Consider the following 126325-nt stretch of genomic DNA (forward strand, 5'->3'; position numbering starts at 1 on the left):
TATGTTACACTCAGTTCAGAAGACTTAATGTTGTAAGATATCAAGCTTTACAGAAATGAATAACCCATATGGCCTGGTAGTGTGATGATCTTGTAGAACAACCACAATTAATAAATATAAATTAATTTCGGTCTCTGCACTATATCTATCGAGAAAACAAATTGATAAAAGTAATAATTATGTTTCACCAAAAACCAAGAAGTTCCGGGAAACTCTTCTATAGATCTCTGTGCCATCTTCAAGCCACAAAAACGTACCCACGGAACACATCACCGTGGGCATCTTTCAATGTCTTCCCTTGTTTTGTAGTTATACTCGTAGCAATTTTATCCTGAATAAGTAATAAAGCAGTAAAGATGAGAAACAACTGAAAGAAAACGAAAAAGAATCTCATTCCGAATCATTTTAAACATTAATTATATAACTCACCATGTCTCTTCGAATGAGCTCTTGCAGCTTGAACATGACTCGCCGGCGCGTAGTGATGGGAGTATTTCTCCATGAAGGGAAAGCTTGTTTTGCTGCACTAACTGCAACTTTGAATTCAAATTCCTCATGTGTAGTTAGTGGTAGGTGAGAAACTACCTCTTGAGTAGCCTTTCAAATATCATCAACAACAACAACTAAAATGAACAAAATTTAGAAGATAAAGCACTGATTTTGTATCATCAAATCAATCAAAAAACTAAACAGGTAAAATCTCTAATCTTACAGGGTTTATAACGTCAATCTTGGAACTTGATTTAGAATCGACAAATTTTCCACCAATAAGATTCGGAACTTTTTGTTTCAGTAATTCAAGAAAACATAAACACAACAAACAAAACTTGCAAAGTTAATCAATAACAAAAAATAGTCTCATCACTATTAGCAGGTCCAGTAGAACTAGTTTCAGCTTAATTTATCATCAAACAAACAACAAGAGACATACTAACCTAACCCACTCCTGATTTCGAGATCAATTTCTTCAAGGAAATCGCCATTGCAAGGATAACAGTCGTGCGAGATCAATTGAGCTGGTGCAAAAAGAAGACGAAGAATAACGATCAAAGAAGAAGAAGGATCAATGAAGAAGAAGGATCAGAGAAGAACGAAAGAAGCCCTAAAAAGCAGAAGAGAAGATTTCAAAGAAGAAGCAGATTCGGAGAAGAAGCATGGAAGAAGAAGAACCCTAAAAAATTTCAGAGTTTTCGAGAGAGAAAGTGAGTTCTGATGTGAAAGGGTATTTTGGGAACTAAAATATTAGAAAATGACCTGAATACTAAATATCAATATTATTTCAAACATAACCTCTAATTAGTCATAATATTTTGATAGAAAATGACTAATAATAAAAGATTGGGGCTTTTCTAACTATTTTGAAACTTTTTACTACCCAAATAATCATTTTCCCTATGACATAAGGAGCATCCTACCGTCCAGAATGCGCCACATGTAAACAAAACTTTAGGCACGCGCTTCCCACACGATCCTTTATATAGCTGCTGCTGCTGCTGCTTCTGCCATCTTTCATTTCTTTCAGATTTTCGATTCCTCCGAACTGATTCATTCTTTCTATCTATTACACAGAAAAGAAGCTCCCTTCATAGATACTACTTGTGTATGTACTCACTCATTTTCTCTCAAACCCATCTTCATCTTCTTCTTCTTCTTCCATTTTGCTTTCTAGGGTTCTGATTTAGGAATTTTTCTCTAATTATTTGATGATGATAAAATATGCATCTTTGAGTTAAAGAAAAACCCTACACTTGATATCTGTTCTTGAATTTTTCTGTAATTGAAGCGTATATTATTTTCAGTGTAATTTTGTTTAATACTATATGGGTTCATAAGAATTGGCTTAGTGGTAAATATATGATCTTGATTTTATTTTTGGTTTACTAATTCATTTGTATATTAGTTAGAACCCTAATTTGTAGTTCTAGATAACTGCTTCCGGAGAGATATTGTTGTCATATTTTTTGCAATTATTGTATGTATGTGATTAGAGGAAGAGTGTAAGTGATTGTATTTAATCAGAAGGTGTGCTTAATCTTTGATTACTCGGATTCAACAAACTAGGATTGCTTGCTTTTATCGAATTTGGGGTTAATAAATTATTATGACTGAGCTTATATCTGATTAGGAAACACATAACTGAAGTAATTCGCGTTTTTTCGAGGGTATCTATTTGTGATTTCAATTCGGGTTCCTATAAGGAGTTATTGCAAATTACATAAATGATTCTAATTCTGATTTATTTCTCGGCCAATATTTTTTCTTGGTAAAAGGTGAGTAATTTAGATGATAAAACCATATTTCATATTGTCCTATTTTAGTATTTTTGTCGTTCTAAGACTACTTCACATTAGAAAAATGAATGCTTTATCCTGATACGCGCACACATTTTTCATTTGTCATACAATGGTTTCCCTTTAATAGTTATGAAGTTTATGAGTTTGAGTTATATTTTGTTCATTTTCAAGCTGATTATGGTTTAAAACCTAACTCCATTGACCATGTCTTATTCATGTCGGAAGAGTTATTCGTTGCTTATATTGCTCTTTTTTTGGTTATTCGGGAGTCGAAGACAATAAATGAAATATGATGGATTATATTGAATTCTTTGATATGAGAAATAAAACGAGTTTCAGTTTTATATATCTCTTTCTAAATGAGCTTTTTATGATCCACTTTCAGGTGTTGAGTTATTATGCTGCTGACCATCAGCCTGTAGATGACGCTGCATTTGATAACATACCCATACCAGGTACACAATCACTTTCCCTCCTCTATGTTTATATATATTATGACGAGTCTTATATTTTCCCATATTTATAGTGGCCATAGATTGATAATATCATTTAATGAGTATAGCATAATATATATATGTGTGTGTGTGTGTGTGTGTGTGTGTGTGCGTGTGTGTGTGTGACTTTTAAAGCTCGACATGTAATGTGACGCTTTTAGTATTCCTCTCCCATTAGCCTATCTTCCCATGATTGGACATTAGCAATTCGAATGCTCAGGGCGGTAGTCATGGTTTGAAATTTTGGCAGTGTCAAATGCTTAAAGCGAGTGATCAATCTGGGTGATCTAGAGCTTAGTAAAAAGCTTTTAAACTGTTCTCTTACTTCTCACTTCATCAATCGATTTTCTCTAAAGCTTTTGCTTTTTGATGTATCGTTTTCATGTGTAGGCTCTCCAAGGAGCTAATTACTCGGATTTGATCAACCCAAAGGGAAAATTTTCAGACCCAACATGTAGATTTCTCACTGCAACTTCAGATTTTGGTTATAGTTTCAGTCTGTTGCAATTGAAAGATACAAGGAACACTAGAAAATGTCATATAGTATTTGCCAATCAGAAAGAAAATAGCTTACCTGAAAGAGGCAGCTCAAAACATGATGAAATGCTCAAATCTATCTCTGCGCCTTCGGGAAATAATCAATTCCAAGAGAATTCAAATGTTAATATCGTTATACCAGTTTCGCACTCAGAAGTGAACCCCAAAAAAGATGACTTCGGTTATCCAGTGAACCGACAAAATCTTCTTGATAGGTTAAAGGCTGTTCATTTGCATGTGTTAGCCTCAGAACAGTGGAATGCTTCTCGACTCAAACTATGTCACAGGTATGTGATGAATTTCCTGAGGAAGTACTAATGTGTTACCTCTTTTGCAAGCTTATTTCTACTATAGTCTCGTAACTAGTTTCTTTTAAACACTTTTTTGTATTAATTTCAATCATTTTCACATGGCAACATCCCATTGATATGGTCCCAATTCATGTATTATCTATTAGATATAGAAATCCTCATACTTTAGCTGATTTTATTGTGTATAATTGCAAATATCCAGACCGTTCCCTGTTTTGAAGAACCAAATGAAATTGATTTTTCAATTCTGATGGTTAAAGTTGGTATTATTTCCATTTCTAACCTTAATATCATGAGGGGGGTCGTGAATTCTAAGGCCTTATTGCAACTCTTTTTTATGGTTGGAGAGATTCCGAGTCATTTTGACCCATATACTTAGTACATTTTGAGTGACAGACCTAGTTTTCGGAATTGAACTATTTCAATGAATAATCAGGTTTGACTGGCTGATAGCAAATCAATAACTGAAAATGATGGCTTCTTTAATTGATTAACCTAATATTGATGCCTCCTTCACACAGAGTTTAAGTAAAATATCTCTAGATATACCTTGCTTACTGCCTAGACGTGAGCTCTAGGATGAGTCAAATTCTGGCCAAAATATTCCTGGGTCGAACACTCTGATCTTTTTGCCTTTTATTAACAAGCATTCATCTTCTTGGTCTCTTGGCAGAAATTACTTGGTCAGTGCAACAAACTTAATACATTATATGGCATTAAAATGCCTTGACATTGAGCAGCTCAAGGAAGAACTTACATTTGCTGGACTTCTGAATTTGGAAACAATCAACCCATATATTCTTGCAAGTATTGATGCAGGGATCCAGGTGTTGGAGAATAAAATGTCAATCTCCCTGAGCAGCAACAAAATTACCAATTCCATGAACTTAAATGTTGAAAATGTCTCAGATAGCTTACCTTCTTTCCAAGTTTTGGACCACATAAAGAAAGGTGACTTCACAATATCCGCTATGAGAAGGAAGGTATTAGCCCATGAAAACTCATTGTTGGGCCCACGTCAAGGTGGAAGGACGACCCAGATTATGGTAACTATTGGCAAAGAAGTTACCGAGAATGAAACACTTGTAAGTGACCTTCTCAGTAAGGGGACAACCATCTTCCGGATTAATTGTGCACATGGTGACCCGAGTGTTTGGAGCGAGATCATAAGTAGGATAAAAAGAAGCTCTATGAAGCTGGAGAAACCTTGTCAGATACTAATGGATTTGGCTGGGCCTAAGCTGCGGACTGATCACATGAAGCCAGGCCCATCTGTGATGAAAATATCTCCGAAGAAGGACGCCACGGGAAGTGTGATCTTCCCAGCACAAGTTTGGTTATCACACACAGGATCAGGACCTCCTCCTGCACACTTGTCTCCTGATGTTGTTCTTTTTGTAGATAGCGAACAGTTCCTTAGTTGTCTTGAGGTGGGTGATGTCCTCAGATTCTATGACACCAAAGGGAGAAAAAGGTCGCTAAAGATTTCAAAAAGATTCCCTGTGTTTGCTGGTGTAGGCTTCATGGCAGTGTGTCTGAAGACTTCTTATGTAGAATCAGGGACCAAATTTTACCAAAAGAGAAAGAAGGGGATGAACTCTGTTGGGCGATTGGTAAACGTTCCGGCATTAGAGCCATTCGTCAGGTTGAAAACAGGAGATTTGCTAGTTATATCTCGAGATCCTTGCTCGATTGTAAAGGAAGAATCAGGTGGATCGACAGTTGGTGCTCCTAGGGTATCTTGTTCATCTAGCTATCTTTTCGATTCAGTCAAACCAGGTGAGCCAATTGCTTTTGATGATGGGAAGATTTGGGGAGTAATCCAAGGAAGCAGTAGTTCAGAAATTATTGTGTCGATTACTCATGCAAGTCCTAAAGGATCTAAACTTGGTTCAGAGAAATCCATCAACATCCCTCAGAGTGAAATTAAGTTTGAAGGCCTGACTTCAAAGGATCTTTTAGATCTTGATTTTGTTGCTGAGAATGCTGATATGGTAGGAATCTCGTTTATCCGAAATGTCCGTGATGTGGTTGTTCTTCAACAAGAACTAGAGCAACGAAGACTCAACAAACTTGGAATTGTATTAAAGATCGAAACTCAAAGTGGGTTCGAGAACTTACCCTTGCTACTACTTCAAGCTATGCAATCCTCGAATCCACTCGGGGTTATGATTGCTAGAGGAGATCTTGCTGTTGAGTGTGGGTGGGAGAATCTAGCAGATATCCAGGAAGATATCTTATCTGTTTGCGGTGCTGCTCATGTACCCGTAATTTGGGCAACACAAGTTTTGGAATCACTTGTCAAGTCAGGTCTGCCTTCTCGAGCGGAGATCACCGATGTGGCCAATGGAAGGAGGTAAGTAGTAACTAGTAATATAAGTAATTTTACTTCCTTTAATATCTTATCATTCAAATGTTACATCTTGAAAGTTTTTTGTTGAATTCCTTTAGAAATCAGAGCTGAGAATGTGTTAGTACATTTCTGTAGTTAAAACCGAACACCAAAGCCACGTCCTTAGTCATATACATATATCGAATCCGACATCTGTCCCAGTGCTCGTGTGCAGTGTCGATGTTATGTTTTCGACAGTAAATTACCTTGGGAAATAGCAGTATTAATTGATACTAACTTGCATTATGTTCGTGACAGGGCAAGTTGCATCATGTTGAACAAAGGGAAATACATTGTTGGAGCTGTTTCTACCTTGAACTCTATCCTTCAAAGTAGCTCCAAAAAGATGAAATCAGATCTGAAGCCTCTTTTGCTCTCTAACCAATAGTACTGACAAAGTTGGTTTCTTCTTCTTCTCCGACCACAATATCCTCCTCCATGATCTTAATATGATGCTACTGATTCTTAGGGGCCTGTCAACACTACTTGTTGTATATCCATTTAAAGATTCTTCTCATAGGCATCTTTTTAGAATTATGCTTTTACTCTGTTTACATTGAAAATTGACCCATAAATCGCATACTTGGTGATGTGGCAAGTTCTTATTGGTGATCGGCAAAGGCAGCTTGTATGGAGTCTGCCATGGACACAAGTAGATATTTATTTTTTTGGAAATCGACTACTAGTCATTACAAGACATTGATACATCACGAGGAGATAACACAAAAGTTTATAACGATTCATGAATAAAATAATCACTATAACCGCTTGATAAAAGAGCCTAAAACTCATCCCAAATAGAGAGCTTAAAGTTCAACTAAATTACTTTATTTATACTCAAATTTAATAAACACTGGATTTACACTTTCATGTGATCGAACTTGGGATCTCCGTGTTGGTGCAGCCCAACCACTAGACCGCAAAGGCGCAAAGGCTGTGGATGACCAAAGTAGATTTGAGATTTCGGACGGGCCTTTTCTCAATGTCTAATTAAGAACTAGTGAGGTGATTATGTCATACTATTACTAGGAGCCATTCCGTCATATTAGCTGGTGAGAGGGAGATGGTTGATGATTAATGGAAGGAAGGAAGAAAATGAAAGAATTTCTCAAACTAGATTAATATATATATAACTAAAGTTCTAACAATACATCTATATACAACATAAGAAGACTACAAACACCCAATTTTCGACTCCGCCATTCTGACTTTTATCTCAATCATCACAAACTAAATAAAAAAGATAACATTTCTAATGATCTTCAGCAGAAAAATCGGGCTCCGCTGGTTTCTGTAGCATTAAAGCCGGCAACCTCTCAGGCAATCTCGCCTTTCTCATGGCAGCTTTAGTTCGTAAAGCGCGGAGAGCATTTGAAGCAAAACGAGACGCGTAAATGGTTGCACCTAGACTCGGTGAAGTTCCACTACCTTTATTCAATGCTAACAACCTATTTTCTTCTTCATGTAATGACTCTTCTACTTTCTTCTTATAGTATCTTCTCCAAGCTGCTTGTATAAAACAAGCAGCCCATGACCTCCATTGATGAGAGTAAAACCTAAATGTGTGTCGAAGTTGCTTACTGTGAAGTCGTCTGAACTGAGAAGCTACACATTTCAAGTCGTCTGCCATTAAAGCGAAAGCTTCAACCTCTGTTAGAGCTGATACAGTTCTAGTTGATATCGGGAGATTTGATGATGTATGAGGATCTAAAGCCCATGTAAGTAATTCCTCTCCGCAGAAATCTCCTTCCGTAAGATTATTGGAGTTGAAGAAACCGGTTCTTCCGCCATTTGTGGTTACACTTAGTAGCTTCCCTCTCATTATGAAAAGCATTTCGTCGACAGGATCACCTTCACGCACGATATAGCTGTTTTCTGTGTAAAGAACGGGTTTTAGACGGTCACACATGGCGTCTATTAGTTGATCGTCCATTTTTTCAAACATTGGTACCTAAAACAGTAGGGACAGTTAGGAGAGTTGTTGTCGTCCAGCATAAAATAGATCCTTTTTGAGTAAAAGTGGATTCGCATTAAACAAAAGAACATACGGAAGCTCAAGAACTCACTCTCATTAGTAGTTTCAAGCAGAGATGGCGTTTGATGTCTCTTCTTAGGTCCTTGGGAAGGTTAAAGATGAGATTTTGTTCATCAACTCCTCTTGTTTGTTGCCATTTGTACTGTTCATATCGCCTGATCCGCTCCCTTAAATTATCTGGGAGTAACCGATGGGACATCCATTGCTCTGCATCTCGACGTTTCACTCTCATCTCTTCTAATCTAACAGTATTGGATTGTAGGTATGTCTGTAAAAACGTGATGTATGAATTAACCAAACCTTAGATATTGAAAGCCCAAAAGCTGAATTTTGGGATTTCTATCAGCGCAAAAAAAATATCCCAGATTAGAGACGATAGTTAGTTACCTGCATATTGCCAATGAGAAGAGAAAACAAGATCAAGCCAAAGATGGAAATAGAAATGGCAAAGGAGATCTCCCCAACAAATGTACTTGTTTCCAAATTTTGACCAAGAGAACTGTAACAACACAAACCAAGTAACCGATTGACTCAAATTTTGACCTATCAATATAGCATCAGAAAAGGAAATAAGGAGATACTCGCAATAGATTGTAAGAGCTTCTGCATTTAATATAAACAAACCTCAGACTTCTAAGTCCCCACCACAAGCAGTAAAAAAGCTTCTTTGGAAAATCTTTTGTCTCCAGCACCCCCGACTTGAGAGCATCAAGATAAATTCCAAACTTAAATGGAGCTTTATTTGAATCATCAAGTGTACAAGAAGTATTTCGAAACCCATTGCCTATAGATGGGTGGCTTTCATGGCAGTACAAAGAAGATATACATTCTACACTTTTGCCGCAGGCTCTACGCCAACATGTATCATTTCTTTCAATTGAAAGCAGATACCAGAAGGCTCCAAACATCTGTTCGAGAACATATATATATATATATACCAGATCAGATGGGTGGATTCTTGAAACTATAATCCCAACAAGGAAGTTGTAAAAGACGAACAAGATCAAAAGGAATACAAGAATTACAACTAACAAACTCCACCACTGTAATAGCGCAGCGGAAAAGCATACTTACGTGGCTGAAAAGAACGTAAAGAAATAGATTGAAAGCAGCTCCAACCCATGCTGTTTCAGTAAGTATGCCTGAAGTTCTTGTGACTTCTTTGTACAATGGATAAATTCGAAAGAACCTTGGGAAATACTGGAAGAAAACAACAAAACGCAACCAGTTCTTTGTATGCAATGGCGCTGAGCCGTGTAGTTTTGGGACGACACCCAAAATTACCACCTATAAGGTCAAACAATATCGACAAACCACATGAGTCCAAAACTGTAGGCTAAAAAGTTGACTAAACATCTAACTCAGAATTAAAGACTTATTTTTTTCATCGAGTTCGGGATTTCTGAACTTCAAACAAATAGGTTCCACATCAGCTTTAGAAATTCATATCATGACATTGAAAAGAAACTTTCTTTCAGCCTCCTCATGAATTAGAACTTGTGAAAAAACATCATCAAGAAGACACTACCAAAATCTGGCTGATACCACCTAAAAGATACATCACCTAATTCTGAGTCTGTGAGACACAACCACTGACCTTACTTCACCTAATAGTAAAAGGCTTAATTCATCTATGCATTCGCCACTACTTCACAATAGTACAATGTATGATTGCTAAAGAGATTGTACCTGGGGAAGTGGGAGGACTGCAAGAATGTCGATTAGGAAGTTTGAACACAAGTATCTTCGAGCTATTGCAACAGGGTCATCAACTAAAAGACCTCTTCCAAATACACGAGAATAGGGGTCGATAAAACCAGTACGAAATTGAAAGATAATATGAAGTATATAAAAGATATCAGTGAAGGAGCGTAGAACAGAAGCAGTAATCTGCAGCTTCTTATCCAAGTTAAGGCAGTTATTGTGACCGTCAATTACTGGTATATAGAAGAATAAGGGATCAAGGTAAACTGCAATTACACATGACAATACAAAAATCTTGTTCCATTTCTGGAGAAACGGGCCCTGTGGATCAAGAACTTTGCTCCTGGTCTTCAAGTCTGATACTGATGAGTCACTAGAACTGATAGCAAATGATTTTCTAATTGTTCTGAGCCCCTCTGAGCCCCACGCAAATCCCCTCCACACACTATCTGAGATTGAGCTTATTGTTTTTGTAAATTTACTCGAATGACGCCAATCCCTTGCGGAATGGCTCTCAGGACTAAAAGATCTCTCTGAACTCCAGTCCTGAAACCTGAGCAAAATAGTCAAGAAGTAAGGTCTTCACAAGAAAAATGTCAACCCGATAACCTGAATCAAGATAAAACTTTCACCAGAAGGAAAAATAAGACACTCAACTAACTGCATTTATATGTAGAATTGATACAAAAATCTTAAAAGCTACCCATCGCAGTATTTCAACTGTGAATAAGGAAAAACAATTCAATAACTAGATAGTTGTGCCACTGCCACTCACTTAGTTGTTGGTCGAGGTGATCAGTTATCAGATTTAATGGGTAACAGGTTGAGTTATTAGAAGGGCGTGGTGCTTATTACGTTTTATCAAAACAACTCATTTTATTTGCTCCATATTGAGTCTAAGAAGAAGAATTTTCGTGCTAAAGCTATTAATACTAATCATGTATTTTTCTTTTCTTTTTTTCTTATGAGGTTTACAAGTAGGAGCTTACGAAATGCATTTGGTGCCAAAGAACTTACAAGTTGTATCTGACCAACAGGTTGAGTTATTAGAAGGGCTTTAGCATCATTCAAGTTTCAGTTATGTTATACATTGGAGTCGGAGTATTCATTATGACAACTCGACTCGCTACTAAGCCAAATTGACAAACTAAAAATGTTCATATGTATGTACCACACAAATATCTGAATAATTGATTTGACATTTTTCAAATGAGAGTACATACTAGAATATTCATTTGGAACAAAATTACTTCAGAAATAAAACTAATTGTTGTCAAGTTTCTAACTTGGCAAGAGAAGACTAAAAAAACAACATTGTAACACACACGATCTACGAATTATTATTAGACATTTAGTACGTGGCCTCCAAAATATTGTCACCACAACCCAGAGGTCACCGGACGAGCATGTAACAGTTTTAGAGTGTCTGATACTTGTACTGTGAGCAAGAACTCAACCAAAAAAGCGACCTTGAGAGAAACTTTTTAGGATATTCTGAATTTGCATGTAATTGTACTCTTAAAGTCGTTATTATTGGAAAAGAGGACTAGTGTTTCAACAGCTTGTGATTATAAAATGATTACTGAACATGACTACTGATTAGTAAAATCAACAAGATGAAGTAGAAAACAGAGCAACTCACTTGACAAACTTCTCTTCTCGATAACTCATCACTTCAACTAGAATATAACAAATATTTTCTTCAGGTCGTCAAGACAATCATAAATATTTTCCTCTGTATAGTACATACAACTAATCACCATGCCAGTTCCTGAAAAATACCACATAAAAATCAAACCTTTAACCTTTAACCTTTACTCTCTCTCTCACTCTCCCTCTCTCTTTCTTCAAAATTGCTATTTGATACAAGAATTAACCACAAAAGTTCGCATAAATGCTCAATAAAGTCTCTCCCAAAAGTACTAAAATTTGAATTACAACTTTTCTAGAAGTGAACAAGAACAAATTCCTACTTTAATTCAACAAAATCAAGTAAGTTTATGAAATAAACACTCAAAATAAGAAATCAAGCAAACAAACAAATTCTTTCACTCTAATTTTAACTTCATTCATAAACCTAAACCAAATTCATATATCAACATAGATGAACAGATAATCAAACTGAAGAAACATGAAAACCTAAAATTACAACTTACTTCATCGAGCATAGATAGAGAGAGTGAGAGAATTGAGAAGATGAAATCGTTGCGGTTTGAAGTATAAGTTGTTACTTGTGGACTAAAGAGGGGACCGGCGGCTACTTCGTTTGATAATTACGAAGCTTCGCGGAGACTTCGTCGTGACGATTATTACTCGGTGCGTTCTTTCTGTTTGGGTTTTTCTTCTCACACAGTCTTTTATCTTTTCTAGAGAGAGAAAGTAAAGGAAGTCTTCTGTCAAGACTCTAGTAGTATAGAAAGAAAGAAGAGTAAAGAAAGAGAGATATTTGGTTTCAATCCCCATTTTCTTTTTCAATACTGATTTAGACCCTCTTTGAAGCAATCCATCAAATGCCCACATAAGTGATGAGTTCCATTTTTTAGTTGATTCGTCGGGCAATGTTGATCCACTATTAGCACCTACTCCCATCGTTTATGGAAGTTACAGCTTACCAAGGTGTTTTTTTTCATTGTCTTAATTTGGCTCGAAAAATATTTTGAAATCTAATTCGACCTGATTCATACTCTAACTTCAAAAACAAAGAAACTCAAACGATAATGTTAGCAAAAAAGAACATCAATTATTTTTATTTCCTTTCTCTTATCTAAATGAGGGCCTTGACAGAAGTATCACCCATTTTTTCGGTTGCAAACTTTGCGGAGTAATTGGAGTTCCTAAATTGAATGGCAAGCGAACATTTATTGTCTTTATTGGGATAGTTTTATAATCGTTATATGAGTTTAGAAGCGATGGTGTTTTCATCAAGTTATGCACAAGTAACAAGTACACCACTTAACTGAGGTTTGGTGTCTTCTGGCCATAGATGGTCTATATGAGAGATTTTCAAAAAACTTGGGTTGTAGTACAAATATCTCCATATTTAGTTTAAAGTACATGGGTAATGGGTTTATGATGAAGAAGGAATGTTACCATGTAGCAGAGGTGTAACCTAATTCTTAATACTAATTGTAACTAACACTAATGTGATTGGTTCAAACTTTCATGTCAGTAGAAATTTTAAGTGTTTTAAGTCTTTAAAGGAAGTCAACATTCCAGGCAGAGATTCTGTTGACTTGAGAATGCTGATAAAATAAACTTCATTGAGATATACACCATACCTGCTGTTTCTTTTGGTAAATTGAACCATCAAATGTTGAAGAGTTGACTATGAGTTGATAAGAGTCTTCTTCCTAAATCAAACTATAATTTTTTTTTTTAATACGGTACCTACCTTTGTTGTTTGGTTACAATGGGCCAACCTTAGTTAATCTGGTTTAGCAATTATGCTTGGACCTGAACATTGCACCTGAAAGGCTCCAATTATGTTTGGACCACCCTGACTTCTAAGACACAGAATAATGTTTTGGGCCAAAATTAGTACTCCATGTTCTTTTAAGACACACCATAATGTTTTGGGCCAACATTGGTTGGTAACCTGTATGCGTAGTGAACCACTTTTCTCTACTTTGAATGGGTTCCACTTGATGACATGACTAGATCTGCGCGCCATTATGTTTATATTTATGATGATAAATTAAGAGGGGTGGAAATAGAGTCGGGCTTGGGCGTCCATTGATGATGTCTAAAGGTAGTTTTATAATATCACTCTCAGAAAATGAGGAATCAACGAATAGATAATGAACATTTTCTTATGATGATTCGATAAAAGAATCTGCAAAAAAAACTCAGAAACCTCGTTGAAGCTCAAGTCAGTGGAGGTGTATTTGAGGTTAAAGAATTGAATTCAGTAGTCCGAGTTTAGAAGACGAACCTCTTGCCCAATTAGGACAAACTTGTGGCGCTTATATAGATTCGATCAGCCGACCATGATGAACGACTAAGATGATGTGGTGGTAAGGCACCAACTTAGATAGAGTCACCCGTTGATGGTCGTCAGGATGATAACATTTCATGATTACGCATCTTCTGACACTGACAGATAACCTGACGATTTGCGGATCGTGTCTGCTCAGGCTTTGCTTAAAGCTCGAGCAGGTCGTGCTTGTTTAGTTGATTTCTTCGCGCCTGACCTCAGATCAGGTCAAGGCTTAGGATTGGGTAATATAGGCTCGCTTCCACCTTCTCGTTTCATTCGACGAGATTAGGTTTTAAGGTGTCAAACCAATTTCTGCAAACCTTCTTTACTGTTCTAAGACCCAAAGCAGGGCTCTTACCAGGGATAGTTTGGTTCGCTTTAGAGTCACATCATGGTTTAAATGCTTAAGAAACTTGTGTTAACCTTTTAGGTTTGAATTTAGGTAGCAGAGCTCTTTCGGATTCGCCTCCCCGGTGACTTGGGTACATGTTGCCCCATTTTTTTCTCAGTCATTTTGTTGACTTCTTGTCTTGGTCAAAGCTGACCATTATTTGGCTCAACCCTTATGTGTACATCTAGTTCGAATTTAGACGTTTTGGGTACCATATCTCAAGACCGATGGACTTAGCGGACGAGCTAGGCCTAGACAAAAACATGATTTTCTTACACTTTTTGCTATTCGCCCTTCGTCTCACTCTCTACCGGAATTGAAAAGTGAGGACAGAAAGTTTTTTTTTGTGAAGGTTGACTACGATTCTACGAAGTCATTACAAAGGCAATGATAGATAGATTGCAACGGATTGGCGCACTCTAACTTCTTCGGTTTTGGACCCCTGATCACTGAAGCATTGGGAAATCATCCTCTATGGTTAAATTGGGTTACGCTCGTCCTCTTTTGTCTAATTTGCATTTTAAATTCCTATATAAGACAAATTGTAATTCTCTTTTAATAAAAAATGAAGACTTGTTCAAGAAAGATAAAAATAAACCATGGACGTCACTCCGCTTGGAATCGAACCCGAGACTTCAAGGATTTTGGAATTTACGTCAACACTATCAACCACTTAGAGCACCATGTGTTTTTTTTTTGTATTGGTCAACGTGTCTCGTACCCTGGACCTAGAGGGTGAGGACTAAACCTCCTACCACTCCAACCAAGTATTGTTGTGTTGGGCAACCAAATGTTGACAAGGATAGAAAATTGTAATGCTTTTATAGAGAACTCCGAAACTAGCTCACTAATCTAAACATGGGGTCCTCACATCATAATTTCAAGACACAAAAAATGGGTTTAGATTGGTCGGGTTTTATGCTTAGGTAAAAACTCTTTAAGTAGAACCCAAGCACGTCCATTAAAATAACAGTATTGTCTGCATGGGCTTCAGGTAATCCATTTGCCCATCAGAATCAGGCCTTATGGGTCGGGTTTCGTGCTTCCGGTTTAATTTCCACCTTAGAGCAACTCTAACCCAATACTAAATTAGGCCTAAAAAAGAATAACTTTTTCAATCCAAAATTAAGTCGGTTTAGAGTTGCTCTTAGATGAGACACGTTACCTTAACATTTCATGTGGTAGCCCACATCAAGTTTCACAAGTTCATTTTGAGAAATTGACTACGATCTACGTTACTCGTTAGATCTACATTACGAAGCATTGATACATCGATATGATGTGACCTAAAGCCCGACAATTGAATGGTCTATAACCCACATAAATTGTTTTATTTATACCTAAGTTTAATATTCCTGGATTTGCACTTACAACGACTTTGGGGTTGCGGAATATATACACTTACCACCTGAGCTACGAGTTGTTGGCGCCCAAGTTGATATTCACGTGAGAAGAGTAAAAGGGGTGGGGACGTGAATAGTTCCGGTCGATCCATTAACAACGCCACGTTACCTATGTTTCGTGCCAGTAAACGGAAAAGCCAGGGTGTCTCTCTCTCTCTCTCTAAAACTTTCTCTTTCCTATTATTTCTCTGTGTTGCTTGGCGTATATATACACACACACGGACACCACACTTTCTCTCTCCTAGGGTTTCATTTACCCTATCAATTTCGTTACCGAGAGAGAAAGCTAACACCTTTTTCTCTATCTATCTGGACTCTGTTATTTTTTTCTCTTCATCGTTAGACACCATCTGGATTCGATCTGGATCCGAGATACAATTCTATCAAAATATCATCAGATTGATCCTTATCTCCTACTGATCTAAGAATTTCTGATTCGTTTGGATAATCATTTTGAAAACGTAAGATTTGATACTTTTTTAAGTGAGAGATCAGTAATTTCTTTGCCTAATAACAGATCTGGTTAACTGAAATTGATGAAGATTATCGGTATAATATGTAACTTGATTTTATCTATCAATTCTAAAACAATGATCTCAATTTTTTATTTGTTAATCTAGATTACATTTTCGATCATATAGTATTTCTCTCTCTCTAAAGTTTAAATTTGTTTATGATCAGATTGGAGATCGATTTCTGTTCATTTTGAAGGCAATAAGTTAGATGTTATGCAACGCTAGTTTGCGCAACTTTATCGTTCGAGTTGGAATTGTACAAAATTATTTTGTTAAAGGAACGATACAGTTGAAGGATTTCAGGAGTAAAGATTTGAAAGAAAATTTAGGATTTTCATATAATTTGAATCGAAAATTTAGATCATTTATTAATATGATGGTTGATACTAGTTCAAGAGCAGAACCAGGAGGATCCATTGTTAGTGTTATGCCGCAGAAAGAGAATGCTGGTGATGGTGGCTATGCTAGTGGAGGATTGAAAAGGTATTCATAATCATTTTCTGTCACCCTTTGTAGCTAAGAGATGCACAAACTCCATAGGCTGCACTAAATGATCTTATTGGATCTTCGTATTACTATTAATTGGCTACTTACGATCATCATAGTTATTGTAATTTAGGGTACATTTGATCTAAGAGAGTTTCGACATTTACATTAACAATATCATGTATTCTTGAAATTCAAAAATAGTAACTATTCTTAATGTTTAAGAACATGATTTATTGCTCATTTAGTAAATGCTGTGTTTATGTTATAAAGCATTTTGTTTGAAAAAGAAAAATATTATATAGCATTTAACTCTTGGATTTCTCCTTAACTTGGTCTGGTGCGGCTCTTGTATTAATTATCAGTGAGGACGGCAAGATCAAGTGTGGATATTCGAGCTTTAGGGGAAAGCGAGCGACCATGGAGGACTGCTTTGACATTAAAATGTCCACTGTTCAAGGAAAATCAGTGTCTCTTTTCGGGATATTCGATGGTAAGATTCCAACCTATTGTTTGCAAGGTTAAGTATGATATCTGGTAGTCCTCAATATTTGAAGTATTGGATTTGATGCATGTAATCAATGTTGTCGTGTCGTAAATGGAATCGTAATCTTTTTACGTTTTGAAAAGTTGTAACAATCAAATTGCAACCTGTAAGATTTGGTCCTCCTTGCATATCTTAGCTATTCAACACTATGTAATTCTAAGATTCGTTCTCCATGGATGCCTTTTCTAGTGATATTTATCTAAACATTACTTATGTTATTTTGTTTATTTCATATAAGCTATCTACATAAATGTTATGTCACTAACATAGTTAAATATTGTGGGTATTTATAGTGAATTCCCCTTATTTCTCCATATCTTTTCTTCTCTTTTTAATTTTGAAGAGACTCCTAAAATCCCTATGGGATAAATATTGAGAATTATATATAAACCCCTATATTTACGATAAAAATCCCGAAAAGAATCATTTGCTACAAAAAATGATCGAATTATTAATTTTATTCATCTTGTTGCAACCTGGTTCAAATGGTAACAACTTTAACATTATTGCATGCTATGCAGTTGTGTGCATGACTGCCTAAGCAAAGGCGAATCTGGTAAACAAAAAATTTGTCTTTCGAACTTGTGTCTTTGAAAACGACGAGGACGAAGAAAAACAGAAATTTGACAAGCAGTCAATATATGTGTATATATTAACTTACATCTTTAGGTCATCATGCAATGCCCACATTTTTTGTTTGTTGAGATGTAGTGTCCAAGTTTGAATTAGACGTTTTTCCACATGCGCTCCAGCTGCATGTATTTCTTGAATTTGTGTGTTACCGCAGTTAAAAAGTATATTTTTTTACTTTGACTCTTTGCAAAATTCTAGATTTTAATGATTTGTGATATGATGACAGGTCATGGTGGATCTCGTGCTTCCGAGTTTTTGAAGGAACACTTATTTGAGAATATTTTGAAGCACCCGCAGTTCATGAAGGACACTAAACTGGCTATAAGTAAGTTCAGTTTGAAAGTTAGAGTTTATGCTTCCGTATACAATAGTTTTAAGGTCCTGTAAGCTTGTAAAAGATTTGTTGTTTGAATGATTTGTAAAATGGTCCTACTATGTCACATCTATTTTTCTTTTTCACTTTTACGGTTGTGCGTGCCATTAAATGGGATTCTCTTTCATTCATTCAGTTATTATTTGGGTACCTTGCAGGTGAAACATATAACCAGACTGATATGGATTTCTTAGATTCTGAAAGCAATACTTACCGCGACGATGGATCTACTGCCTCCGCAGCAGTTTTAGTTGGAACCCATCTATATGTAGCAAATGTCGGAGATTCAAGAGCAGTAATCTCAAAGGCAGGCAAAGGTAGTTCCTCATTCCATTCTCTCCATCGGTTCATCTAATGTTAGGTAATTTCTTAAAGATAAAACTTGATGCATGGTCTAAAATAAATGCAGAGAGTTTCTCCGTATTGTAGATGGAATGCGAGAAAATTAGTTTCTTATTCCCCTATCTTTTGCTCGAAGTGTTCGCATTCTTATATATATTATATACGATTTATAAAGGACCACAAGATAGAGGATCTTTTTTTGGATAGTAAGATTTGAACCCTGGTCTCCCAAGTGGAGAGATACACAACCAAAGTGAGCCTCACACCAGATCAAGAATCTTCATGTGTAGTTTTCTGCGAGCACGTACTGCCTTTTATTTTCGTATCTTTTGTTCAGGTGTATTCTACTATATAGACATGATCCTAGGTAAAAAAGAATCACCAGATAAACTTTCTCTATTTCTAGTTATTTGCAATTACAAGAACCGTTCTATTATTTTATTTTGCAAAAATGTTGGTTATTAATCTAATATAAATTAGTTGTTGGAATACACCTAAAAATGTGCTCACAGCCTGCAACTAAAATCCTTTACGCTTCGAATGTTGACAGCCATACCTCTATCTGAAGATCATAAGCCAAATAGAAGTGATGAGCGAAGGAGAATCGAGAATGCTGGAGGAGTCGTTATGTGGGCAGGTAATTTTCATTTATTCTTGAAGTTTCTTATAAACTACGATACTTTTTCCATGGGACAGAAGGAATTTTTTGTAAGCCTTTGGTATTCCCTAGTCTAAGAGATCTTTTCATTGTCTTAATCTTACTTCTATATATTTGTTCAAATGTTCTAGGAACATGGAGGGTAGGTGGCGTATTGGCAATGTCCCGAGCATTTGGGAATCGTCTGCTTAAACAGTTTGTTGTGGCGGACCCTGAGATTCAGGTACTTGGATTCATAACTCAAGCTAGCGGCAGATACCTAGGAAATTAGGAGACTTCTTGTCTGTATTCGGGACAACAATATCTTAAGCTTTGTCCAGTAACGGAAATTTCATAGACTTCAATTTCCCTTTGTATGTTTCAGGAGACAGAAATTGATGATGAATTTGAAGTCCTGGTGCTAGCTAGTGATGGTCTTTGGGATGTAGTACCAAATGAGGTTAGCTTCTTCAAGTTCTCATCTATTGCTTATCAACAGACACATTTCTTAACTTTCAAGAACTTAATATGATCACCCATTTCTTAACGAATGTTACAAGCACACCGTTTTTTTTTTTTTACCGAACAACATGGTTTGATTGTTGATGGTTGAACATTTCAGGATGCTGTGTCTCTTGCAAGATCAGAAGAAGAACCTGAAGCGGCTGCAAGGAAGTTGACAGAGACTGCATTTTCTCGTGGAAGTGCCGACAACATAACCTGCATTGTGATGAAGTTCCATAACGAGAAGCCGAATGTTATTGATACAGCACAAGGTTAGAAAGGAAAATGATCATAAGTTCTCATTTCATGCTCTAAATGGGAATATCTTTTTTATTTTATGTTTATTTTGTCTATATGAATTATGATTGTACGAGGATTTTACCCTTCATTTTTCTTGTGCTTTTGCTAAATCTAAATTCCTGTTTGTGTCTCCTTTGCCTTCTGCAAGCATCAGTACTGATTTGCTACTAATATAGCACCATTGTTTTGCTATGTTATATTATTTGATCTAGTCTTCTAAAAATTCTTATGTGATTTAAAGTGCTCCGTAATATCCGATTTTAAAACTTCATTGTCAGATGCCACAGTTGGCTTGCTAGTCGGCATATGAAAATGAGAGCCGTTCGACATGTTCATGGTGCCTGAGCGTGACATCGCTAGACTATCTCACAGACATTGCTAGGCTATCTCCAGAAATAGCTGGAGTCGGGCCACTCCACACTGAAGTTTGCCATCCCCTCCAGGTTCTTCCAGTGTTCCTTCGCCCAAAGAGTTTAGACTTCATAGAGAAAAAGATTAACAAGACATTTGAAGAAACTAGAGAAAAAAGATTAACAAGACGTTTGAAGAAACTAGAGAAAAAAGATTAACAAGAAGTTTCAAAGATCTCAAGGGGCCTTATAGCATCTCCAATGCAAATCTACGAGTTTGTATCCTATTGAGATAGTTCTTTTTAGTTACTGCTGCATCTTGGAAACAAAATTATCTATGACCTCGTGTCTTCTTAAGATAGTTCTATTTAACTACTGTTGCATCTTGTCAGTGATAGTTTTGTATTGGAGAAAATTCTATAAGGAAAAATTCATAAAAGATTGTGGCACTTAGATTTTAAGATTGAATGTTGACTTGGAGATGCTCTTAGGGGGTGACCGCTTCCTCGGAGAATCAATCACTGGTTCCGAGGGGCTGTCTTTGGAGGTTGTTCTTTGCAAAACTATTAGACAGCAAAAATGAATTTTGGGTCTGTTTCTTATGTGGGAAATGGGATGCTTACGACAGGCGAAAATGGGGTTTTCAATGTGAATTTTCAAATGTTAGGTGTGGTAGGGTAGTAAGAGAAAGGTGCCTTTACGTCGCCCCTTTGTTCATCATAAATTCCAATAACAATTTGAGTTCACTCTTCGATTTGCTCGCTCTCGTCATCAATGGGGTTTTGTCTTCTCAACCAGATTCTTAATTTTTTCACCAGAGAAATGCTAATATCAGGATGAATAATATTAGGTGCTGGTACTGTCAATTTCCCACTAGTTTGTAACCGTTGAGAATCGTCGTAAACTTAAATTTTTAAATCAGGAATAAAGGAAGCACTTAACTCCGATCACTTTGTAGGGAGGGGCGGGAAACTAGTTTTACCACCTTTTCGCGGTCGAACTTTTGAGGCTCTTTCTCACATTCTTTTTACCACGAAAGATCAATTTCATCATATTTTGTCCAACCAAAATCGGAAAATCAGTTATCTATAGACTTTCTCAATCCAAATATACCAATGAATGGTAGCAAAGAAAAATCTCAAAAACTCGCCCCTGGCAGTAAAACTGTAAATAGTAGAACTTGAATTTTGATCAAAAGAAAATAAACAAACCTTCATAAAACGGAGAACTTTTACATACTACAGACGTTATTTATCAAAAATAATAGATCGAAATAACTTCACTCCTGGTCCACATTAACAGTATGATCGGTATAAATAAGATCGAAAATGTGAAGTAAAGTCACAACCAGATTAACCTGCAGTTTATCTTGTTTCTCGAATTAATATAATACGTAACATACCATCCATATCCAATATTCAACTGTAACAAATAATCTTAGTCTATGCGGAATTGGAATTTCAATTAGTCTCTTAAGTCTTGATTAACTAGCTTTCTTAACCTACAAAACGTTCAAATATGACCACGGAAAGGAGAGAATGTTCACCTTATTCCTCATTCTCATCGTCATCTATAGTAGGAATATTATCGACGAAGAACTCCTCAACTGAAACAAGGAATAATGCTATTAATCAAACTTCAACTTAGGGAAAGTCTTAAAATATGCATGAACGGGGAAGTATATAATGCTTAACATTGTGGTTTATACACATACTGGGTATAACCTAAGTTAAAGTAGTACAAATAATGGTTTTACTCACCGATATCATCGTTATCCGGGGAGTCAAGCAAAATATCAGAATCAGAAGGTAAGAAAGCTGAACCAGGATAGTTGCCTAGATCTCCAAGATCTGAGAATAACCAAATCCAACATTACCAGAAGCATGTATTGACAAAATATTAGCTTATTATAGCCTAAGATGTCTCCGTCGAGGTTGTCAGAGAAGAAAAGCCGAAAGCAGGACTATGAGGGGCGCGGAGAGCCCACAGTAGATGAGTATGTTGTTATATTATATCTCACTCTCACATCCAGATTCAACGCTATCAATAATATAGTGGCTCAGATAATTGGTTTAGTAAGAGTTATAACAAGTTAACGACATAGAAACGAATAACAAGATTACCTCCCAAGTTTGACAAATCTGCTGTTAGATCTGACAAGCTGAAATTCCAAGGAATATTTGCTAAGGATCTCAATGAATCCCTTCCACTCCCACCTGCACAATCTGAACCAAGCTGCAATCCTACTGAGCTTGCAACATCAGACGTAAATGCTGTGTCAAGAGCTGATGTGTCAACACCCATCCCGGATATTTCTGAGGGGGTGAATGGAAAGTGGCCACTTGAAGCCATGGATGCAGGACTGACAGCCATTTCCGACATGGATGACATGGCACTACTAGGTGGAATAATGGGTGCGACATTAGCAGCACTGTGCTCCGTCATTGTACATAAAGAAGGTTCGAATAAGTTTCATCAGCAAGGATCTTAACTCAAACAACCAAACAAGAAAACTATATCAAATTTCGAAAAGACGCGAGACCCGTTACACCTCAAATTCAGTAATTATATAAGCACCATGAGGTCAAGTTTTGGTTTGACGAGGCATGTCGTCCAACACATGTTGAATATCAACTCATGTTGCAACTTGAACGTGTTGAGACTAGTAAAACGTTGAGCCAAAATAACTTTAGGAATGAAGAATATAAGATTGTAGAGCCACTCCACTAAGAGCCAACTGGTTCAACTTTGATGCCCAACAAATATGGTACAAGAGAAGCAAACCCAGAGGAAATGAAGGAACATATCATACAATATCTGACTGGAGAGAGAGAGAGAGAGGGAGAGAATTTCTTACTCGTTTCCAGAGTTGACTCGAATGGGATGAAAATTTCCTGGCGCGGGAACTCCATTCACCATGGAAAGTCCACAACTCATGGAATCAAGATGAGGCTGGCCTGTGGCAGGCATCGGAGGTTGTTGCAAAATAGGGTACCCCATAGGTAAATTGTTAACTGCACTGCACAAGGGTTGGCATTGAATAAGAATGCTAATTGTGATACAAGACAGCTTTGAAACTCCTACAAATCAATGATTTGAGGAAACTTACCAGGCATGTGATGAATACCGTTCTGGATTGGGGCCAATGGAACCTTAGGTGGTACTTGATATGTCATCATATGGTATTGATGTGCAAGCAAATGATTAAATAAAACGATCTGTTTCTTCAGCTTCAATCTTATATAGTAAGCCCTGAAAAAATCAGCATTTTCTTCTTCTAGTTTCTGCCATACTGAAAAAACAAAGAAAAGAATTAGGACTACAAAAAGCATACGATTAAAGAAGTTGATGGCATTTTACAGAGATTCAAGTAGCGTACCCAAGGTTGTAAACCGAGGCTCTATTCTTACTCGATTCAAGAGAGTTTGTACTACCTCATCTCTATTCATATACAACTGTAGGCACCTTTCTATTAAATTCTGGACCTACACCAACCAAAAAAACCCACACAAGATATTATAACTTTCATTAAAGAGGGACATATACATCTATCATGAGAAACGAAACCCCATCGAAGAGAATGAACAGAGAATGTGTCTTACAAGTTCAATATCTTCACGAGAAACTTTCCTGCCATCACTGCTGGAAACAGAAACTGAGCCTGAATCTGCCACTGGAGCATCTGCTGATATGTTGTTATTTTGCTGGTCACCTAGTGAATCATGTGACACTTGAGCTGTTCCAGATGGTATTTCTGGTGTGCTATGTGAATCCTGTGCACACTCTCTTAATTTAATGAATATAGATAACGAAAGGAAAATATAAACTGTGATGTAGAGGAATTGGCCGAAAAATTGATGGAAGAAATCAATGTGGCCAAAAATAATGGTAAACAACTAAGACTACGAAAATCGAAGCTATGGATGTCGGAATTGAATGAAATTTTGAGTGTTAGTGCGAAACGACTTTCCACACATTCATGAGTTCTTTATTCTGGATTGGTTGTTGACAGAATGTGCAGAGAAAAATGACGATTGCACCAAGGCTCGTTCTGAGCAACTTTCTTTCCCAAAATTCGCTTGCGCCACTAACAATCCGCTTGGTGCGAGACGATGTTCCACACATTTATTGTCTACCGTCAATTATCAATAAATTATAGCAGTTTCTCTAGTCTTTATGACTTTTTTTCCAAGTTTTGGATATAGATCCAAAAATTTGAGTTTTCTGCTGTGTCAAACTATTTTGGCATTACAATGTATTTAGTCATCCTAAATGTAACAAAACATGAGCAAAATGCTGTATCCTATGAAGAGTGATAAAACGGTGTAAACCGCACCTGCAGGGTCTTCATTTCATTTCAGCATGGCACTCTATTTTAGGCGCTGTCTATCATATTCATGAGGGTCACAGATCCAGTAACCTGAATTTACACGGCAAGTAAACTAGGTTAGTTTATTAACTGAAAAAGAATAATGTTAATCTAAGGTTAGGTTATCATACTGTAACATAAACATCCCAATTCTGGATACAGAAATGTTAATTCATGGAAAAAAATAAATACAAGAAGCTTGCCTCCTAATGTAATTTTCCGTAGGTAATATGTATAAGCTTAGAATTGAAAGCATAATAACCGTGAAATAACGCTATATCAATTATCGCAAAATGTGGCATGAAGACGGTGGTTGCAAGATAGGTTGGAAGTCGAGAGGACACCCATTTGCCCACCCGTCGTTTGTCGATATAACTCGTGTATAAAGAATTGTTTAGGGGCCTGATCGAAACTAAGTCAATAAGCTTATTTGATCATGAGCAATGCAAAGGAATTCAATATTGACAAACAAATAAGAAATTACACATTTCTGAAAAATTAGATATTGATAACAAGGGGAATCAATCATTATGAAAGCAAAAATAAAAAAAAAAGAATTTATAAATTTCTACAGGTAAGCAGAGAAAACAACAAAATTCCCAAATCTTTAAAAAAAAAATTGAAGTCTTTTGTGTTTTTTACTAAATTCTCAAAACTAAAAATATGAATTTTATACAAGATCTAAATTGCTTCAAGTCCAAACTAGTTTATGGATCTCAAAAAGAAGGGCGACCCAAAAACCCTAACCTTAATGTTATGCTCAAAGAACAATTTGGTTGTAAGTGCTTAATTTCACTCAGAATTTTCACCAAAACAAACTTCAAACTTTTTAGAGCTTCAATAATCACTAAATCTAAGGGAGAATCACTTCAAACCAGTATATAATCCATGTAAACACAGTTTAATCACTTCATAACAATAAATAATCCTTATAATTACACAAATAGCTCAAAATCCCCTAAAAAATATCAGTTCTTATGGAGTTTTTAGTACCTTATCAGTTCTTCACACCATTATAGATTTAGACCAAGAGGTGATGAAATTTAGGTCAAAATAAAGAGATTGAAGAGGAGATTCAGGATGTACAGAGGGTAAGATGAAATTATTGAAAAAAAATTAGGGTTGTGAGAGAGAGAGAGGATTATATTTGGTGAAAGTTTTCTTCTTTAAAGCAAAACAAACTGAAAACTGAAAAAGAAATTAAAATACATTATTATCTCCCGGGTTCAACAAAATACTATGAAAAAGAATCGGGCGGTTAGTATAATATACAACTTAGAGTAATATAAGAACGGTGTAAAAGAGTTGCTAAAGTGACACGTGGTATAGTTAATGGTCTTTTAGCTATTTATTTCATATGTGGTTTTATGTTATTGGTGGATTATATTTGAGAGGCTATTTCTTGATGTAAAGGGTTAGGACTTCTTTAACATTTCGACTTCGGCTTGAGCCATTAGCTATAAATGTCTCTATGGTAAATTGGTAACAATGGTTGTGTTTTTGTTATTTAGAAAGGTATGGTAGTCCAAAGCCACTAGACCGTAAATGTAATGGTGGTCAGAGAGAAAATTGGCGAGTAACATAAGTTAACTTTAACTTATATACAGACTAACGAGACAAATGAAAGGATGATCGGTTTAAATTTTCTAACACTATACTGTTATGATAAAATTCTTAAATTATCTTTAGTGTATTGGGTTAATTAAATGTGTATCAGTTACATTTCGCACAATGTCACGATGTATATATAACATCATAAGATACTATTACGCCCCAAATTCTCATGACATTGATAGTTGTCAACTTCGTGGCTAATTACTACTCTTACTTTGTCCTCGTGGGAAAGTGTTGTAACAAAATTCCTTATTATCATAGTCATAGGTAAGTGACAAGTTCACTATTGTGTCATTTGTAAAATTTATATTTTATTTATTTTTTGGAAATTAGGGAACTCAACTACTCAAGCTTGCCCTTCAACAAAAAAAAACTACTCAAGCTTGATACTAGAAACTCCTCAATTGTCATGAGTGAAGAAGAGCCGAGCTGAGCCAAAAATACACTTTTATATATTTAGTAATTATTTTTGAGTAATTATTATTTTATGAATAATATTGATACTAGAAACTCCTAATATACGTTAGATGACAAAACACGTGTCAGGACAAAAATGGAGGAACGTGGAGATGAGCTGACCGTTCATAACTTGTCGTTTGGTAAAAGGGTAAGTGAAAAAACTAAAAAAGATGAACTTCCAAAAGAATACCTGCCTGGGCCAAGGTCAAATTTCACAATTTGTAGTTTTACTACCAAATTTTTATTAGCCCTTTGAGAGTCTCTTCCTTTGGCAAGAAAAACTTCAAAGTGATTACTATTTTGATCATTTTTCAGATGTCTAATGTCAGTAAAAATTTTTTGATCGTAATATTTTCAAAAAATTTATTTTTAATTAAACATTTGTTTTGGGAGTATCAACTAGGGTGTGTGTCTGGGTATGATTTAGACAATATATGACGACTAAAATTCGTTCGGGATAAGTGTCAGACAGAACATCACAGTTGATTAAAAGTATTTGATCAATTGATCGTCATATTTTCAAAATGTCTTTCTGCCTGACATTTATTTTGGCCGAATACCAACTAGGGTATATGTCTGGAAAGGATTTAGACAAATATGACGACCGGAATTCGATCAGAATAAGTACCTGACAGACCACCAGATTTGTTTGAACTTATCTGTCTCAGTGGTACAAGAACAACACTTGGGAAATTTTAGAATCTTAGTATGCAGCAATACTTGATGTGCATATCTATCATAAGAACTTTCATGAGAAATAATTGAGTTAAATCAACTCCACTCATCTAACCATCTGACCCAAAAGTCCCTGTAAAAACAAAACTAGGGCATGTGGCAAACATTTTTAGGATAGGAGTCACCATCACTTTGATATTAACCAACTCAGTGATAATAGCCGTTGGAAGTTTTAGGAAGAAGTAATTATTCTACTTCCTTTATTTAAGTACTACCCACTTGTTAAGCTAATAAGTTTGCAGATAATATAGATCATGAATTTATTTGTGACAATGGTAAATTTTGAGATTTGTAGAAAAGAAAATAAATATGATAATTTTCTGCTACAATTCTGTCTGAATTCCAGCGTAAGTATGTAGGCAGACAAGATTTAGAGAGACAAGTTGAGATTATTCTGGAATTGCAGACAATAATTTTTCAAAAGAAACTCGCCGTTCTTACTTTGCTTGTTAGAAATTGAATTATGCTTTTATCTTGACTGTCAATAATAACGGTTTCTTTTCTTTTCAACAAGTTAACTACATTGCTTGACTCAATTCACCATCTACTCGCATAAATTAATTTTTTGAAACTACAATTCACGAGAGAGACTATTCAAGAGTCCTTGACACGGTCCATAAAAGAACACAAGTCAGATCTGAAGTGAATTATTGTATCCCAATGAATGTCATAAGTGAAAAGTCGGCATAAAAAAGACAACTTAACAACATGAAGACGGACCTGCAAGTTCGGATCGATCAAGCAAAACCACCTGATATCTGAATAGGATTATAGTCCCTGTAATAGACACCGAAAACTTGCTTTCATCTCATTGCCTTCGAATTTCCAAACAAAGTGTGCAAACCCAAAGCTCCTAAGAGGTTATGAGTTGGCCAAACTAAACTATGGAGGCCAGTGAAAATTAGGTTATCCCCCAAATGTCTCACAAGCAAAAAATCCCTTTGAAGAATAAACTTTTGGAGTCAGCTTTTGAATTAAGAATTTCAAAATCGACACCAAATAATCATGTGCAAGACAACCTTGTTTTTGAAGAGAATACTTGACTCGTACTGTGACAGTGCCGATTTCATCAACCTTAACCGATTAGAAGAGACTTGGAGATGCGGGTGAAATGAACCGTGAAAGAGACTACAGTAGAAGAAAATGGAGAGAAATTTTCATGGGGGAAAATGAAGGAATAGAAATAAAAAAAAAATTGGACCATTTCTCGATTTGTGCGTGTCATCCTTGCGCAAGGGCCATGCTAATCTTCTCTGTATCGTTCCAATTTTATCAGATGTCCCCGAAGGGACATTAACTACTGCCAGAAACTTGTATAAGACTTAACCTACCAGGTACTCTTTAAGCAGTGTGGGACTATATTTTTAGATGCTACAAATCACATTTCACCCACTTATTACTGGGCTTATTCATCCCTTGGACATTTTTATTCTCCAGGACTGAGTTGACATCTATAGGCGCCCTAGTTTGGATGGCACGTCACTATAGCTAAATTTTGTCGATGCGCTACGGAATGATACCTTTTCATTATGGGTGTTAAAATAGCTTCTATTATAGCTATCAACTTCACACAAAATAATTAAGGTACAGTGATAGCTCATTGCACTGATGATATCGTCGACCTTTCAATATCATACAGACAAGTTAATGAATTTTGTTTGCTCAAAATTAGTGTTGTTGAAGGGAAATGGGTGTATCATCAAAATGAAAAACATGTTGTAGTTCAATAGCCAAAGAAGAACGTTTTGATAAGAAACACTAAGATGATAATGTTACAAGCCAAGTAGATAAATAGTAAGACTCAAGCTTAGGTTAGCAAACCAAATTACTTAAAGATGATTGAAAATTTAAATATCCTTAGGCTTCTCTCAAAATATGTTGACTCTAACTTAAGTACAGACTAATGAGGCACGTGAAAGACTTGACCATTTTAATTTTCTAACACTGCCATTAAAATATGTACCACAACTATAAAAAAAAATACTCTTATGCTTTCCAATGAACTCTTGGGGATTAATGTATACTCTATTTTAATAATTTAGTTGACTTGACTACCCACAACAGCCACATCTAGAGTAGTGATGGCGGTGAATGCATTAGAGGCAGAGGCAATGACGGCAAGGTTAGCCTTAAATCTAGCTAACCAAATGTCAAAGGAGTTGCCGGAAGTGTATTATTGAAGGTGATGCAAAGGTTACGGTTGATGCTTGCTCGAATAAAAGTGAGACCCCTCGTTGGAAGATAAACATTATGACAGACATAAAAAATGCAAGTACCTTCGTCGATAAATATTCGACCGACATTCAATGAAAAAAAAAGAAGACTACCCACCATTAAAAAAAAAAAGAAGTCTTTTAATAATCTCATTGACTTGACTTCCCAACCTTCCCCCTTTTATTTTGTTGGAAGACTTACCCACCTTCCTTTTCAACAAAAAAAAAGAAAGAAAGAAACTACCCACCTTCCTAGATAATGAAATCATCAACCATGACCCTATTTTTAAATAATGGTCTCCAATATATACATAGAAGCACAACCTATAAGTTCCTCTGAAATCACAAAATTCTAATTATTTGATCTAAGGGTTTGAGCTAAGCTGCTTAGTAGTATTTGCTAAGCATTTTCTCTAGAAGCAAAATGGTACCCACTAAACCAAGAGTTGTGATAATTGGAGCTGGAATATCAGGTCTAGTAGCTGCTAATAAGCTTTATAATTCCACTTCTTCTCAACAATTCTTTGATCTCACTATTGTTGAAGGTGGAAACAGAATTGGAGGAAGAATTCAAACTTCTGAATTCTGTAATAATCTAATAGAAATGGGTGCAACTTGGATTCAAGGGATTGATGGCAGTCCAATTCATAAAATTGCAAAAGAAACCAATTCCTTTGAATCAGAAATCCCATGGCAAATAATTGAAGGTTTCTCTGGAGTTCATCCACCATTAACAATTTCTGAAGGTGGGTTTGAACTTGATCCATCTATTGTTAAACCCATTTCAATTTTATTCAATAAATTGCTTGATTTTGCTCAAGGTAAGTTAATTCAAGAAAGGGATACTAATAATAGTCTTGATGATGTTGATTATTTTAAAATTGGAACTAAAGCTTTGGAAATTTGTACCAACAAAAATGGAGATTTGGGTGGTTCAATTAGTAGTATTGGTTCTTTTCTTAAACATGGGTTGGATTGTTATTGGATTGAGAAGAATGAACCAGAAAGATATTTGAAACAAAAATTGATTGAAGAATCAATATTTGAAATGTATAAGAATAATACAAGAATTGTTTCTTCTTGTGGTGATTTAATGAAGTTAGATTTTAATGCAGAGAAAGAATATTGTGATCTTCCAGGAGATTTTAGCACAATTGCTAAAGGGTATTCAAGGATTACTGATAATTTAGCTTCTAATCTTCCAAAAGGTTTGATTCAATTAGGGAAAAAAGTGGTCAAAATTGAATGGAAACCAGAAGAAAGTCAAATTGAGAATTTGAATGAAATTAGGGTTTTGAAGTTGTATCTTGAAGATGGGTCAACCATGGAAGCAGATCATATAATTATAACAGTTTCATTAGGAGTTTTAAAAAATGGAATTCAAGAAAATGGTTCAAGTCTATTTGATCCACCTCTTCCTTTATTCAAAAGAGAAGCAATTTCAAGACTTGGGTTTGGAGTTGTTAATAAGTTGTTCTTACAAGTTGAAGAAGATCAAAATGATTCTAAATTAAAGTTTCCTTTATTACAAATGGCATTTCAGAAACCTAATTCTATATTTAGAGAAGAAGAAATTCCATGGTGGATGAGAAAAACAGCTTCAATGTTCCCAATTAACAAAAATTCTAATGTAGTTTTGTCATGGTTTGTAGGAGAAGAAGCTCTTGAACTTGAATCACTTAAAGATGAAGAAATCATTAATGGAGTTTCCACTACAATTTCAAATTTTTTACCACCAAATTCAAAACCCATGAAGAAAATTGAAGATCTAAAGAAATTGAGTAATGGGTATGTAAATAATTTGGAGATGAAGAGATTGGAAGGATTCAAATTTAGTAAACTAGTTAAGAGTAGATGGGGAACAAATCCTCTGTTTTTAGGTTCATATAGTTATGTTGAAGTTGGTTCAAGGGTTGATGATTTTGATTTAATGGCTAAGCCACTACCAATTAGTATGATTGATGATGATGATGACAAAACAAAGATTACTCTCTCTCCTCCTCTTCAAATTCTATTTGCAGGGGAAGCAACTCATAGAACACATTTTTCTACTACTCATGGAGCTTATTTTAGTGGACTAAGAGAAGCTGATAGGCTTCTTCAATTCTATAATTTGTAATGGCCTTTAAGCTATTTCATATTTGTTTGCAAAAAAAAAGGATTTAAGCTATTTGTATAATTTGGTTATATCGAAATAATATATTGATGTCTTTATACTTTTATAACTCTTACTCTCCTAATAACTTTGAAATATAATTTGGTTTTATCTCAACCTAAATGGTAACATTACATGGTTTTACCAAAACTCAGACACGAGTAACTCCCATCACTCAATCTCTTGTGGAAGATTCAAAAAGAAATTCTAGTCGAACTAGACGTCTTTTTTGTTGGCTCCTAAGTATAATCAGCGGACCCGTTAGTGATGGTGCAAATTAAGAGAATTGCAGATGAAAGCAAACTGATTAGTAAAAGAAGAGAGAAGAGAAGGTGAGCAAATTGAGATGGAGAGAACCAATTAGTAAGAGAATTGGAGATGGAACCCAAACCCATTAGTAAGAGAAGAAAGAAGAGAAGGCTAGAAAATTGAGGGGAGAGATTGTTATTTGTGAAAAGGAACCCATATTTGCCCGATTGATACAATCAGCTCTTGATAAGACTTCGTATGGGTTCGATGTACTTTTATGAAAGTAGAAACAAAATAAAAAAAAATTTGGACCATTTCTCGATTTGTGCGTGTCATCCTTGCGCAGGGGCCATGCTAATCTTCTCTGTATCGTTCCAATTTTATCGGATGTCCCCGAAGGGACGTTAACTACTGGCAGAAACTTGTATAAGACATAACCTACCAGCTACTCTTTAAGCAGTGTGGGACTATATTTAGATGCTACAAATCACATTTCACCCACTTATTACTGGGCTTGGACTTTTCTTCTCCCGGGACTGAGTTAACATCTATTGGCGCCCCTAGATTGGATGGTTTATGGCTAAATTTTTTTGGTGCACTATGGAATAAGACCTTTTAATTGTGGGAATATTAAATCGCCTTCGTCATAGCTATTAACTTCACAAAAAGTAATTATGATAGTATTATTCTCATTGTACTGATATATCATCCCCCTTTCAATATCATAGAGACAAATTAATGAATTTTGTAAGCTCAAATTAATGGTGTTAAAGGGAAATGAGTTTACTAGTTATCCGAGCATTCGAAATGAAAAGTAGGTTCTGAATCTGAGTCGTTCGATAACCAAAGAAGAACTTTTTTTATAAGAAACAGTAAAGATGATAATGTTACGAGCAAAGTAGATAACTAGTAAGACTCGAGTTTAGGTAAGAAAATTAAACTTAAAGATGATTGAAATCTTGACTATGGTTCCTTAGGCTTTCCTTAAAACCTCGTCCAAAGTAACCCTGGTAACCTTTCTTCGGCCATCTCCATCGAGCACTTGCTTCCTCAACGGGACAATAGATTGCTTCCACAACCCACTATGGGTTAACAAAGAAACCTAAGCGGCCACGCCAAAAGGAAATAGGTTTCTGAAAGATTCATATTGTGAGCATGAAAATGCAAGCGCCGAAGATTTTTACCAACTTCTTTGATCGTTGAAGTTTTGCAGCATATGAACTTTCCATCTCTTCCTGCAACAGGCAATGAACATGAGAATCAGGAGTGTTCCCTATAAAGGAAAATAACAGCCACCACACGAGATGATACTATAAAACGTCAGAGTTTTGTTTGCTATGAAGATCTAGAGCCAAAAGAACTTCGCCTTTGGTAATGGGTTTAGATCATTTGAGGAATGAAGGATCGGCTTAAACGTGGGTGGCAAATAAACAAATCATCCATTAGTTGTTTTAGAAATGTTGATGCACAAACAGGAAACAAAAAAAAACCACTTTGGATTTCTCGTTCTTTCTCTTATCCTTGATTGAAGTTGGTGAATATAATTCCTCCTATTTCACGAGTTAACATTTAAATCCACAGTAAAAGAATGGTTGTTTACCCACCACTATAAACGCGGTCACAACTTGTAACACCCCTATTTTCTATATATATCAAATTAGATGGGAATAGCAAAACTCTAGGTCAATTTGGGAAGTGGGTTAGAAGGAAAACTAGGGTTGCTTGAGTTAATTATATAACAAGGGGTCTAGAGCTCTTTGTGTAGATCTAGAACAAAACTTAGAGAGAGAAAGAGAAATGGTATTCTTTGGAGAAGATTTTGATGAATAAGTTGAAGAAATCTATGTATTGTTTATGTTATGGTTAGTATATATTCTTAATCTTCAACAAACCACTCTTAGTGAATGAAGAATGGATAAAGAAGAAAAGAGGTAGAGATGGAGTTCTTTGTGGTCTTGATGTCATCTAAGGCAAAAGAGGTAGATTTCTTATCTCCTAATTCTTTTGTAGGCTTTTTCAATTGATTCCATGATAGGTTTAGTATTGTTAATCACATAAAGTTCTATAAAGAATGATTGAATGATTTAGATATTAGTTCTATCTTGAATTCCATAAAATATCTATATAGGACAATGTTTTGATCTAACTTCAAAATTAGATCTGGATTGATTGGTAACGAATCTAGGTGTCTATCTTATATGGTTGGAAAGGTCTGTTTGTCTACTTTCTATTGGTTCAAACGGTGAGTTAATTGGAGTTCCGAGCGAAAAGTTACGATAGTTTTTGTACGAGGTGTCAGAGCAGTCCGTATTGTATTTTTGTCTAGATTAAAAGTAAATCTGGTACTGATTGATAATCAATCTCGGTGTGTATCTTATATGGTTGGAAAGGTCTGTTTGTCTACTTTCTAGTGGTTCAAACGGATAGTTAATTGGAGTTCCGAGCGAGGAGTTATAGTAGTTTTCGTATGAGGTGTCACAGCAGTCCCTACTGTATTTTGGTCTAGATTAAAATTAGATCTGGATTTATTGGTACCGAATCTAGGTGTCTAGCTTATATGGTTGGAAAGGTTTGTTTGTCTACTTTCTAGTGGTTCAAACGGTGAGTTAATTGAAGTTCCGAGTGAGGATTTATAATAGTCTTTGTACTAGGTGTCGATACAATCTCCTATGAGCGAATTGATTGAGATAATTCACATGGTTTCTATTCTTTAAGCAATGTATTTCCTAGGTATATGGTACCTTATATTGGTGAGTCTATATTTGTTAACTATTATTGTTATTTGTTTGTTTGAGGTTGTGATCCACGTGGGGATCTATTATGAGCATCATCCATTTTGACTTGCCATGTGTTGTTGGCTTGAATGGTTTGGTGAACTTGTTTGTAATTCTTTATTAGTGCCAATGTTTGTGGTGTGATGCTATTATGATTGTATGATGCTATTATGTGTGTGATGCGATGGATGTGATGGATGGTTGAATGAGTTTATGTGGTTGGTTCGACCCTCTCTACCGGAAGTGATGTAGGTATGGAGCGTATGGGGTCGGCGCTAACACAATGGATGACCTTGTGGGCCACACTCTCATTCGACTTATGTTTGTTGTATGATGCTATGATGTGATGGAGGGTTGAATGAGTTTATGTGGTTGGTTCGACCCTCTCTACCGAAGGTGATGTAGGTATGGAGCGTATGGGGTCGGCGCTAACACAATGGATGACCTTGTGGGCCACACTCTCATTCGACTTATGTTTGTTGTATGATGCTATTATGTGTGTGATGTGATGGAGGGTTGTATGAGTTTATGTGGTTGGTTCGACCCTCTCTACCGGAGGTGATGTAGGTATGGAGCGTATGGGGTCGGCGCTAACACAATGGATGACCTTGTGGGCCACACTCTCATTCGACTTATGTTTGTTGTATGATGCTATTATGTGTGTGATGTGATGGGGGGTTGTATGAGTTTATGTGGTTGGTTCGACCCTCTCTACCGGATGTGATCGAGGTATGGAGCGTATGGGGTCGGCGCTAACACAATGGATGACCTTGAGGACCACACTCCCATACAACGTGGACACCAACTTGTCATATCATTCGACGAGAGTTGGATGATTGTGTCTTTTGGCATAATGTTTTGTCGACTATAAACGCGGTCACAACTTGTAACACCCCTATTTTCTATATATATCAAATTAGATGGGAATAGCAAAACTCTAGGTCAATTTGGGAAGTGGGTTAGAAGGAAAACTAGGGTTGCTTGAGTTAATTATATAACAAGGGGTCTAGAGCTCTTTGTGTAGATCTAGAACAAAACTTAGAGAGAGAAAGAGAAATGGTATTCTTTGGAGAAGATTTTGATGAATAAGTTGAAGAAATCTATGTATTGTTTATGTTATGGTTAGTATATATTCTTAATCTTCAACAAACCACTCTTAGTGAATGAAGAATGGATAAAGAAGAAAAGAGGTAGAGATGGAGTTCTTTGTGGTCTTGATGTCATCTAAGGCAAAAGAGGTAGATTTCTTATCTCCTAATTCTTTTGTAGGCTTTTTCAATTGATTCCATGATAGGTTTAGTATTGTTAATCACATAAAGTTCTATAAAGAATGATTGAATGATTTAGATATTAGTTCTATCTTGAATTCCATAAAATATCTATATAGGACAATGTTTTGATCTAACTTCAAAATTAGATCTGGATTGATTGGTAACGAATCTAGGTGTCTATCTTATATGGTTGGAAAGGTCTGTTTGTCTACTTTCTATTGGTTCAAACGGTGAGTTAATTGGAGTTCCGAGCGAAAAGTTACGATAGTTTTTGTACGAGGTGTCAGAGCAGTCCGTATTGTATTTTTGTCTAGATTAAAAGTAAATCTGGTACTGATTGATAATCAATCTCGGTGTGTATCTTATATGGTTGGAAAGGTCTGTTTGTCTACTTTCTAGTGGTTCAAACGGATAGTTAATTGGAGTTCCGAGCGAGGAGTTATAGTAGTTTTCGTATGAGGTGTCACAGCAGTCCCTACTGTATTTTGGTCTAGATTAAAATTAGATCTGGATTTATTGGTACCGAATCTAGGTGTCTAGCTTATATGGTTGGAAAGGTTTGTTTGTCTACTTTCTAGTGGTTCAAACGGTGAGTTAATTGAAGTTCCGAGTGAGGATTTATAATAGTCTTTGTACTAGGTGTCGATACAATCTCCTATGAGCGAATTGATTGAGATAATTCACATGGTTTCTATTCTTTAAGCAATGTATTTCCTAGGTATATGGTACCTTATATTGGTGAGTCTATATTTGTTAACTATTATTGTTATTTGTTTGTTTGAGGTTGTGATCCACGTGGGGATCTATTATGAGCATCATCCATTTTGACTTGCCATGTGTTGTTGGCTTGAATGGTTTGGTGAACTTGTTTGTAATTCTTTATTAGTGCCAATGTTTGTGGTGTGATGCTATTATGATTGTATGATGCTATTATGTGTGTGATGCGATGGATGTGATGGATGGTTGAATGAGTTTATGTGGTTGGTTCGACCCTCTCTACCGGAAGTGATGTAGGTATGGAGCGTATGGGGTCGGCGCTAACACAATGGATGACCTTGTGGGCCACACTCTCATTCGACTTATGTTTGTTGTATGATGCTATGATGTGATGGAGGGTTGAATGAGTTTATGTGGTTGGTTCGACCCTCTCTACCGAAGGTGATGTAGGTATGGAGCGTATGGGGTCGGCGCTAACACAATGGATGACCTTGTGGGCCACACTCTCATTCGACTTATGTTTGTTGTATGATGCTATTATGTGTGTGATGTGATGGAGGGTTGTATGAGTTTATGTGGTTGGTTCGACCCTCTCTACCGGAGGTGATGTAGGTATGGAGCGTATGGGGTCGGCGCTAACACAATGGATGACCTTGTGGGCCACACTCTCATTCGACTTATGTTTGTTGTATGATGCTATTATGTGTGTGATGTGATGGGGGGTTGTATGAGTTTATGTGGTTGGTTCGACCCTCTCTACCGGATGTGATCGAGGTATGGAGCGTATGGGGTCGGCGCTAACACAATGGATGACCTTGAGGACCACACTCCCATACAACGTGGACACCAACTTGTCATATCATTCGACGAGAGTTGGATGATTGTGTCTTTTGGCATAATGTTTTGTCGACTTAATTGTCAAGTTAGGGTTTTATAAAGGTCTAGCTTGGTGAATAGTGTGATCTGTTTATATCTATTGAAAAGGAGAAAGATTATTATCACGAGAGTTAATATTGGATTAGAATACGAGGACGTTGAAAGCCTAATAACCAAGAACATAAGTTACTAATTTCTACATGCGTGTGGTAAATCTCGTTGTATTATGTTAGTTGTCACGTTAAATTTCAGATAACGCTAATAATGAATATGAATGAAATACTTCCTTGATTGGGGATTGAGCTTGCCTACCCGAGACTTAGGTTTGAGGAAATCTACTGCAGTTGGGTTTTAACCCAACTATTTCATTTTTCAGGTATTGTTTGTGCACTCATGGTAGGCGTCGCTCGTGGATCCAGTTTGAAGGTCTCAAATCTTCGATTTCAAGGCGGCTTGAGATTTAGGATTTGGGGCGCTACACAACTACCAAAATACACTAAAGCTTAAAAACTTCATAGGCCCCAGGATCCTCATGAAAAGCCATGTGCTGACATGTTTATTGTTTCGCCGGTTGTCAAAGATGAAATCCTCCTTGTTGATTCATCGACAACTTTGGGTATCTAATTTTCCTAGTATATACTTCAGCAGAAATTTATGCAAGAAAAACTTTAGCAGAATTTGAATCAAAATTCATCGACAACTTTGGGTATCTAAGATTTTATTACATTCAAGTGATGATGTGAATCAAAATTCACCAGAATCAACAAACTACTGGTTAAGCTGCTACATGTAATAAGTGATTCTGCTAAAGATGCATATCTTAGATCTCTAAACTGATATTTATAGAAATGGATAGTCTGATATCTGTATCTGATTTTCTTCAAATATGTCTACTTATACTTATGGGCCACACTACGATCCAGCTAGGATCAAACAATAAAAATGCACTAGTATAAATGTTGAATTCGGCATTCATTTGTATAAGTGTTGGTGCACACGGCACAGTTGTCGGGAGGTATGGAGAACTGAATCTTTGGAGTGAAAAATACTTAAATCGATAAGCACACCATTCAAGTCTCAGAGTGACGTACCATTTTCAAGATCTCCTCTTAAACCTCCCTCATTAATTTCTTTATTGAGCTGCAAATTTAGCAAATACAGACGTTAGCCATCTCAAACTTGATAAAGTACAAGTAACCACAAGACTAGGAACGCGATAGCAAACCCAACAAAGAAACCAAAGATGTCCACTTGCAATATCTAGAAGAGTAACTTTTACGAGCTGATGGATTTGTTTTTTCTTCGATGTGATGCTAACCTTATCATTTTCAATCAAAAGAGACATTGTTGGGTCCAACCACCCTGTACAGATTTTGATGAAGTTGCATAGTCGATAAGAAATTCAGTCTCAAACAACTCACAACAATACCCCGAGAAAGTGATTGAAGGATCAAATTCATCGCAATGCTCAGGGTCAATCGGGACGCATACATGGCTTGTAAAACAATCAAATAGCGCACACACACACACACACATTTTGTTATATATAACAATACTTACACGTTTCCCCAATCCGCTGGTTCAAGAGTAAACCGAAAGGAATATAGTTCAACACTTGAGCATTGACGCAGCTCATCTTTTATCCTAACATGTGAAATTGGTCATTAGTCCAGTAGTTTTAATTCTAGGTGACAATTCCATGTAACTATGGAAGACAGTGGAGACTTGGTCATAAGATTGGTTAATGTTGAAGTCGGCCATCGGAACGATCAAGAGTGCATTATGTTTCCTCTTTAAGTTGAGTGGAACCTACTTTCAACTCCAAAATATTTTTTTTTTTTGAGAAATCGGCTACAATCTACATTAGTCGTTACAAGACATTAATACATAATGAAGATGTGATGAGCACGATAACTGCCTAATTTAAACCATAATGAAAGTGGCTTAAAGCCCGACAACATGAAAAAGGCCCAAAGCCCGACAAGTTTATTATATTATAATATATATATTGCCTATATTACACGGCATAAATCTTGATCAAACTGCTTCCTCCGAAACTCGATCCCACGACCTCATAGGCTGGGTGTCCAACAGCTGCACTAAAGGGTGCTGGACTACAAAATATTTTATTAATACAAGTATCTCTCACACGTCAGTTGCAATTCACCTTTGAAGTCTGATATGTCTGTTGCAGAAACCCTTTAGTCTGATTTGTCTACAACCTGTTATGTCTATTGCGCAAACCCATTGTGTCTGTTGCATGCTAGTACCTATAGTACGTTTTGTTTGAAAAAAGTTTATCTTACTCGGCCCAAGCCCACCACTGGCATTTGACATAGGCTACCCAAAATGACCAAACCCGAACCATAGGTATCCATTGGTGCTCAAACCCAACCTCATTCCCACCCCTGGATCAAGCTTGGACATGGGCGCGCAACCCATTATCGCCCCTAGATCATTCCTGGATATTTGCGTAACTCTACTTCTGCCCTACTATATCTTTTTGAGCTAAATAGTTTCAGAACGATTGACATAAAAACGTGGATTAGCTATGGTTCAACGGAATCCTAAAAAGCAATTCTCCAGCATTGGATTTTTGGGGCGACGGCACTTGAGTTCACTATTGCATCTACAAGGATATAAAAAATCAGTTTCCGATGCAGGTTTCCGATGTCCCTTTCAGTTCAACGAGGGTACTTCGAACCTCATGGGCTCCTGATTTTTTATATCCTTGTAGATGCAAGTTTCCGATGTCCCTTGCAGTTCAACTCTATTCACTATTGCATCTACAAGGATATAAAAAATCAGGAGCCTATGAGGTTCGAAGTACCTTCATTGAGAGAGTCTAATACATAATCCAATCACCAAAAAGAAAACCATTCCGACAATGTCCTCCAAAACAATCTATATTCAAATCTATAGATTACCTTTTCGTTAAATCGAGGGTTAACTTAAACATAGCCTTGTTTTGCACAGAGAAACTCTCGCCTAATATTTTCTCCTCTCAAGACAACCCATCTGCAAAACTCAACCCATCTAAAAGATTGACAATCTCCCGACACATCGATGGAGATCTCGAGATGACCAGAGTACATTTTTCACACCCTCTTGTGGGACTGCAGTTGGGGTTTTTCTGCATACAAGATTTTTGTTTAGTGTGCAGCAGCTCATATCGAGTATACTGTAATATATCTTCTATCAGCTTCAAATTTATCGATTTGTTTACCTGATTTTGATGAATATAGCAGTCAGCTTCGAATCTCTCTAAGGAAAGGTTCAATCATAGTTACGTCAAATAAACAAGGCTAGCATAGAACACAAGTTTCCGAATATGACATCCATTTATCGAAAATTAATGCACGTAACTTATAAGTGTAATGTATCATTCCGGAATGAGCTATTGGTTCTATATTTTAACATTTGACCTTAATGTTTCTGCAGTTAACATTATAAAGGCAAAAAAGCTCTAACTAAAAAAAATACTAGTTTGTGTTACAAGGAAATTCTAACAAGAAATTTCTTTTATTATGTGAAAAAGAAACACCCTAAATCCTGATCTTTGGGAAGATTCTTCGTTGAAGTTTTGAACCCTAAAAGGAAAACCCAAAGCACCCATTTTCCTCGTCTACCCATCTTCTCTTTTGTTCCCTTAACAAGGTCTAGATTTGACATTTTGTAGTGTACAATATAAGAACACTAACATGGACAGTATGTTCACTTACTAGACTGTAATATACAGAAACCTCTGGAGCGACAGAACAAGGTCCCGTAGAGGGTCTGATGTTGTCACGATAGCCGTTTGCCTTCTCGATTTAGAGGCAAGTGGGTAGGAATTTTCCTTCTTCCCACTGATAGGGAAAAATAACCAAACCTCCTGTTTTTCTTAGAACCTTGATCAAAACCTCCTGTTTTTCTTAGAACCTTGATCAAAACCTCCTGTTAAGCGAATAGAAATGTTAGTCAAACATAATCAAGACAAGAGAGAAGTTTCAAAGAAGTAAAGAACCGACAGCAAGTACCAGAAACAAACAAAAGGAAAAATATGTAGTCAGGCTTTGATAAGGGAGAACTAACAGAGAAATTACCTTTGGGGCTGGGGAGAAGAGGGTTGGTCCGGAGACAACGGCGATGACGAACCTCCTTGAAAACTCTGTTGTTCATATATAAAACTTGTTGGTCGTCCTTCACCCCCTTGTGAAACTTCACTAGTACCTGATAAATCCACTGATCCAAGAGAGCCAAACTCCAGTTTATCTGAACGCGAACCATAACCAACATTTTGATCATACGGATAGAACATGACCACAGATGGAACAGCAGGCCCAGTTGGTGCAACACCCTTAGAGTTTACACTCATCATGGGATATGCACTGTAGTTGCTATTTGTGGAGCTTACGGGCCGAAATGGACCATCCTGGGCCCTATGTGTGGGAGAGATCTCGTGCCTATAGGAATCTTCCGACCTAGCAACTTGACTATCGTTTGCTCCAAAACTATCTGACCTAAAGCTTGGTTTATCACTGTGGTTGCGGCCGCGTCCTACAACTCGCTGTCTTGAGTTCGTTGTCCAGTTTCCTTCTCTTTCACTGTGGTGCTCATCTCTATCATAATAGTTATTCTCTTTGTGATTTCTAATACTTGAATATTGTCGTTCCCTGAAAGGAACCTTCTGAAAATTTAAAACAAAATGATAAGCTTATATCTGCTATATTGATGGGACTAAGATAATCTCTCATAAGTATAACTAACAACATGAAAGAAAATTAGACCAACACTGTGACAAGTTCTTGTGTGGAGTTCATCTTACACGATTTGGCAGGTATGTTCCAGTCCCACCACGAAATCTAGGGGGTTCTTCACCATAGCGTTGATAAACACCATTGGGTCTTGGAGACCCAGGCTGAAGTGGTGACACAGGAATAACATGAGAACCATAACCGGGAATCTGAGAGAAGACATTTCCATTTGGCAAAGTAGGTCTTCCAGGACCATCCCACGGAAAATGGCCCTGTAAATATGAAGGAGGTACCATAACGGGAGAAGGATAAACCATTGCACCCTGATGCCATGGGTTCTGGCAGAAACGCCCAAACTGCAGATTTTGCCAATGAGTAGTGAAGTCACTATTAAGAATGTCGTAGTCAGACTTGCGTTCCTCAAGAGGTTCAGATCCAGCTTCATCCCCATTGGAGTCAGTATTACATAAAATCTCTGACTGATCAAGATCCTGACTGGATTGGTTAGTGTGGCTATTATCCAACCCCTCCACCTCATTGGAGTTGCTAATGGATTTTTCAGTAGTCCCACTTTCTGTTGGAATATTGTATACAGGAAGCATCGTAAGGAATGGAACGGGAGGTCCTGTGAGATAAAATGCTAAGGGCATCACCCCTGAACTATCCGTTTTCCTTTGCCGTGAACCAGAACCAACAAACATAGGAGCAACAGGTATAATTGAATCTGAACTTCTCATACTCATATTTGATGTCCCATAACTAGGTACTTGATGGGTCTGAGTATTCTCGGAACCCACAGACGTGTGTCCCATACTTCTTTCGCTACTTATAGTCGAAAACGGAATCCAGTCTTTATTATCGTCATCTGCCTGTGATGAATTATTATCAACTGATGTATCATCATAAACCCCATTCTTGCCTAGACCATACACAGTAGATGAATCTGCAGGAGTGGCTTTTCTACTCCTATCCCTGTTGGACTTCGGGACTTTGGCAGATGATCCATCCCATGAACCCTCAGACGAAGTTTTACTTCTTGAAGAAGTGGGCTCTGAACATCGCAAATTCACAGGTTTACCTGTAGAGTAGTCTCGGTCATATTTATAATGCGAAGTATCACTCGGACCTTTGCTTACCAAACCTCTGCTTTCGTTTGTGAAGTTGTGTTCACTTCTCATAGAGGAGCTGCCAGAGCTACTCACTCGCGATAAAGGAACATAATTATACCCAATAGAAGTTGACTGTTGCTTGTTATCCGAATGAATTACCTGGAAACCTTCACTGTCGCCGTGAAAACCTCTACTGAAACCAGCATCTTGTCCTTCCCAATAGCTATGATCAGCTTCAGCCAGTTTCACTTCTGCGGATTCTGAATTCTGGATACTCGATTCATTCATTTCTTGATTTGGGGCAAATCCACCAGAAGGAAAGTAACGGATTGGCGGTGAGGCAACCAAACCTTGACGAAATGGAATATTTGAGCCTCGAGGAGGCTCTACCAAGGTCATGTCTGTGGGAATCATCCCCATCAAATTTCTGTGAGGGTAACCGAGCGAAGCTAAAACAGAAGGTGAAAGTGGAAGAGGTAAATGTGGAGGTACAATTTTCATTGGAAATTGAACCTGACCTCTGAGACCATGTAGCCCAGATGAAGCCATCATGTTCACAAGATCTTGCTTCTCCTGTTGCATCTCCATTGATTCAGCAACAGAGGCAAGCTCCTCCCCGTTGGAACCAAAGCCAGATTCCTCACGACAGTTGTTAGAACTATGAGGTGAGCTATGCTTTAAAGATGACGAGTCATCGGTTGAAGACTTCCTACTATGGTCGCCTGAAACTTCGGAGTTCTTCCTCCTGCTATTATCAGCCCGATAAGAAGCAATTTGTTTTTTCCCTTCTGGCAACCTGTTTTGCCTTCCTCTGGGAACCTCTTTAGTTGTGTCTGTAAGTTCAGGACTCGAATGTGTCCTCCCAAACTGAAACCTGTTCTGTCCCTCACTTGTCAAGTTATCAGGTCTAGACTTTCCATGACCCCTCTGAGAATGCAAACTTTCACTAGGGTTAACATTTTTCACAGACTGATCAGAGACCCTTGAGGTGGTTAGGTTGCCCTGACTTTTCCGATTTTGATTCCGCGAAGTCACAGACATGTCACTGGTCCTGGGCATTCTTTCTGAGGGATGATTAACATGAAACTTCTTAATCCTTTCAACCTCAGATTCATGAACAGCAAGCTCCTCAATCTTTTTCTTACTGCTCTGATGACGCTTCAAGTTTTTACATGTGTCGACATGATTTTGGTTTGAAGGTTGCAGACACAACAAATCAGAATTAGATGCATCAGGCCGATGGCGACTGCCATGTCTATCCAACGTGTTCATGAAGAACAGATTTACTTCAGATATTATGTCCTCTTTTGGGCACTCGAGTAACCTGGCCAATCTTTTAGCTCCAAACGAAAAGGCACTGCGAATCCTAAAGAAATTACCTGTAGAAAAACAAATTTGCATAAAAATGAATATGATGCATTGGTAAGATTATGATATTGTGGGAGATATTAATGTATTATATTGACTGATAGACAAATGGACTATATGGACAAAAATGGCAAGCCTCACAAAAACAGTACTTATAAGCTAGAGAGCTTCTCTTGAGTGCAGAGTCTGATTACCTTTACTGACACTACGTCCAAGGTTGTTATTTGTTCGTAGAGGATCGATAACATTGAAATGTTTCGACTGAAAGTTCTGTTTGGGATTTTCTTGGCCTCCAAGAGAAACAGAATATACAGAGCTGCATGCATCGAACAATTTACGGAGTAATAAATCTCCAGTATCCTTTCGAGGCGGTTCCGCTACAAAACATATCATTGTTAAAAGGAGATGCAGTCATAGCAGGCCGGTTAATTTAGAAGCAAAGTTTGAAAAAGATAATGACTATGTTGATACCTGTCATATTTGGAAGTCTATAAATAGGGACTGGACCCCATAGGCTAACACAAAAGTTATCCCAGTCAAAGTTACTGAAAAATTCTAGAAAACGGTAAAGAACCTGAAAATTCACAAGAACATATAGATGAGGTGGGCAATGCTTTCAGTCTATCACATGTAATCCGACAAAAAAAATATAGATCGAAGTTCATAGTTACCTCAAGTGGTCCTGCAAAAGTATTGTTGAAGACATGAAATATGTATAGAACTAACGTCTCGAGGGCATACGTCGAAATAAGTCCATGATGGGCACCCAATATACGACTTTCGTAATAACACCAGGCTTTAATCAAGATGATGCTGCGTTTGAATAAATGATTTTGACTTATCAAGTGGTCAACCTACACATTTGAAGATATTATGTTAGTAAAAAAGCACAACAATTATGATTTCTGTAGTGATAGATTAAGACATCGATCGTTACCTCTTCGAGAAAACAAAGGGTGCAAAGCCCACCAAACTGGTTAAACGATATGTCTACCACAATGTTTTCTACAAGACACTTTATTAACTTCACCTGTAAGTGGTTGAAATGAAAAGAAAACAATTAGAACACTACAAAGTGCAGAAGAAATCATATAACATAGGAACATGGAATGTGAACCAGGAAGCGCAAATAAAGGGGTTAGAATATAAGATATTCAATTGAAACAACATCAGAGGCTTTAAACCAAAAGAATTTCAAGACTCAAGAGTAACAAGGAGAATCCGAGTGTTCCTAGAAGAACTAGAGCTCTGGATAAGCTACATGTGAAGTGTGGCCAGAAAACAAGGGGTAGCGGTTTAATGTTATTGATGTTCCTACTTCCTAGTGAACCAACACAATAGGTTATGGAAGACAGTCCCAAGAAAAAATATACACGGTGGTACTCTGCGATATGCCTATAAATAAGTTGAAATTAATCAAATCAGAATCCTGAATTGCAAGATAAAAGGCATTATAGTGTTAGCACAAGAGGTATTAGAAAGGACATACTTCTGCTTGAATGTATTGAACCTCTTTCACTCGAAATTCCGCGTTCTCGTTCTTTTCTTCGCTCTCGAGCATGGCCTTTACCTCATTAGCCCAAGTATTCCTCAAACTTTGGTTCTCACTGAAAGCTGACAGGTCAATGTCCCCATCGGGTAAGTAAGTCTTCAGAGGTACAGACCCAAAAGTGAACACCTGAAGACAACTAAGATATTAGAATAAAGAAAGAAAACAAATGTTAATCAATCATCTGCAGCTTCTGTACATACTAATGTTATACATGTCCACCAGATAAGCTTATGGCATACTATTTGGTCAATAATCACTGGTAATTCCCACCACGCTGGTTAGAGCCTCTACTGTGATATGCGAATGCAAGAGCTAACTGATGAAAATGGTTCAACCTCAAATGTCTACTTATCCACAATTTATCCTCCTAGTTAAAATTAAAGAGGTAATGAAAAAAAGAGAGGATGCAAATGCCAAAATCACGATAAAAGAAATGCTCAAAAGCCACAGCTTCATATCCAAATAAAAAAACATTTAATGTATCTAACGATTATCTTTTCAAAAGAATCCCGCATTACACATTTCTTTTCAGGATATAAGTAATCCTACTTTCTTGTGGTTCACAGTTCAGACACACACCATCTAGATCATTATACTTGTAATCTTGTATACTAACAAAAAGAACATCGCTAACTACATCAAGTAATAGATATACTAGTCACGTTGAAAATTTGGAGCGGCAGTAGTTTTTCGGGGATTAATTACTTATCTACTAACAAAATGGCAGCGTGATGCAAAAACTAGTATACTTCAAATATGTGAAGAAACGCAATAAGATAATTTGTCACCATTTTTAAGAATGTAGAAAGACATGTCTACCTGACAGGAGAAGCATTGGACTATGAGCCTCTGAACATAATCTGTGACGGCAGTCCTACGCTCTTCTGAATGCTTATTGGGTTGGATGCAATCAATTAATTCGGCAGTTCTCTCTTCAGCTTTCAACCATCTTTCCCTATCAAGTACTCGAGTCACTGAAGCCGCTTCGTTGGGCAAAAGGCCATTGGGCAGAAACCCACTAGGCTCTGCCCAATGCTCATGATCGCCCATGCAAGAAACTAACTAAAAGCTACTCCCCGGATGTATTAAACTCCTTCGCCTTTGTAGAGAGAGAAAACAAGAAGAAAGCAACACAAACTTCTTATTGGGAATCAAAATGTGATTCAACCCTGTCAAAGTTCCAACAAAACCTAGACTGTCCGATTACACTTAAGCCGAATCAGAATTTTGGAACACTTGATGCCTACCCAAACTTGTGCAGATCTAACTTGAGAATTTGGATAAGAAATTCAGAACCTTGAGAAGCTTGGATTAGATAACTTCAATTCCAATCCAAAAATTGAACTTTTGGTGACTATTAACTTCAAACAGAAATCAAAAACACCAAACTACTACAACCTACCACATTAGAGAAACCCAGAAGAAACGTAACTCAGCATTCATCTATTTGCTTAATCGACTATGGATTGATATAGAGAAGTAAATGAAAAGCAAAGAAACCCACAAACAAAACCCTAGAAACAAATTGATAAAATCCCAGAAACCCCAAGTTCATCTAATAATCTTAAAATTGCCAATCTTCTAAAAACAATAACGCATGAATGCTTATTCAGTCAAAATGTTACTTCAGAATCGAATAAACTTGACGGAAGAAATGAGTTTAGATCGGAAAAACAGATGAACAGTATCAATCAAGAGGATGGATAATTAGAACTACAAACTAATGAAATAAGAGATAAAAAAGAAAACCTAGATTAGAATAAAGACCTGACCTTCTAGAAAAATGATCTTTTTTTTTCCCAAACAAGTTAGGGTTTTCAGAGATGAAATTGAGAGATTAGGATTGTGATTAAAAAATAAAGTTTTTGAAAGAGTTCTTTTTTTTTTCTTTCTGGAGAGAGAATTGGATAGAGAAAATAGGTTGAGATGAAAATAAATCAATGAGAGAGAGAGAGAGAGGGAGAGAAAATTTTTACGTTATTAAATTGAACAGTTAACGTTATAACGGAAAGTGAAAATTGGTAGAGTCACCTACAACCGAACGGAAGTGAAACACACTTTCATACAATACTTAACAAAAGGTCATATTTGGTATCGAGAATGGATGAAGCTTACAAGGAATTTCTTTTTTTGGAAGTCACACTACGATCAACGTTAGTCGATACATTTGACTTTGATACATCAAAGATGTGATAAGCTCAATAACTGCCCACTCAAACTGAAACAAGACCGGGCCTATAACCCAACAAGACAATGGCCTAAAACTCAACTACAACATTTATACCCTAATAATCCTCAAGCTTACAAGGAATTGTGTGCAAGGAAATGCATCAGTAGCGTCCCGAGAAGAAGCAATATTTCATATGGATGATAGAATCTCAAATTCAAAAGGTGGATGGATTTGCGATTCCCTTTCCTTTAGAATCGCTAATCAATCTTTGTCATTCGTATATCTTATCGAACCAAAGTATGGTATTGCGATTACACGAAATCACATTCTGCAAATGTTATTTCTGGTAACAGCAATCGACCCTCGAACGCAAATTATGCCTTTAAGAGTCTACTCAGAGTTTGACCGAGGGACCGATCCAACATCTTCCTAACCAAATTTTTATCAACTACTGACTTACTGAGAGGATTTTTTTCATGGTGTTTTTAAAATATTCAGAAATATAGCCACCCACTTTTGTAGGCACCACTGTTTTTGCCATTGGCTACTTCCACCTATGGTATGGGCCCATTTAAAATTCCTCTTGGTACTCTACCGTCTCTAGAGCTCTCGTTTAGGAGAGGAATAATATTTTGAAAGGTAAAACTAGACGTAGAAGTTTATCGTGGTGAGAAATTTAAAGCAAAGAAAATATCATGAGAAGTTTACAGAAAAATAGAAGATACCCAAGAACACAAAAATGCAACCTACTTATCACGTACATACAAGCAACAAAAAAACATTTAAAACTTTTGACGTACACAGGGAGAGTGTCTTGGAGCTCAAAAAAATATAGCTTCAAAAAATGCTCAAGCTTAGTAAGTGTTGATGCATTTTTGCAGGACTATGGAGCGTTTACCAGAAACAAAAACTTTGTATCGGTTAGACCTAGGTCTCGGTGTTAAATCAGGACAAATATCGATAACTGCTAAGGTTTGTTTCCTTAAACACAAGCTTTAAGAAGTCACATGGTATAAGGGCTCCCAAGTGTGGCCAATACGGGCGCCTAAAGCCAAGCTGGAAGCCTCTCTAGAATTTCCAAGGGTACATGTGCAGTTTCTGTTTGGGCATAGCAAATTTCTGGGCGCCCTCTAGGATTAGCTAACTATAAGTCTATAAACTTTCGAATTTATGGGCGCTCCCTGGATGGAACACCTTCTATTCAAAAATGATAGTAAAATAGGCAAGTACGTATTTTTCCATACTTCTAAATATCGAAGAAGAAATGTCTGAAATTAAAACGAAATCGCTTGTTCTTGATCAATTGACCGAGTCAATTACGTGTACGGTAACACGAAGTCTTCCCCGCCTTTAAAATTTCTCACTAAGCAAATGTGCAGTATTCTATTATAGTCTACTCTATGATAAGAAGAAAAAAGTATGAAGCCTCTTGACTTGGAGCGAATGCTCATTCTTGTCATAATTTTCCACCATTAGATGAATATATACAAGTATGTTGAAAACTCTACCTCTAACCTAGACAAGATAATATCTCAATAGAGTTTTGATTCATCCACCATAATTAGGAAATAAAATTGGATGATAAGAGTGGTGAAGGAATCTAGTTTTGTTCTTTAGAATATAAAAAGTAAAAGTAAAGTTGATAGATACTTTTGTTATTAATTGATATAGGCTTTTGTGGATACCCACACTAAATCTTTGTGGAGTAGAAAAAATAGTAGACATCAACTTCATCAACATGTGCTCTGAAAAGTTCAAGCAAGAAGAAGGATACCACATGAATAATAACTTTCTATTTTACAAAACTCAAAAGCACTTCAAAAAACACGAAAACAAAGTTGTGTTCACAAAATATTGATAAAAAGACTTGACTTTTAGGTACTGAAGTAAACACAAGTTGTTTATTTTGCGAGTAAAAAAAATAAGCTTCAAAGTTTGCAACATATTTGTTGGGATTATTAGTTTGGATTGATCTATTTGATGAAAATGGACGTGGTATCGGCCCATAATCTTGTTTATTGTCAAAGGTGGAAGATGATCCGAGTTTCTATTGTACAGACGATCCACCTGCAACCAAGATAGCCTTATGGGGGGTCCAAATTCTAAAATGGACCCTATTTGGTCCGAGCAAATCAATGGTCTAGACTTAAGTTTCAAACTTCGCCTTCTACTAAAATGCAGACACTCAACAAGCAAACTATTCATTTTTGTCCTTGACGAAAACAAATTTCAAGCTTTTCTCTAGGTTTGGTCAAACTGTCAAGGCCAATATTTGGGCAAATCTGAAATGTGTGATTTGTAAAAATTAATACTATGTTTAATATTGAGTCCTGCTTCTTTTTGCCCTTTAGTTGGTGGTGCTTCTTTGAGCGTTTCTTTCGGTTGTGTTTGATAACGGATGAATGAGTTTCTTTGCAAGTAGTTGCTATGAATCACAGTCTTAAACAAACTTTATCGATTCGGGATATTGTGCCTCTAGTGTTTACTTTATCAGAACCTATGGTTCTCTCACCCCCCCAAAAAAAAAAGATTATCCTTCTTGTGCAGATGCTTGTACATAAAATGGGTTAAATACTGTGAACCAATATATATGGTGTAAGTAGGTCATGGTGGAACTTAGAGGTACCATACAAAGCAATAAAGTTTGAGTAGTGGAAGACATGATGGGTCCAAAATGGAAGGCTTTTTTTGTTGGAACTTAAATTAGAGTTGTGGTTCTTAGCTTTCCTTTTTCTTTTTTCCTTATCTTTCCCTTTTCATTTTTGTTTTGTTTTATTGAAGATATATGAAACATTAATGTTAGGTATTACATTAATGGGAATATTCTCTTTATTATGTTCTAAAATTTAAGGATGTGATTTGTAGTTATCTTATAATTTGCAAATATAGACATAGTAGTTGAAAATTTTTATATACTCCTTTGTCAGTGAGACGATAGACATTACTATTGTTGGGAGTTTTGTAATGAGATGATATCACTTTTTAGACAAGATTACTAATATAAGTTATGACTGGTAAACGAGATAAGAGTTTGCTACTCGACCCTATCCATATATGCCGTAGACATTGTAGTCTACTTGGTCCGTGTATTCTATTCCAACAACTATTATCGAGCCTAAAACCAAACTACTGGGCTCCGGCGAGGTATGGTCAAGAAGTTCTTATCACAAGTCTGGACCGATCTCGCCTAGTACAATTTCATTTGTTATCCAGCCCGTGTCATGTAAGGAAGTACCACACCGGCTGGCCCGTGCAAGACCGGCCCGTCCTGTTTCCCACCCACATTGTGGATAGGAATGACCCCACCTTATAGTGACAGAGAAAACACTCAATCAACCACATATGAAGACCTTTTCCAACTTTGCTTGTATGGGTAAGTTAGCCGATTTAGGTATTGGTAGTTCGAGATATTTATATCTACAAAACTCAATTGACTCAACCATCTCAATAAGGTAAGAATTTCAATAAGTTTTAGATCCTATATTTTCCAATAATTTGCGAAGTCATAATAATTGTAACCCAATTAATTCACAAACCTTTGAAGTCTTAAGAAAGGTTAAAAAACCCCAAAATTTTGCTACACAGTCCAAGTGTAAAAACAAATAGAGACCAACTAATTTGTACATTCGAGAATGTATAACAACAAGAGTTCGTATTGGTTTGTATGTTCGCAAAACTTGTAACACCGACCCATTAAATCTTTATGACCAAAACTTGAAAGTAGTGATAGGAAAAGACTAAATTTGACAAAAGTCAATGGTTGGTTTAAACAGGGGAAAAAAAATACTGTATGAAAATGATGGTCATAAAAATTGTCATGAAAAGCTAAAAGCATAAAAATCAAGTTTTAAAAGTGCTCATGTATAGACACCAACTATTCCCAACAAAGATATTTACAATACATGAAACTCCAATCCGAAGATCAAACAAATTCACAGATAAATATTCTCAAGGTTTCCTCCTCATCCTTTTTGTTTTCTGTTTCAAAAATATTTACTGATAAGGGATGGAACCTGCAACTACTTAAGACAGTTGAAAGCAGAAAGTAAAGAGAGAGAGAGGTTTAACCAGAAGAAAGAAGCACAGCTGCTACCAGTTCCCCCTCCTGAAACGCCTCCAAAGCTCTTCATCCATGGCAGTCAGAACCTCAATATCCACCTACTTGGATTTGGTTAATGGGCTCTATGTGTTCCGACCGATCTTGTTCGGCTAGTCGTTCCGAAACATCTGATAATGATTTTAGATTGCAGTTGATCATGGTCTGAACAAAGTAGCAAGTCTCATCCTTCGTGTTTCCTTCGGGTATATCAACCACAAATGACTCAATCACCATTGTTGCAGCTTTCCCGTCGATGGTTTCCGGGTGTAAGGTCATTATTGAAGAATAGTTCTGCGAAGTAGAGGAGAAACAATTAAAGAAAGTTTCCAACACTTCTTGTGATGTAAAGATTAGCGTATAAATGTATAATACAATATGGGGCTGAAGTATTATTTTTAAGTACTCGAGAGAAGACCAATATCATCGAAAAATAAAATAGAATTGTCAACATAGAAATCTATTAGGCCAACACTTTCCTCTCTATGGCTTGGTTTGATATGATTTGAATTACTTTTCTCAAGTATTTCTAACTTTTGATAATCAACTTTGAAATAAAGTAGCTTTAAAGCATCTCTTGACTCCGTTTCTTGTAATCTTCTTAGAGAAGCATTTTTTTACCAAACAACTTTCAAATGAAAGATTATTAATTTATTATCCCTAAATTATAAAACCAAGTTAAGACATATAAAACCAAGATTTGTAAACTAAGGCTAAACCATTTCAAACATCAATGTTGATCATGAGCCTCAAATTTGCACTAAGATGAACTAGTTTGGACATCTTAGTAACTACCTTCATTTATCGATCGGAAAATTTATTAAGTCGCACTCATGTTAACTATTGGAATGTGTCTAACTCTCACAAAGTTCAACATGGGCAACGACTTAATGCGGTTCTTACTTCATTTCAAGTGTAAACACTAATCAACTTTTAGAAGACTTTTAGTACAAACAAACAAGTTTGATTTAGTAAAGGCAAAGCGAAGAAAGTCAAACATTGTAGTTCAACCATCAATTCTAGAGTGATTTCGACTTCAGCAACAAGGTCTGTTACAATCATATTTAACCATTTTGGTATCAAAGTTCAAAGATTTCAAGAAAGTATTAAACACAATAAACATGACAACTAAAAAAGGGTTAAGCTCGTGCTAAGAGTAAACTAGAGAAAAAGGAGAGATATGGTGCATTAAAATAATGATAAAAGTAAGGTGGGTAGAATTTTAGACCTTCAATCTGTGATCTCCGCCAACAATTCTAATACCGAGAATATGTTCTTCTTCGTCGAGAAGCTCCAACCTTTCGGTGCTAGTTGTAGCAGGAAGCCCAGATTTCACATTTACTTTTCTAACACTTCCAATTTTGAGGTCCCCTTCGAAGACACACCTACTAACAAAGGGTTTGTACCTTTGTGGTTGATCAAATCTCCTTACCAAAGACCATACCTAATTCAACACAACCAACTCATAAGTCCAATAAAAATACAGTTCAATTCAAGTTAGTGATGATCTTAAAAGCACAAATCCAGTGTAATTAGGTCTACTCAGAAAACATGCTTTTAAAGCAAAGACACCACTTAAAATCACCAATTCTTTAACAGTTTTTTGGGTTAAAATTGTTGATAATTCTTCCCTTGACTGGAATTCTAACTTTCTAAAAGAGGAATTTCAAGATTTCAAGTCCTGTAATTTGGCCAAATGAGAAGAAATGCTATCACATTAAGAGCTGCTAAATACTTGAAAACCTGGAGCAAAATTCACATGCCTTTTGAGATCAAAATCCACATGAAAACCACAAAAATTGTTCAAAATCGCGCCCGAGTTATCCATATCTTCAACAAACCTAACCTGTCTCTTTCCTAGCTTCCGTAAAAGAACACAAAACTTCAAAATTCGAGAAACTATGAATATATGAACTCGAGTAAATCGAGTAAACTGGATTCTGCGAAAATCATTGCATCAAACAGAAATCACTGAAAATCGATATGAACTACACAGATCTGCTTAAAAATCGCGGTTAAAAATCAAATTTGGAAACAAAATTTTGATTAAAATCACAAATCTGAATCCAAAATTGTTCACGGAACCATAAAATTGGCAGATAAGTTAAATTGATAGAGAAATGCAAAAAAATTAAACTTACTAATTGAGTAGGAGCTTTGATGGGCATAACAAGTACAGAACTACACTGATTCTCTCTAACTTCATGTTTATGATGTCTTGATATATACTCAATCTCCATCCTGTTACTTTCATTGATGTTCATGGCTTCAAATTCTTCTCTCTCTCTCAAATCTTTAACACAAACTTCTAGTAATTCTATCAATCACTCTGAAAAAAGAACTAGAAACCACGAGTAATTTAACAGATAATTATTTCATGAGAATCTGTCGCTCTAGAACTCGCTTTCTCTCTCTAGAATTTGCTTTCTCTCTCTCTCTCTCTATGATAAAAGAGAGGAAGGAGATGTCTCTGTCTTTTGCTTTGTTTGCATTTTTCATTAGTATAATAGGACTGCTGGTATTTACAGTGCTCCTAAGTGCTATACGCAGGTCTTTATACTTGTAGTTGTAGAGAGCTCTCCTTTTGGTATTTACATATTTTAGCTAATGTCCCAATTTATTTATTATTTACAATTAGGGAACTCCTTTTAAATGTTTAAAAATTCAACCCCGTAAACTCCTACAAAGGGGTCAGTCACTATCTCCACCATTTCTCGTATCATCTTTTGTGATCTTCTTGATGAAACTCGTCATCTCTATGATAATCTTCTTTGGTCTTATCTAATGCGAAACTCATTTCTCGCTCTGTCCCCTTATCACTCTCCCTGTCTCTCCTCCAATCACTTTTTCTAGACAAAGTAAACTTCTATTGCCTCAGACTCAGACATAGACGGTGTCTTGGGTTTCCAAACGCGGGATCTTTTTTATGAAAATTACAGACGAAGATGGTGCCATTCGACTAGAATTGTACACGAACAGATGCTTTCGTTTGGAAACCCGAAAGGAGGAAGAAGCATACGAGGAAGCCATAGATGGATTGAGTGAAGAGAGAATATTCATGAGAGATAGGAAAAATCGGGGATACAAATAAAAAAGATATTAATAACGTCGACGCTATGGCACCAATTTCCGATGGATGATACTTGGCGTTAAATATTTTACGCTTTAAAATTTTCAATCTTGTCCTGCATTAATTTCTAAATATTAATTTGTTTTTTCTTTTGACATAGATTTGAAGAGTAGTTAGTCTTAAAGTGATATGAAGACCTTTAAGGATATCACCGTAAATTAAATCTGTGATCTCTGTGTTTTCGGAATAGATGCACAACCAACTCGTCATATAATTTTAGTCTAGTATAATTTATTATTTAAATAGAAATTCTAAAAAGCGGATTAATTTAGCTCTCCAAGTAACCTTAACAGCTCTCTAAATACCAGCTGCCTAGTAGAAGGGAGTAGTTCAATCACCTGCTTACACGTATGAAATGTACGTGTGAGGTCCATGTATAGATACGGTTTAAAAAGCTCTGAATCCCACTCTCACGTTGAAGAAATTAAATTGACCTCAATTTATTGTACATTAACGGATATGCCATGGGTTGATTTGTCGGTTAGCGAAACATTCATCTTTATCATGTGACGAAGAACTTTTTTTGTCATTTTCGTGAACGACTCGTTTCCGTTTTGATGGTTTGTTTCTGTTGATATATATCTTTTGAAACCAAGAATTTCTGTTTACTTCGTATTTGGTCCCACAATGTGACAGCTTCACTTTTTCGACCCCTGTATTTGATAATTTCTTGTTTAGGCTAAACTAACAAAAATGTTAGCCATATTAAGGGCGTGAAGAAATGAAACATGATTGCTTAGAATCACATTCAAAAATTGAATGTAATGCACACCTAAATTAACCAGAAATTATATGTTGAGGAAGAAGCAGAGGAATCATACTTTGGGGAGGTGTGAGGGACTGAAATCGTGATGTCAGAAAGTCAAAGTAGTCAGATTATTGACCTGACGCCAGGCTGGGATCATACTGGTTTTATGGGCGTCAACAATGTTAACGTTCTCCGGTTCGACTTTCAAGAAAAAATGGATTAAAGGTGACTGCAATACCTGCTAAAGAGGCTCCGACGATCTAATCAGTAACCTTGGATCGAAAATAAAAAAATACACATAGTGGAACAAGAGATACAACTGTCGGAGGGGTAGTCAGAATGTGGCACGACTCGTAGAGTGGTCAGATCACAGTCTCTACGGGTTATGGTGATTAGGTCAAGTTGATTGGTCAACAAGTGACTACTCTGGGTAGTCAGTCCGGACAGAGAGAAGTGATGAGAACCTGTCTTGTTGGTGTAACTTAGGGAGTATGAGGGAGAAAGAAATTTCTTTCTACTTGTAACACCACTATTTTCTTGACATACCAAATTGGGTGGAAATAATAAAAGTCTAGGTCAGTTTTGTTTAGATGAAATACTAGTGGGTTTAAAAACCCTATTTCTCTTCACTTTTGAGGAAACCCTATAGAAAAGAAAGAGGGTGCAGCCGCTCCTTAGTGAAGGAAGGAGGAATAAAGAAGAAAAGTGATGGAAATAGAGTTCTCTAGTGAGAGAACAAGCCATGGTTGTGGTCTTAAAGTCATCTAAGGCGAAAAGAGGTAGATTTCCTATCTCCTAATTTTTTTGTAGGCTCTTTCAATTTATTCCATGATAGGTATAGTATTGTTAATCACATGAAATAATGATTAAATGGCTTACAGATTAGTTTTATCTAGAATTTCATAAAACATATAGACAGGACAGTATTTCGGTCTAAATTCAACTTACATCTGGTGATGATATATGAAGAATCTCGGTGTGATTCTTATATGTTTGGAAAGGTCTGTTTGTCTACTTTCTAGTAGTTCAAACGGTTCATTAATCCGAGTTCCGAGTGAAGAGTTACGATAGTTTTCGTACAAGGTGTCAGAACAGTGTCTACTGCACGTCGGTTTACATTAAAATTGAATCTGGTGCAGATATATAACGAATCTAAGTGTGATTTTTATATGGTTGGAAAGGTCTCTTTGTCTACTTTCTAGTAGTTCAAACGGTTTGTTAATACGAGTTCCGAGTGAAGAGTTACGATAGTTTTCGTACAAGGTGTCAGAACAGTGTCTACTGCACGTCGGTTTATATTAAAATTGAATCTGGTGTAGATATATAATGAATCTAAGTGTGATTCTTATATGGTTGTAGAGGTATGTTCGTCTACTTTTTAGTAGTTCAAACGGTTTGTTAATCCGAGTTCCGAGTGAAGAGGTACAATTTTTTTCGTACAAGGTGTCAGAACAGTCTCCGATGGACGAATTTATTGAGATAATTCACATGGTTTCTGTTCTTTAGGCAATGTATCTCCTAGGTACTTCTAGTGGTGAGTCTATGTTTGTTAATTATTATTTTTATTTGCTTGTTTGAGATTGCGATGCACGTGAGGATCTACTATGAGCATCATCGCTTCTGACTTGTCATGTGTTGTTGACTTGAATTGTTTGGTGAGCTTGTTTGTAATTCTTGATAAGAGGCAATGTTTGTTGTGTATTGGTCTGAGATACCTGAACGAGAGTTTGATGATTGTGTCTTTCGACATAATGTGTTTGTCGACGTACATGTCAAGTTTGTGGCTATAAAGGTTTACCTTAGTTAAAGGCATGATATTTTCTATCTGCTGAAAAAAAAAAAAGATCGTTGTATTATCAGGGTTAGTATTAGATTAAAATACGAGAACCGGAAAACCTAATAATTAAGCAAAGGACATAAATTATTGTTTCGAGGAGGATTGGATAAATCTGATATATTATGTTAGTATTCACCGTTAAATTTCAGATAATGCCAATAATGAATATGAATGCAATGCTTCCTTGATTGGGGATTGAGCTTGCCTACCCGAGACTTAGGTTTGAGGAAATCTACTGCGGTTGGGTTTTAACCCAGCTATTTTGTTTTTCAGGTATTGATTGTGCACTCATGATAGGTGTTGCTCGTGGATCCAGTTTGAAGGTCTCAAATCTTCGATTTCAAGACGGTTAGCTTGAGATTTGGGATTTGGGGCGCTACACTACTTGTCTCAGTGAAGAATGTGGCTGGAGAAAAACAGTGGTTGCCTTGTGTTGTATGTATGTCACCCAAGAGAAAGAGAAAACTAATGTATGGCAGGAGAGAGAAAGTAGTAATACGAGTGAAGGAGAGAGTAAGATGAAGAAGATGAGGATGAACATGAAGGTATAGATGAAGAAGATGATGAAGAAGGTGAAGTTGATAAAGAAATGAAGTCAATGCCGAAAGCTGATAAGAAGAAAAGTAGAACAAGAAACGAGTAACAAAGTTTCAATAGAAAGGGTAATATATACAATATTCGTGTCTCGAACCCGGGACCTAGAGGATGTTAAGAATGAGAAGAAGAAGAACTTTTTTTCCACTTCACCATCTTCATCTTCAAGAATACTGGGTGGAGAAAAACAAACAATAAAGAGGTGGTGCTCCTAGAACATCAGAGACCAAGAAGTTGGGTTAAGGTCAATGGTGCTTGAGAGGCGCCTTCTGCAAAAAAGACGGCCCGTATAGTGGGAACGGAAGGCACCTTTAGAACTTCCTAAATTCTAAAGATGTTCCTGAAATCCATATAGGCACCTCTAATTTGTATGGCGAGAACAATTTTTTTTTGGAAGTCGACTACAATCTACGTTCATTGAATTCAACTTATCTGTTTTTTTTCTTTACACTGAGAGAGTTATAGAGTTCACGCCAATAGCATGTCTACTTGAAAATTTATATGGTCCATACCCTCCTCAAAAATCTGCTGGAATCCATTAAAAGAAAAAGAAGAAAACAAGAAGTTCCACTAATTATATGTTTCACTTTGATTTCAAAATCCATCCTTGTTGCAAGGGCATGTGCTTTAGCCTTTTCCAGGGATGGATAACTTGTCCTATTATACTGAGTAGAATTCACTTTTCCATTCTTTATTGTTTTCTTTTTTCTAAAATATATGCTATACTTTTCATCATAGAATATTATGTAAATGAAGTACCAAAGCTCAATCAATCCACTATCATTATCTTTATACACCATTATTGCATCAACTAGATAATTCTATTTTTGTTAAAGTTTAACAACGATTAACGATTTTGATTCTAATCTGTAGTAAAATTTAGTTGTGTTTTCTTCTGTCAAACACTCGAGTTACCGCTACATTTCAAAACAATAAGAAAATAGAGACGAGAGAAAGTGAGAAAGTGCCAGATAATAGATAATAGGTTAGTTTAGAATGAGAAAAAACTACATGACGGCTCAAGAACAAGTCATTAGTTTAGGGACTAAAATATCTTTTGGTCGTAAATGAGATGAATTAGGGGGCAAAAGACCTATTGGTTGTAAATGAGGATCTTTTGAGAATTTGCGTCGAAAATTATTACAAAATTAGTTATCTAAGAATTGTTACATAATATTTCACAATTTCAGATAATGTCATAGATACATAACGGGAATTCAGCGATACCCTTTTATCCCTAATATCTAATTAGCGATACTTTTTTTTTTATTGAATATTAGTGAAACTCCCTTTTTTTACACTTAAAAGTACGAAAATGTCCCTGCACTTAGTATATTTTCTTTTTCGGTATTTCTAATACTCTAATTTCGGTATTTCTAAGAATTTTTCAATCTCATTTGCAAGTTCAATTAGTATTTCATTTTAACTTTTTTTATTTTTCGTTCAATTCATAATTTCAATTTCCATTTGTATTTTTTTTAATATATACGAGTTATAATTAACAGAAAGAACAACAAATATCAAGAGGCCACTGTCAAATCGGTTACACTTATACGATTTTTATTTCGAATTGTTGTGATAAATTTTCGACAAATATTGTTGGTAAATTAGAAAAAAATGGATGAGAGAAAAAAAGGTATGATAAATGAAAATACGTTGGTGAACATAACATCGAAGAAGTATAAGAGATTGAAGAAAAAAGATAGATAAAACAATAAGGATAAGGGTATTTTGTACTTCTAAGTGCAAAAAAAGGGGGTTTCGTTAATATCCGATTAAAAAAGAGATATCGCTGATTAGACATTAAGGATGAGGGGGTATCGTTAAATTCCCCATAATAAATGATGAAATAAATAGATAAGCTGCCGTGTGAACGAACATTTAAAACCTTCCAAACGCTAAAACCATAGAATAATACCTATTATATGAAAACAACTTAACTCGATTTACACCAACAATTAATAAATGAGGCAAGCATTACAGATCAAGTATCACAATCAAGATCACGTAGTTTTCAAGGCGTCGCTTCAGAGTGTTACAGGCATCCCCCTCAAGGCAAATTCTAGAAGAGAATTGTGAGAAACAAAGATGCTAAGAAGCCCCTTTAAAATTAGAGTTATTTCACAAATGACTCCCAACTTTGTGACCAGCTTCCTGCCTAGCCCACTACTTTAGCAAAAATACCTATATGACCCCCTTTTTCAGTTACTGTTATACCACCGTTATCTAGTCATCACCTTCTCTCCTCCATCTCATCATCTCTCTCTGCTACCTCACCTTCTCGGCACTTCATCGTCTTCTCCGGCGAGTGTCGCCGGTCGACCAATTTTCCAGCCGGCGATTCAAACATAAAAAAAAAAAATCTTTCTGACACTCCGGCGAAGGTCTCCCTTCGCCATGGTGTTAGAGAGAGAGAGAGAGAGGAAGAGAGAAATATATATATATATATATATATATATATATTTATGTTTGAAGGTCGCCGGTCAGAAAATTGGTCGGCCGACGACACTCGCCGGAGAAGACGATGAACTGGCGAGAAGGTGAGGTGGCAGAGAGAGATGATGAGATGGAGGAGAGAAGGTGAGGACTAGATAACGGTATTATAAAGGTGTTATACTGTAACTGAAAAAGGGAACTATATGGATATTTTTGTTAAAATAGGGGACTAGGCAGGAAGCTGGTCACAAAGTTGGGGGCTATTTGGGAAATAACTCTACAGAAAATGGAGTAATTTTTAATAGAAAGACCTTAAAAGAAAATAAAATGAGAAATAGTAAGTGTACAAACAATCTTTCACAAAATCTTTGAAATCACATTGTGACGCCCCGTGTTCCGAATCACGGTTTGCCCGGCAGTTTATAAAAGAAACTCGGTCTAATACTAACTCAAACCAGTTTCAAATATAAACCCAAGCCAAAACTCTCATTACGGGTTACAAATCAAGAACAAACACAGCGGAAAATTAAATATAGTTTAAACCTTTTGAAAATATGCTCGGAACATATGTAACCCAAAATAGTTTTCATAAAGAGAAAAACAACTTGAATTCATGTTTATAAATAGTTCACAGAAAAGACTGAATTTGGACAGAGTCTCTTCTATAAATTGAACATATCAAACCTGAAAAACCTGTCAAACATTCATACATATCTCACAAACTTCTAAATAACAATAGAATCAAATAAAAAGTGATAATGTGCATACTATTTACATGTGTACAATCGCAAACAAGTGAGAGAACGATCCTAACTATTCTAGATGATACATATATAATATTAACGTTGTGATTATGTTGAAAATATAATAGAAATTACAATCATACATAATGTGAACCGTCGAAGTAAACTATGTCACTCCGGGTCACCAATACCTGCAACTGAACAACAACAAATAGGAATGAGATAACCCGAAGGTCAGCTTAGTAGGATACCTAGACATCCTACCCGCACCACACACATCAACAGTTTGATATATCAATAGTTATAAGTGATATGTATATACACAGAGATATCATTATGCACAAGAAGCAGAGCAATATAGCAAGATAATTCTTCTAGCTTACCAAGATCACGACTGAATACGCCCTCAGTCGGGGTCACCTACTATTCGGCTAGGAAGAACCGTTCGGCCTTTGTTAGTGCGTAGGCAGGCGGCGCCTTATCGAACGTTTGACTACTGCAGTGTACACATGGATCCACGTAATACCCCGGTAAGAGCTTCCGTAACTCTCCCTTCGTCATCATCGCCCATCGGGCTGGCTTGTGATCTCGATACGCATCAAATAGTAAATCTCACCCAAACAATGATACGCTTAGAATATGTCATGACTTACCCAGACGACTATAAGAGCATCGTCGTGTAGCAGAGCCATATACCCACGGCGATACAATTATCTCATCTTGAGGCGCGTCCTATCTCCGGCCAGATCTGACGCTTCCTCGCAAGGTAACTCATTGACCATTCGAAGAATACCCAAACATATGCATGAACCTATAATAGTATTAAATGATCTGATAGGCTCCCAAAGCTACAAGAACAGAGCCCTCCTAAAGGTCCCATCAACCCAAAGGAGAAGAGCGTTCTCATGTCTCAAGGTAGGGTAAACCCTGTTTAAAGCCAAGCTTTTACAAGTGTCCACTTTCAGGGAATTAGTATTTTCTTATTAAGAAAACTCGGGTAAACACCCTCTTTCATTTCGGTGAAAACATTGTAAGTATCATTCACAACAGAATTCAAACCACACACACACCAGTGGTTTAGCAGAATAAATAAACAAGCATGGCATTGGGTCAGTCCCCTAATCACTCCAAGGGTCGGAATACCCCAACTCCCATCCTCTCCGGACCCCATTCCGGGTAAACTAGAATGGTCGTTACCAAACGGCTGGCCACGCACCGAGTGTAACCCTTGACATAATTCATGGCTAATCCATAACATAAAATAAACAAGGGGACCAACCAATGCCCGTCGGAAAACAACCATTACACATAACACAGATCAAGCGATTCCGCCTCCATGTTATACACGCAGCTCAAGCGATTCCGCCACCACGTGTTTACAATTCACACAAAACGATCACACAGATCAAGCGATTCCGCCTCCATGTGATTATTTTTCAGAAAAACCAATTTGTTTTGAAAAGAGAAACATCCATAACATAGAGTACACCACATACATACATATCATATCATAAATTGAACTAGAGAACTATAAAAAGAAGAAAAACGACTATATATATATAATGGTGAAACGGGGAATACCCGTGCTCCAAGTAAGATTCAGAGGATCCTACCTCTCCTTGCGCTTCCAACAGTGTCTTTGACTAAGCTCCACCTCTCCTCGAGCTCCCTGTAGCAGTATAGTAGTCTCACTGGAATATAAAAGGACAAAACGATCATTTGACAGTTACATAACTGTCAAGACTCCTCTTGCAAAGCAAGAATGCATAAAATGAATGAAACTATACTAGGAATGTCCCATCGGCACTAAAGAGATCACTGAGACGTTCCATCGAACAACTGATACACCTTATGAACCAAGCAACAAACCATGAACTCTATTTTATATTTCCGAGTCTTCATGAGCTGACAAACCATATAACAAGCCCAGTAATATAAATCTATAACTCAAACTGTCAATTTATGTGAAATATGACAAAGTTCGGGTAACCATTTCTATTCCAATTCATTCCCAAAACTAGCCCAAATACGAAATTCGAACCGTAAAATAATTCGGCAGCAACCCGTCTATATATAGACACCCCAAAATAGTCCATAATATTCTAGACATGATCCTGAACATAAATCATTCGAAGAAACTAAAGAATAACTGCTCCAAATCATGAACCCAAAAGAAATTAGACCCAACTATACAGCTATCGTAATAACTATCATATAACCACCAAATACGGACGAAATTGAAAATTCGAAACCGCTAAATATGTAGAACGAGTCGAATGGAATTACCTGGAACAAGTTTCATTGAATTCGGACGGTCGAATGCAATTTAATTGACGAATGAAGTTTCTATCCCTCGAAGCCCTAATTCCCAATTATTACGACCTTCTGTGAAGTTTGTTAATGGATTTGGGGAAAGGAGTGAAAATGAGAACTAGGCAGGTGGGGTTATGGGTGGCAATTGATTGTCACGTGTGAGCATGAAATGGGGTGGCGTTGGAAAGTAAGGAAATTGGGTGCCACATGTCGTTAACTGAAGTGGCCATGATATTTAATCTATTTTAAGTCCTCCATTTATACTTACTTCACAAGAAAGTCCCACTATATTAATATCTCTTTAATTCAACCTTCACTAATTATCTTATGAACCTTAATTTAACCTTTTATTTCCTTTTCCTCCCACAACCAACCATGAAAAATTATATATGATACTAACCGGATCACAAAGAAAACTAACGAATACATAACAATAGCCAAACAACGTCCGATCTTTACATGTGACTAGTCAAAATCTATTATTTCTCGAGATATATCCAATGGGTCGTCTGAATCAACTGAAATATATACTCGAAACCAACTATTGAAAATTGCTAGCTTTGTTCGACGATCCAACTCGTCCGATTCTCCGACTCAAAGGTCAGGGCGCTACAATACTACCCCCCTTAATTGGAATTTCGTCCTCGAAATTCGAATAGAGTAGAATTGAAACAACAATTCAATGTCAACACATCTGCCACAAAACTCGAATTAAAAGAACAACCAGTTCCTATACTAAATCAGACTTCTGTAACCTGTGAATTTGAAAGGTTTCCGATATTCTTAGTGATACTCACCGAAGTAGGAATCTCATGAACTATTCCATCACGACACTCTGCTAGGAAGAGAGTTCTCCGTAGCACTGAAGAGACTTTGTCGATGATCAACAAAACTCCATTGTCCCTTCTACCAATCTGAACCAAAAAGATCTACAACTCAAACTTGCAAATGATGACAAACACAAGCTACCAAACAAAAACTCAAATGACATCAATCTGATGAGAATAAACCGAGTGTTGGTGTTGTTGTGAGAAAACACTGGCACATGAAAATACTTGCGCCACAATACTCTGTTGGTTCGAACAAAAAGGCATATTACATATACTCTAATATCTGAATAGCCTATTTTCTTAAAACACCTGTCGAAAAATGGATATAAAATTCAATCTGGCAGCCCTGTAAATAACTCCATCATTCAAAACAACTCTCGAACTCTTATCCAAAGTAGTCCACACTAAAATATGAGAAATCTAATAATTCACTAGATAATGCAATGAACCCTTGATAAGTAATCTGTCGATCCCATTTTCACCAGCGACTGCGATGTTATAAATCTGACTATATGCTAAGAAGACAACTAACCAACCTCTTCTATTCTTTTGCTCAGTTCTATCTACCAACTCTGATCTTGAGAAAAACTATATCATTTCTGAAGTCACAAACTCACTGCATCTAACAAAAACCAAGCTGGCTAAACTCTATAAACAAACTAGATCCAATCCTTCATATTCCAAATTCTTCTACATAACCACAGAACTTAAGGATATTCAATAACAATAACTATCCTTCATATGAAGAGATAAAGAAAAATGAAGACCTCTATAATCTATATATAAAAATAAGTTCTCGTTGATCCCATATCCTCAAAGAAAATACCATTCTCGATAATATAAGAAAATACCGTTGTCCATAATATAATAAAATAAAGAATGAAAACCTCCATAATCTATCTATAAGTATAAGTTGCCGTTGATCCCACATCCTCAGAAAATATCGTTCTCAATAATATAAGAAATAACGTTGATTCGATAAAATAAGAAAATAAAGAATGAAGATATCTATAATAAATTCAAGTCAAAATTGCCGTTGACATCATAATCTGAGAAACATATGATTGTTGTCTATAAGACGATAAAAGAAAATAGAAGGCCGTATAATATCTATACAAGTCATAAAGAAACCAACCCTCGGGAATCATTCTACAATAACCTGAGAACCCCACATACTTCTAATAACAAACACAGTCTCAAACAATATAACCTCCAATATCAGAGTATCTCGTTGAACCAATATAATTCAACCCTACGCATTAGCCTTAACAGTACAACAATAACATGCTAGCCATAATTCCTCAATCTCTAAATAAGCTGAATGTTGTCGATGAAAACCATAATAGTCTTATATGAAAAATATATATCATTTAGAAAAATCGAACTCAATATCGTGCAGTCAACATATAACTTGAGAATACCATCTCGTATAGTACAACTGAATGAAAAGATGTACCAGATAACAACTGAACTTAGACAGCTATCCTTATCACTGATAATACTCTGACAACTGAATAAAAACCCCGACATAACTGACATTTGTGCCACATCTATAAATCTGAAGACCAACACATCTATTATTTTCAGGTGACGAACTACCATCTGGTGAATCCTTCGTAGCGTTGTGGTCGCACCATTATGACCACAATACTTCTCTAGTGGTTCAATTTATAGCTTCTTCATTACTCGATAGCATTTCTCGTATTACCGATTCACCTAGGTTAATTACTCCTGGCAATGTCTTCATATGAGAATCACCTGCTCGAGTGACTTAGGCTCACAAAATTTTACCACAAATTCATCCATATCAGATAAGTTGTCCGCGCATATTATTTCTTGACTTTGATGCTCTAGGTTATTGTCGCTGGACACCTGGTCGTTAACACCATTTCTTGCTTCGGTTTCCCTGAGTCGTTGCAGATTTCCAAATTGTCCTTCTATGAATATTAGCTTACTAGTTCACTATCCTTGTCCTAAATGAACCGATATATCCATGTTCATCTTGTAAATTTCTTAACATTTCTCGATGTCGATCTTTATGAACTTGTATACTGTCAAAAGTCAACTACACTTAACTTCCTCAGGCACTTTTGTCTTTGATACTTTCACAACATCAATATGACGCCTGCCCAAAACTTTATACTAAAACCTCTTATCAACCCTTGATCGTCCTCGTATACCACCTTGCACAACAATCAAGGAAAGATCAACCAACGTCAACCGACCACCAAATGTTCCCTTTTCCGAGTAACTCGAAGTCACAGAAGTCCATCCTCAACCAACCAATGATATGAACCTAAGCCTAATATGAATGCAATTCGTACCTCAATAATGCTCGGTTGATCGTCATCCCTATCTTCTGCAGGCAATGTGCTCGCATAACAAAATCACAATGTAAGTGACCTACCGTTAAAGGAACCTTCCTCACATTATGATATCTGAGTGGGACCTTCACGTAGGCCTGACTCAGATGTGCTGAGCACATAAAAGTCAGCAAAGATAAAATCAAAATCTTAAAATCTCAAATAAAACAAAATAAAATCAACAATATTATTATCTTTTCATATTTTATCTTTAAGCTTTTACGAATTTATCAAGCCTTGGTGTTTTTAGTTACCTCACCCATTATAGCACAGAAGTATATTCTGATGCCAGTCGGCCCAATGCACGTACTCATGCTCTGATACCAACTGTGACGCCCCGTGTTCCGAATCACGGTTTGCCCGGCAGTTTATAAAAGAAACTCGGTCTAATACTAACTCAAACCAGTTTCAAATATAAACCCAAGCCAAAACTCTCATTACGGGTTACAAATCAAGAACAAACACAGCGGAAAATTAAATATAGTTTAAACCTTTTGAAAATATGCTCGGAACATATGTAACCCAAAATAGTTTTCATAAAGAGAAAAACAACTTGAATTCATGTTTATAAATAGTTCACAGAAAAGACTGAATTTGGACAGAGCCTCTTCTATAAATTGAACATATCAAACCTGAAAAACCTGTCAAACATTCATACATATCTCACAAACTTCTAAATAACAATAGAATCAAATAAAAAGTGATAATGTGCATACTATTTACATGTGTACAATCGCAAACAAGTGAGAGAACGATCCTAACTATTCTAGATGATACATATATAATATTACGTTGTGATTATGTTGAAAATATAATAGAAATTACAATCATACATAATGTGAACCGTCGAAGTAAACTAGGTCACTCCGGGTCACCAATACCTGCAACTGAACAACAACAAATAGGAATGAGATAACCCGAAGGTCAGCTTAGTAGGATACCTAGACATCCTACCCGCACCACACACATCAACAGTTTGATATATCAATAGTTATAAGTGATATGTATATACACAGAGATATCATTATGCACAAGAAGCAGAGCAATATAGCAAGATAATTCTTCTAGCTTACCAAGATCACGACTGAATACGCCCTCAGTCGGGGTCACCTACTATTCGGCTAGGAAGAACCGTTCGGCCTTTGTTAGTGCGTAGGCAGGCGGCGCCTTATCGAACGTTTGACTACTGCAGTGTACACATGGATCCACGTAATACCCCGGTAAGAGCTTCCGTAACTCTCCCTTCGTCATCATCGCCCATCGGGCTGGCTTGTGATCTCGATACGCATCAAATAGTAAATCTCACCCAAACAATGATACGCTTAGAATATGTCATGACTTACCCAGACGACTATAAGAGCATCGTCGTGTAGCAGAGCCATATACCCACGGCGATACAATTATCTCATCTTGAGGCGCGTCCTATCTCCGGCCAGATCTGACGCTTCCTCGCAAGGTAACTCATTGACCATTCGAAGAATACCCAAACATATGCATGAACCTATAATAGTATTAAATGATCTGATAGGCTCCCAAAGCTACAAGAACAGAGCCCTCCTAAAGGTCCCATCAACCCAAAGGAGAAGAGCGTTCTCATGTCTCAAGGTAGGGTAAACCCTGTTTAAAGCCAAGCTTTTACAAGTGTCCACTTTCAGGGAATTAGTATTTTCTTATTAAGAAAACTCGGGTAAACACCCTCTTTCATTTCGGTGAAAACATTGTAAGTATCATTCACAACAGAATTCAAACCACACACACACCAGTGGTTTAGCAGAATAAATAAACAAGCATGGCATTGGGTCAGTCCCCTAATCACTCCAAGGGTCGGAATACCCCAACTCCCATCCTCTCCGGACCCCATTCCGGGTAAACTAGAATGGTCGTTACCAAACGGCTGGCCACGCACCGAGTGTAACCCTTGACATAATTCATGGCTAATCCATAACATAAAATAAACAAGGGGACCAACCAATGCCCGTCGGAAAACAACCATTACACATAACACAGATCAAGCGATTCCGCCTCCATGTTATACACGCAGCTCAAGCGATTCCGCCACCACGTGTTTACAATTCACACAAAACGATCACACAGATCAAGCGATTCCGCCTCCATGTGATTATTTTTCAGAAAAACCAATTTGTTTTGAAAAGAGAAACATCCATAACATAGAGTACACCACATACATACATATCATATCATAAATTGAACTAGAGAACTATAAAAAGAAGAAAAACGACTATATATATATATAATGGTGAAACGGGGAATACCCGTGCTCCAAGTAAGATTCAGAGGATCCTACCTCTCCTTGCGCTTCCAACAGTGTCTTTGACTAAGCTCCACCTCTCCTCGAGCTCCCTGTAGCAGTATAGTAGTCTCACTGGAATATAAAAGGACAAAACGATCATTTGACAGTTACATAACTGTCAAGACTCCTCTTGCAAAGCAAGAATGCATAAAATGAATGAAACTATACTAGGAATGTCCCATCGGCACTAAAGAGATCACTGAGACGTTCCATCGAACAACTGATACACCTTATGAACCAAGCAACAAACCATGAACTCTATTTTATATTTCCGAGTCTTCATGAGCTGACAAACCATATAACAAGCCCAGTAATATAAATCTATAACTCAAACTGTCAATTTATGTGAAATATGACAAAGTTCGGGTAACCATTTCTATTCCAATTCATTCCCAAAACTAGCCCAAATACGAAATTCGAACCGTAAAATAATTCGGCAGCAACCCGTCTATATATAGACACCCCAAAATAGTCCATAATATTCTAGACATGATCCTGAACATAAATCATTCGAAGAAACTAAAGAATAACTGCTCCAAATCATGAACCCAAAAGAAATTAGACCCAACTATACAGCTATCGTAATAACTATCATATAACCACCAAATACGGACGAAATTGAAAATTCGAAACCGCTAAATATGTAGAACGAGTCGAATGGAATTACCTGGAACAAGTTTCATTGAATTCGGACGGTCGAATGCAATTTAATTGACGAATGAAGTTTCTATCCCTCGAAGCCCTAATTCCCAATTATTACGACCTTCTGTGAAGTTTGTTAATGGATTTGGGGAAAGGAGTGAAAATGAGAACTAGGCAGGTGGGGTTATGGGTGGCAATTGATTGTCACGTGTGAGCATGAAATGGGGTGGCGTTGGAAAGTAAGGAAATTGGGTGCCACATGTCGTTAACTGAAGTGGCCATGATATTTAATCTATTTTAAGTCCTCCATTTATACTTACTTCACAAGAAAGTCCCACTATATTAATATCTCTTTAATTCAACCTTCACTAATTATCTTATGAACCTTAATTTAACCTTTTATTTCCTTTTCCTCCCACAACCAACCATGAAAAATTATATATGATACTAACCGGATCACAAAGAAAACTAACGAATACATAACAATAGCCAAACAACGTCCGATCTTTACATGTGACTAGTCAAAATCTATTATTTCTCGAGATATATCCAATGGGTCGTCTGAATCAACTGAAATATATACTCGAAACCAACTATTGAAAATTGCTAGCTTTGTTCGACGATCCAACTCGTCCGATTCTCCGACTCAAAGGTCAGGGCGCTACAATACTACCCCCCTTAATTGGAATTTCGTCCTCGAAATTCGAATAGAGTAGAATTGAAACAACAATTCAATGTCAACACATCTGCCACAAAACTCGAATTAAAAGAACAACCAGTTCCTATACTAAATCAGACTTCTGTAACCTGTGAATTTGAAAGGTTTCCGATATTCTTAGTGATACTCACCGAAGTAGGAATCTCATGAACTATTCCATCACGACACTCTGCTAGGAAGAGAGTTCTCCGTAGCACTGAAGAGACTTTGTCGATGATCAACAAAACTCCATTGTCCCTTCTACCAATCTGAACCAAAAAGATCTACAACTCAAACTTGCAAATGATGACAAACACAAGCTACCAAACAAAAACTCAAATGACATCAATCTGATGAGAATAAACCGAGTGTTGGTGTTGTTGTGAGAAAACACTGGCACATGAAAATACTTGCGCCACAATACTCTGTTGGTTCGAACAAAAAGGCATATTACATATACTCTAATATCTGAATAGCCTATTTTCTTAAAACACCTGTCGAAAAATGGATATAAAATTCAATCTGGCAGCCCTGTAAATAACTCCATCATTCAAAACAACTCTCGAACTCTTATCCAAAGTAGTCCACACTAAAATATGAGAAATCTAATAATTCACTAGATAATGCAATGAACCCTTGATAAGTAATCTGTCGATCCCATTTTCACCAGCGACTGCGATGTTATAAATCTGACTATATGCTAAGAAGACAACTAACCAACCTCTTCTATTCTTTTGCTCAGTTCTATCTACCAACTCTGATCTTGAGAAAAACTATATCATTTCTGAAGTCACAAACTCACTGCATCTAACAAAAACCAAGCTGGCTAAACTCTATAAACAAACTAGATCCAATCCTTCATATTCCAAATTCTTCTACATAACCACAGAACTTAAGGATATTCAATAACAATAACTATCCTTCATATGAAGAGATAAAGAAAAATGAAGACCTCTATAATCTATATATAAAAATAAGTTCTCGTTGATCCCATATCCTCAAAGAAAATACCATTCTCGATAATATAAGAAAATACCGTTGTCCATAATATAATAAAATAAAGAATGAAAACCTCCATAATCTATCTATAAGTATAAGTTGCCGTTGATCCCACATCCTCAGAAAATATCGTTCTCAATAATATAAGAAATAACGTTGATTCGATAAAATAAGAAAATAAAGAATGAAGATATCTATAATAAATTCAAGTCAAAATTGCCGTTGACATCATAATCTGAGAAACATATGATTGTTGTCTATAAGACGATAAAAGAAAATAGAAGGCCGTATAATATCTATACAAGTCATAAAGAAACCAACCCTCGGGAATCATTCTACAATAACCTGAGAACCCCACATACTTCTAATAACAAACACAGTCTCAAACAATATAACCTCCAATATCAGAGTATCTCGTTGAACCAATATAATTCAACCCTACGCATTAGCCTTAACAGTACAACAATAACATGCTAGCCATAATTCCTCAATCTCTAAATAAGCTGAATGTTGTCGATGAAAACCATAATAGTCTTATATGAAAAATATATATCATTTAGAAAAATCGAACTCAATATCGTGCAGTCAACATATAACTTGAGAATACCATCTCGTATAGTACAACTGAATGAAAAGATGTACCAGATAACAACTGAACTTAGACAGCTATCCTTATCACTGATAATACTCTGACAACTGAATAAAAACCCCGACATAACTGACATTTGTGCCACATCTATAAATCTGAAGACCAACACATCTATTATTTTCAGGTGACGAACTACCATCTGGTGAATCCTTCGTAGCGTTGTGGTCGCACCATTATGACCACAATACTTCTCTAGTGGTTCAATTTATAGCTTCTTCATTACTCGATAGCATTTCTCGTATTACCGATTCACCTAGGTTAATTACTCCTGGCAATGTCTTCATATGAGAATCACCTGCTCGAGTGACTTAGGCTCACAAAATTTTACCACAAATTCATCCATATCAGATAAGTTGTCCGCGCATATTATTTCTTGACTTTGATGCTCTAGGTTATTGTCGCTGGACACCTGGTCGTTAACACCATTTCTTGCTTCGGTTTCCCTGAGTCGTTGCAGATTTCCAAATTGTCCTTCTATGAATATTAGCTTACTAGTTCACTATCCTTGTCCTAAATGAACCGATATATCCATGTTCATCTTGTAAATTTCTTAACATTTCTCGATGTCGATCTTTATGAACTTGTATTAGCTTACTAGTTCACTATCCTCGGGAAATAAAATATCAAAACCAGCTACTATATCATACTATCGTTTAAATAAATAGTGATCTGAGTAAGTTAATGGTCTTTAAATGCTCATACCTTCTTACTTCCCCTTGACAACAACTCTCTCTCTCTCTCTCTCTCTCTCTCTCTCTCTCTCTCTAACTTGAAGACAATAGCTTCTGGACAAATGCTCTGAAACAAAACTTCAACATCAAATTCATCAGGTATCAATCCCAAATCCAATACTTTTCTTTTCAAACTTCAGTTTTTAATCTTATTCTATTTTATTATACTCCTAGTTCTTTAAATTAGTGATCCGCCATTAATGATCTCTCTTTCTAATTTTGTTGGAATTTTGTATCTGTTTGTTCTTGCTTCTAATTTCTTAATCAGATTTCTGGTTGTTTAACTTTCTCACTCTACAATATCATTTTTTGGATTTTTGTTTGGTTTTTGTAGGCTTGTAGCTAATCTATTTTGATATCAAAAGTTTCTTTTGGAGATATCTTCTTGGAATTCTCTGTTGAACTTTATATTTCCCTTTTGAGCAAATCTTACTTCATTGAGCAGTAAATTAGGGTTTTGAACTGTTTTTTCCGCCATTAGAGCTTATTTTGAAGCATTTCCAGTTTACATTTAGCAGATCTATTACTTTAAAGAACTGAAATGAAAAATCTGTGAAGGTTTTAGCTTGTTTAAGAAAAGAAAATACACATAATATATCTAAATTCTGATCTTTAAACATTTCAGATTCCAGCATTAAAGCTTTGGTTTTAGAAGATCTTCAAGCAAAAAAGATGATTCGATCTGTTTTATGGGTTGTTCTTTGCTTAATATCGGGAATGTTACCTTATGTAAAATATTGTGTCGGTAATGTTGTAACGTGTTCCGACACGGTACCAATGAGGTACCGAAACGACGTTATTTCGATAAAAGATTTTGGAGGTGTTGGTGATGGACGTACATTAAACACTCAAGCATTTCGGGAAGCTATATACCGGATTTCACATTTGAGAAGAAGAGGAGGATCACTTCTTTACATTCCACCAGGTGTTTATCTTACAGAAAGTTTCAGTCTCACTAGCCACATGACCTTATATTTGGCAAAAGATGCGGTTATTAGAGCTGTACAGGTATATTTTCTCTCTGTCTCTTTGTCTCTCTAACTTTATGTCTCCATCTTTTGTGTGATTTTGGAGTAAACAAATCTTAATTCTTGAAATTAAATTCTCTTTGTTTTAGTTTAATCTTGATATTGCTAGAAAGTACGAAAGAGAATGTGGGGTACACACATAATATTATAATTAAGGTATAGAATTCTATCTTATTCAAATGGCCTACTTTATGTGAGCCAAATTCATAGATTTTAGTACTTTAATGGATGGGGTCTCAGCCATGTGCAAGTATATGAGAGATGATTAGTTAATTATTTGGAAATACTAATATGACTGCCACTTGAGTCGATCTACGGTTTACATTTCATAGAGATTTGCATCAGTTACAAATCGCTATGGATTCAAGAATTGGAAAAATGTTCGTCATAGAAACGTAAGGCAATATAGCTTTTCCTGGACTTCTTTATGCGGCTCCTCACAACGGATGAAAAATTAGCGAGATAATAGGATATGTTATCAATGCGGTAAGTCTTGATAACATAATTCCTGTCTAGCTCATGCTTTGGATTCCGGGACATGATACTTTAAGAGGATGATTGATGCCCCCTCCCCCCACTTTTTGTAAATTCAGTATGGAATATCTTCTAGACTTCCGAGATATCTTGCTTTAAGGGCCTTGCCCCACTCTTGTTCTTAATTTTGCACTGTATAATAAACACCTTTAATAGTGACATATCAGCCTTTACTTCACTACCCCGGGTCATGATAATCTCACCATCATTATCAATGTTTCAAAGGAAATACCCGTACTTAAATATTGAGAACAGTGAAAGAAACACAGAAATGATCCTAACATTCAAAAGAGGATCCTGCTTTGTTCAATTTAAAATCTACCTTTTTACAGTTGGTTCATCCTCAGTACCCACCCTTAATATATTCAAAATGTTTGTGATCAAGGTTTATTCTACTTGTGATTTTTGGCCCTCTTGAGTTCTTTAATATGTGCTAGCTAGTAGCTAGATGGTGATCACAGATCCACAATTAATTTTTCTGCACATATTTTCCTTGATTGCTGTTGTCGATAATCGCTCCTTAGCAATGTCATTATACTCAAGGAAGCCTATTCTAGTGTTAGCCCGAGATATTGAATTATCTTTGCGGTGGGTCCATATTGTATAAATTGTGGTGTGTGATTTGACTTGCACCGCATGTGGGTTAAGCCATGGAGAATTGTCATAACTAAGATGTAAAATAGTTCCATCCTACAGTTAATGATAAGTTGCTGGTACTGTTGTTGATGTTACATCTGCCACCGTAATGCTATTTACTTCTATCATATGGTCATTAAGCTTCTTGTTCTAAATAATAGTATGTTCAAACGAGAAGAATAATTGTTTTTTTTTGGCTATCAACAACGTTTAAATTCATTATGCATATAGGGGTGTTGAGTATTTACCAGAGTTTATCAAGCCTCTCTTTTGATTTACTGCATACTTTCTATGTTCTATATGCTTCGAAATTGTGGACAGAACTAGCCTGAATTGTTAAAAGAGAAGAGCATAACAATTATGACCAAGATGACCCAATAATTTCACGTTCCTTGTAAAACCATGTTTAACTGTTACATTTTTCATGTTCATGGAGTGATTTAAAATGAAATTTGTATTTATTTCTTCTGATTTGCCGTATCTGATAACTATAAATAGAAAGGATGAAAAGAAAAACACACATAGCTCTTGGGTCTTAACTTTTTTCTTCTTTCACTTTAAGCAGGATATCGAAAACTGGCCCTTAATTGCTCCATTGCCATCTTATGGCAGAGGAAGAGAGTTACCTGGTTGGAGGTATAGAAGTCTGATACATGGCGATGGACTTCGTGACGTGATAATCACAGGTTTATTCTGAGTTCTTCATCATCATGTCGAGATGTTTCCTTTATTGAATAGTAGTTAACGACTCATGCTTTCACAGGCGAAAATGGTACCATTGATGGCCAAGGTGCTGCATGGTGGAACCTGTGGAGGACTAAGAGTCTCAAGTTCACAAGACCAAATCTTATTGAATTAATGAATTCTAAAAATATCATTATATCTAATGTGAAGTTTCTGAATTCTCCTTTCTGGAATATACATCCGGTTTATTGCAGGTAATGCAGAATACTTAACTTGGAAATTTTATATGCAGAATTACTTAGAAAATCTAGTGCTTGACTGAACAATGATTATCTAATTTTTGGTGCTCTTCTTTTGAATGCAGCAATGTTGTAATTCGATATGTGAACATTTTCGCTCCTGCTGATTCACCCAATACGGATGGTATTGATCCAGGTACATCTATGATCTATCACTCATTTGTACATCAATTGCTCTGCCACCAATTTGGTAGTCAAATTTGATTATTGTCTGATCTTAAGATTGGATTTTTTAGGTACTCAGATTAAATCACTAATTCAAGTATAACATAAAAACAAATGAATACATGACTTGCATTTTTCGTTTTAACCCTATCCATTGTTTAATCACTTGATGCAGATTCTAGTTCCAATGTATGCATAGAAGATTCTTCTATATCAACAGGAGACGATATGGTTGCTATAAAGAGTGGATGGGACGAGTACGGAATTGCATATGGCCGAAAAAGCTCAGGAATCACCATTAGAAGAATAAGCGGATCATCTCCTTTTGCAGGCATAGCAATTGGAAGTGAGACATCAGGCGGTGTAGAAAATGTTTTAGCTGAACATATAGGCCTTTTCAACATGGGTATCGGAATTCATATAAAAACAAACATCGGTAGAGGAGGATTCATCAAGAACATTACAATAACTGATGTATACATGGAAAAAGCAGTAACTGGAATCAGAATGACATGTTCAGCAGGAGATCATCCCGACGAAAAATTCAATCCAAATGCTTTAACTTATGTTAACGGAATCACATTGAAGAATATATGGGGAGTTAATATCAGGAAACCAGGATCAATCCAAGGTTTTAAGAATTACCCTTTTACTGGAATTTGTTTATCTAAAATTAACCTTCATGGTGTTCCGGGTAGTCAAACTTCATCACCATGGAAATGTTCGGATGTCAGCGGAAGTTCTCTTGAAGTAAACCCCTCGCCGTGCTCAGAGTTAGCTAGCACCAGCGGCTCAGGTTCCTGTTCAAGTAATTTTTAAGATTTTTAATTTGTGATCTTTTTTCGGTTTTTAACTTGTGTACTTTATTTTAAACTATTTGTTCAAGTGGATAATTAATATTTGATGATTCAATAAAATTGTCAATTGTGAACTACCTAGAATTGAACTTATAAATACGTCGGCTCTGGTCCTACTTCTGGTTAATGTTATGGCACAATGGTGGACGACGATAGCTAATGAGAATAGTCCCACATTGGAAATGGGCAAATTGGCTTCAGAGAGTAAACCAACTTGGGCACCTACCTATAAACGGCTAAATTAGCAAAGGTTGAGCCGTGGGTGGGCTAAAATATCGAAGACAAACGGAGAGCTATCAACCAGAGAGCAGTCCTCTAACCTGAAGCAACCATTCAACCTCACTCCTCAACCAGATACACCATTACAGTCTCTCTCTCTTCTCTCTCTCTCTCACTCTCATATTATTCTTCCAAGATCATCTTTAGGTTACTTTCTCTTGTTGTCTCTATCTTTATATGAGAAGAAGTTCTGGGTAGGTACATACTCTACTTGGGTTTGTATTTCTCTCTCTACATTGTTAACTTTTTTAAGTGAGAGAAAAAAAGCAAACCAAACATGAATAGAAGCGTGAAGTGTCTTTACTGAAGAAACCCAAGTTGGAATCTTACTGTTTAATGTGAATTTACTTTTGCACTCAATCAAGACTACAAACTGTTTGTCAAAATTCCTAAGAGAGAAACAACAAAGAGTTTAATATGCATGGTACCTTTGAAGTTAAGGCATGATAACAAAAAAAAAAAAAAAAAAATCATAATTTGGTGCCAATCGACTATGAGAGTTCACTCGATATGAAAATACTTAGTATATGTTTCATATATTCATAGACATGCCCTGTTATTTGCATTTGAAAACCATATCAGGGTGGTGTATTACCAAGTAGACCCTATGATAAACAATTTGAGTTTCTAGTCTTTTTTTTTTGAATGTTTTAGTCTGTTGAGATGTTTTTATGAGAGTAATCCCGCATGGAAAAAAGGGTACCCTATAATATCTACATCCATCCTCTACACTGATTGTCAATTGGTTTCGAGTTGGATGACCACAAAATCTAAAATGGTATCAGAATTCGACCTACACGTGATAGGCTTAAAAGCCACACGTGCTCCACTTCACGTTGAAAGAAAAGAAAAAGATGTGGGTCAGACTCAAAGAACGCCACACGTGAGGAGGTGTGTGAGAATAGTCGCACATAGGAAAATGATAATCTAGTAACCAATGATATAATGTTTAGGTTCTTTCCACTCATTGCAATTGATATTTGGTTTGATGACACCAAACTTAACACGGTATTAGAGCTATACCCACAAGTGAAAGGCCCAATGGCTACATGTACTCCACGTCACATAGAACAAAAGATACGTGTTAAGCAAAAAAAAAAGCACACGTAAGGGAGGGCTTCTCATTGATTGTCAATTAGATTTGAGTAGAATGACCACAAATTAACCGTTCTATATGTTGCAGGAGCCATAATCGAAATGGACAGGGCCCGACAGCTAAAAGTTCAGAAATTTGAGGAATTTGTGGATTGCCGTTTGAAGCCCGATCTTGTTCGAGCTGTTGCAGAAAGGTAGATCTGTTGGCCATTTTCCTCTAATGTGTTTCTAACTAGTATTGTTTGGGTCTAATTACTGCTACGAAAATGATAACAATGCTCTGACCGCAACGTGTATTTACCCTCTTTTTCCTGACTCCTATTATATGTTTTATGCTTCTAAAAATTATACTGCTTGATCAAACTGACCCCGTTTAAAGGTTTAGTCTGCCATTCTACAAAAACCGATGACCAAGTAGTCTAATAAGGAAAAGAACAACTAGATGAAACATTAGAGCCTCGTTAGCTTGCACCCAATTGAACTCATGGACTTCATGGGTTCTATTTAATAAGTTAACTGTTCCGTGATTCTCTTAGCGCTCGCTACTCATGAATCTATGACAATGTTGGTTGGAACTTCACCGGTTGCTTAAGGGTAGAAATGATGCCGTTCATACGATTTACGGGTGATTTTTGTGCTATTCTGTTATTGTTATTTCATAACTAGTTCACTGAAAGTTTGTTCCAAAGTACTTGTATTTGATTGACTAAGAGATGATATTCTTGTTAAAGTTAATTTGCTGTTGCTTATATTTCAGGGACAAGGTTTTTGAGGATCAAAAAGTTTTGTATCCTTTTTATCTATCCCATTTTCTGGTAATATGATACGTAATTGTAACATCTGAATTAACTGAAAGAGCAATCGTTAGTAAGGAGAACTATAAAAAAGGTAGGAAACCCGAAGATGAAAATTATACCTCCCTCATTGTCTTATTCGTCTTCGAGTTAGCCATATTGGTTTTTGTACCACCATCGCATCTGGCTCAGTTGAGAGGCTTATAGCAATGGATCATTTTATCGTCGATCTCTTTCAGGCCTTTTCAGTGTATTTTGGCCCTTCATCGTGTATTTCCCTCGAAACAACGTTGAAATAATCACACCTCTATCCGATAATCTGCATACGTAATTTTCTTTGTTGAATCTTGACTCCAACTTTCAATTTCAAGCTCCGATCTAAAGAGAAATATAGAGAATTTGGAGAAGAATGCGGTAGCTAATCTGCGCACATTGGTCAATCTTGGTTCGGAGGTGTACTTGCAAGCTGATGTGTATGTTTTCTTGACTCATATTTCTTAAGCATATTGTTTACGGCATCATATAATATACCTGTATCGATCTAAGCACGTGGCATGACATTTGCGAGTTTCTCTCATAAATTTCCTGTAATTTATCTTATATTAAAGAGTTTGTCTTTGTATTATACGACAGGCCCGACACAAGACATATATTTGTGGATGTTGGTCTTGGATTTCATGTGGAGTTTACTTGGTCTGAAGCTATAGAGTTCATATCCGTAAAGGAAGCGAGATTAGCCAAGTACGTATAACGTTTTATCTTTCTTTTTTTGTACAATTCACCAACCCTGAAACCCTATATCATAACGAAAACATGAGAAAAGATAATGAAACAACCTTCTAAGTTTTAATGCTGAGAATTCAGGCACAACCCATTACCAAGATTGGAGTTGGTTCGTTATAGGTACTTAGAATCTGTAATACTCTCCTTTCCATATTGGACTTAGCATGATTGATTTCTGAATATTGAGTAGAGTAATTTTGTTATACTGCAGGCGAATTGAAGAGTATACTAACCTAATTGCATCCATTAAAGTGCGAATCAAGTTGGTAAGTTTATGTTTGTATTTTCCTCGGTCATTAAGTTCTTAGCTCAGAGTCTACATATAGTAAGTCGACTTCGTATATAGATCTTAACTTCCAGGTAGCTGGTCTCGAATATTAAACTACATCGAAAAAGGTCGTTTATGAACTTTCATATCTCATGTTGGTTTCCACAGGTCTGTGAAGGTATTCGGGAGCTGCTCGAAATTCCACCGCAGTAATGATGTAAACAAGAACTTCAATAAATTTCAAGCTAAAGTTTCTGCTACATAGATTCACCTGAAGTTGAAGAAAAGTGGAAAGAGAAACAACCCTATCCTTGCTTTTAGTTGAAAACTAGGAAAACTTGTTATGTTATCCAAATCTCAAGTTTCACTTCAATGATATTTTAATTCCGACTTACACACGTTTGCCTCTGCAATGATATTATACATACAAAAATGAACTTTTAGGTCATCTTCATACAAACTCCACTGTAGTTATCGATCCAATTCAAGGGCCGAGAGACCGATTACCCTTGAAAGTCACATCAACTCCAAGACCATCCTTCAATGAATGGAGCATCACTACTGCCAGCATACAACCTGGACCGACCTGAATAAAACCCCAACATTACTTGATTGTTAAAAAAACCTTTTATACATTTATCAGCAAATAAAGGTATAAAAACTGCAATAAAAAATAACATAAACTATGCCCCCCAAAAGACTGATCTTTGACGAGAATTATTTCTTCATTATCATTATCATCTCACAAAGACTTCTAACCCTATCAAAGCAGCGTAAGAGACCGGAGTTCTGGATTTCTAAATCGTTGATATTACAACTACTTTTCACCACATTTCATGAAATTAAAGTTTTGAGAATGATGTGAGTTTTAGTTGAGTTGCATTTCCTTAACTCCCGGGCTAACCTTCCATATATTAAATTTGGAGGATTCCAACTAGCACTGAAGGAAAATAATATGGAACCCCCACCCCCTTTTACAAACCCAACCCCAACCATCTTGAATTGGACAAAGCCGAAAACCCCTGAAAAAAGAAGCGTATGAACGGTCATCCGTCAACATAGGGTAAAGAGAGTGAAAGAAAGAGTTAGCCTATCTGTTTCTTTCTCCTTTGCCGTCGTCAAAGTGATTCATCGTCTTTTTCTTTTCTTTGACAAGAATGGGAGTTGTTCAAAGGGATTGAGTTTGTAAAAGTGGGTTTGTTGGTGGGTTTCCTTTACCCAAGGAGTCCCTAGACGAAATTGTGGGAACAAATAAAATTGCTAAAAGGGATTAGATACTAACCTTAAGTAGATGGGTAGCAAAACCTTTGTATAATGCGCCAAAGCCCTCGTTCCTAACTGTTTTCTTGAAAGCGTCAACCATGCCGGTATACTCGAACACTGCCTTCACTGGTTCATCACCGGTGACTATCGGTGAAGGATGGTTCCACCCCACCATCTGCATTCTTCTATGGATAACCTGGAAAGGGTAAGAAACGTGAAGTGCTACGATCCCTGATACGTAAGATAAAAATTCTAAACGAGTCTGGACTGTTCTAAGTAATTCAAGCTGTTTGGGGCTTGGTTTGCCTTCCATTGATCGAAACTCTTTATGCGCCAGCAAACCTATTAAAGTGGGCGTCACCAATCTATCCTTTAGACATTCATAGATAATGAACTTCGCACCCATACGTACGACCTGTTTAACACAAATACAATGACAAAATTGTGAAAAATCTGGCGGAGATTCTTTTTTTTTGAAGAAAGTTAACACTTCATGTTTCCGTGTACACACCAATGGCATGAAGTAAATAAGACATGATTATGAAGGGTGTCGATTAAGGTAATGTTGGGTAGTATTTTTTTTCTCCTAAGTCGGATCTAGAAATCTGACTCAAGTCTGAATGGGGTTTGGTTTCACTTTGAGTCCATTTCAGTTGGACGAGTCTGATGAGTCAGCTTCAGAAGTGTCAGATGAGTCAGATTTAGACAATGAGAGGGAAACGAGCACAACCTTAGTATCTTCTTATTCGTTTAAGAAATGAAAAAAGAAGAAACGTACTTATTAACTTCATAGGTTTGAGGTCCCCAAATATGGACAAACAAATCACACATGTAACCGCGCTACCCTAGTGGTTGTTTGTTAAATCATAAGCAATGAAATAATTCAACTTACAACTCCAGTAACACTAGGAAGAAAGCCTTTGTACAGGGCCCGGGCGCCTTCTTCTCGGGCTACCATCCATAGTGCATGAAACATTCCTCTGTACTGGTGAGGGGATTTCCCTATCTGCTTAAACAAAAAGAAAAAGGAAAATTACCAATAGTCCTAGACTGCCATACATCAAGTAAGAAAAAAAGGTTAAGTGAATACTTGGACAGTAAGCCTTCCCCGAACCATATCCATAGGGTATGTTGCAGACATGGCAATTAAACTAGTACATTCCAATGCTCCAAAGTGCAATAGAGGTGTTAACTTGGCATCTTCTATACAAGACCAAATCAAAAAACTAAATAAGGAAATGACAAAAAAAAATCCAATAGTGTTAAAAAAACGTTTTTCCACCTTGAGGCAGGTTGCCCCAAAAAAAGTAAGGTGTTGCCTTGAGGTGTACATTAATTTTCTTGAAAAGAATAAGGTTACACCACATTTACATAGGTTGTAAATATAAAGAATATCGTTTTTTTTTTTGCACTACGCTATAATCTTTCAAGTCTTAAGTCCTTACAAACAAAAATTATCCATGTTCTTACTCTTTCATGTAGGATATATACCTAATCAATGTTTGTGCCTTTTGTTCTTGGGGTTAGATGTGTATGCCTCAAGATGGAAACATAAATGAATCACCTCAAGTCGCACAGGCATAGGCCTCTACCGAGTTTTAAAACAAAGCCAATAATACTCCCGTATCAATGACTAACTACTCTGATACCATTTTTAACATGCTAAAGTAAATGTTAGAAGATCGTTTTAAATAGAGGACGGAACCAGGACTGCCTTCCGGGAAGGCCATATATTCAACCCCACAAAGAGACTCTAACTCTATCAGGCCATATATTCAACCCCACATACAATTCGTAGGTCCCCTAGCACCGGTTTTAACTTGGTTTTCCCATCCCAATTCCGCTAATATCACAGGATTGAAAGCCTTAAATCTTGTAGCCGCAAAACCAAAATACAAATTGGAAAAGAGAAATTGGAAGAGTAGTGATACATAATAGACATAGATGAGAAATTTGAACAAATATTCATTAATCAGCATAAAACAAATAATAATACCTTTGCCTGATTGGTGCTGGAAAAGCCATGAAATACCCCTGTTGCGATAACATAACAAACTTGAGCAAAATCCATTCAAATAAAAAAGACATACAAAATCAAATTTATAAAATATGTACTAGTGAGAGCCAAAGAAAAGTAACCAGACCTAAATACATGGTCATAGCTACACACTTTAATTGCAGAGTATGAAGCAAGACGCATACAGCAAACACCATTGCCCTTGAGTAATCCTCGAAAGCCTTCATTCCTCCATATATATTTCAAGCCTTGAATTGTTCCTTTGAATTTTACATCTTGAGCATTCTGAACCTATATTGTGCAATAAGAAAATCATGCGTTTTTTTATCTTGCTCGGAAATGTGTCGAAGTTGCAAGATTTTCATGCCCACTAAACAAATGAAGTAAAGATACCTGCAACAATAACTTCACACGTTCTAATGGCGCAACAGCAGTGACTGTCCTGTAACAGAAATAAGAACATACACAGAGTTAAATACATTTTTTTCATTGACACAAATACAAATATGAGCATCCAACACCACTAAGAGCAGCGAAGGCTAAAACAGGGAATAGCCCTGTTCATTAATACATATACCAGATAAACATTATATCTATATTCAACAAAAAAGACGTTTATGAAGAACGATGTTCGATGGTCTGAAAAGATTTGTGTCTAATGCATACACAAGATGTACATCTTGAAATTTTAAAATAGGTTGGTGAAACTTGAAAATTCACTCATTGAATGAGGAAAGAGTAAACAATTGAATTGGATCCGGTTGGATGGTGACAACGAAATCGAGTACTAACCTATTTCTTATTGAATTAACCGATGAGCTTGCTATCAGACATTCCTTTTTGCACCCCCATGTTGCCACATCGGAGGGACATGGGGACGTAAAAAAGGAGATCTTATTAACTTGTTCCGACCTAGGATACTAGGCTCTTATAAAATCTTCCGTTATACTGACTCAAGTGGTTGTTGACTATCTGATACGGGCATCCATTTTACAAGGCAAAACACAATTCTAAACTACAATAGGTATTATTTATTATAGACTAAGATGGTCAAAATATATCCGCTGCTTCTTGTCATATCAAATACAAACAACACTCACATGTTGCATCACCTATAATAAATACTATCACAATAACAGTAGTTACTATTAAACATAACATTCACAAACTAGTCAACCCAAATGCTAATGTTGATGGTCACGGTCTCCTTTACTCTCCTAGTTTACAATTGTTCACAATAGCCGGAAGGGTAGGTTACCATGATGAATTTCTGTGACAGTCTTCCTTACGCAAAATTACCTCATTCCATAAAATTTGACCTAACAACAATGCTTACATTGATTGTAACTAATGGATAACCTGGATAAGATTTTCACAATGATAACATTTCTATGAGGGTGATATGGGCCGTGTCATCACATTTATGACCCCTGCACGAGACAGTCACGTCATGGGGCACTTCTGGCACGATGCTGAGACCAGACCCATGGACTACCATGGCTCGTCTCTATATGGATCGTGCTGGGTAAACCTGCTATACAGGTAGCTTCGCGGGCTTGGGCCGTACTGAACCGTCATTCATACAATACGTAGAACTCAATGAGGATGATATGGGCCGTCTGGTCACGTTTATGACCCGTGGGCGTGACAGTCACGCAATGGGGCACTGCCATGGCTCGTTTCTAAATGAGCCGTGCTGGGTAAACTGGGCCGCTAAACTGGTAGCATCTGGGGATTCGGCCATACTGAACCCTCATTCACACAAAGCAGAATTTTCTCACAAAAACTCCAACCCATGAATCATTGTGAGCTCTACGGCCATTAAACTCATAAACTAACAGAATATCCTAGAAAAATTTCACACAACCCAATACAAACTTAGCAAAACAGTACAAAATCTTTCAACATATATATAAATGGAAGTAAATGGGAAGAACAAGACTAGTTTCAAAACCCTAGTTAGGGTTTAACAAATTGATTCAGGACAGAGATAAATTAAAGGGGGCAAAAAATGAACTTTAGAGTGAGAGGTGGAAAACATAAGAGAGACTAGTGTTTTTGTCCCAGTTGAAAGGAGCTTTTGATTTTGGAGTCGTTATCCTGTCAAAATTTTCAGACGCCATTAAAACCCAAGTTTCAAAATGCCATCAACTCCACATTTAACCCAAATTTATAACCCAAAAAGAAATTGTTATGATTCAACGGCCTCATACTAATTTGAGGAATACTCCATTCAACTTTCATGAATCAGAAAGAAAAAGCATGAAAGATTAGTTACCCTAAACCCTAATCCGTACAAGTTGAGTAAGTGATTCTGAAAAGACTTGATTCGAAATCGTACCTGCATGGAGTTTTTCTTCCAAAATTTTAAAAATTCTAAGATTCAAATAAATGATAGTAGTTCGTAAATTTTCCTTACATACGTGGCTAAATTTTAGCCTTTGATTCTATCGATCAAATAAACATTATTGGGTTAATTCCGTTTTGGTCCCCAACTTGTAGTTTTGACTCCACAAGTGTCTCAGTTTTCTGTTTGACCCTTAATTGTGTATGGGAGTTCAATTTTACCCACAAAGTGTTAGTTAGATAATTAGCAGAAAAATTTTAATCACAGAAATGCCGCAAGGCCGCAAGGGTAAGAAATAGAAGAGTAGACAAACTTTAGAGGCTAAATCGAACTCTCGAAAATAATTGGGGGCCAAACGAAATTAACCCTTTTTATATTGTCTAAAGGATGATGTTTTAGTTAGAGCAACCATCTAATTCTGTTTGGTATATGGATGGTGCTATCAACTATAAATTCCACAAGTACTCCTACAAAAAGGATAAAAGTTAATAATGTTAGCCGATGGCAGATGGTGATAAAAAAAAAAAGTGAAAACACTAGCCAGTGGCGGATCTGGATCGAGTTAAAACTTGAATTCACCCAACAACTAGTTTCTCGAAAATACTTTGTGGCGTTACTCTTGAGCTCACGGTTTGGCATGGCTAAGGCAAGTCTAAATTGATGTTTCTTTTCAGACATACTTCGAATCATGGTGAAGAATTCCATTTACGCACATATCTTTCGTCACTTTTCGTCAATCAAAATTGAATCATAATCATAAATTCATTTTGCTTCTTGTGAATGCTTTAGTTAATTAGACCAACTCATCCGAAATCATAATTCACTCCATGTGTATCTTCTGTTATTTTTTAAGACTTTTTCTTTTAATAAAAACATTTTGTACTGGTATAGATAGATCTCCACAGATAAACATATGTAACAGTGGCGAAAGAGCAAGTTTAAGTAAAACCCATTAGAAAAGACCCTTACACTGTTACACATGCCCTAGATAACAAACTTCACTCGGTACATATATTTATAGATTACATGGAACAAGTTTTAAAAGTAAGAGATTACGGCCCCAAGACACAAAACCATGGCTTTCTGATCGCTAGGCGATCACATACCCTATTATTTTTATTAAAACAGTACGATTCGAACTTTTGTGTCCTAGTGAAGAGATAGACATAGTGACGCTCAACCAAACTGAGCTTGACAAATGAAGACACCATATTCACACATTAACATGAATTCAAACACACAAATTTTAGTTTCACCTTTTAGAAGTGATTTGATATAAACTTTCTAAACCTCTTCACAAAACCACCTTCTTCCTCACCGTGGTGATGATGACGATGGTGATGGTGGCCCCATTTTGTCGGAGTCTGTCCCACATTATCGTGAGCAATTAGGTCGGAAGTGGTTTTGGCACCCATCATCATCATGTCATTTCCATACGAAATCTCTTGTCTTTCGTTAAGATTTTTTTCCACCATGGGTTCAACGTTAGGATGACTATGATGACGGCAATGGTGGCGGAAACGGTACCATAACAGATGGTTTGCACGTGTGTGATGCAATTCACTTACCGATTGGTCGGATTTGTCATTAGCTATCTTTGGTGGCCCAACAACACTTACAGATGGGTTGGATCTGTCATTAGCTACCTTTGGTGGCCCAACAACACTTACAGATGGGTCGGATTCCTGTAGAAGTTCGATTTCTATTGAGTTTTCAGCTCCTAGAAGTTTGTCACTGGGAAGACGGATAGTGAGATCGGGAGCAACATCAGTTCCCGATGAGGTGGTAGTTAACGGTTGGATATGGTTTGCTGGTGAATCAAAGGGAAAACGAGCATGGGAGACGATGAAAAGGGAGAAGATAACCGCAACTACAACGGCTACCCTAGCCATGATTAATTTGAGAATGATTTGATTATGAAGTGGAGAAGAAATTGGAAAGAGAAATATATAGACTAGAGAGAGATATTTTGAGCAATTTGGGCAGCTACTTCTCCCATCTATGACTTTAATAACTTAAACATTATTCAATAAGGGTCACTAAAAAAACAATTTCAATTTTCTTTGACGTACTGGGGGAAACTAGCCAGGAGTCCAGGACAGGAAAAATTGGTCTTGACTCGATTGACTAGACTAACAATAGAAATAACGAGCTAAATCCATCTCGCCGTGTGGCTATTAATCTTCGGACATCTTTCTTTTTTTTCTATTACTATTTCAATCGCTACAGTATCAACTCATTTATATCATGTCATTGATAACAAATAGCACCGAAATTGAAATGGAGATACGAAGAAAATACCAAACTGCACGCTAAAAGACTGAATTAACATGACATGATATATCTATATAATAATAAACAAAATCTTCACAAGAATCATCAATATTATTTTTCTACAATATGCACCATGGGCCATGGCCTGTAAATTTATTTACCGACCATTATGTCATTGCTTACGCTCAGAGATCTCTAATTTAATCTTATACGTACCCGGAAATAAGAGAAACAGAGTAGAAAATTCCAAGAAATTAATTCAGAAGAAAAAATAATAACGCAACTAAACGACGAGAAATGTCACATAGGCAACAGATTTACAAAATTTATAAATGTTAAAATGCACAAACAGATTGACTTGAATTTGTGCATTATAAAAATAACGGCCAGCTATCATCTGGCAGCACAAATACACCATCTCTTAATAGGTATTAATTATACTTATATAGGGATGAGCAACGAATAGTGTCTCAGCCATGACATAGATCGAGGGTAGGCAGTACTTATATCTTTGCATTCTGTATAATGAGAAAAGCTATGTTTCATGCTGAAATGCTACAACTATCTTGTATTTTTCTACTTAATATCCAAAGTCAAATACTGGAAACAAGATTTTCACATTACTTGTCCTTCTGAAATTTGGCATCTTTCATTTTTCGTATGTCGATGAAGGCAGTTTCTTGAAGCATAACCTAAGCAGTTGGGATCGGCCAATCTACCAGATTAACTTGGGACATGGACCACATGGTGTAGCCCAAGCCCGTCCCATGTCGAACCTTCAAGTAAGTTACTAATATAAGAAAAAAAAAAAAAAAAGAACAAGAGTTGTTAAAACTGCGCTGAATTATTTATTTAGCTCGGACTGTTGGGGATCGGGCCATGTCTGACCGGTGCCCCATCCCAAAGCCAGCTGCTTAGAGCATAAGTATAAGACGTACAGTCTTGATGTGATCCTGCACATTCGAAGAATTTCCAGTACCTACGCCTATCTCTATCTAGTGATTACCTACAAACATATAACAACCTGAACATTTTTGCATTTGCACGTTTTCACGGCATACCATGCAGAGCCAAAAAGAACAGGAAACAATAGATTATTATTTGCTTAGAAGCTAAAGTTAATCAACTGGAACAATGAGCAGATCACCATGACCATAAAAATCGTTGATTTCACTCGATAATGAAATTAGTTGTTCACTTGTTCTACAGACTCTAGGTATTGATGTTGGTCGGAACCAAAATGTTGTTCTAACTAAACTTAGATAAAGTTGTAGACTTACGCCAAAAAAAGAAACAGAACATTGTTCATCAAAGAAGTAAATCTGATATTCAGAGGCTCTGACCCGTTCGTTGTCAATAAGGTGGGGTAGGTCCTGAACCAGATGGTTGGTTTGGAAATTGCATTGTTCCAGGAGGCACTGTTGCCCCAGGTGGTGGTGGTATGTACGCGTTATTAGGAAACTGCATTGGCATGGAAGAAGACATAGTCTGACTAGATGCACCTGGGTATGCGGCTGGAATTCCTCCCATTATCCCATTCCCTCCTGCTAACCCGACACCAAATTGTTGACCTCCATTATAAGCAGCAGCAGCAGGAGGAATGGCAGCGGACTGATTTGTCATAGGACCTGGTTGTTGCCCGAGGATAGAGTGTTGTTGAATGTTTAAGTTGCTGCCCTCGGGGATTGTGTAGTCTCTACTCCGGTCGTTGTTCACCTGAAACCAGTAAGTCATATTCATCTTTCATTATAATCATGGTCTGCATGGTTCACATATCACATATGGTATATCACAAACTCAATGCTTTTGTGACTGACAAGATGCCCGATCTGGGACTAAGCACTATGTGGCGAGCAATTTAGACTATATATTTCTCTCATCTTTTTTTTGCACATCTCAAGGTGAGTATATAATAATTATTAAAATATGCTTCCTCCTTGAGATGATTAAATTATGTCACATTTCGGGTAGCATTTTCAGTTCAATTAAAGTATAGTATGCGAGAGGCACATCCAGGTGTTTCTTCAAGAGTTCAAGTAGTTTTACGTTGTCTCCCCCTGAACTGAAAATTAAACAGGTCAGTGGCATTGAGTCACCTTCACACTGAGATCGGTATGACGGGAATATGACAGGTGAAGCTTGCAGAAACCCCCATCGTAAATACAATGTCCTTCCAAGGCTTCCTTAGCAACAACAGCGGTCTGAATATCTGCAGAAAACAGCAAATGCAGTTGAAATTCCCTACTTGAACTCATTTTAACATCTAATAGAAAGGGTAAGTGCCCATTGGGAGGTACGAGGTTCCTAAAGAACATAAATAACTATTTCAGCTTACCAGGGTACTGAATTAAAGCCTGAACTCCTCCATTTTTTTCGAACATGGCAATCTTTTGAACAGGTCCGAAGTTAGAAAAGACCTGCGTGAAAGACATAAAGTAGAGTCAAGCTTCAATTAGGTAGAGAGTAGAGACCTAAAGTAGTTGAGAATAAAAAAGATCAGGTATATATACCATGTGTAGAACATCTACAGTCACTGGATACTGCATATTTTCAATTGATGCAAGAAGTACATTGCTCTCTGGTTCTTGTCGTTTTGCATCAAAACCAGCAATGAACTGTAAATAAAATTTATTACAGCAATCAAAGATTTTATATTTACTAGTAGTAATTTAAGGATAATAAGAAGTGAGTACCACTCTTAGTACCAACATTGACAAAGAAAAGCAAATCAGTAAATGGGTGGGAGCATGCCCAAATGTGCCAAAGCAGATCTAACATTTCAAAGCTCGGCTAAGAGATTACTCGATTGATTGATCATAAGAATGCAAAAAAGTATTCAGGTCAGTTTTGACACTAGGAAAAAGGCGATGGTATCAATGGTTACGACAGACATGTGGGCATTTTGGTGTTCCACGACAATTCCCTCTGTGTGTATTATTCAAGTTATCAAAGTTTAATTCCTCCAAAATAAGAGGTGAGTAACCTTTAATTATTTTGGTTACCTGACCACTTGCATCCATGGCAGACTGAGCAACAGGAAGTTGTGGATTGGTGTAGTCCCTGAACCGAGAAAAATATAAGGCTCTATGAAGAAAATGCAAGGAAATTGGTAACGAGAATTTGGATTAAAATGTACAAATGACTCTAAGCTAATAATACTTATTCATTATTCAAGCAAAAGCTAAGATGTGCAACAGCATATCCTGGTGTAAGGTCTGAACCAAGAATCAGCTTCTTTTTTTTGAACAATTTGAATTAAAAGAATCAGCTTTTAAGTTACAAGTTTGAACTAAATAGGTTTACCTGCTCCGGTGACTCTGAAATTTCACGGTCAAATCGGTGTGAGCGGAATATGTTATTCTGAGGGTACATGTGCTTACATGCTCTGGAAGCAAGTACCTACAATATCAAGTAATGCATCATCTAACTGCACCCACAATAAAATTCAGAAAACAGTACCACATGACTGCGTGAGTACAGAACTTGTACACATATGTGAAAAAAGCTGTTAGCTACCATTCAACAGCCAACGGATTGCACTTCAGTCTGACCATAAAATTTTGTTTTGAAATTTGTGACCAAGCATAGCGATGAAATTTTATTCCACATCATTATATGATGCAAATTGGCTATGCTTAGAAATAAGCCAAGCACCCATCTACGACTCATTGAGGCTGTTTAAGACCGTTACAAAAGCTAGAACAGCGAAAGTAAGAGTAAACGTTCTGGAACAATAAAAGTCCATCTTCACCTGGGGATGCTTCTTCCATCAAGGGCCTCTTTGGCAGCAGAAGCAGTTTTTGAGTCAGTAAATTGGACCAACACCTGACAACATAATTGGATATAAGAGATTACATGAAAAGTTAGATAAAAACCAAACACAAAGAAAGAGCAGAATTATATATATGTAAACCTGGAATCCAGCTGTCTTCTCAAAGGTAGCAATCTTATGAACGAAGCCGAAAGCTGAAAAAACCTGCAGAAGCAGTAGGCTTTAGAGACAAATAATATCTTCAGAAGCTATTTTTATAAGGCAGTTTTCAACATCAATAAATTCAAGTAAACAATGAAAAGTAAAGTTAGCTGGTAAAGCAAGGGCAAAAAGGATTGAAGTGGCATGTACACATAATAAGATTGATGAAATTTGAAGTCAGTGCGCTTCTCACAGTTCTTATAGCAATATCAGTTGACAGTGCAAAGGTTATGTCCAAAAATAATATTTGGCACGTCTATTGTTGCTCTGTTACTCATAGTGGAGAAGCACAAGAAGACCAATAACACCATAAAAAACATCGAACATTAAAAAAGAAAATTAACAATAACTGACTTAATTGATCCTGGTGTACGTATATTCGTATAAAACGTAAATACTTTAAATGATAGTTGCTGGCCCATTTTAGTCAAAATATTTTAAAAATGCTACTGGAAAAGGGATCTAAAATAGGAGTAGCAGAACTTTTTCAACCAAGATTCATTTAGGTCAAACACGGTTGATCTTTCTCAGATGATTTTTGTGTTCAAGAATAGTTAATTGGGTGTGGGTCTATCGGCATACGCAGGCCACTACCATTTTCATTACAACCCTATTTTGGATGCTTAATGTATGAACTGTCCCAGTGTGAAGTAATAGCATATATGTTAATTACTGAATATGGGAAGTAATGACATATAGTTGTTAAGTTCATTCTACCAGGTGCAGAACCTAGTTTCAATAACAACAGTAAGGGTCTCCTGACAACATCACAAAAACAATTAAAGAAGAATAGGTACACTTGACAGTGACACTACTTTGACGTAGGGAATAATATGGAACCCATGATAGCCACGACCCATAGATTTCCTAAGGTAGCTAACAGAAGCAGTAAAGTATCAATCCTAACATTTGTAGCTCCGAAATTGTTACCAAGAAATTTAATCAAAAGGTTAAAACTTATATAAAAAGGACGATAAAACTTTTTATGCAAGGAAATGCTTTAAAAGTATTGTCAACAGCTCAAAAGATGCACAATTAAGTACTAACAACCATGATTTTTTTAAAGTTTCAAAAACAACCATGACTTGTGAAGATAATTGTCTGTGAACCCCAGAACTTGACTAACAAACATATCGCAGCTTCCACTCCTAGAAGCAAAATGGTAAGCGTTATTTTCCTGAAGTAATGTCTATGAGCACCTCTTTATGTATATTTTAGGCTTCAAATAAACTTGATCAGCCCTGCAGCTAATGGTGTGCTTCTAGTGTACCAACAGATGTCTTACTTGCACCATCAAATAATGAAACGACAAAGTTTAATATTCTCCAATTTTAATTAAAAAAAGTAGACAATAGTTTGGATAATGGAAAAGAGTGAAAGACAATCAACTCTATTGATGAGTGAAATTATTATTATGAGTATTATTAGCATTATCTTGGCACTGTTATTATCATAACTGCTGCAACTACTACTATATTACAAAAAAAATTAGCCTGAAGATTTATCAACTATGTTTAGATTTTCATTTTTCTAACGTTAGAAGATTATTATGGGTGCTAAGGCTAAGAACCGAAGGAAGAAAAGAAACCATGCCTAACTCTTTAGATAGTAAGGAACTAAGGATAGGAAGAGGAAGAGAAGGAAGGAGGAGTAAGGGTGGAGAGGTGGTAAGAAGGGAGAGAGGAGACAAACACACATGAGCTTTCTCCTGATGCAATAAGCTGCCATCAAAGATGTCTCCATGACATGGACCTGCTGACCCAGATTCATGTCAAACAAAATCCTTATTAAACGATATATTACAAGCTAACCACATAAAACACACATGTGGCATCATTGTACAAGGAAAATCAATTGTGATATATTTGTGTCCCTGTTCCATATAAGAAAGCACAGTTGATTTGCTTACCAAGTGCAAAACATCGATGCTAACATCCCGTGCTCCAACACCTTCAATAGTCACCAAAAGCACATTTCCAGCTACATCCCCAGAGGTTTTATTGTGTACAATCTCTTGCCTGTTGGAATATTGTAAGTAGACAGTTTTCCCTCGTACCTGTGCTGGTTCTGATGACGAAGCATAATAAGATATCATAGATATAGCCTGGTTTAAGTCCGCCTAAAAGAAGAACAAAACAAAATAAGAGTGAGCATATGTTTCTAAACCAAACAAAAAGAAACCCAAAACCACGAGGTAGAGCTGTTGTGACTTACAAATTCAATAAAGGCTTGGTTACGATTAGCTCCAACATTGCACTTTGTATTTACAACTTTTCCGAATGGTTTCCCTAGTTCAATGAGCTCCTCCTCTGTGCATTCCCACGGCAAATTTCTCAAATGAAGAACCTTGGAAGGTGCTTGTGCGTAACGGAATTGTGACTGACTGGATACTGACGACATCTCACGACAACTTCTGCTAAAAGGAAAAGTATAATAATGAGTTAGTTATACCAATCACTAAACCTTTCAAAATCCAGCGAAAAATGAAACACTTAAGTTACATGGAAATGAAACCAACACCCTCAACCGTGCAAATTTAAATACAGTAACAAGAAAGCAACAATCAACTATTCACAGATCAGGTGAAGATTAATTAACATTTATAAAACCAAGTAACTCAAAATTGATTCTAACTAAACAACTAAACTATGTGCTGACAAAACCTCACTAAACTGGCAGTATCAATCGGTACGGTGTGATCTAACAACAAACTATTCCACTCGGCCATCGGGAGAGGCCCGTTAGTAAGGGTTTACCGCCCTTGACCCATATGCAATTCGTCTTCAATAATACACTCTTTTTAGAAGAAAAAAAATTCTCAATCCTAACACACCACATCACTGGGAGTAGGCTCGGTCATAACAAAGATGGAGAAGATTACGAAAGACTTCCATTGGTGTAATGGGCAGATGGAAAAGATGAGAACAGGGTAAGTTGAAAGAAAGTGTCCAGACCTTAAAGAAGCTTGGTGGGTCAGGATTAGCAGAACTGAAGGAGCAAACCATACACTATTTCTTTTATGAAAATGGGCAAATTCGGGGGCAAACCACGCATTCCTTGCGAAGTGGATTCGGCAATGGAGGCAAAAAATCAAACTTTAAAGAGGGGAAGTCTTGATCAAACCCTTGAATTTCCCTTAGGTTTCCACCTCTGGTTCTATAAATTACCCTTTCTCTAAAAAAAAAAATACTTCAAATTACTAAATGATTCCCGATCAATATCATGAAATGTTAAACATTGAGGCAAATTAAAGAAAATATTAACAATTTTCAATCAAGAAAACTGTTTCCTTTTTAACAATTTACTGATTACTGATATAAGAAATTTAGATTCATAACAAGCTTATAAAATTCGCAAATATTTAGTTTGATTAAATCTCCAGTCTAGAACTCAAATGTAACGGAATCAAATGAAATTAGATGAATTTTATCAAAGACAGTAAAGCGAATCAAGACGATATAGGTAACATTAGATAAAATTACGCCATACCTCCAATGAAGTAAGGTAAAATTATGATTTCTTTTTAATAGATCCTTTCTTCCTTTCCCCCAAAAATTAGGGTTCTTCAAACAGAAAGAACAACACGAAAAGAAAAAGAAGAGAGAAAGATTTCAGTTTCTCGTGCTTTTGGACTATTCGAGGTTTTATCTTCTTATCTTCAAGTTCTTCACACCAGTTATGGGGTGTATATAAAACTTCCCCTCATCAGAACTACTTCAGCTCTTTGTGCTGGGGTTTACGTAAAGTTCTATAAGCGCTACCGGGTTTGTCGTAGACATAGGCAATTCCCCAACAAAATTGGAAAGAGAAATGTTATACACACTTACGATTTTTACAACCACACTCACATTTCCTTTGACTTCAACAAAAATTACCTCAGATGTGAGTGTGTATAACAAAAATGGCGAGTGCATTTAAAATTTCCCATTGGGAAATTTAACGCGGGTTATTGTTATCCACACCGCTGGTGATAAACGCACCACACGAAAACGCTTTATCACTGGACACGCATGTATGCACACATAATGCTTCTTCCCTTAGAGCATCTCCAGTGGGACACTCTATAAAAAACTCTAAAGTCTAGTTGTCAAGTGTCAAATAAAGATTTTCTTTCCGAACTGTCAATATAGAGGCACTCTAACTTTTTTTGGTGTCTAATGGAGATCTCTAAAATCTCTTTACTTAATACGCATGTCACTCTTAAATTGAGTAGGAAAAAAGTAGTTGAAAAAAAAAGTTTCTATTGGTTTAAATTTTAAAGTGACACTTAGAGAGTTTCAAAGAGACGCACTAGGTTTAGAGTGTCTCTCTTGAGTATCTCTATAATAAATGTTCCCACATCATTATGGAGTGTGAAATAGAGTGTTCCATTAGAGAAGGTTTTTAACAAAATCTCTAAAAATCCTAAGTAACACTCTAAGTGTTAGAGTTTGAGTGTCCAATTGGAGATGCTCTTAATTCTGAGCTAAAATATGAGAAATTTAACCCCCGGGTTACTGGATCAAGTATGCATAAATATTTCCAACAAAAAAAAGTATGCACGGATATAATTTTTTTTTTGAGCTAAAATATATTTTTATAAGGTGGTAATCGGTATATGTATCTGTGTCTCTCAAACCCTAAACTTTAAGCGTGGAAACTGACTTGTACCCCCTCCAAGGCTCCAACCCAGAGTTCGTTAACCAAAAACCAATAAAATCTATAATTAGAAAGTATTTTGCTCTAACAACTTTTAACGCACGTGTACAACTAAAAACAAATGATACTGGTATTTTCGAAAAAGAGTTTTATGATCTTCCGATGGAGGTACAACTCTCAATTGTTTTTCTTAAATTAGTAATTAACATTTCACCGTCATAGTTTTCTGTCCCTTACAAAAATTGCTTGTGCAAAACAAACAAAATATCGTCGTTTTCTTGTTCCCTAAAACCTTCGTTTCTAAGCTCTTAAATAGTTTGTTGTATTAATATTTGACGAAAAAGTGTTTGAATACAATATTTGTTAGACTGGACAACTAGCATGTTAGGCAATCAAACAAACTTGTATACCATTTTTTGACATACCATAAAATTTGTGATGCAAAATAACAACTAAATTGAACTTCATATTGATATGATGAAAAATTGGTACATGAAGTTGGTAAGTGGTTACAGACTTACAGAGTAGCATTGATGAAAGAGGGCCGAGTCAGTGGGCCGTGGCCCACAAATAGTATTGGGACACTGTTAGAGAGTACACATAAATAATGTGTGTTTATATATGGTCCCCTTTCCTTGCCTTCCCCACTATGTCCTTTGTTGCTTTTATTCCAAGTAACAACCCTAGCAAGATAGTGAGATATCATCAATATGATGTGAACATAGAATTGCCTTTGCAATAGTAGGATTTATTTAAAAGCAATTTTGTTTAATTTTATCTTTTTGTATTAACATGCACCAATATACAACCACCACCACGACAAGATTGTCAAGGTCGTTCTACCACGGTTCACAATCAACGTATGAGTACTAGAATCACGTTCCAGCTAAAGACCACCGCCACCCTACCCAACTTCATGAAACTACGATTGCTACCTCGTGGGTGAAGGGTTTCCGACTAGGAAACTCTTCGACCAGATCCTTTTCGGCGAAGTTCCTGTTGGCGAAGAGGAACTTAGAGAGAGAGAGAGATGAGAAGAGAAGAAAGAAGAAGGAAGAAAAATATTCCTGTCATCGACTGAAGATTGTCGACCAACCCTTTCGCCAGAAGGAGAGGAAAAGAAAAGTGGGTTAGAAACACTTTCAAGCTTGGGCATTGCCTCTAACCAAGTTTGATCAACTTGTTTCAACCAATTTTTGTATGGAAAAACACATTGTCTTTAACATGTTTGGACATTGCCGATAAAACTTTTCATTATTCAAATGTAATTTGACATCAAAAAGTAAATGAAGAAGTCAAACAGAGACTATTACTAATTTAAATAATTATTAATTATCATATGGGTTAGCGTGTTTTCTTCTTACTATATTAGTGTAAAATCATAGTTTATACCTTAATAGTCTGTATGTAAAGTTTACTTTGACTAATTACACCCAAATATATTGACTTTTCAGCACACTACCCATGTTACTTCTACGTACCTTGCATTTTTATAAACCAACTAGAAGTTCAAAATCCTCAAATATTCCAAATCAATTCTAGGGTTTTTCACTACAGAATATTCTTGATTTTTTCACTCCAGAATATTCTAATAGATGGACCGGTCAATAACATATTCTTTTGTATAGAATAAAATAGAGATATCAAATAATTGTAGACAATGTCTGGTTGGTTGGTTTGTACTTGCTAGACTTACTTGACTTGAAAAGGCTGACGAATTGGACCGATGAACGGACCCAATTAGACAGATTCCGCTGGTGGTAGAATGCCATCTAATTTATCATCGTTTGTCAAAAAGGCTAAGAAACTAGACTTGAAAGCATTTTTGTTGTATACCATTTATTAATATGCTTTTTATCTATTAGTTTTTCAACAAAAAAAAATCTATTAGTTGATCTCAAGTCACATTACAATTATAAGATTTTTTTACTTTTAATACCATTTGTTGAACCCAACCATGTGTGACCATTTTTAAAATAGTGTGAGGGTTCCCGTGAGAGCACTAAGAGGCCGGATAGAAATAAATGATATTTTCTGTTTGAGTGTAACTTGTCTTAGTCTGTAATGAAAAGACATTTTTTCTATCAGGCACACAACAGTCATTTTAGATCCATATAATAAGAACCAAGACGAAATGCAAGCACCAAGAGAATAAGGCCTCGTTTGGTTCCGCTTAAAAAAAACTAAAAGCCAGCTTTTAGCATATTTTAAGCGCTTATTGAAAACTTTACGCGTTTGGTTCAAAAAAGCTGTAGCTTATTTTAAGCTAGAAAAGCCCATTTTCTCTAAAAAGCAGAAGCCACAATTTTGTGGCTTTTTTATAGCTGCTTATTAAAAGCTAGCTATGAAAATAAAATAATTTTTTTTTGTCACCATCAATAAACATTCACCACCATCACAACCACTCTACCACCACAATCACTCCACCACCTCTGACCATCACCCCACCACCTATGGCACTATTTCACCACTTTCGTCGCAACTCCACCACCATCACAACTATTCTACAACCATCTAATTTTTTTTACAACCACTCCACCTTCGTCACCACTCTACCACCATCACCGAACGCTTCACCATCTCCCTCGCAACTCCACAACCTCCGACGTAGCTTCACCTTTGGTGCAACTCCACCACTACCACAACCACTTCACCACCATCGCCATGAATCGGCCACTCCACCACCACACTATACCACCTTCGCCAACCCCATTTCACTACCGTCGTTGCAACTTTACCCCCTAACCACCAACACCCCCTCCATTCTACAACCACCATCACTACCATAACTCCGCCACCATTGAGCACCACCATAACACGTCCACCACCATTGAGCACTTCCACTGCATTAGGTTCAAATTTTGATCTTTATGTGTTTATGAAAATTAAAAAATTCTATTATTTTATTTTAGTATTTAATGTTTTAATTTTTTTATTAATATAATGATATAAGCATATTGTTTGATAACTACAATACGAAGATTACATTTTTTTTACCAAATGTCATATCTAGCTTTTTAAGATATAAAAACACTTTTTATGTAGCGTACCAAACGACTCAGAGAGATTTTTAAAAAGCGCTTTTATTTATGGGCTTATAGAAAAGCTCATAATATAAGCTATCTGTGTACCCAAATGAGCCCTAACAATTGAATAGCTTTTTAGTGGGGGTATTTATGTTTTTTTTTACCTTTCCAATATGTAGTTAAAGATTTGAGTAATGTAAGGATGCTATATAGTAAAAGAGTCCTATATTTATATTTTCTTTTTAATCAAACCCAAATTTGATTGGACATTTGGGCCCATGGGTTACGTAAATCCGTGGATGGATAAGGGTATCTTAGGTCATTGTAAACTGCCAAGAACTTTCTTTATTTAGCCACACATTAGGAGTAAAACAAAAAAAAAATGTATATAACAAAGCTAAGAAAAATATTTACTTATTTTTTCTTGAATGTGGGTTCCTTGAAATTTCATCTGATCCTTATTCTTCTTATATATACATGAGGTAACAATATGGGACTAAATTATCCCAAATACTAGAATTCCTTCTCTAATACTACTAGCTTATAAGAGGAGAGGAGAGAAGAAGAAAGAAAGAAAGAAAGAAAGAAAGAAAGAAAGAAAGAAAGAAGAGAGTAGTTATGGGAAGTGAAATGTACTTTGTTTTCATGAATTTTGATCCGGTATACGAACGTCTTCAAGCCGATAGGTTTGTTCGATCTTTACCCATTTATATTCTTGTTTCTTCTTCCCGATTTTATTTCTTACTATAGATTTGAGTTCTTCGATCCGTTTCTTACTAATGTAAGTTTAATAACATTCTCATTGTTAAATCAAGTTTTGTGGTGTTAATGTTAGAACAAAACAAGGAGCTTATGAACTTCATTTGTATCTAAGTAATAAGCACGATGAGTTGTTGGCAAATATTTTCGAACCGGGGACTTATAAGAAGAGATTTTCTTTGGTTATTGTTGACGGATTTGCCGTGGAAATCACTGATGATCAGGTACATTATAGTTCATATACCATTTGCCTATATATATATATATATATATAATGCAGTTAAAGCTAATGGGCGATTAATTTGAAATTGAAATCAGGCCAACTTGCTTAGAGCTGCAAAGGAAGTGAGGGTTGTGGAGAAGAACCAAGAACTAGCTTGATTATTCAAGAATGGATATTAATGTTTATGTGTTGTAGCTAGTGATTTTTATGTAAAAAATGTACTATCTTTCTTTGGGGGTACTTATTATAAGCTTTTCATGCACATAGAGAACTAATGGTGACTAGTACTAGTTGTAAATGTTGGAATCTCTCACACTTCTCTCTCTCTCTTATCTTTCCCTCTCTTGTTTCTCTATCATCTGCACAGAGGAGGAATGTTTGTTTTCTAGGGATGCTAAAAGTCTAAAGGATTCCTAGGCCAATCTTTACCTAGGGTTGAGGACTTCCAGATTAGAACTGGTGTTTGTAATGGTCAGGGATGGGTCTAAACAAAAAAAAAAACCTAGGTGACACGATAATAATCTCCCGATTTTGTTGACGAGACGGAGTTCTTTTTTTTTTGTCTTCGGAGCTCAATTAATCCCCGATAGCTTAAAACTTCGTAGTAAATTTGTACTGATAACATTATGAAAGGGTCTAATAAGTTACTATTGAGGTGACTCAAACAGTCAAGCACTCAAGCTCAGGGAGAAGTGAGAACCAAAGACGGATAAATCAGATGGAATAGAATATACCAATATGAAGTTAGACATATAATTGTTAACCAAATACATTTGTTTTTGTTGCAAAATTTAACCAATTACTTACCCTTGCCAGATGAATTTAGTAAAAACAATGGTTTCTTCTTCCAACTGTATCAATTATTAAATTCAACAAGATATGACAAAAATGTGGGTAGGGTGTCATGAGATCTATTGAATTTGGTATACTATATACAATGTACTATCCCAATCACAAAGCAATAGTATATAATTGTATCTGATATCAAATTAGTTACTAGATAGTTTTGACATTCGAGTAAGTTGGTATCGAAAGTTAGTGTCTTGGTAAATACGCTATAAAACCACTAAAAATGTGGAAGAGATTAGAGAGTGATGGAGAAATTATGATAGAAACTGGCATAAGAGAGATGTCATAAATAGAGATTAAACATTATGGAAGGAAGAGTGTAAGAAGAAGGAAGAAGGAGTGTGCTTGAATAAACTAAGGAAGAAGGATTAACCGAAATTACCTAACTCTGGATAATAACTAAAGGCACTGCATTCATATGTGCCAGTTACTCGTGTGCAAGATTAAGTTAGTTAGTCGTTAAACCCAAGATTAACAACTAACCAACTCTTTTAATTGTTTTTCTCTCTCTATGGAACTTTCTCTTTCTAGCTTAAATCTTTGTACTACAAAAGAGAGATAATCTTTGTAATTGTTTTTTGCTTAAGAAAGCTAATGAAATAAGACTTTCTCACAAAGAGGAACCAATAATTGTCAACAAAAAAATAAATAGTGAATAAGGGGATCATACCCCGAGCTTTAGTATGTTCATGTGGTACAAGGCATACACCAATTTCTTTTAAGCTCAATAAAATCGCGCAAAAATGAAAAACAAGAAGAAAGAAAAAAACTATACTAAACAATATCTTTTTAAAAAGAGTTTTAGTTTCTCTTTAAATCTCTCTCAACCCGTAAAAGAAGTGGAGGTAGTATAGAGAGGTTTTGGGCTGCGCCCTTTTTCCCCGACCCCTAGTTTGAAACTTGAAAATATGAAGGGGTTTTAGTCGAATAATCAAGTGAAGAGAACCCCCACAAAAAAAAGAGAAATGAGAAGAAACCCCAAAATTAAGTCCATATAGCCTAAACTTCTGTCTATATAAAGCTTAGCGGGCCTTATTTATAAAGGGAGAACTGAAACTTTCAGTTTTGGAATCTGGCGCGAAATTCATTTGGTCGCTCTGGTTTTCTTCTAGGGCTTGGAAGAATCTGAAAGAGAAAAAAACTTCCGTCTAGGGTTTCGTCAATGGCTTCCACACCTCCTCCTTCAAAGCGTCCGCGTAAGGACCAGAAAGAAATCGGTTCTGCTGATTCTTCTCTTAAGAAGAAATCTCCACTCGTGGTCTTTGCTCATGGCGCTGGAGCTTCCTCAACTTCCGAATGGATGATAAGGTTCTCGTTTCTTCTGTCTCTCTCTAACTCGATTTCTATCTAGTTTAGTTCGTTTTAGAGATTTTGGTTTGAATACTTATGAATTTACCTGCTTGAGTAAAATGAAAATGGTTCGAAAATTCTGATTTTGGTTTCTTGAATTGCTTAAGTAACTAAAAAAGTTGATTACTATGTTTGTAATTACTCTTTTAACACCAAGAAAACCAGTAGAGAAAGGTGGTAATATCTGATTCTTGAATGAATAAGGACACGTAAAGTTCTGTGAATTCTTGCAAATATTTAGATGCTCTGATATGATCTTTTTAAGTGCAAAGATATAAACCAATTTGTATTGATCCACATGAATTTGGCATAAGTTGGGTAGAGTATTCATAGTTATGTTTAAATTTTGAATTACGGGCCTTATTTCGCCAAATTCACTTGGGGTAACTACGAAGTAATACAATCAAATAAATAGCCCTAATAACGATTAACGCATAATCAAATGCTTGAATGATTGTAGAAGTTCACATGGTACCAAGCTGAGGTATTATTACAGAAAGTTGTATATATGCACTTGGGGTGATTCGATAAAGTAAGCAAGCAGAATCAAGCTTTAAATATTAATAAAAATTAAGTAATTAACCATGTTATCTTGTTAGGTATTTCTGGTAACGAGAGAGGTAACTAACCCTATTATCTTAGTAACTAACCCTGTTAACTTAGGCTTCATAGTTTTTACCTAACACTAGTCTGTCTGGGACTCTGGGGTCTAGGTATAATTTTATAAGCTTTTTACTGCTCCAAGTAATGACTTTGAAGCATAAAGCCATAAACATATCATTCATTTCTGTAGATCCCCTTTTCTACACATTTTTGATATTCTTGACTTAGTTTGTGGTATAGGAATGTTAATTTAAAAATATATTCATTCTCCAATTGAATATCTGCAGATGGAAAGAAATGATTGGCAATGCATTGGACGCTGTTGATGTAGTTACTTTCGATTATCCCTGTAAGCCATAATTGGTTTTCTATAGGAATTTGTGTAGATGATGCATGGAAATATAACTGAATGGATGTGCTATTTGTGGGTTGAATTCTTGGCAGACATCTCTGGTGGCAAGAAAAGAGCTCCTCCCAAGGCAGAGAAATTAGTAGAGTATCACTTGCATATTGTCAAAGAGGCAGTCGCTAAGTATCCTGGGCATCCATTGATTTTGGCAGGGAAGTCCATGGGTTCTAGGTGATTAATAAGCACCTTTCAATAGTTCTCGTACAAATTGCATTCTACTAGTAGAAGCTCAATGATTTTTTTCCTCTTTGGATTTATGTTGACAGAGTAAGCTGCATGGTAGCAGCAGAGGAAGACATTGACATTTCTGCCATAATTTGCTTGGGATATCCCTTAAAGGTTTTGTTTATTATATTTTTCTTGGTTCTTAGAAATATTAGATACCAAGCAACCTTTATGTATACTGGCTAAAAATACCCCTCCCAAGCGGGTTTGAATCTCTCGCATGTTTCTAATCTAGACCCTTTGTCTGGGATCCTCCGTCATACTAACCTGGTGTCAGCATGATCCTGACCCATAGTGGAAATATGAGACATGACCTTTCGCTTCAATTTTCGATTCTTACAAACATCTTTTTGAAACTCTTTTCTTGGAGGAAATATCATGGTTAACACCAACATATAATTATGTATATTCGTTTAGATGGAACTAGTTGGAAATTATTAGCGAACTTCTAACCCTGAATCGACAATCATCTGGATGATCCAATATATGGCTGTGGTTTGTGATCAATAGTCACAGCTTGACTTTCAATCTTTTCATGATCATCCGAATTGGTTCTGGCCGCTTTGCACCCTTAATGGCAAACAATAAGATATTTAATTTGGGCATTGTTTCAGGGAATGAATGGAGCTATACGAGACGAAACTTTGTTACATGTTACAAGTCCGATTATGTTTGTGCAGGTTTTGAAGTCTCTATCTGATTCATCTGTGTTATTTTCCTTCTCTGTTTTGTTTCAGCTGACCACCTAATTTCTTAAATAACTTAAATTGTTTCATAAGGGTGGCAGAGATGCACTATGCCCTATCGCAAAGCTGAATATTGTTCGGAGAAGGATGAAAAGTATCAATGAGTTGCATGTGGTTGAGGGTGGGGATCATTCCTTTCAGATTGGGAAGAAGTATCTAGAGTCAAATGGATCAACTCAGGATAAAGATGAATACAACGCTGTTCAAGCAATCTCTGTTTTTGTTAAAAAGGTACTAGAAGAAAGCTGATGTGTTTCTTGTGCTAGTAAAGGGGAATGCTGTCGATATGGTACTTTGTCAATCTATAAGTTTTTGTTTCATTATCTTTTTTGTTACAAATATCTGTTACTGTTCTTCTGTTTGAATCATATACATGGAAGTTCTGTAGAATAGCTTGGGATCTTGTATATAGTGTTGGCTTCTTTGTCAGTTTAAAAATGTAGCAGAAAAGGGAAGAGATGATGGTTGAATCACCTGTTTTTAATCTAAATTTATTACAGTTCAATAGTCTGATGGCCAAAACAGTTCATATAACTGTTGATTGTAAACCTCTCTCCGCTAGATTTGAGTCACATCGATGTAAACCGGTAGGCCAAATTATGTGTACTATGATCTATGCAGTCTGATAACTGCCCAGGTAGCCTGAATTGATCAACAGACATTCCAAAACATAATGAGATAGAGAGAGATTGTTCCATTTTCAGTTCCAGTCAGTTTCTTATCTTAATGCTTGGTTGGTTCTTAGATACGGGGGTTTCAATAGCATGTGTTTTTTGCCGGATCAGTCAGATAGTCATCTGGTTCTTAACTTTTTTTTAAGGCTTGTTGGAGATCAGTTATAATACTGGAGGAGGTATTTATTTCTCAACCACTGAATCAGGTCATTTTGTTTGGTATGATCAGGTAGTCTAGTGCCAAAATTTTTTGGCCACCACCAATTTGGCCAGTACTGGTCATTAAGTTGTCTATGCGAACACTAGTTTTGGCGGCTATCATACTTTCTATCGGAGACTTATCAGTAGCCACAAAGACGAATATTTGAATCTATTTTTACCCGTTTGGGTAGGAGTTGATCTACCACTGTGAAACCTAAGCTTCAACATTTGCTAGTTTGTTCCTCTCCCCCTTTGGGGGTCATTCCCACTATGGATTTCAAGATTTCGAAGGATCTTGTCTTATGTTATTACTCGTAAATAAATACTTATTTATTAATTGTTAATTATGTAGTTGCATGTACACACCATGTCTTTTACCGATAGAGGTTGAGCTGCTGACTTTCAAGACCGCTACTTCGTTTTAAGATAATAAAGTATATGACCTTGTACGACTCTTATTCTTCATACACCTGTGTAGTGGTGTTTCTTTTTCTCTTGTTTCTGCAACCATGGAAAGTAAAAGAAAATAGAACCCATCAAAATAGATTAGGCGAAAGAGGAAAATTGCATCTTTACAAATTATTATTGAGTTGGGTTTGGTTTGAAACATATAGTTGACACCTCAGAAAACAAGGGGTATAGCTTCGGTCTGAGAACTTTTTCACCTGTCAACCTTTGCGCTTAGGCGCGCCTGTGCGTCTGTTTTGACAACCTAGCATGCATTTATACAGGATTCATGTGGATATGAGTATTCCACAAGTAAAAAAAAGTAAGTACCTTTTTCTCCTCTTGACATTCGTTCTCGCTTTCACTGCTACTACTAGTTCCACCATCTTTATCTATGTTCTTCTTCTTCTTGTTCTTTTCCTTCTTGTCATGAGTCTTCAATAAATTGCAGAAGTTGAAATGCCCGTGTTCGTTCTTCTTTGCATGTACCTCGTCGTTTTCCTTTTTCTTTGCAGCTCCAGAAGCAAGATTGTGTTTCTGATGCTCACCAGGAACACCACCGTTGATTTGTGGTTGTTGAGTTTGCTTAGAGTGGTGATGTAAATGCATGTGCTCTTTTATTCCTTTCATTACTTCCATAGTCTTCTCTTTCACCTTAGCTGCAGTATTTGGTTGATCATATTTTTGACTTGATTTAGGCTTATTATTAGCCTTTTCGCATGGCTTCTGAACTTGTTGTGATCGATGAGTAATTTGATCAGCTTCCAAATTGGGTTTTCGCATTTGAATTGAAGCCATGGTAGCTCTTGGTTTTATCGTTTTGCTAGTTTGGGTCTATATTTACACTATTTATAGGAAATGAATGAAATTCAGATTCTTTCACTGTCTTATTATTGTTATTATCTAACTTTGCATCTTTCTTTCTTTCTTTCTTTTAGGATGAGAAGAACAAAGGCATTTTTCTTTTAAGGACATGGTTCCTGTCTTTTTATCTCAATGACATGAACATATTCCCTTTAGGTTTTCATCAACTTGTGTTATTTTATCCCTAGTGGAAGTGCCACATTCGTCGGCACATGTGCATTTCAGTTAGGTGTAGAACTGCAAGCGCGGACCATAAAAAAGAACACGTGTTATCTTAGCTATGACTCTGGTAGATGTTCGATTGTGAAGCCTATGGTTTGCAGGTCGGCCCATGAAGGAGAGGAGCCTTAGTGAGGTGGGCTCTAGACAACGATTTCTGGTAGGTAGAAATCAAAAGAGTACAGTTTAATATAGTTCATGTGTCATTTGACGACTCGAGGGACAAATGTTGAAGCTCTGTCTCGTATTGCTAGTATAAAAATGAAGTTTTCTATAGGAGTTGTAAGAGACTTCAATATGTGAGCCTTTAGACTTCTTAGACTTGCTCGAACCAAATATAAATGAAAAACAAACTTGGTACGTTTTCTCTTTTCTTGTTAAGTTGTAGATAACGTTTAGACACTAGTAATGTTGATTATGACTAATTAAATAATCGAGTTAGAAGTTAGAACAACTCCACGTATAATCGGAAAAAATGAAAAGAAAATGATAATAAATTTGGTTTTCGTTCGAAAAATGTACTACATATATGAATGAAGGATGTACTACAGTACTAGTTAGTATTCATTTTATTCTTCATCATCTTCACAAAACATCAAAAAACTTTCAACCACACAAATCATTGGCAATGAAAATACTCAAATATCAAACCTCTAGATTCTACTACTTCATGAATATGAATATATGACCATGAATAACATAAAATAAGATCATCTTTCATATACATGTGTCATTTTCTTATTGCTTGAATGCCCATCTTTCTTTCCACGTCAGCCTCTCCTTCACCACTTCCACCCACCACTCAAACTTCTCATCTCATCTCTATCTACTCAAGAAATCAAAATTCTGATGGAATTTGGAGTTGGAGTTTTTCTGTCAGTTTTTTGAGAAACCCATAATCTCATTTAGTCATGCAATGGAAGTTCTTAATGCAGCAAGCTTAACTCCTGTTTCAGTTCTTTCTGATAGAAGAGCAGAACCCAAGAAGAATTTATCACTCCCTTCAATTTCTCTGCCCAATTTTTCAAAACCCACTGCTCTAAATTCTTCTTCTTCTTCATCAAAGTTTTCAGAGGTATTATCAAGGAGCTTTAATGGAGGTTTAGTAGCTTTATCTTCAATTTTTAGTGGTGGGTTTGCAAAAGCACTTACATATGAAGAAGCTTTAGAACTTTCTAACACTACTGCAACATCTGTGGGTAATGATTCTGATTTTGTTGATAATGCTATTAAGATTGTGACAGAAAACCCTGCTATTGTTATTGGTGGGTTTGCAATTTTAGGGCTACCATTAGTGTTATCTCAATTTTTTAACAAGAAACCCAAATCATTTGGTGTTGAGTCTGCTAAAAATGCTTACTCAAAGTTGGGTGAAGATGGTAATGCTCAATTGCTTGATATTAGGGGACTTAAGGATATTAGAGAAGTGGGTAGTCCTGATTTAAGAGGGTTGAAGAAAAAGACGGTTTCGATTGCCTATAAAGGCGAAGACAAGCCTGGGTTCTTGAAGAAGTTGGCTTTGAAGTTTAAGGATCCGGAGAATACTACATTGTTCATTCTTGATAAGTATACTTCTAAACCAAATAGTTATAGTTTTTTCTGTACTTAAGTTTTTGAATTATTTGTTACTTTTCTATAATAGATTGTTTGGTTCTTAATCAACACGATATAGTATCTAGAAAAAAGGTCGGAAAAACGATCAAAAGACCCAAACCAAAATCTATACGAATTCATATAGAAAAAAAAAAAGCAACAATATGGTGCCACAAGTTTGCTTTTCCATGATTTAAAGAATTCTGTTTTTGTAATTGGCCTTTTTATAGTTATATTATTATCTGTTTAAGAATTGTTATATTTTGTATTTTAAAAAATTGACAATTACAATGATTATCGTATCGTCTTTTTTCTGTCTTTTGGGCCGTTTTCCTACGCCATGTCTTTCTGAAGGAAAAAATAGTTATAACATCCATTTTTTCCCATTATATTGGATCCCAAAGTTGCTCAAATCCATTTATGTTATAACGGAATCTAGGTTTGATGGGAGCTCTGAACTAGTTGCTGAATTAGTAACTGTCAATGGCTTCAAAGCAGCTTATGCAATAAAAGATGGTGCAGAAGGACCTCGTGGATGGACGGTCTTCATATTTCCTCATCTTTGTTATTTAGTCTTTTCTCCTATTGAACATCAACACTTAAACTTTATGCTTTATTTGTATCTAATTCCTTTTGAAAATGAAATTTTATGATGCAGAATAGTGGTCTTCCTTGGATAGAACCTAAGAAGACATTTAGTTTTGATTTTTCGGGTTTAACAGATACACTTGGAGTATGTATCTCATTTCATTATATATATTTTGATTCTTTCAATTATACGTGTATATATATATATATATATGTATAATATATACATGAAATTCTTCGTTAACCTTAAACAAAATGGATATGACACAGGAGACTTCTGGTGCTTTGTCTGTCACCCTTGGACTAGCAGCAGCTACTGGATTAGGTCTATTGGCATTTACTGAGGTTGAAATCTGATAGTCAGGAGTTTATGTAAGTTCCCGTTAATATTTGTTTCACTAATCAGTGGTGTTATTTTTCGCAGGTAGAAACGATACTCCAACTTCTTGGTTCAGCTGCACTTGTCCAGCTTGTGAGTAAAAAACTTCTATTTGCCGAGGTAAGTCTCTCACTACTTTCAACTTCTTACCTTTTTGCTCTGTAATACTTGTTTTTGGTATTTTTGCCATGCCCAGAATTAGTGTCTGATAGTGTTAGGATAGTCGTAGTCACTTCAGTTGGTATAATGTGAGATTTCGTATATACATCTTGCATGTACTTGTACATAATTGTGTTAGGATCATAAAATACCACAATAGGTCAATTTTTATCTTTATAATGTAATAATAATTGATGAAAAGTAATGGTGATTGTAAAAACAAAGAACCCATAACCAAGACGCAAAATATATGTGCACGGCTATTTCATTTCAGTGTCCATTTTACATTAACTTGATCGAAGCATATACTTTATCCGTTTCAGCTAAGTTAATTGAAAACTCATATGAATTATTATTCTTCATTTGCTTTGTGCTGACAGGATCGAAAGCAGACTCTTCAATTAGTTGATGAGTTCTTGACCACAAAGGTTGCCCCAAAGGAGCTTGTTGGTGAGATAAAGGTACACGAGTTTGTCGCTTCAGAAGTTCGAATTCTCTTATTCAGAAACTATTTCGAGAACCCACTTCCACAACTACTTATAACCAAAATTCTGTTTTGTTTCTTGCACATTTCTGGAAATCGTAAATGTTAAACATATATTGTTACTCAATAATTTTTTCGCTGATAATTTAGGAAATTGGGTTGGCTCTTTTACCATCCACTGTCAATAAGAAGGCTCTACCAGCACCAACAAAGGAAACTCCTGATACTGGTGGTGCTGCTGATAATGTACTGAAATCTGAAAAAACCCCAGAGTTGACTCCTGAGCCAGCAGTAGAGGCAGCTGCTGAACCACCAGCCCTAGTTAACACGACCCCCTTAGCCGAAGTTAAAGAAGAATCATTTCCTACCTTGTCAAGGCCACTTTCTCCATATGCACAAGTAAGTCTCTTTCTTGAATTCTCTAGATATGTTTTTCCTTCTATAATGTATAATCAGTTTTAGCACTGAAATTCGAGCGAGTTAGGATAGTCTCAACTGTATACTTTCTAACCTCGGGTTCGGAAAATCTTCCTTATGGTTGTAGTAATAATTGCGAGTATAGTCCACATGGAGGAGGGTGAACTAGGAACCAAGAATATAATGTCTAGGTCTTCTCGACAAATTGGTTTTGAGTTGGATGACTACAAACTTAACATGGTATCAGAGATTCAGAGTTAGACCCACCCGTGATAGGGCTAAAAGCAATACGTGTTCCACGCCACCAGAAAAGAAAAAAATAAGTGTTAGGCTAAAAGAATGCCACACATGAGAGGACCCACATGTCTGAGAAATAATAAATTACTCTAATAAGATTAGACTCACTAAAGAAGACTAAAATGCATAATAACTTGCTATTTTGACTCCGAAAAACGTAACATCCAGATCATATCCACACCCACGTATATGCTTGAACACTTCCGGTGAAAATTGTATGTAAGACTAATAAGTCTAACGCGGGACGCCTAAATTTACTAATCTAATATGTATTAATTCATTATGTGCATTAACTTTTTGACTCGATTGGGTTGGTTTTCTTGTTCCGTCTATCCAATTCTAGTGAAGAATTTTCTGGCTTGCTTCATTGGTTGAGCCCCGACTCAGCAAGTGAACCCAACCCTAGTTCATGTCGATCACATCAGATATCTGTACCTATATCCCTAAGAAGTAACTCATAGTTAAAGCAATATATTGTTGCCATTTAATCTGATTATTTTCGAGCTGTTGTTTCTTCTTGATTCATTTTTGTGTTTTGAAGTTTGAACTGATCTGTCTGATGCTTGTGTTACTTATACAATTATGCAGTATCCGGATTTTAAACCACCAACATCTCCTTGCCCATCACAGCCATAAATCTCGTCTCGTTCTTGGGATTCACAGACTTCTGTTTGCAGCTGCTATTAGTCTATCTACAAAATGCCAGAGGTACACGGCAAGTTATCAAAATCATCTAGAAAATTCAGAAGCTTCAATCAGATGCTTTAACCTGATGAAAACAGTATAGAGAGTGTCCTTGTGTGCCAAGATCTTGCTAACTGTTCTTCATTTATCAGCAAATGAATTGCAACAATTTTTTTTTCTTTGGGTTATGTTTTTGGTTGATTGTTTTTTGTTGTAAATGTGTCATAAAACTAGTACAACCTGATGGTGCTTGTATTGTGAATTTCTTAATATACTCAAGTTTATGTCGGAGTCTCGTAGGAAAGAGCATTGTCTACATTCAAATGATCTTTGTTTTCATTAACTTAGACGAAATCAATTGTCATCGATTTTTTCTTTTGGAAGGTTAGCATGACTTTTAAAGAAAAGCGAGAACCTTAGCATATATGCATAATAGAAATCCCAAATCTCCTAAATAAGAAACACCACGCATTAAACAATTCTCCGTTTTTTTTTTTTCAATTTTCTTCATATAATAAAAGATCACCGTCTAGACTCTTATTCAGTTGGGTTAGTAATAAGTTAATGATAATAAAACATAAGTGGTAGTTACTCATTAGTTGTTTTACGTTCTTATTTTGTTAAAATATTAGTAGTTGTCTACTAACACTTTTTCTGTGATAAAAACTCACCTTTTTCTAATGGTTAACACTCATAGTTTATGAATATACTACACAACCACCTATAAATACACACTTGTACATATATCATTTGGACAGTCTTCTTACTCTTCTCCATGAAGTTAAAATTAATATTATATATATATTTCATATTTCATAGAATAAGGTTAGATATTGGAGTAAACCAGATTTATACTTGAAGTTAGATTCTTTTCATCACAAACTTTTATATGGATAATGTGCTCTCGTCTCTAAATCTAATCATTTTTCACAACAAACTCCATTGTACAAAAAGTACAAAATTTTATAGTGAAATCACTTCCTCCTGTTGGAAATGAAGATTGGTCGTTCGATTCACGATTTTCAACAATACAAAAATCTTTTATATAGAAAAAGTTGATTTGAAGTGATGGAAGACAATTGTCTAAAGTTTTTCCATTCAGATTCTCCACTGCATAAGCAATATCTTCAGAGTTTTGAAAGTTAACAAAATCGAATCCATTTTCCAGTTGCATCTCTCATTACCATTGAACTAGTGGTGGGAGCATAAACTCCAAAAACATTCTCAAGATCCGCATCATTTGTTGTTTTAGATAAATTTGTAGCTTCCTCATGATCAAATTGTACGAATCCATAATGACCATTGACATCAGATACCACCAGTACCAAAAGTGAAAAAGTTATCGTGCAATGGATTGTTATCTATCCAAGTGTCCAAATTCTTAATAGATACATTAGCAAGACCACTTTTTGGCATACTAGGATTAGATATTGGAGTAAACCAGATTTACCCTTAAAGTTAGTTTCTTTTCATCACAAACTTTTCTGTTGGGTTTACTAAATTTTCAAGGAATTTTACTTCAAGAAATTACATGTGAAACCAAAATATTCAACAAGATGAAAAACTCACTTAATAATTCTCCGAAGGAAAGGATGACTTTTTTTTTCTTTTAAATGAATCTTGACGTAATTTTAAATGAATCTTGATGTTAGTTCATATGAGCGGACTTATGATCTTGATCAATATTTTGAGCTAGCGAGAAAGATGAAGTATTCTTAATTATCTATGGTTTCAAAGAAATTAAAAGAAATGTGAACACTCACTGGAAGGGTGAACGGTTATTATGGTCCCAAACCACATGTGGAAACAAATTTTTTTTTAATTTAAACCCTCAATTAGACCCGTAAGCATGAAATATTTGGACTAACTACTGAAATATTATCCTACGTAGATCTTTTCAACTTAGAAGAGGTTAAAATCATGGGCCGATAACTCTTTGATAGAGAGAAAAGATGAATGTTGTCCTCAAAGACTACATTGCCTCTTTGCACGATGCCTCTAGGGAGACTGCCTTTAACAACAAACAAAATATGAGTAACATTTTTTTTCATTTCAACAAAAAAAAAAAAAACAAAAAAAAGAGTAACATTTTTTTTCTATTTTCCGTCTCTCTTTTAGTTATACGGACCTCTCTATCTCTCTCCAGCGTTATTTCCCCCCTACTCAACAAAAAAGAAAAGAAAAGGGAGCAGCAAAGCATGGCGAAAGGGGAAGGGAGAAGAAACTCAAACCTTAATATTGCCGTCATTCATCCCGATCTCGGAATAGGTGTTTCTCTTCATTATTATTTTTATACTCTTCGTGGATTAGTTAGTCATTTCTCTTCTCCAATATCTTCAATTCAAATCTAAATTTTCAATTGAAACTGGATTTCATTTTAATTTTGAAAGTGGTTTTGATAATTTTCTTTGTTTTATTAAACCCTAGAATTTTGATTATGTTTATAGGTGGAGCTGAAAGGTTAATTGTTGATGCAGCTGTTGAACTTGCTTCTCATGGTCATAATGTTCGTATTTTCACTTCACACCACGACACAAATAGATGTTTCGAGGAAACCCTTTCTGGTATAAAACTGAAAACTTTTTCCGTATTCATTTTAGAATTTTAGGGGCTTCTATTAAATCAAAATAGCAATCCTTTCTGGTTTATTTCTTGAATTAATTAATAATAATTCGGAGCACGTTTCCCTTCGTCACCGGAAAAGCAAATACAAAGGCTTTAACGTTTCCGCCCAGAAAGAAAACATAAAAATAGTTGAATAAAAATTTCAGTGATAAATAACATGTTAGTTTTGTTGGTAGAAATCTTGTCATTTCGGTTAGTTACGCTAGGTTAAGGAAGCAGAACTAGTTATGTATCTTAATTCCCAGACAGGTCATGGAAAAACTTGTTTCTGTAGAAGATATATGATTACGGAGGTGTTTATTGTTTCAATAAACAATTGTCGAGATTTATTATTGTGAGCTGGTTATTAGAATCAAACGGCGTAAAATTGTGTCTATCTAATGTTTCAACTTTCAAGTCAAACTCTATAGCTCATATGAACAAATTCTGAATGTGCCTACTACATGTGCAGACAACATAATATGTCTGCTTACATATGTATGTATGTATATATATATATATATGCTGCTTTCTTTTTCTATCACATTTCAATGTATATTTGTTTTCAGGTATATTTCCAGTGACAGTATATGGTGCTTTTCTACCCCGGCATATTTTCTACCATTTCCATGCAGTATGTGCATATTTGAGGTGCATCTTTGTTGCTCTATGTGTGCTATTTATGTGGCCATCCTTTGATGTCGTATTGGTTGACCAAGTCTCTGTCGTCGTTCCCTTGATGAAAACTAAGAAGTCAACGAAAGTAACCCCTTATTCTTTTTGTCTAAATTGAGTTTAGAGTGAGACTAGCATGGACAGAGGTTTTAACGTACACTGCAAACTCTCTCTCCAGGTTCTATTCTATTGTCATTTTCCAGATTTGTTGCTGGCACAACATTCTTCTATCCTAAGGAGGATATATCGTAGACCAATCGACATGCTTGAAGAAACAACTACAGGTCTGGCTTATCCCCTTATTTTTTAATCTTAATATGAATAGAGTCATTAGCTCTAGATATACTAGTCTCTGTCATTTGACAAGTTAACTAGTTTCTCTAACGACTTTACCTTCAAAATCTACAGGGATGGCAGATCTTATTCTTGTTAATAGCAGATTCACCGCTTCCACTTTTGCCGCTACATTTAAATCTCTTGATGCGAAAAGAATTCGACCTGCTATTCTTTACCCGGCAGTCAATGTGGAACAATTTGATATACCTTCTGCTTATAAGTAACCAACATGCTTGTATATCTCTTTGTATCTTTATTCTTTTAAGCATGAAATTATACAAGGACGATTCTAACTCTTTTGGGTTTAACTCAGACTCTTTTTTCATTTTTATAGCTTGAATGTCCTATCTATCAACCGTTACGAACGGAAAAAGAACATTGAATTGGCAATTTCATCATTTGCGATGCTCCATGCCCATGAAGCAGATGTTCTTAATGGTCAGGACTTGTCAAAGGCTTCTCTGACTGTTGTGGGTAAACTGTTTTTCCTTCTTTTACCTACTCATATGCCAAATTCAAGTATTACATTTGATATTTAGGGGTATGAATATATAGCCCAAGGTTGTAACATACTAAACTCTTTTCTAGTAGCTGGTGATGTCTCAGACCGACCAGTTTAACGTTCTTGTTAGTGATTTTACTTGTTCACTATTTATTCTGACCATTACAACCTGCTTCTTTTACTATGCCGGTTCATAATATGAAATATGCTCTGGTTTTTTATCAAGACGATGAATTATGATCTACCGGTTATTTCAGGTGGATTTGATAATCGTCTCCGTGAAAATGTGGAGTATCTGGAGGAACTTAAGAGCTTAGCAGAAAAGGAAGGGGTATCAAATCGTGTGAACTTCATTACCTCCTGCACGACAGCGGAAAGAAACACACTCCTCTCACAGTGCTTATGTGTGCTTTATACTCCTAAGGTATCTCTCTATCTCTATTTCTCTTATCTAGGTGTTTTAGATGATTCAAACAAATATGCAGTGACTCGACTGCATAGTGGCCTGTGGCCGTTATGACTGAAAAAAGTACATTTCTATGGAGACAAGGTATCGCCAAAAGATGGTCTTAATCAATGTTTCCTGGTACGCGGATCTCTCTGTCACGTAGTACGGGTAAGCGGTACGCTACCATGTGAGTAACCGGCACGCTAGGGGTATACATCTTCGCTAGGGTATTTTCTGTTACAGTACATTTTGGAGATTTTGTCAAGCCAAAATGTACACTCCATGACGCATATATAATAGATACACCAACTTTCAGACATTTTATCTCCACAAGATATAAAATCTTAACTAGTTAAATAAGAAAATCTTGTAGTTAACTACTTAACTAGTCGAGCTTATAGATTATTATAAAGGAACTGGTTTATTTAAGACAGAGAATTCTAGTGTGCCACCTTTTGAGTACTGGAACGTGACTAGACCAAAAAGGTTTATGAGTATTCAGCTACACGGTGCTGAAGATGGATAGAGTATCTGGTAATATTGATTATTGATCCCAACTGTAACAGTTTTTTCCGTTATTTAAAGATCTCATTTTTTCCATTGAGGCAATTACACCGTTATAGCAGGCTAGCAGCTGTAGTAAACCAATAAATAACTGGTATATGTTTCATAAAAGTTTATGTATATTTTGAACCTGTACAAATGTTTTGTTTGTGACTTTGTTCTTATTAAGAGTTGAAGAAATGAATGAGACCAGTGGGGTTTGTAAAGCGTGTCTCTTTCTCAAAGTGTAATGCTTAACTCATGTAGGATGAACACTTTGGAATCGTTCCTTTGGAAGCAATGGCAGCGCAAAAGCCCGTTATTGCATGCAATACTGGAGGCCCGGTCGAGACTGTGATAGATGGGGTGACAGGGTTCCTCTGTGAATCAACTCCGCAAGAGTTCTCCTTAGCTATTACAAAACTCATTAACAATCCAGGCATGGCAAAGCAAATGGGTGGAGAAGCACGGCGTCATGTCAGTGAATCATTTTCTACCAATATTTTCGGCCAACGGCTAAATCAATATATAACTGACATCGTCCGAAGAAAGAACGAGTAAAGAAGGTCTGATGGAGCCCATCACATCACAACCTTAAATCTCATCGTGCTTTAGAGATTCAGAAACTTCTGAAGCTAACTTAGATGCTTTAAGCTGATGAAATCAATATAGAGTGTCACTGTGTGCCAATATCTTGTTAAGTGTTCTTGAATCACCAACAAATGAATTGCTACATTTTTTTGTTCTTAGGTTATACTTTTGGTTGATTTTTATTTTGTTGCCATAAATTAGTTATCAAACTGGTAAATATGTGGTGGTGCTTGTACAGGTGAATTTATTGATATATCAACAGGTATCATGGAGTTAGCTATTTTCTCTTCTTAGGCAATTTAAACTATTTGTTGTTGGGCCAATAGCATTTTTCTTCTATTATTTCATTTAATTCATGTTTCATTTGAGTAACAATTCATCATTTGTTTACTTGCAACACTTTTTATATGATAAAGGTTCACCTATTTTAACCTAACATTCTTGCTTTGTGAATGTATTACACAAAGGGCTTCGCCATACACTTATAAAATATATATGGATACTTATTTATTACTTACCTCAATGAAATTGCGGATTAATATATTATATTTGGCTTACAGATTTGGATGTTGGAGTAAACTAAAAAGAAGATGTTATAATGTTCTTTTAAGGTTAATTTTTAAGTAAAAAATTATTGTGCCTCCAAATTATTGTATTACAAAGAGTTCAAACCATGAAACTCAACTTTTTGTCAAACCATAAAACTCAAACTTTTTGAATATTGGTAGTATAATTTTGAGTCTTGATGTTTATTTTTTTTTTAATGTTGATGTTAGTTATATGATTGGAGAACTTAAATTTTTAGTAAGCGACCGTTACTACGGAACTCAAACTTCTTTTTTCTTAATAAAATCATCACCATCACCAACAATATCAACATTTCTAAACCTTATTTCCTCCATAAATTCTCCTAAAAAATGTTGATCTTGCTATTTATGTAGGTGATTTATGAACCAATTAGGAGTTTTTTTTCTCCTATTATAGACTTCATGGGATCACTTTTGTTCGAATTAGGAAGTTATTAGTACTCATTTCCTTTTTAATCTTTGAAACAATAGTAAAAACTTACAAAAATAAAAATTTAAAAACTAAACGATGTTCTCTTCTCTTCTATGAATCAGTAGTGTCATTGTGTGTATCTTACGTGTTCTTGAATCATCAGCAAATGAATTACTACCTTTTTACTTCTTTGGATTATATTTTAGGTTGATGGTATTTTGGTGTCATAAAATAGTTATCAAACTAGTAAAAATATGGTTGTGCTTGTATTGTGCATTTATTGATATATAAACAATCATCATAACTTAGCAAATGCCATTTAGACTATCTACTATCGAACAAAATGACATTTTCCTTCTCTTATTTGTTAAGTAGATAGTTCGTATTTCATTTGAGTAACATTTGATTAATTTGTTTACTTGCAACACTTTTTGTACGATGGAGGCTCTCAACTATTTTATGTGTATCATATTTTACTTTGTGAACAATATTAATAGCGTACGGAGGATAGCCCGATCTGATTTTTTTTTTTTTTGTTGAACTAAGCCCGATCTGATTAGATAACGAACCAGAACCACCTCATTAGGTCGTATGTATAAACTTTATGCTGGTTATATGTGCAATATCCAGATTCTAAACCAGGAACACTACCTCTTTGCCAATCTCAACCTCAAATATATTCTCCTTTTTGGGTGCACAAAATCGAAGTCTCCACGTAAAAGAAGTTGTATGACGACGAGGATTATATGTATGTACAACCTATAATTAGAATGTAAGAGCAAATTATGTATTTGACAGTTTTTTTTTAGACAAACCACCATCTTTTTGGGAAAACTTTCATTTGGAGGAATTTTCTCATTCAGATCCTCTTTCTATTAGAGAGGAAGAAAATGGATAGTTTGAGCTCGATTTCTTGTGAAAAGATCGATCAAATTGTGAATTGGGTGGGATGTAGTCTTGCTTCAACTTTTTTTGCTTCTATACAGAGGTGCTCTTGCGTTAATCTTACCACCTCAGACTTTGATGACGACGATGATATAGAAGAATCCAAACCAGTCATTTTCGATGAAGAACCAGATACCCTCCCCATTTAATCTCAAGATATTTAATACTAATTTCTCTTTTACTTTTTCATTGGTAATTAAAGATAATACTAATTGATATTTCAAGTTCCCAACCAACCTTTTTTCTATTCCCTTGTTCAAAATTTCTTCTAATTTTATTGTGAACCAAATTAAGTTAATCAAAGATTGTTAGTTTTGTGATTTTATGCAGAAGAAAATAAAAAATTGAGATGATCTGCTACAAAAAAGAAAGGCACTTCTGTATGTTTTACGTTTAGATTCATAATTAGCTTTAAATGATTGCTTTTTAATATAGAAAATCATTAGAGCCGATTGCTTTACTTTTTAATTAGGTGTGTTTTAATTAAGATTCATGCTAAACCAATTTTCCATTTGATAATAAATGGCTGTCTGCCTGTCCAGATTCAACTGGAAACAATTAACCTCATTTTTCTTCTTGAATGCATGTACTCTCTTGTATTTGAGCCCTATCCTAAAACAAATTTCAATATAGTAATTTTAATGTAATTGTGGATTGGTAGTTATTAGTTATATTTGCATACATGTGTATCGTATTTTGGAGTACCTAAGAAAGAAATCAAAAGAGTTTAACATTACAAGGTTTGATAAATCTGACTCAACAATATGTTGTTAGGAGGGAGCATTATCAAGCCAACACACCCTCGGTTGGAGTGTAAGAAAGTTGAGGGTTCGAGGTACGCTGACAATTCAGTAGTTCTCTTACTTCCAACACTGGTTATATGATGAGACTCAACTACTTCAAGTGTAACATTCTTATTTTGTGATTATCTTCCATACACAACCCTTTATATACATCTATAATATACATGGTTAATCATTTATTACTTATTTAACGAAGTTAAAGTTCATGATATATATATATAGATTTTGGTGTATAAATTTTGGATATTGGAGTAAACTAAAAAAAAATGTGTTATGAGGGGGCTCTAGGCTTGAGCTTGAACAGAATTTCGGATGGAGGAAAGCCGGATCTGATACAATGAAACCACCTAATTAGTTATTATTTATACATTTTGAGTTGACATACAATTTGAATTAGTGAGTGGATCGAGTCTTCAAATATATTCTCAATCTTTTAAGGAACGCCTATGACATCGATTTCCACTATTCAACTAAGCGATTTCTACAACTGGTTTGATCTTCTCTAGTAGGAAAATATGAAGATGTTTGAAGCTATTTATGTTCTGGATTAGCTAACTAATCTTTCTTAGACTTATTTTACTTTTTCTTTTGAGTTAATTCCTATATGGCCCCCTACTTTGTGACCAGCTTCCTTTATGGCCCCTTTTTTTTTCGTAAATTCAAATATGGCCCCCTATTTTCAAGTAAATGTCATTACTACCCTTCTTAATTCTAAATTTAAAACATTTAAAAAAAATTATTTCCACCTCACCCCTCTCTCTCTCATCTCTCTCTACAACTCACCCTTCTCTCTCTTTCCAACTCACCTCTCTCTCTCTACAACTCACCCCTCTCTCTCTTTCCAACTCACCTCTCTCTCTCTCCAACTCACCCCTCTCTCTCTCCAACTCACCTTCATCTTCTCCGATTGAAGTCGCCGGCCGGCGACTTCCAAAAAATAAAAATAAAAAAATTTCTCTCATCTCTCTCTGCCTCTAAAAATCCGGCGAAGGGAAACGTGAACAGACCAGATCTGGTCTGTTCACGGCTCCGGCGAAGGGAAACCCCCTTCGCCGAATTTTTAAAAGAGAGAGAGAGATGAGAGAATTTTTTTTTTTTTTTTTGGAAGTCGCCGGCCGGAAAAATCTCCGGCCGGCGATTTCAATCGGAGAAGATGAAGGTGAGTTGGAGAGAGAGAGGTGAGTTGGAAAGAGAGGTGATGTGGAGAGAGAGAGTTGACATGGAGAGAGATGTGTGGTGGAGAGGAAATGAGGTGAAATTATAATTTTATTTTTATTTTTAATTTTGAAAAAAGATTTAAAGGAAGGGTAGTTAGGACAATTACATCAAAAAAAGGGGCCATATTTAAATTTACGAAAAAAATGGGGCCATAAAGAAAGCTGGTCACAAAGTAAGGGGCCATATAGGAATTAACTCTTTTCTTTTTCAGATCTATCTCGTCATTTTTAGATCTACAGAAAAATCAAATGATTTAATATGTAATTGGGCCATTTATGAACTTGATGTGCCATTTTTAATGCAACACAATTAGGTTCTACAGAAAAATCAAATGATTTCTAGTTACTGTGGCTTCTCCTAATTATGAATTAAAGATATTGTAAGTTAAAGTTAGTTTTAATTCAAATAATCAAGCTTAACTAATGTGGTTTTATCCAAGTGTCACGGTCTCTCCATAATATTTTGGAGTGCTTAGAGAACAACAGACTATACCAATACAAGAGGTTTGAAAGATCTGACTCAACAATATGTTGTTAGGACTGAGCATTACCAACAGTAAAGCGCGATCTCTGTTTTTTTCTCTTACACCAAGAACATCTATGATTGATGCAGTATTCCGGTCTCGAAAAAGGAACCATTCCTTGCCCATCACAACCTTTAATATCGTCTTGTGTTTTAGATTCATAAACTTCAATTTTAGCTGGTGTTAGTCTGTCTACAAAATGCCAGAGTTACTCCACAAATTACCAAAATCTTTTGGAAAGTTATATGCTTTAGGCTGGTGAAATTAGTATAGTGTCATTGTGTGTTAATATTTTACTAACTGATTATACATCATCATCAAATGAAATGCTACATTTTTTTTTCTTTGGGTTATACTTATGGTTGGTTATTATGTTGTTGCATGAATTTGTTGTCAAAGTGGCAAAATTCTATTGGTTGTGTGGTGAGTTTATTGGTATATAAACAGTCTAGCTAGTCAGAATCTGACTCAACATTATGGCGTAGCCTAGTATAGCGACGGTTAACATGACTCAACATAGAATATGATTTTAGGAATGATACAGTATCTGATCTTTATTTTTCTGGTACACCCCTACGAGCATCTAAAATACATCGAATTGAAAACAATACACCGTGACATCCAACTCTATTATCTTATTCATTGATATCTCGGCGTAATCCCTTATTTTTGTTAGGCTTGTGATAACTTTTGTTAATTCATGGAGTACTTCATTTGAGTAACAATTCTTTATGTTTACTTGCAACACTTTTTACATGCTGGAGGTTCACATTTTTAAGTGTAACATTCTTACTTTGTGAATGTCTTACATATTACACAAATAGCTGCTACATACACACTTATATATATATGGATAATCATTTATTACTTATCGCAATGAACTTAAAGTCTATATATGTATATATATATATATATATATATATATATATATATATATATATATATATATATATATATATGTATGTTTAGGTATACAAATTTAGATATTGGGGTAAACTAAAAAGGTTATACTGTCATGACTTTTGAGTTGGGATAGAATTTGAATTATCCAGCTAGAGTAAAAACAGAGTGGTGTAGTAACTGGTGAAGGTGTAGAGTTTCAAGCACTTCTATCCTTTTTTTGGTTCTGTTTGGTTAATGCCCACACCAACCTTACTATAAATCTCTTCTCTAATATGTACTACCAATCTCTTCTCTAATATGTACACCTTTACCCTTCATTTTTTGTACTCCTTAATCATTTAGGTGGTATAGTGAAGACAATAAGGGATCACAAAACTCTACTCTAATCATCGCAAATCTCTCATGTCTCTCCTTGTCAATTCTTATGCAATTTTTATTGCTCTCATATTAATCTCTAACACAACTTTTTCTTAATTTTTTTGGTGCATAGATCTCTTTCTCTCCTCCACTCTCAAGCCTCTCATTCATTCTCTTGTGCAAATCTCTATCACATATGTCTCTTTAAACTCTAATTTGGATATTTGCATCGATCCTTTTAAACTCTGGCAAAATATTATCACAAATTTAACAACTTTCTTTTCACCGCTGTTATAGTCTATCTTTAAAATGCTAGAGATTCTCGACAAGTTACCAAAATCTTTTAGAAAGTAGTGAAGCTAAAAATTAGATGTTTTGAGCTTATAAAAATCAGTATTGAGTGTGATTGTGTGCTAATAATATTTCTTTGAACTCCAACTACGGGTTGTTGGCATAGCCTAATATCTCACTAACAGTTCTATTCTTGAATCATTATCAAATGAATTGTTATTTTTTTTTTATTTCTTCTTTAGGTTAAATCTTCCGTTGATTGTTATTATGAATTAGTTATCAAACTAGCAAAAGGAAGTTGGTGTCTGTATCAGGAGTTTATTGATATATAAACAATCATCATGACATAATAAAAAAAATTCTTGTGCTATTCCGACAAATTATTGTCGAACCCATTTATTTTGTTAAGCAGTTCATTCATTACTTCATTTGAGTAACAATACATTAGTTGTTAACTTTAAACACTTTTGCGTGTGACTGGGGTTCACCTATCTGAAGTGTGACATTCTTATTTTATTTTTATTTGAGTTAATTCCTATATGGCCCCCTACTTTGTGACCAGCTTCCTTTATGGCCCCCAAATTTCTGTAAATTCAAATATGGCCCTCTATTTTCATAGAAATGTCATAATTACCCTTCCCATTAATATATTTTCAAAATAAAATTAAAAACAAAAACCTAAATTCCACCTCACTTCCCTCTCCACCACTCATCTCTCTCCACGTCACCTCTCTATCCAACTCACCTCTCTCTCTCTCTCCAAGTCAACACTCTCATGAAGGTCGCCAGCCGGAAAATTTTCCGGCCGGCGACCTTCAAACTTAAAAAAAAAAAAAAAAAATTTCTTTTCACTCACCTCTCTCTCTCTCCAAGCAGCACTCTCATGAAGGTCGCCGGCCGGCGACCTTCAAACTTAAAAAAAAAAAATTTTGTTCGGTCTGTTGAAGAACAGACCAGATTCCGGCGAAGGGAAACCCCCTTCGCCGGAATTTTTAGAGAGAGAGAGAGATGAGTGAAAAAAAAAAAAAAAAAATTTTAAGTTTGAAGGTCGCCGGCTGGAAAATTTTCCTGCCGGCGACCTTCATGAGAGTGCTGCTTGGAGAGAGAGAGAGGTGAGTGAAAAAAAAAAAAAAAAATTTTAGTTTGAAGGTCACCGGCCGGAAATTTTCCGGCCGGCGACCTTCATGAAAGTGCTGACTTGGAGAGAGAGAGAGAGGTGAGTTGGATAGAGAGGTGACGTGGAGAGAGATGAGTGGTGGAGAGGGAAGTGAGGTGGAATTTAGGTTTTTGTTTTTAATTTTATTTTGAAAATATATTAATGAGAAGGGTAGTTATGACATTTCTATGAAAATAGGGGGCCATATTTGAATTTACAGAAATTTGAAGGCCATAAAGGAAGCTGGTCACAAAGTAGGGGGCCATATAGGAATTAACTCTTTTTATTTTTTTTGTTGAACTTAAGTGACATTCTTACTTTGTGAATATATTGCATCCATAGTTGTTCATACACTTATAAAATAGGGAAATGCTAAATGTACAAAGAACCTTTGACAAGATTCTTGACAAAATGCAAAGTGAACGGTCCCTATCAAAGTCAAACTTTGAAAAATCTTGATCAACTTTTGTCTTTTAGTGAAAATTAGTCATTAAGTCAAGAATTTTGTCAAGGACTTTGTACATGTAGCACACCCGATGAATTTTAACTTCATTAAATAAGTAATAAATGATTATACAAACATACATATAC

At 36.1% G+C, this 126325-nt stretch overlaps 15 protein-coding genes, 4 long non-coding RNA genes, 2 other non-coding genes and 1 pseudogene across 40 annotated transcripts; 11 read left to right on the forward strand and 11 right to left on the reverse strand.

Annotated features, from left to right (window-relative positions):
* The first annotated feature begins 1298 nt into the window (after positions 1-1298).
* Positions 1299-6626, forward strand: LOC147534728 (pyruvate kinase family protein). 4 transcript variants are annotated; one of them, XM_086645222.1, is made up of 6 exons: positions 1414-1600; positions 2680-2749; positions 3179-3612; positions 4310-5992; positions 6287-6430; positions 6498-6626. In XM_086645222.1, exons 2-5 carry the CDS (start codon positions 2717-2719, stop codon positions 6414-6416), a joined length of 2280 nt encoding a protein of 759 aa, XP_086501348.1. In that variant the 5' UTR covers positions 1414-1600; positions 2680-2716; the 3' UTR covers positions 6417-6430; positions 6498-6626. The 4 variants fall into 4 exon arrangements, with proteins under 4 accessions (XP_086501347.1, XP_086501348.1, XP_086501350.1 ...); XM_086645224.1 differs by having other exon boundaries at positions 1502-2270; XM_086645221.1 differs by having other exon boundaries at positions 1299-1600; positions 6287-6626.
* A 506-nt stretch (positions 6627-7132) lies between these two features.
* On the reverse strand, positions 7133-12211 carry LOC147534729 (cyclic nucleotide-gated ion channel 1-like). The gene is made up of 8 exons (XM_086645225.1): positions 11924-12211; positions 11410-11538; positions 9753-10320; positions 9138-9350; positions 8688-8971; positions 8451-8562; positions 8095-8331; positions 7133-7979 (listed from the first exon to the last, which is right to left on the reverse strand). Exons 2-8 carry the CDS (start codon positions 11436-11438, stop codon positions 7281-7283), a joined length of 2142 nt encoding a protein of 713 aa, XP_086501351.1. The 5' UTR covers positions 11439-11538; positions 11924-12211; the 3' UTR covers positions 7133-7280.
* Positions 12212-15595: 3384 nt separating this feature from the next.
* LOC147534730 (Protein phosphatase 2C family protein) lies at positions 15596-20097 on the forward strand. 2 transcript variants are annotated; one of them, XM_086646123.1, is made up of 9 exons: positions 15596-15998; positions 16219-16535; positions 16904-17031; positions 17945-18043; positions 18250-18408; positions 18984-19070; positions 19223-19314; positions 19456-19530; positions 19693-20097. In XM_086646123.1, the coding sequence occupies exons 2-9, from the start codon at positions 16261-16263 to the stop codon at positions 19849-19851; spliced, it is 1074 nt and encodes a 357-aa protein (XP_086502249.1). In that variant the 5' UTR covers positions 15596-15998; positions 16219-16260; the 3' UTR covers positions 19852-20097. The 2 variants fall into 2 exon arrangements, with proteins under 2 accessions (XP_086502249.1, XP_086502250.1); XM_086646124.1 differs by having other exon boundaries at positions 15658-16086.
* Positions 20098-21409: 1312 nt separating this feature from the next.
* Positions 21410-25849, reverse strand: LOC147534731 (uncharacterized). The gene is made up of 9 exons (XM_086646122.1): positions 25587-25849; positions 24561-24644; positions 23827-23997; positions 23604-23709; positions 23334-23516; positions 23082-23238; positions 22348-22655; positions 21985-22074; positions 21410-21830 (listed from the first exon to the last, which is right to left on the reverse strand). The coding sequence occupies exons 2-9, from the start codon at positions 24573-24575 to the stop codon at positions 21772-21774; spliced, it is 1089 nt and encodes a 362-aa protein (XP_086502248.1). The 5' UTR covers positions 24576-24644; positions 25587-25849; the 3' UTR covers positions 21410-21771.
* A 2741-nt stretch (positions 25850-28590) lies between these two features.
* On the reverse strand, positions 28591-28693 carry LOC147534732 (U6 spliceosomal RNA). The gene has a single exon (XR_015228532.1). It is a non-coding gene; the product is annotated as a U6 spliceosomal RNA (small nuclear RNA).
* A 1193-nt stretch (positions 28694-29886) lies between these two features.
* Positions 29887-31839, forward strand: LOC147534733 (putative polyamine oxidase 5 pseudogene; annotated as a pseudogene). Its single transcript, XR_015227722.1, has one exon. The product of XR_015227722.1 is annotated as a putative polyamine oxidase 5 pseudogene (transcript).
* Positions 31840-32318: 479 nt separating this feature from the next.
* LOC147534734 (U6 spliceosomal RNA) lies at positions 32319-32421 on the reverse strand. Its single transcript, XR_015228521.1, has one exon. It is a non-coding gene; the product is annotated as a U6 spliceosomal RNA (small nuclear RNA).
* Positions 32422-35729: 3308 nt separating this feature from the next.
* Positions 35730-38541, forward strand: LOC147534735 (uncharacterized). The gene is made up of 2 exons (XR_015228323.1): positions 35730-36030; positions 38033-38541. It is a non-coding gene; the product is annotated as an uncharacterized LOC147534735 (long non-coding RNA).
* A 2437-nt stretch (positions 38542-40978) lies between these two features.
* On the reverse strand, positions 40979-48483 carry LOC147534736 (uncharacterized). 3 transcript variants are annotated; one of them, XM_086650726.1, is made up of 9 exons: positions 47241-48483; positions 46359-46547; positions 45807-45899; positions 45541-45723; positions 45341-45443; positions 45064-45246; positions 42464-44880; positions 41742-42325; positions 40979-41561 (listed from the first exon to the last, which is right to left on the reverse strand). In XM_086650726.1, exons 1-9 carry the CDS (start codon positions 47469-47471, stop codon positions 41552-41554), a joined length of 3993 nt encoding a protein of 1330 aa, XP_086506852.1. In that variant the 5' UTR covers positions 47472-48483; the 3' UTR covers positions 40979-41551. The 3 variants fall into 3 exon arrangements, with proteins under 3 accessions (XP_086506852.1, XP_086506853.1, XP_086506854.1); XM_086650727.1 differs by having other exon boundaries at positions 40979-41592; positions 47241-48454; XM_086650728.1 differs by lacking the exon at positions 40979-41561 and having other exon boundaries at positions 41738-42325; positions 47241-48397.
* A 3953-nt stretch (positions 48484-52436) lies between these two features.
* On the reverse strand, positions 52437-54943 carry LOC147534737 (abscisic acid receptor PYL9-like). The gene is made up of 3 exons (XM_086647599.1): positions 54829-54943; positions 53916-54131; positions 52437-52981 (listed from the first exon to the last, which is right to left on the reverse strand). Exons 1-3 carry the CDS (start codon positions 54925-54927, stop codon positions 52739-52741), a joined length of 558 nt encoding a protein of 185 aa, XP_086503725.1. The 5' UTR covers positions 54928-54943; the 3' UTR covers positions 52437-52738.
* Positions 54944-62073: 7130 nt separating this feature from the next.
* Positions 62074-67515, reverse strand: LOC147534738 (uncharacterized). Its single transcript, XR_015227176.1, has 3 exons — positions 64462-67515; positions 63789-63866; positions 62074-62372 (listed from the first exon to the last, which is right to left on the reverse strand). It is a non-coding gene; the product is annotated as an uncharacterized LOC147534738 (long non-coding RNA).
* A 1014-nt stretch (positions 67516-68529) lies between these two features.
* LOC147534739 (uncharacterized) lies at positions 68530-70751 on the reverse strand. The gene is made up of 3 exons (XR_015227177.1): positions 70660-70751; positions 69987-70064; positions 68530-68568 (listed from the first exon to the last, which is right to left on the reverse strand). It is a non-coding gene; the product is annotated as an uncharacterized LOC147534739 (long non-coding RNA).
* Positions 70752-73376: 2625 nt separating this feature from the next.
* On the forward strand, positions 73377-77990 carry LOC147534740 (putative polygalacturonase). The gene is made up of 6 exons (XM_086645151.1): positions 73377-73809; positions 74336-74718; positions 76474-76594; positions 76672-76846; positions 76957-77027; positions 77232-77990. The coding sequence occupies exons 2-6, from the start codon at positions 74383-74385 to the stop codon at positions 77873-77875; spliced, it is 1347 nt and encodes a 448-aa protein (XP_086501277.1). The 5' UTR covers positions 73377-73809; positions 74336-74382; the 3' UTR covers positions 77876-77990.
* On the forward strand, positions 77959-81526 carry LOC147534741 (uncharacterized). 4 transcript variants are annotated; one of them, XM_086645160.1, is made up of 7 exons: positions 77959-78280; positions 79376-79481; positions 80045-80074; positions 80453-80554; positions 80715-80822; positions 81076-81130; positions 81301-81526. In XM_086645160.1, exons 2-7 carry the CDS (start codon positions 79390-79392, stop codon positions 81343-81345), a joined length of 432 nt encoding a protein of 143 aa, XP_086501286.1. In that variant the 5' UTR covers positions 77959-78280; positions 79376-79389; the 3' UTR covers positions 81346-81526. The 4 variants fall into 4 exon arrangements, with proteins under 4 accessions (XP_086501286.1, XP_086501284.1, XP_086501285.1 ...); XM_086645158.1 differs by having other exon boundaries at positions 78039-78386; XM_086645159.1 differs by having other exon boundaries at positions 78075-78390.
* On the reverse strand, positions 81346-86841 carry LOC147534742 (mitochondrial adenine nucleotide transporter ADNT1-like). Of its 5 annotated transcripts, none has more exons than XM_086645154.1 (9): positions 86698-86841; positions 86430-86512; positions 84806-84854; positions 84540-84703; positions 84392-84429; positions 83486-83598; positions 83288-83401; positions 82415-82810; positions 81346-81718 (listed from the first exon to the last, which is right to left on the reverse strand). In XM_086645154.1, the coding sequence occupies exons 4-9, from the start codon at positions 84593-84595 to the stop codon at positions 81617-81619; spliced, it is 819 nt and encodes a 272-aa protein (XP_086501280.1). In that variant the 5' UTR covers positions 84596-84703; positions 84806-84854; positions 86430-86512; positions 86698-86841; the 3' UTR covers positions 81346-81616. The 5 variants fall into 5 exon arrangements, with proteins under 5 accessions (XP_086501280.1, XP_086501281.1, XP_086501282.1 ...); XM_086645155.1 differs by having other exon boundaries at positions 86754-86774; XM_086645156.1 differs by having other exon boundaries at positions 86710-86751.
* A 3341-nt stretch (positions 86842-90182) lies between these two features.
* LOC147534743 (polypyrimidine tract-binding protein homolog 2-like) lies at positions 90183-96748 on the reverse strand. Of its 3 annotated transcripts, XM_086645164.1 has the most exons (12): positions 96496-96666; positions 95961-96180; positions 95221-95419; positions 94916-95125; positions 92947-93009; positions 92785-92858; positions 92337-92432; positions 92036-92093; positions 91544-91648; positions 91369-91450; positions 91130-91242; positions 90183-90749 (listed from the first exon to the last, which is right to left on the reverse strand). In XM_086645164.1, the coding sequence occupies exons 3-12, from the start codon at positions 95404-95406 to the stop codon at positions 90387-90389; spliced, it is 1350 nt and encodes a 449-aa protein (XP_086501290.1). In that variant the 5' UTR covers positions 95407-95419; positions 95961-96180; positions 96496-96666; the 3' UTR covers positions 90183-90386. The 3 variants fall into 3 exon arrangements, with proteins under 3 accessions (XP_086501290.1, XP_086501288.1, XP_086501289.1); XM_086645162.1 differs by lacking the exon at positions 95961-96180 and having other exon boundaries at positions 96496-96748; XM_086645163.1 differs by lacking the exon at positions 95961-96180 and having other exon boundaries at positions 95221-95422; positions 96496-96727.
* Positions 96749-101046: 4298 nt separating this feature from the next.
* Positions 101047-101950, forward strand: LOC147534744 (subtilisin-like protease SBT2.5). Its single transcript, XM_086647798.1, has 3 exons — positions 101047-101356; positions 101506-101653; positions 101748-101950. The coding sequence occupies exons 1-3, from the start codon at positions 101289-101291 to the stop codon at positions 101808-101810; spliced, it is 279 nt and encodes a 92-aa protein (XP_086503924.1). The 5' UTR covers positions 101047-101288; the 3' UTR covers positions 101811-101950.
* Positions 101951-103348: 1398 nt separating this feature from the next.
* On the forward strand, positions 103349-106224 carry LOC147534745 (alpha/beta-Hydrolases superfamily protein). Of its 2 annotated transcripts, none has more exons than XM_086650730.1 (6): positions 103349-103809; positions 104742-104803; positions 104899-105034; positions 105130-105202; positions 105703-105768; positions 105868-106224. In XM_086650730.1, the coding sequence occupies exons 1-6, from the start codon at positions 103664-103666 to the stop codon at positions 106081-106083; spliced, it is 699 nt and encodes a 232-aa protein (XP_086506856.1). In that variant the 5' UTR covers positions 103349-103663; the 3' UTR covers positions 106084-106224. The 2 variants fall into 2 exon arrangements, with proteins under 2 accessions (XP_086506856.1, XP_086506858.1); XM_086650732.1 differs by having other exon boundaries at positions 103545-103809; positions 105703-105776.
* Positions 106225-107024: 800 nt separating this feature from the next.
* LOC147534746 (uncharacterized) lies at positions 107025-107954 on the reverse strand. The gene is made up of 2 exons (XM_086650733.1): positions 107487-107954; positions 107025-107210 (listed from the first exon to the last, which is right to left on the reverse strand). Exons 1-2 carry the CDS (start codon positions 107952-107954, stop codon positions 107172-107174), a joined length of 507 nt encoding a protein of 168 aa, XP_086506859.1. The 3' UTR covers positions 107025-107171.
* On the forward strand, positions 107638-113144 carry TROL (thylakoid rhodanese-like protein). Its single transcript, XM_086650729.1, has 8 exons — positions 107638-109805; positions 110272-110374; positions 110491-110565; positions 110691-110765; positions 110845-110919; positions 111339-111419; positions 111593-111841; positions 112745-113144. Exons 1-8 carry the CDS (start codon positions 109156-109158, stop codon positions 112790-112792), a joined length of 1356 nt encoding a protein of 451 aa, XP_086506855.1. The 5' UTR covers positions 107638-109155; the 3' UTR covers positions 112793-113144.
* A 1556-nt stretch (positions 113145-114700) lies between these two features.
* LOC147534748 (uncharacterized) lies at positions 114701-118819 on the forward strand. 3 transcript variants are annotated; one of them, XM_086650734.1, is made up of 9 exons: positions 114701-114874; positions 114922-115108; positions 115288-115404; positions 116014-116207; positions 116298-116403; positions 116528-116675; positions 116790-116929; positions 117215-117381; positions 118216-118819. In XM_086650734.1, the coding sequence occupies exons 2-9, from the start codon at positions 115039-115041 to the stop codon at positions 118507-118509; spliced, it is 1236 nt and encodes a 411-aa protein (XP_086506860.1). In that variant the 5' UTR covers positions 114701-114874; positions 114922-115038; the 3' UTR covers positions 118510-118819. The 3 variants fall into 3 exon arrangements, with proteins under 3 accessions (XP_086506860.1, XP_086506861.1, XP_086506862.1); XM_086650735.1 differs by having other exon boundaries at positions 114721-115108; XM_086650736.1 differs by lacking the exon at positions 114701-114874 and having other exon boundaries at positions 114984-115108; positions 115318-115404.
* Positions 118820-120343: 1524 nt separating this feature from the next.
* Positions 120344-121497, forward strand: LOC147534749 (uncharacterized). Its single transcript, XR_015228324.1, has 2 exons — positions 120344-120855; positions 121258-121497. It is a non-coding gene; the product is annotated as an uncharacterized LOC147534749 (long non-coding RNA).
* The last annotated feature ends 4828 nt before the right edge of the window (positions 121498-126325 follow it).

This window comes from Eschscholzia californica, unplaced genomic scaffold (genome assembly GCF_041429995.1).
Source record: "Eschscholzia californica isolate CP2 unplaced genomic scaffold, dmEscCali1.0.p SCAF_6, whole genome shotgun sequence".
Lineage (NCBI taxonomy): Eukaryota > Viridiplantae > Streptophyta > Magnoliopsida > Ranunculales > Papaveraceae > Eschscholzia > Eschscholzia californica.

Excerpts from the sequence above, each read along its gene's own strand:
- LOC147534728 (XM_086645221.1), top strand. The coding sequence starts at position 2,717 with ATGACGCTGCATTTGATAACATACCCATACCAG. Across the intron at positions 3,613-4,309 it reads CGACTCAAACTATGTCACAG|AAATTACTTGGTCAGTGCAA; the intron begins GTATGTGATGAA and ends GTCTCTTGGCAG. Across the intron at positions 5,993-6,286 it reads GATGTGGCCAATGGAAGGAG|GGCAAGTTGCATCATGTTGA; the intron begins GTAAGTAGTAAC and ends TGTTCGTGACAG.
- LOC147534729 (XM_086645225.1), bottom strand. The coding sequence starts at position 11,438 with ATGAGTTATCGAGAAGAGAAGTTTGTCAA. Across the intron at positions 9,351-9,752 it reads CAGTCCTCCCACTTCCCCAG|GTGGTAATTTTGGGTGTCGT; the intron begins GTACAATCTCTT and ends TTGACCTTATAG. Across the intron at positions 8,563-8,687 it reads TGGGGACTTAGAAGTCTGAG|TTCTCTTGGTCAAAATTTGG; the intron begins GTTTGTTTATAT and ends GTGTTGTTACAG.
- LOC147534730 (XM_086646123.1), top strand. The coding sequence starts at position 16,261 with ATGTTATGCAACGCTAGTTTGCGCAACTTTATCGTTCGAGTTGGAATT. Across the intron at positions 17,032-17,944 it reads TCTTTTCGGGATATTCGATG|GTCATGGTGGATCTCGTGCT; the intron begins GTAAGATTCCAA and ends ATATGATGACAG. Across the intron at positions 19,315-19,455 it reads TGGCGGACCCTGAGATTCAG|GAGACAGAAATTGATGATGA; the intron begins GTACTTGGATTC and ends TGTATGTTTCAG.
- LOC147534731 (XM_086646122.1), bottom strand. Across the intron at positions 23,710-23,826 it reads CTCGTGAAGATATTGAACTT|GTCCAGAATTTAATAGAAAG; the intron begins GTAAGACACATT and ends TGGTTGGTGTAG. Across the intron at positions 23,517-23,603 it reads GCCTCGGTTTACAACCTTGG|TATGGCAGAAACTAGAAGAA; the intron begins GTACGCTACTTG and ends TTGTTTTTTCAG.
- LOC147534736 (XM_086650726.1), bottom strand. The coding sequence starts at position 47,471 with ATGGGCGATCATGAGCATTGGGCAGAGCCTAGTGGGTTTCTGCCCAAT. Across the intron at positions 45,444-45,540 it reads CTTTTGCAGGACCACTTGAG|GTTCTTTACCGTTTTCTAGA; the intron begins GTAACTATGAAC and ends GTGAATTTTCAG. Across the intron at positions 44,881-45,063 it reads TGGACGTAGTGTCAGTAAAG|GTAATTTCTTTAGGATTCGC; the intron begins GTAATCAGACTC and ends GTTTTTCTACAG.
- LOC147534737 (XM_086647599.1), bottom strand. The coding sequence starts at position 54,927 with ATGGAGATTGAGTATATATCAAGACATCATAAACATGAAGTTAGAGAG. Across the intron at positions 54,132-54,828 it reads TCAAAGCTCCTACTCAATTA|GTATGGTCTTTGGTAAGGAG; the intron begins GTAAGTTTAATT and ends GTGTTGAATTAG. Across the intron at positions 52,982-53,915 it reads GCGGAGATCACAGATTGAAG|AACTATTCTTCAATAATGAC; the intron begins GTCTAAAATTCT and ends TCTACTTCGCAG.
- LOC147534740 (XM_086645151.1), top strand. The coding sequence starts at position 74,383 with ATGATTCGATCTGTTTTATGGGTTGTTCTTTGCTTAATATCGGGAATG. Across the intron at positions 76,847-76,956 it reads ATACATCCGGTTTATTGCAG|CAATGTTGTAATTCGATATG; the intron begins GTAATGCAGAAT and ends TTTTGAATGCAG. Across the intron at positions 77,028-77,231 it reads TACGGATGGTATTGATCCAG|ATTCTAGTTCCAATGTATGC; the intron begins GTACATCTATGA and ends CACTTGATGCAG.
- LOC147534741 (XM_086645160.1), top strand. The coding sequence starts at position 79,390 with ATGGACAGGGCCCGACAGCTAAAAGTTCAGAAATTTGAGGAATTTGTG. Across the intron at positions 79,482-80,044 it reads GTTCGAGCTGTTGCAGAAAG|GGACAAGGTTTTTGAGGATC; the intron begins GTAGATCTGTTG and ends CTTATATTTCAG. Across the intron at positions 80,075-80,452 it reads TTTGAGGATCAAAAAGTTTT|CTCCGATCTAAAGAGAAATA; the intron begins GTATCCTTTTTA and ends TTCAATTTCAAG.
- LOC147534742 (XM_086645154.1), bottom strand. The coding sequence starts at position 84,595 with ATGCGTCTTGCTTCATACTCTGCAATTAAAGTGTGTAGCTATGACCAT. Across the intron at positions 84,430-84,539 it reads AGCTATGACCATGTATTTAG|GGGTATTTCATGGCTTTTCC; the intron begins GTCTGGTTACTT and ends TTATCGCAACAG. Across the intron at positions 82,811-83,287 it reads TTCCTAGTGTTACTGGAGTT|GTCGTACGTATGGGTGCGAA; the intron begins GTAAGTTGAATT and ends TGTGTTAAACAG.
- LOC147534743 (XM_086645162.1), bottom strand. The coding sequence starts at position 95,406 with ATGTCGTCAGTATCCAGTCAGTCACAATTCCGTTACGCACAAGCACCT. Across the intron at positions 92,859-92,946 it reads AGAAGACAGCTGGATTCCAG|GTGTTGGTCCAATTTACTGA; the intron begins GTTTACATATAT and ends TTATGTTGTCAG. Across the intron at positions 91,451-91,543 it reads CTGTAGATGTTCTACACATG|GTCTTTTCTAACTTCGGACC; the intron begins GTATATATACCT and ends TCTTTCACGCAG.
- LOC147534744 (XM_086647798.1), top strand. The coding sequence starts at position 101,289 with ATGGGAAGTGAAATGTACTTTGTTTTCATGAATTTTGATCCGGTATAC. Across the intron at positions 101,357-101,505 it reads GAACGTCTTCAAGCCGATAG|AACAAAACAAGGAGCTTATG; the intron begins GTTTGTTCGATC and ends TGTTAATGTTAG. Across the intron at positions 101,654-101,747 it reads TGGAAATCACTGATGATCAG|GCCAACTTGCTTAGAGCTGC; the intron begins GTACATTATAGT and ends AATTGAAATCAG.
- LOC147534745 (XM_086650730.1), top strand. The coding sequence starts at position 103,664 with ATGGCTTCCACACCTCCTCCTTCAAAGCGTCCGCGTAAGGACCAGAAA. Across the intron at positions 103,810-104,741 it reads ACTTCCGAATGGATGATAAG|ATGGAAAGAAATGATTGGCA; the intron begins GTTCTCGTTTCT and ends GAATATCTGCAG. Across the intron at positions 105,769-105,867 it reads GTCCGATTATGTTTGTGCAG|GGTGGCAGAGATGCACTATG; the intron begins GTTTTGAAGTCT and ends TTGTTTCATAAG.
- LOC147534746 (XM_086650733.1), bottom strand. The coding sequence starts at position 107,954 with ATGGCTTCAATTCAAATGCGAAAACCCAATTTGGAAGCTGATCAAATT. Across the intron at positions 107,211-107,486 it reads AATGTCAAGAGGAGAAAAAG|AAACAAGAGAAAAAGAAACA; the intron begins GTACTTACTTTT and ends CCATGGTTGCAG.
- TROL (XM_086650729.1), top strand. The coding sequence starts at position 109,156 with ATGGAAGTTCTTAATGCAGCAAGCTTAACTCCTGTTTCAGTTCTTTCT. Across the intron at positions 110,375-110,490 it reads AAGGACCTCGTGGATGGACG|AATAGTGGTCTTCCTTGGAT; the intron begins GTCTTCATATTT and ends TTTATGATGCAG. Across the intron at positions 110,920-111,338 it reads AAAAACTTCTATTTGCCGAG|GATCGAAAGCAGACTCTTCA; the intron begins GTAAGTCTCTCA and ends TTGTGCTGACAG.
- LOC147534748 (XM_086650735.1), top strand. The coding sequence starts at position 114,793 with ATGAATGTTGTCCTCAAAGACTACATTGCCTCTTTGCACGATGCCTCT. Across the intron at positions 116,404-116,527 it reads GCTTGAAGAAACAACTACAG|GGATGGCAGATCTTATTCTT; the intron begins GTCTGGCTTATC and ends CAAAATCTACAG. Across the intron at positions 116,930-117,214 it reads GGCTTCTCTGACTGTTGTGG|GTGGATTTGATAATCGTCTC; the intron begins GTAAACTGTTTT and ends CGGTTATTTCAG.